At 43.9% G+C, this 102,896-nt stretch overlaps 3 protein-coding genes across 16 annotated transcripts; 2 read left to right on the forward strand and 1 right to left on the reverse strand.

The window, feature by feature from the left end:
- Positions 1-11,596: 11,596 nt before the first annotated feature.
- On the reverse strand, positions 11,597-40,238 carry RIOK1 (RIO kinase 1). The gene is made up of 17 exons (XM_045005616.1): positions 39,600-40,238; positions 36,643-36,838; positions 35,215-35,305; positions 34,133-34,202; positions 32,025-32,067; positions 31,154-31,246; positions 29,547-29,659; positions 29,333-29,413; positions 25,536-25,622; positions 24,709-24,846; positions 24,133-24,236; positions 22,184-22,290; positions 20,764-20,829; positions 19,241-19,360; positions 17,638-17,691; positions 16,045-16,194; positions 11,597-14,618 (listed from the first exon to the last, which is right to left on the reverse strand). The coding sequence occupies exons 1-17, from the start codon at positions 39,668-39,670 to the stop codon at positions 14,508-14,510; spliced, it is 1,695 nt and encodes a 564-aa protein (XP_044861551.1). The 5' UTR covers positions 39,671-40,238; the 3' UTR covers positions 11,597-14,507.
- Positions 40,239-40,897: 659 nt separating this feature from the next.
- Positions 40,898-76,421, forward strand: CAGE1 (cancer antigen 1). 12 transcript variants are annotated; one of them, XM_045005607.1, is made up of 16 exons: positions 40,898-41,043; positions 42,766-42,981; positions 46,316-46,392; positions 47,843-48,200; positions 48,506-48,697; positions 49,796-51,001; positions 52,307-52,429; positions 53,904-54,053; positions 60,130-60,234; positions 60,929-61,009; positions 62,966-63,073; positions 69,481-69,585; positions 70,105-70,175; positions 74,034-74,102; positions 75,077-75,116; positions 75,606-76,420. In XM_045005607.1, exons 2-16 carry the CDS (start codon positions 42,766-42,768, stop codon positions 75,711-75,713), a joined length of 3,009 nt encoding a protein of 1,002 aa, XP_044861542.1. In that variant the 5' UTR covers positions 40,898-41,043; the 3' UTR covers positions 75,714-76,420. The 12 variants fall into 12 exon arrangements, with proteins under 12 accessions (XP_044861542.1, XP_044861538.1, XP_044861541.1 ...); XM_045005603.1 differs by having other exon boundaries at positions 46,316-46,412; positions 47,713-48,200; positions 75,606-76,419; XM_045005606.1 differs by lacking the exon at positions 75,077-75,116 and having other exon boundaries at positions 46,316-46,412; positions 47,713-48,200.
- Positions 76,422-77,844: 1,423 nt separating this feature from the next.
- Positions 77,845-102,178, forward strand: SSR1 (signal sequence receptor subunit 1). 3 transcript variants are annotated; one of them, XM_045004451.1, is made up of 10 exons: positions 77,845-78,094; positions 85,212-85,330; positions 87,894-87,981; positions 88,201-88,463; positions 89,200-89,276; positions 91,348-91,426; positions 92,571-92,664; positions 93,455-93,469; positions 97,257-97,320; positions 99,079-102,178. In XM_045004451.1, the coding sequence occupies exons 1-10, from the start codon at positions 78,010-78,012 to the stop codon at positions 99,083-99,085; spliced, it is 891 nt and encodes a 296-aa protein (XP_044860386.1). In that variant the 5' UTR covers positions 77,845-78,009; the 3' UTR covers positions 99,086-102,178. The 3 variants fall into 3 exon arrangements, with proteins under 3 accessions (XP_044860386.1, XP_044860387.1, XP_044860388.1); XM_045004452.1 differs by lacking the exon at positions 93,455-93,469 and having other exon boundaries at positions 77,847-78,094; XM_045004453.1 differs by lacking the exons at positions 93,455-93,469; positions 99,079-102,178 and having other exon boundaries at positions 77,847-78,094; positions 97,257-98,437.
- Positions 102,179-102,896: the final 718 nt, after the last annotated feature.

Genomic DNA, 102,896 nt, shown 5'->3' on the forward strand with positions numbered 1-102,896 from the left:
GCATGGCTTTAGTGATTAATTGTTCAAGGGTGGGTTTAAAGGAGTATTTAATTGTTGCAGGGTGTGGCCAATATGGGAAAGTAGCATTATGACTGGATACACTCCAGAGCAGAGTCTGTTCTCAGTTACACCCTTGCACCTGATGAAGTCCCATATAATACTGGATAACTCTTACTAACGCTACAGACCAAGTTCCACTCTTAGTTATACCCAGGCAACCTGACTTTAGCTACACAGAACTGCTTAGGTAGCCATGATTATATGTCAAACAATGTATGTTGTCACTGACAGCTGTGTAATACATGTACATCTTAAATCTTAAAATGTGTGGCCACCAAGTTACTGCATCAGGCAGTGTTTGCAAAATAGGCAATTGCTGACTTCAATTACAGTTACACCCATGCAATCCCACTGATGAGGGGATCATGAAAGAATCTCTGAACTGGAACATCAAGGGGAGCGCAGCCTTTACTGATGTTAATCTCCTTCCTCCAACCACCTTTGCACTTTTCCCCTTGCTGTCCTTAATGCACGGACACAAAATCCCTGAACAGAGCCATAAAGTTGCTCGCTACCTTCTCCTCCTCCAAACTCCTCCTCAAAGCTCACTTCTGCCATCATGCCTACCAAACGCTGCCAATGGATAATGGCTAGAATTAAACTGGGCATAGAGCTAGTCTGTGCAAAAATATGCTAGTATGGCTGTCACCTTGTCTTCCCTCTTCCCCACTCCCATCCATTTGTTTGTTCCAGCCAGGGGTTGTCTCTTGTCCCTGACCAAGATTGTAAGTTCTTTGGAGGAGGGACTGGCTTTTTAATACTGGTTAATACAGCACCAAAGGACAATGGTCCCTGATTGTGTCCTCCATCATATACAGGGTTTACAGTTTGGTTCAATGGTTCTCAGCACCCCCACTATACAAATTGTTCCAGCGCCCCGTTTCAACATTTATTTTATGATGCAATATGCTGCTTCTGACTGCAGCTTGGAAGCGCCTAAAGCGCACGTGGTACAATCAGCATCTTTTACAGCGGTCATTGTTTTGCCAACGTTAACCTGATGCAATAACTTGAGGGCTACACAATTTAAGATTTAAGTCCAAAAGGCTGCTCTAACTTGCACCATCTACCTATGGTCCTAGATACACTTGAGCTAAGCGCCCACTGCTGACCAAAGCAAGGCACCAGAGTACAGGAACAACTACAGCTGCTCTGTGCCACTAATGGATCTCCCTATGTAGGGGGATCATCCCATGAGGTGTCTCTCTTTTTCACACATACTCCCCCACCCGCAACCAAAGTACAGAACCTAAGGAAGTTCTCACCCCTGCACAGAACTTTCTCCTGTTTTCTTCAAGATTTGATTCAAATATGAAGCACTTTAAGTCACCCAGCAGCTGCATAGCCTGTTTCACTACCTTTCAGTCTCTGAATTTGGAATACCTCAGGTCACTCAGTCAGCCCAAAGAGCCCCACCCCATATCCATTGTTCCACAGCGGTACTCTGTGCTCCCTAAGCTCTCCACAAAATGTACTCATTAATATTTTTCAAAACAAGTGAGGATCAGAGCAAAAAGCCCTTTAGCTGTAGCTAATCTCTGCCAAGCACAATGTACTTTCAGTGGTAAACAGTGCAACATGTAGATGGCTGTAGGGTATTTTAAAACAGCTGTGGTAAAAGAGTGGTCCCACACAAAGAACTACTGGTCACATAGCACTGGCTTCTCCTCCTTTCTAGCTGCTAAATGGTACTGGAAATACATTACTCTCATTATTATATCATTACTATCTATTTTTCCTTGTGTGTAACTGCTGTCATTACCACAGGGTGTTCTTGGATCATCAGTGGGAGGGAAGATGGTCCAGGAGCCAATCTGTCCATTAAGATGTGGTCCACATTCTAAAAAAGTTTGAAAACCTCCATGTTAATATCTGTGAAACCAGCCTGCTGAGTTCAATCCTCTCTGAATGATTTTTTAAGTGCAAAATCAATTGGTTGTAAAATGTGTATATTGCAATTGCAGGGCTGCGTTTGTTTTACTTTTGGGGGAGGTTATGGTTAAGTTCCCCCTTTACTTTACTATTTAGTGACTAAGCACTGAGATCACTATAGGGGATAGCAATGACAATCACAGGCACATCATAACAGAAAAGACTGTTAAAGATATGATATTTTTCATCTTCTACAGTCCTTTTTAATCTCATTGTCAGGCAACGTCCATTGAAGTCTGGAGAGAGAGAGAGAGAGAGAGAGAGAGCGCCCATAGTTACCTCTCCAGAACGGCCCCTTCTCCAAATCCAAGTAAAAATTGTTTTTAAAGGAGCCATGTAATTTTTTCTTCTGTTTACGTTAGTAACTGTGGCTGAGATTTTCATAGCGAACTAGGGATTTAGCCACACAACTCCCACTGAAATGGATTTCACTGAGAGCTGTGCAGTTACATCCCCTAATTGGCTCTGAAGATCTCAACCAGTATCTCCCCTGTACCCATGCTTTGGGCCTCATCCTGCTCTCAACTCCCATTACCCACACTGGGCGTTGAGAGTGCTGAGCACCTCACAGGATCAAGTGTTTGTTTATACTATACCCACACTGTGCCATGGTTTCACTCCACACTGTGGTGCTAGTGCTGCTGCACCAGAAGCAAGCCATTGCCCACACAGGGAGTGGCATCCCGAGCAAGCTGAAGCCACTCTGGAATTATTAAGTATGCCTCCTCCCTCCTTTCCCTTTACTTCACCTCCCACATAATTGGCGCTCAAGCCACTCTGAAGGATGTGGCCATGAGAAGGAGAAATAGGTAGGATGAACCAGAAAATGGGGGTGGGGGGTGAGCAAGCAGGTTCTCATTGCATAGGTGTAGATTGATGGAAAAGTAACTGAAACAAACAAGTACCACACACAAGTTACTGTGGCTCTGGGGGAATGGGACATTCTAGAGCAACAACATTCAGGCTTTTTACAGGCTCTTTCATCTAGTTTTCCCATCCCTTGCAATTGCCCCTTCACTAGAACCATAAGCATCATTGTGGCAGAGCAAGTTGTTTCTGGTATTAAAAATTATGGGAAACTAAGCCCGCGTCATGCTTTTTTATATAGAATCATAAAATACACTTTACATTTGCAAAGCTTGTTGTATCCCCCCCCAGTTCCCAAAGCACGGACAATCTAATATAGGGAGATATACTTATCTTGGAACTGGAAGGGACCCTGAAAGGTCATTGAGTCCAGCCCTCTGCATTCACTAGCAGAACCAAGCACTGATTTTGCCCCGGATCCCTAAGTGGCCTCCTCAAGGATTGAACTCACAACCCTGGGTTTAGCAGGCCAATGCTCAAACCACTGAGCTCTCCCTCCCCCCAGTCTACAGTCCTGAGCCTACTAACACATCTGCAAAGGAGTAACTTTATGCACAAGTAGCTTTATTAAACTCAAAGTTACTTACATGCATAAGTATTTGCAAGATGGGAACCCATACAGAGAACCACTAAGGATATTTCTACACTGCAGTTGGGAACGTGCTTCTCACCTCAGACAGACAGACACACACACACACACACACACTAGCTCTGCTCAAGATATCTTGCTAAAAATAGCAATGTAGCTGGCGGTGGCTCAGGCTAGCTGCCCGAGTGTGAACCCCGTGGGTCTTGGCAGGTTTGTCTTCAGGTGGCTAGCCTGAGCCGCCACCGACAATGGAGGGGGGGGGGGAAATCTTCCCATGAAGCGTCTCTTTTTCACACACACACTCCCCCACCCGCACCCCAACAATACTGCTAGTTTTAGTGCACTAGCTCAAGCGAAGCGAACATCTGTCTATCTACCTAGCTGGGAAGCACACTCCCAGCTGCAGTGTAGGCACACCCGAAAAGTGTAGCCACCGCCCGTGTTGAAGGAAGCAAGCAGCCACCTGGTGCGCCAGGCAACAGTAGGACTAGGGAGGGAAACGTTTGGTTGGGAGAAACCTTTACTCTTACCAAACACAGCAGGGGATCTATAATGCTGCACAGGATGTTGCTTTTGAAGGTCTCATCTAAGGCAGCCACCCCCAAGGATTGCATACAACTTGAGTTTTAACTACACTTCTTTTTTAAAAAAAATATTGTTTTCCATTTTTAAATTAAATATTTTGTTAAGGAGCAGAAAATAAGTGCTGCAAAGAACAGATAGTTGAATGCTTGAGGTAGGTGTCACCTGTAACAGTTAATTGATGCTCTCAAAATAAGCAACAAAAAAATAGTAGCTGCTCCATGGCTAGTGATTACCATCAGTACTATGTACTTGCTGAAGCATGTGGTATGGAGATCACTTATTACTTAATTGCAAAGAGAGCTACAGTTTGTACATCATGAATGTGGCCAGTCCTTGGACTGTCTTCTTTTGAATGAAGAAGAGAGAGTTACCTTTTCCGTAACTGGTGTTCTGCAAGATGTGTTGCTCATGTCCATTCCACAATAGATGTGCGTGCTCGCCACGTGCACCGGTGCCGGAAGTTCTTCCCCAGCAGCACCCATAGGGGAGTGCCCTAGCAAACCCTGGAGAGGTGCCTCCATGGTGCAGTATAAGGGGTGCTATGTGCTCCCACCACCCTCAGTTCCTTCTTGCCAGACAACTCCGACAGAGGGGAAGGAGGGCAGGATGTGGAACAGACATGAGCAACACATCTCGAAGAACTTATGGAAAAGTAACTGTCTTTTCTTCTTCAAGTGATTGCTCATGTGTATTCCACAGTAGGTGATTCCAAGCTATATCTGTTGGAGGTGGGAAGGATTCACAAACTCTTGGGATGGAGCACAGCCCTGATGAACCCGGTGTCTTCCCTGGTCTGGGAGACGATCGCATAATGCGAGGTGAACGTGTGAACTGAAGTCCACGTGGAAGCCGTACAAATGTCCTGCATGGGGACATGGGCCAAAAAGGCAGCCGAGGCCTGCGCCCTAGTCAAGTGCGCCTTCACAATTGATGGCGGAGGGATTCCCACCAGGTCATAATAGGTATGGATGCACAAAGTTGGAGAGCCGCTGAGTAGAGATCGGCCGACCTTTCATGCGCTCAGCCGAGGCGATGAACAGCTGCGAGGACTTTCTGAATGGCTTAGTCTGCTCCAGGTAAAAAGCCAGAGCCTGTCTCACATCCAGCGTGTGGAGGCAGTGCTCCTCACTGGACGTATGGGGTTTGGGGCAGAGGACCAGCAGAAAAATGTCCTGACCCATGTGACAGGCGAAAACCACCTCTGGGAGGAACGAAGGGTGTGGGCAGAGGTGGACCTTATCTTCATGAAAGACGATGTATGGGGGTTCGGAGGTCAGGGCCCTGAGTTCCGAGACCCGCCTAGCCGACGTGATTGCAACTAGGAAGGCTACCTTCCACAAGAGGTGCGACATGGCTAGCAGCTCAAACAGGGGCCCCATGAGACGGGCCAACACCAGGTTTAGGTCCCACAGCGGGACAGGGGGCCTACATATGGGAAGAGGCAATCCAACCCCTTAAGGAATCAGCCAGTCATAGCATGGGAGAATACCGTGTGGCCCTGCACCAGCGGATAGAAGGCAGATATGGCCGCCAGGTGCACCTTGACTGACGAGGGCACCAGGCCCTGGGCTCTAAAGTGAAGGAGGTAGTCCAGAATCAGCTAGATCGGGGCGGCCACCAGGGAAACACCCCGCTCGTCCACCCATCTGGAAAACTGAGACCACTTTGCCAAGTAGGCTCGGCATGTGGAGGGCCACCTGCTTTCTAAGAGGACGCACTGAATCCCTTCTGAGCAAATCCTTTCCTCCCTACCTAACCATTGAGCAGCCACGCCGTGAGGTGGAGTGCTGCTAGGTTGGGGTGGAAGAGGCGGCCCTGGTCCTGGGAGAGCAGGTCCGGGCGGGATGATAACGGCCATGGTGGGGCGACCGCCAGGCCCGTGAGAGTCCCGTAACAATGTTGCCTGGGCCATACCGGGGCAATCAGAAGGACCTGGGCCTTGTCTGTCTTTAGCTTTTCCAGGACCTTGCCAATCAGTGGGAACAGGGGAAAGGCATAGAGAAACTGGCCTGACCAGGACAGGAAGGCGGCATTAAACAGAGCCCCCCCGGAGCAGAACCGGGGACAGCGACAGTTTGCTGAGTCGTGAACAGGTTCATCTGGGGAGTTCCCCACGCTTGGAAAAGTCTGTGCACCACCTCTTGGTGGAGAGACCACTCATACTGAGAGGAGAAGTCTTTGCTCAAGCGATCCGCCCGTGCGTTCCAGGCGCCCAGCAGATGGAAGGCCTGTGGGCAGATGTCATGGGCTATACAACAGTCCCACAGCCTGAGGGCTTCGCGGCAGAGGACAGAGGATCGGGCCCCGCCTTGCCTATTGATGTAGAACATTGAGGCCATGTTGTCCGTGAGGACCCTGACCACCCTGACCTCAAGGTGCGAGCAGAAGGCCATGCATGCCAGCTGTACTGCCCTGAGCTCCTTGACCTTTATGTGGAGGGTCAGATCCTGAGCCGACCACAGACCTTGGAGGGTCTGAACATTCCCCACATGGGCCCCCCATCCCAGGTCCGACGCGTCGGATACCAGTTCCGGCGATGTGGCCCTGTCCCTGAATGGGACCCCTTGGAGCATGTTTCTCAGGGAGGACCACCACCACAGGAAGGTGATCACTGGTTCGGGCACCGTGAGGACTTTGTCCATCCTGTCTGGCCTGGGAGAACTCCGAGGCCAACCAGAGCTGGAGGGGCCTCATCTCAAGTCTCGCATGATGGACCACATACGTGCACGCCAACATGTGACCCAAGAGTTGGAGACATGCTCTGGCTGTTGTCACTGGAAACCTTGTGACCGTGTCGATGAGCCCCTTCAGGGTCTTGAACCTGTCTGGTGGGAGGGAGGCTCTGGCCGACGAGGCGTCCAGATCGCCCTGATAAACTCTATACATTGTACCAGGACTAACGTGGACTTGGTGTTGTTTACCAACAGGACCAAAGTGGAGCATGTGGACAGGAGGAGCGCCACGTGATCCCACACCTGCAACTGGGAGCTGCCCTTGACCAATCATTTGTTCAGATAGGGGAAGATCTGGACACCCCCACCCCGGCGCCTGAGGTAGGCCACTACCACTGACATACATTTCATTAATACCCTGGGGGCAGTGGACAGGCCAAACAGGAGGACCATAAATTGGTAGTGTTCCTGCCCCATCATGACACGGAGGAAGCATCTGTGCCCCTCAAATATATGAATGTGGAAGTACGCATCCTGCAGACCGAGGGCAGCGTACCAGCCCCCAGTATCCAGGGAGGAGATGATGGAGGCCAGGGATTCCATGCGGAACTTGAGCTTCACCATGCACTGGTTTGGGCCTTGCAGGTCCAAGATGAGCCTGAGCCCTCCTTTGGGATAAGGAAATAGCAGTAGTAGTACCCCTTGCTTTTGAACTCCCCTGGTACCACTTCCACCACTCCTAGTCCCAGGAGCCGCCCCACCTCCTGCTCGAGCAGACCCTCGTGCAAGGGGTCCCCCAGGAGGGATGGGCGCCGGGGGTGGTTGGGCGGGGTGGAAGTAAATTGGAGGGTGTAGCCCCAGGAGATGGTGTTGAGGACCCATTAGTCCGAGGTCAGCCGCGACCACTCCGGGAGGAAAGCACACAACCGATTGGAGAAGGGAAGCTTATTGACGGTGGATCCCTGAGGAGAACTGGCAGGGCGCCCCTGGGTGTCCTGTCAAAACCGCCTTTTCCCCACTTGCTTGCTCTTGGAGGACCCAGGCTGGGGGGCAGGCCGAGACTGCCTCTGTGGGAACCTCTTATAGTCCCGCGACTTTTTATAAGCGGTCTCGTATTTTGAATGAGTGGCCTGAGCGGGAGTCTGCTGCGCCTTAAACTTAGGTTTAGCTGGAGCCGGAACACAGAGACTCGGAGTCTGGAGCATTGTACGGGAATCTTTCAGGCCATGCAGTTTTGTATCAATTTGTTCCGCAAACAGAGCTTTACCATCAAACAAAAAGTCCTGCAGGGAGGTCTGCGCCTCGCTGGACAGCCCAGAGAGCAGGAGCCAAACGCCCTTCTCATGGACACCGCAGAAGCCATGGACTGCGCGGTTGTGTCTGCTGCATCCGAAGCTGCCTGCAGGGTTGCCCTGGCAGCCACTGTGCCCTCCTCTGCCAGCGCTTTGAACTCCTTCCTGTCGTGCTCCTGGAGGGAGTCCTCGAACTTGGTCAGGGAGTCCCACAGATTGAACTCAGGAGATCCCAGGTTTGCCACCCATAAGTGAAAGCTTGAGGATGAATAATTTTTTCTTCCAAATGAGTCCAGCCTCCTTGAATCTTTATTTTTTTGGGGTAGGGGCTGGTTGGCCCTACCATTCCCCATGGTTGACCAACTCGACCACCAGGGAGTTAGGAGCAAGGTGGGTGTATAAGTATTCATGCCCCTTGGCAGGTACAAAATACTTGCATTCTGCTGTCTTAGAGATGGGGGCCAATGAGGCTGAGGTTTGCCACAGGGCATTTGAAATTTTCGCCACTCCTTTGTGGAGAGGCAAGGCCACCCTGCCCAGTGTCGAGGAGGATAGTACATTAAACAGGGAGTCCAAGGGCTCCTCCATCTCCCCTGCCTGGAGGTGGAGGCTTGATGCCACCCTTTTTAAGAGTTCTTGGTGGGCCCTAAAGTCCTCCTGCAGGGGGGAGGGAGGAGGGGCCATAATCGCCTCATCTGATACTTTGTGTGTCCACTGGCACTGGAGGGTCCACCACCTGGTCGGTCTAAAGGCACGATGCCAAGGAGGTACGTCCCACCGACTCCTTCCTCGGAGGTCTGGAGAGGGAGACTGATGGTCCTTCTGAGGCTCCAGCCACTGAGCAAGCCCCCATCGGGGGCTGAGTCAGGGGCCACAGTGCCCACTGGTACCATTGGGCCAGCCATGGGGCCCAGTGCCACTGCACCACTGTGGCACCGGCAGAGCCGTTGTTCGGCCTGGCTGGCCTGGTCCATCGGTGGACGATTACGAAGGGAGGCCAGTTTGATATACGACCTGATGCTGTTCCTGGATAGGGAGGAGCAGTATCGTTGGGAGCGATGCCAACCACGGGACCCCGATCCCGACGCAGAGGACTGGTACCATCCGCGATCAGACCCCCGATGGCGAGACACTGGCAATTGATGCTCGGGACTGCTGAGGTGATGCCGTGGCAGGGTCCGGGAGCGGGATGACAAATGGGAATGATGTTAACGTTCGTGTAGTGACCAGCTGCGATAGCCCCTCCGAGACAGGCACCTTTTGCATCAGCTGCCTCAGTCCTGTTGGTGTTCGCTCCTAGAGGCGGAGCGGTGCTGAGAGTCTCGGTCAGACGGAACCCAACCAGACAACCTGGAGGGTGTCGAGGGTGATCCATGTGGACTTTGCCCTGAATGGTTGCTGGGTGCTGAATGGCTTTGGAAACATGTATTTCACAATAGGTGTCCCCGATGTCCCCTCAACTGAGACCGGTACTGAGCCAGGGGCGACTGCGGAGATCCCAGCAGAGGCTTGCCTCTGGAGCGCAGGGCCGACATCAGTGATGCTCCTGGTCCCGGCATGGACATAACATCCCGGGCCACCTGCAGGGCCTCCGGTGTGAAGGGCATCGGGACATCTGGGGGAGCCTGCTCTGAATGGGCCAGACTACTCTGCTTGAGTCGGAGGCCTAGAGGCCGGTGGGGATTGAGGACTTCCCAACATGGGTCTAGCCTCCGTCCTGGGTTTACTCTGGTGCCACAGCGAAGAAGTCCTCTTCCTAGCCTTCTTGGCATGCCCTGTGGACAGGGAGCAGTGCCGACTAGTCGATGGCGCCGAAGGGTCATCGCGCACTGACACCACGGTGCCCAGTGCCGACTTGGAGCGCCGTGCTGGAGCCAGGGTCACTGCTGACTCCATCAGAATAGCCCGGAGCCTAATGTTCCTTTCTCGCTTGGTCCAAGGCTTAAATGACTTGCAAATCTTGTAGTGATCGCTGAGATGGGTTCCCCCCAAACAGCATAAACAGTCTGCATGGGGATCACTCACTGGCATAGGTCACCTACAAGTGTCGCATGGCTTAAAACCTGCGGCATGGGGCATGCCCCGGCCCAGGCACTCTAGCTAAACTAAACAACTAACTACAGGTACCATACACTGAACGAACAAGCAGTTTTGGGGATGAGCTACAGCAAGCTGGAGCAGAGCAGTTCCGAAGCACCTTCACTGGCGGCAAGAAGGAACTGAGGGTCCGGGGAGCGCGCAGCACCCCTTATACCACGCCATGGAGGCGCCACTCCAGGGGTCGCTAGGGCACTCCCCTACTGGTACTGCTAAGGGAAAAACTTCCAGCTCCGGTGCTCGTGCTGAGCACACACACCTATTGGGGAATACACATGAGCAGTCACTTGAAGAACTATACATTTTTCAGATGGACATTCTCTTGGGGGCGGTCTTTGTATACATGAAAAGATCAGTTCTCTTTGGGTCTGTACTAAGAGTGTGTATTTATGTCACACCATAATTTACCAAGTTTTTTTAATGAGGAAGTACAAACCTTATTAGCATTTTTAATATATTAACACAGATGGGCTGAAACACACTGAAACCCCAAATGTTGGGGTGTTGAAATCCAAACCTGGACTCAACTCCACATTTTGCAAATGACCCACACCTGAATAATTGGCCAAACCAGCTGTACCAGATTTGAACACCCAGAGTTTTGGCCTAGATGAAATCCAGATCAAAACAAGCTTATTCTTAACAATGGGTCTGAACCTGCAGTCCTCATTCACATCAAAGACCTCTGGAATATAATGTGTTTGACTTTCATAAAGGCTACAAGATCAAGCTCAATATTTTCACAAATGAATGCAACTAAGAAGTCCCTCCACTATTTAAAAAAAAAAATAAATACCCCCAAAAGCCCCACAAGAGAGTTGTCTTGCTTTCCAGCATGTACTGAAAAAGAACTTGCACTTCCCTCTAGAGGAAGTAAAATGATCTCAAATAAAGGTAAATAAAATGGGGAACAGGACATTACACAGACACTAGGCCAAAGCTCTTTCTTTTCATCTAATGATGCTTTAAAACAGAGGTTCTCAAACTGTGGTCCGTGGACCACCAGTGTTCCGTGAGCTCCATTCAGGTGATCTGTGGATAGTTCCCTCCAAGGTGCACACCAGGGCAGCTGCACTTGAGAAAATAAAGAGCCATCCACCTAATCAGTGGAGCTGCGCAGGCATGGCTCCACTAATTAGGTGCCTGAAGAAGATGCACATGTAAAGTGAGATGGTGGCCTTGGGGGGAATATGGGGAGGTGGGAGGGGTCAGTGGGGTGAGAAGAGGGGGTGGGGGGGAATCTGGGATGTGCAAGGCTGCGGCGGCCAGAGAAAGAGGTGACTTTCTCCAGCTCCAGGGCTGCGGCTGCCGGGCAGAGACATGGCCCTCCTTCCCAGCCTCAGCTCTGTGGCTGCTGCAGCGGGGGAGAGACCCCCCGCCCCCCATCCTCCTTCCCAGCCTCAGCTCTGTGGCTGCTGCAGTGGGGGAGACACCCCCACCCCCCGTCCTCCTTCCCAGCCTCAGCTCTGTGGCTGCTGTGGCGGGGGAAGAGCCCGAGCTCGGGGGCTGCCGCGGTGGGGAGAGAGGGCACATCCATCACATTAGAAAGGTAAGACTATGGATATTAAAATAGGAGTTGTGTGCTTTCAGAAAAAAATATACATTTATTAATTTTAACACAGCAAAACACCCCAAGAAGTTAACAGTACATGGATCCTTAGATTTATTTTTTTTTTGTAATTGATTAAAAGAAAATTGATCCCCTGATAAATAGTTCCATATACATTTTAAAAATAAAACAAAGTACTTTGAGCCCCCATCACTATTACATCGAAGCAACTAAGGGCCTGAGTCTTCATTCCTTCCTTCCCATTTCTGAGCAGAGGGGAGTGAGACAAGGGGTGGGGGTGGAAGATAGGCATGTGGACTCCCAAGAATGCTTCCCTTTTTTCTGTTACTATTAAATCCTCTCTGCAGCTGCCCTGTAAGGTTCATGCTCTGCTGATCAGGAATGGGCAGGGAAGGGGAAGTCAGCTGCACTCTGCACCATATTTCACATCCACAATTTTGCATCCACAATCAATTTTGCAGGTACAAATGACTGAATTTCATTCTACTGCCAATGTACCTACAAATCAGATTGTTAAAGGTCCACATCTACCCTTTACTCATGCATGTGAATGAATTCAGTTGATTGTGGCTGAAAAACTACACGGCAGGCCAAGGGGTCTTGGAAAGTGCGGGCTTTTGCGTCTCAGAGACGGTATCTTGCAGTATCCTAGGTGTAACTCTTGAATGAGTGACTGATGCAAGTACAACAGAGGCCTGTCAGAGCTAGTTTTGCATTCTTTCATCAAAATATTTCAGCGCAGCAAAAAACCTCCCTGTCGACATCTCCTTATGTGCAAAACTGGATTTACTGGCTTCACCATGGAGAACGCATCTGCACATCTCCACCTCCCAAAGCTTCTGCACAATAGTTACATAAACAGAGCGTACATCTAACATGTGAGAGAAGCAGCATGCCAATACCCGGCCCAGTACTGCCTTTATACATGAGCTGAATTTTGCAAGGCCTGACCAAAGAATACAAATATGTTGTTCAGAATTGCAGTATCAGAGCAATTGCCATAGCGCATCAGGCCATGTAAATCCAACATCCACTTCTCTCCAACAGTGGAGAGTGTTGGATGCCTGCAAGTAGAGGAAGGTATTTAAAAAACCAACTAATGTACAACAACATGCCCACAGGAGAAAGTTTCTTAAGTCCAGTGGTTGGCTTATGTCCTGAAGCATGGGGGTAAATCATCCCTTAATTTTTATCCTAGCCAGTGTAACTGTGGATATTCATATTCTGCATGTGTAATCCTCTTGCATACTACTCAGCATTTTGGCCTACCTTTTCAGAAGTGACTAGTGATTTTGAATGTCCCATGTGAGGTGCCTTAGAGGGGTCTGATTTTCAGAGGACAGGTGCTCAGCAATTTCTAAAAACCAGGTTCCTTTACAGTGTCTCAAGTTAATACCCAAAATCACTAGTGTCACTGACTCAGAGAAGCAAGGGCCTAAATTTTCTAATGGGAGTAGGAGTGGAGGGCACTTAGCACCTTGCAGATCACGCTCTGGGTGGAAAAAATACCAGTTTTAAGTCCTGATCAAATGTCAAACCAATGTGATGATCATGATCTTATTCATACGTAGTGAAATGAAATATGGCTGCTTGTTCATTTGAACTGTTAGCATTATGTCCTGATTAAAAACATGACACAGCACCCTTATTACAACCAATGACTTATATATGTGCTATTCCTTTAGCCATTGAGAACAAAAGCAGCTTATAATTAAATAAGCATCATATTGAAGCTTTTTAGATTTGTACTGTTTGCTAGAATCTGAATAAAATCCATTTTCAGAAGTATGCCAGTAACAAAACATTATGCTTGTATTTTGAAATATATTCCAGACAACAAATAGAATGACGTTCTGCTTGCATAAGCAGATCCAAAGCCATATTGATTTGAAGCTGCAGTCTTATGTGATGACCTCAGTACAGATGTTCTCATTTAAAATGGAAACATCTGCATGCTAAATTTGACCACTGAAACACCCAATGAGCATTGATACACAGAAACAACAGGTATGGAACAGAACACAGAAGAATTATTAGAAGTTTAACAACAATTACCACCTCTCAGCAGCTTGCAGCCGATTGACATCAACCATATGAGAAACATCTTAGATGGGGGAAGAGTTTTAAGGTGAAGCATTTAAACAGCTACACCAACATTTTCAAAACTTGGGTACCTAAAGTCAGGCACCTAAACCCATATTTAGGCACCTAAATAAGCAGCCTGATTTTCAGAGGTGCTGATCACTCACCGCTCCCATTGACTCCAGTGGGAATTGTAGTCAATTTAGGAAAGTTAGCATCTCTGAAAAAATAATCACTCATGGTTCAGTCCTACTTCCACTGTAGCCGATGGCAGTTTTGCCACTGATGTTCCGTGAGAGCAGGTGCTTATATGTGCGCTTAGATAAGGATTTGTGCACCCGCATTTCCCCTCCATGTGAAAACACTGACCATGGTATTAATGCCCATGATAAAGTATAACTAGACTTCCATGCGGTTATTGGGGTTTTCCTTTGTTTTTTAAAGAGAGAAACAAGTATGTGTTGCTTTTTTTTTTTTCTGTGTTGGGCTATAATCATAAAAAGTTCCTTCTTCTTGGCAGTCCGAGAAGCAGGAGAACAGCCACCCACATTGAGGGCTAAAGGCTTTGCACATTTTTACACAAGTCAATCTTCTCCATCGAAAAATCCATGATATATGCTGCATCCAGTCAATCACAAGATTGTTAATCCACCATCATGGTGAAATCTATATTTACATAAATAGAATATTTTGTAGCGAAAATAACTGATGGAGACCAATAGTCAACAACAGCTAACCCTGCCCCCAAGATCAAAGCCATGTTATTTGCCTTTCTTCATTTTTGCTGTCTTCTCTTTTCGCTTCTTCACGTGCTTTGGGATTTTGTTTTTTCTCTTCTCTCTTTGGGCTTCTTTAATCATCTTTTTCCTTTCCTATAAAAAGTGAATAAGACTTCATTTGCAATAACGATCCAGAGTGATTGTGAGCAGGTTCTTAACACGTGATATGTTACTATTAGAAAAGGTAGAGGGGGGAAAGTTAAGCAATTTTGGCCCAGGCTTTCAAATGCTGTATTAGAAAATTAAATGAACACCACATTTCTAGAGATGAGACTGATCCACAAAATCCAGTTTCCAAATTGCAAGGAGTTTGAAGCCAGGAAGTTATGGTGGGAGCAACTGCTGAACATAGCAGATTACGAAGGGGATGAGAACTCATACTATTTAATTTGTAAATTCCACTATTAACACAAATTGTAATAGAAATCTGATGCATGGCTTTCCAATGTCCAGGCTGGACTACTGCAATGAACACTTTCATGGACTGTCAAGAGAGACCAATCCAATGCCTGCAACGAGCTCAGAACACAGCAACTTGATCATCATCAGAGTTGAAGGGAGGGGATTTGATACCACAACACTATGCAGCAGTTTAAGTCCGGGGGTGAATGCTACTTTATCTCACTGAGACCGCAGGTGCAATTTAGCTAAACAATATAATTCAAACTGGGATCTGACCAATACAATGTGATTAACTAACATCCCTTCCTACAAAAGAGAACAGGGAATCATGGTCAGAAGTGGCCAAGAACTCTCCATTTTACAGCACGTGTGAAAGACAAATCCTAGCCCCAAGAATTTCAGCCATTGTAGTTCAGATTTTTAGGCTCAATGTTAATTATCTCATCTTCTCTGACACATTAATCCTTTTGAACTGCATGGAGTTTTCCCTTCATGCTGGGCCTGGAATGCTGCTGAAGGGTAGGGACACTCAGTGAAATTTGCTAAGGTCTCTGACCCACTGTAGTGGATCCACTGTGCAGGGTTCAGGAAGCCACAGAGCTGACTCTCAGGAAGATTCTTTACCTAGTGCTCAGGCAGAGCTGGGCTCCACACGCTACCTCTTCATAAACCCTTATGGATGAAGCCGGGGCCACGGCATCCACAATTATATAAAGTGGGCAGGGGTCATGGCCCCTCTTCCAGCCCAAGAGCTAGAAAACACGCTGTAGAATTGTGCTGTGCCCTGTCCACATCGGATTCTGTTCCCCACATCTCGGGTGGAGTTCCCCACACAAAGCTTATGTATTCTGGGTTTGGGGGTGGGTGGGTAAGTGTAGGTTAAACCGTTACTCTCTAAAAACTACATTAGCAAAACCCAAGAGAGCACTTCAAATAAGGCTTCATTGGGGACATTCTATCTCTGCTCATTTTTCTTAATTAAAATACTTAAAAGAATAAATGAAAAGCTTTTTTGTTCTCACTAAGCAGTAGATATGTAGAAAAATAAATATATTTGTCACTTGAGTAGCTCCCTGGAGCAGAGAGGGGAAAGTGTACGACTTCCTGGCCAACTGACCTTTTTGTCCATGCCAGTGTCAGTCGGTTGATCTTTGGGATGCAGTGGCTCTCCCTCTTCTTTACAGCCTGAGTCAGAGTCATCAGTACTGCCCCCATCTTCTGAATCTGATTCCATGTCGTCTTCTTTTTTTTCAAGGAGTGCAGGGACCTAAAGGAAACACAGAAGGATTTTGTCCCTAACCAAAAGTCCGTGGAACATAAAAATAAATAAATAAATAAAATAAAAGATGTAGCTTTTAAGTGGTAGAGCCTCCTAGAAAGAAAGCCTTCAGCTAATTTGTGTTTATCCACTTTTCCACACACAATGTGCCTCTAGACACGGGTATTAAAACTACAAAAAAGAGAATGAAACAAAATTAATCCAAGTGAAAAACAAAGGGTACAGTAAACAATGGAAATACAGCTAGTCAGGGGACTTGGTTACAGAACAGCTGCACCGCTACCTCCCCACCACACAGAGTTAAAGTACTATTCAGTTCTGTGGTGTACACCGGACCTTGGCTTTTTTAAAGAATCATGCCAATGCCAGTTTTAGCAGTGACCCACATGGGCTGTAGCAGTAACAGTAAGGCATCTACAATGCAAAACAAAGCTGTACTTTAATCCAGGGCCGCCCAGAGGGAGGAGCAAGTGGGGCAATTTGCCCCAGGCCCCGCAGGGGCCCTCACGAGAGTTTTTCGGGGCCCCTGGAGCGGGGTCCTTCACTTGCTCCGGGGGCCCCGGAAAACTCTCGCGGGGCCTGAGCCCCCGGAGCTTCTTCCACTCCGGGTCTTCGGTGGCAATTCAGCAGCGGGGGGTCCTTCTGCCCCGGGATTTGCCGCCGAAGTGCTGGTCTTTGACCCCAGGCCCCCTGAATACTCTGGGCGGTCCTGCTTTAATCATACTGGGGAACAAACATGTTACAACCTGGTCGCTTGACATGGTTATATTTGCACTGTAGACAGGGTCTGCCTAGTGCTGTTTAACTAAGCATGGTTTCCAAAAAAGGAAAAACCCAACCTGGCTCCTACTGTAGCAGGATATCTGCAATCACTTACAGACTGAATAGTACAGCATTTTTATCCAGTGTGTTTTTAAAGTACTGCATTGCAACATTTCCATTAGTTAGTACAATGCCCTATTCTGCATAAATGCTCTATGTACAATAATTACAGCACAAGTCACACAAAACTTAACACCACTTGTGATAATGTAGCATTCTATATAAAGTAAGTTTTCTGCACTGGGAAATCTTTCCCCCACCTTCCTAAATGTAGATCTGGCCATGTATTGTATCTTCCTATACTGACTATCTGGTGGCTCCTTGAGTATTTTTGTTCCTGAGTTACTCCAGCACTGGCTGAGTAATGCAAAGTCATTCCACATACTGCACCACATGGTATGCAGGTACACAGTGGTGTAAAGACGCAATCTTAGCCCCTGATCTTGCAACTGTCTCTGTGCTGGAAGAACCTGCAGTCAGCCCTTCTGAAATCAGGGGGCTGCCTGCATGGAACCAAATGCAAGACCAGGCCTTATTTAATACTTCTCAGGCACCTTTATAACAATGAAATTCACTATAGAAGAAAAACTTAACAACAGGCCCTCTTACCTTCTGAACACCTGACAAGTCCTTCTTCAATCCTGTCACTGTCTGGTAGAGAATCTATACACCAGGATAAATGAAAATCCATTATACAAAAACATCTAGCAAAACAGAGCTCTCTGCACACAGGCGGTAGATTTTGCATATCAGGTTTTAGAAACTATAGACTCCCTAGGCCTGACCTCCATTTTTTTAGACCAGAGTCTGTTCCCTGTGAATCTTTTGTAGAGAGAAACTTCACAACATGTACACGGACGAGCTGAGAGGGAGAAGGCACAGCTCTTTCCTGTAAAGCCTTAGAAGAGTTTGTCTTATTATCAGCTCACTAGCATCATCATATATACGGCAGTAGTGTACAAATGGGTTAGGAACTGCACAAACACAGAAAGACAGAACCCGACCCTACAGAGTTTGCAGTCTAAAATGACAAAACAGAAGAAGGGTAGGGGACAGGGCTATGCCGCCGTTATAGACTATAGTTGCAAAATATAGACAGCAATCTGGTGATTTGGCTTTTTCTTGGCACTACCCAGAATGGGAAGATCATCTATAAAAGGGAGAAATAATACTGTTTCAATGCATGCAGTACAGCCAATATGCTGCAATGCACTGATGGCACCTTTTTTTTTTTTTTTAAACACAAAGGGAATATTGTAATTGACTTCTTTACTTAAATCATCTCCCCAGTTTTCACGGATTAGAATCTTCTGCTATCCAGGTGTTTTTAATTATGTTCTTTTGTCACTCAAAAGGATCTGTCTGGAAAGCCTTGTTTTTCTGAGCTAGAATCTGCACCTGTGCATAACACAGCTTTTAAGCACTCAGTCTCTACATTTTGTAACACATCAGTAAATTGACTTCTCGGACCTTGAACAAGATCTGCATTATTCATGGAGTAACAGAGGCATCTGACAAGGGCCCCATGGTGAGTGGTATGTCTATATAGGTAGCACAGAAGCTCTGTTATACAGATCTACTGAAGTAAGGTTGATGGATGAACACCTGCCTGTAGTAGAGTTTTAGCTTTACTCTGGGAAACTGGAATATCTAAAGTTTCAACAGGACAATGAATGATGAGAAAATATAAGTTCAATGATTCCTATTACTAGACTCCAGGTACCATATTATGTATTTCCACCTTATGCTTCTAGTCAAGCCACAAAAATAATATGAAATTAATTTCAAAGGGATGTGGCAGCATTTTAATTCTGTAAAAACAAAAGTCAGAGGTGAGATTCCTGGGCTGAGATATAACTAAGATCAATGAATTTACACCAGAGATTAATTTGGTCTTTCCTCCCACAATATGTGAAGTTTAGTCCAAACATAGCTGAAACTGAATGTCCAGTTGCTTTGACAGCTACCGCACATCCACTCAGAAAGAGGATGTGATTGTTAGCAACTGATCCCTGACATGCTAGTGTGTCTTTTGAATGCATTCATTCTTGAAGTTTTTGATAATATATTGCTATAGAACCAGGATTCACCAATACTTCAAACAAACCCCGCTGGTGGTTCTTCCATGAGAATCCACAGCAAATGGTACTGCCTTGAATTGTCTCTCTCTGCCAACTCAAGTTGTTCGTAATGTTTCAGGAAGTCTACTTACATTATCCTGCTGCACGTTTAATGCCATGTCCTCTTCCTTCAATTTCATCATGACATCTACATCCCTCTCATAGTTTTTAACTTCGGTCAGGGTTCGAGGAATGTAAGCTCTCTTAAACACCTAACAGAGTGAAATGAAACAAGAAGCAGATGTATTGATTTACATATCGTTCTGGTTATAGGCCTCGTCCTTAAAAATCATCTGGATGGGTGTCTATGACACCCATAATTTAGAGAGCCTATCTCACCGTCTTTGGCCAGCAGGAGATCGTCTCTTTGTTGTGGTGGGCCCTACAGTATGGAGCTCACCCATGACAACATCTTAAGATTTTGTAATTAAGGCCTTGCTAGCATGACTGCTACTGACCATCTCTTTATGACCACCTCCATACCTTGCCCCATCCTCACCATTAATTTGTTTGAATTTTAAGGGATTTATTTAAAAGGTTACACAGGGAGCTTGTGGCAGAGTAGGGAATTGAACCCAGATGTCCTCAGTCCCAGGTCAGTGCCTTAACTACTATATCATCCTTCCTCTCACAGTACAGATCCACTTAAATTATATCTAAACAAAAACTTCATGTTAGTTACAATAGTGGATCTCCTTACACAAGATGAGCTTGCAACAATATAGACTATGTAATGAGACCCTTTCCTCTGAGGTGCTGAGCACCCACTGAAGTCAACAACACAGATGGACATACTTGAAGTTCTATTGGCTTCAATGGGAGCTGAGGGTGCTAAGCACCTCGCAGAAGGCACGGTGCACCTCACAGACTGGGCCTTTGGTTTATAAACACACCAGCAATTAGCTAAGGGACAAAGAGTGACCTGTTTTTAAAAAGTTCTTATCTGGTACAAAATGCCCCTCAATACACTAAATTCAGGTTTTATTGCAATCCATCACTTTGCTGCTGACAAGTTAAAAGAATCAAATCAAGATAGTGATTTTGTCTTTTGCTCCCATGCTAAACAATACTGCCAGTGCACCACACATCCTCAATGATATAAAGAAAACAGATCTATGTTGGCTACTGCTGCATCAGAAATAAGCAGAGAGAAACAATATTACCACAATTAGAAGACCCAAATCAGAATCTGGGAGAGGGAGCTGGAATTGTTTTTCAGTCAACATGAATAACCGGGGGGGCAAAAACTATTCATATCTTAACACTGTATGAATCCTCATTTTAGCACATTATTTGCAGAAGCTCAAAGATTTCCCCTTCATTGCTAGCTGGGTCCCTTGTGATGTCTAAGTTCAAGACCAAGCATGTTGGTCTAGGAAACATCCTAATGACACAGGTGATGCTGACCAGAGATTGCAAAGAAGATATCATGAGAAGTGTTTAGCTAGCATATAAAGAACCATTTACTATCTGAAAACCTCTCCACTTATCTCAGGATGTATCAATGTATTAAATGTAACATTCTATGGAACAGGGTATCAAAGATAACATTTCAAAAAGTCTTCAAAAGGGATACTGCAAAGATTCCCTCCTGGCAGAGTCAAAAAATCCTCACCTCCTCATCCACGTTATCTTGACTGGACCTTTCTTCCTCTGTTCTTTGGGTTGCTATTTCCATCGCCTACAGCAATATGAAATGCAATACAAAATCATCACTCTTCACAATCCAGTCCCTCATGCTGGATAATAATTCATGTAGCTGTTCCTACCTATATTTCCCCACCTCCACTCCATTCGCTGGGAAACTGTTCTCTCCCGCTCATGTAAAACACTCCCGCTTTTCGTACCACAATGCCTTTAGTGACACCTAGCGGTGCTGAACATTTCTGCAGGGCACACCTACTTAAATCCCACTCCTGGCTACTGATCTGCTTAATGAGAGCAAAAAAAATTTCCCTCCACTCCCGCCAATCCAAACACAGAGCCAAATTATGGCTGTCCTTACACCAGTGTGGGATAACAGGGCACAGGGAGCCTCTGTCTGCTGCTCATGCTCTCACACTGGAGGCTGCCTACACCACCCAGTTGCAGAGAGTTGCTACTATTGCTGCCAGCAGCACTGAATAGCCGGAGCAGCATGCGTGAGCAAGATGGGAGTACTGTAGCCACAGTCCTACTCCCTCCAGCCCAGTGCACCGGTGAGTACCCAAAAGCTGTGCGTGCAGTACAAGCGTTTATGGGCTGCTTGGAAGCACTCGCCCCCTACCCAGCATTCCAGGTTGGGGCAGGAATAATGTCTCCTGACACCCCATTCCCAACATGGTTGAGGTCAGGATATGGGAGTCTTAATTTGATCCTTCACCATCTTTGTTGCTTTGACTACCTGAGCTGGGATTTACTGCAATAGCTAATTGGTAAAGGAGAACCCAACGTGGCTGCTGGGGCTGATGACACAGCGAAGGGACTGCTAGAGCTAGGGGGCTGGAAAGTGATCATCTATTCACTAGCAACAACTGAACCCCAGCTGAATTTACACCCACCCCTGCTTGAGTCAGAACAAGACTAAACAGACAGAGGAAAGGGGAAGAGAGCAATGGTGAGTAACTGAGACCAGCCTGAGACATTCCAGGTGTGGGGCTTAGAGTCAGAATACCCCCCGCCCCTCCTAGAATAGGCAAGTTCCTTTCACCTACTGGACTAATCAGCATTTTAGCTGGTGATGCTGGGTGTTTTAGGGTGGGGTGCACGCCTCCCTCATTCCACTCAAACCCATTTACCCCCAAGTCTGCCTCACTCATCCCACTCATACGCTCTATCCCACACAAACATGGTGGGGAGGTGTGGATAAGTTCCCACGGCTTATAAGTATCGATGTTAAAACATTTCTATATTTTTTTTAAGTTGCTGTCTCATTATACAATGCACAATCTTTACTGCAGAAGCATCGTTGTGGGATAAACGGAATAGATGATCTTGAACCAGATCATATTTTACTACTTAAATCTTCCTACATAAGCAGGAACTTCAAGTCTGACCTTTGAGAGATAAGCATCCAAGTTGTCGCTTGTGATAGAAGGATCTGTAATAAACTCAAAGAGCTCTCTGACAGTCATCACCGCAACACCGTACTTCCAGAAAAAGTCTGCCAGGAAGCAAGGAAAAAAAACAAAGTTAGTATGATTCAAGTTCACTTTATGCTTCTACACCATCAAAGTGATATCAAAGTGATGGTAAATACGGAATAATGGTTCTATGAATTGGGGAAATTCCCTACAAGGTTTGTAGAATCCCACTGGGTGTGGTTATCAGAAAACTCTTAGTCACCCAAAGCCCAAGTTGTCCTTCTTTCAGATACAACAAATGCTGAATGAAGCATGCAAATTTGAAATCCAATCCCCTTCCTATTGAAGTTAAGGGCAAAAGTCAAATAGACTTCAGTGAAAGCCAAATGCGACCAGGAAACAAGCGAAAAGCAGGAGGGTGGAAGGGAAGGCTTCATAAAGGATCAAGCAGTTGCAGTATATTATGATTAAACTTTGTAGATGTCAAACAGTGAAATTTGCAGATCTGGAATTTCTACAGATGAGAATCAAAGGTGTGCCCTGAGGTACAGTTAAGATCTATTTAAATTTCATTCACGGGGGGGACAATATGGTGCACATCTTAGGCTAACGACCATTCTTTGATACTCACACCCAGCTGGCTTAAGATACCAATCCTAACTAAATCTGAAGGTTGACAGAGAAAATACAGTTCCATAGCCAAGTAAAAACCAAAGGCACTCCATGGGGTATTTAGCTGAATACTCTCTAATGCTAATGCTCTCTGTGGATAAACCAACATAGCATCCCAGAGAAATGAATTAGAAAGACAGAACAAAAGGTAAGCCTGGAAGCAACCCAGGTGGCTCTCGCAGCCCAGGGACAGAAAACATGGCAACTAAGATCACTGTCATGCTCATGGAGAAATACTCTTGCAAATTCTATAGCAGACAAAGTAAACACCAGTGTGGAAGTGATAGAGCAGAGAACTGGGATGACAAAGGGCAGCCAAAGAAACTTCCAAAGTCACGTGGCACTTAGAGAAGACAAGCTGAACAACGTGGAGAAGAAAGATTACAGATAATAGAAGGAAAGATTCACAAGCCCATGGAACACAAGAGGGATAAGACATTACTAGTTCACTGGCTCTCAAGCAATATGACACATCAAAATGTAAGAAGTTCTGTCTTATGGATTTTTCCTTTTTCTTAAATAAAGATTTCAGTAAGAAAGCCAATGTTTACAAAGACACACCCATTTCTTGCTGCCCAGAGCAAAATGCAGACCAGAGTTGTCCATACTGTGGCCTGCATTGTGCAGGAGGTCAGACTAGATGATCATAATGGTCCCTTCTGACCTTAAAGTCTATACTTCTGCTATGAAGACAATTTCAATATTTTTAAATAAAATACTGTTTGAGGGTGCTCACTACATCTTGATGAACTTGACATAAAATATTAGCATAGCCCTTTAACAATAGATCACCAAGGGCCCCAAACCTGTAACCTGCTCTGCACAGGTGCAAGGACTAACGTGATCAAACCAAGAGTAACTTCTTGTTGACAAAGAAGTTCTGCACTTGATTTGTAATCACTGAACAAAGCAGATCTGTAGCCTGTATGTTCTCTGCCGTAACAGCAGGTAGATATTTCCTTTGTTGTAATGTAAGAAATTGTGTGAACTCTGCTTTCCTTAGGCTAGCCTAAAACATAAGCTCACATGTAATTGAATTTGTGTGACATACTCTACCTTGGCTGTACTTAGCGTAGCGTAGCTTGTTGGTTTCCTAACAAAACTTATACACAGCCTAAGATGATGCGCATTTTAACTAACTCCATCCTGTTCTACATGCAGTGTCAGTTTGAAGAATACAAGGAATTACACAGTTAATCTTCCTAGAGGAATGACCTATTAGAAGAGGAGTTGAACTACTGCCCACTCACCATTGATATTGGCACAGTCCTTCCGCAGGAATTCTAATGCATGTGGGTGGTCATGCTCCACCGACTGAGACACATCAATGATGTACACCTCTCCGCTGTGGTATCTGGAGATGCAGCAAGGGAAAAGCAGAAAAAACATGTTTTTAAATCCCACCATTTGAAAAAATGGTTCAAGTTTTGGGGGCCTGACACTAAAGTTTTGCTATGGACACGTTCCATATAATAGTTGTTTTCAGTTATACTATTATACATTATTTGAGAGAACATTATTTGAAATTACACAGAAAGCAATTTTAGAACAATGAATTAAAATAGCTTACTTGTTTATTCATCAGCTGATGAAAACAAACTCATTGAATAACCTGTTTAGGGAAGTATTTTGCAAGCTAAAGTATCTGAGATAGATTTGGGATGAAATCTGTATAATAAATCAGGTAAATTACAAAGCAGAGCTGAAAGGAAGATACTGCCCTCCCATAGGAGCAATTAGTACTGCACAGCTCTACATATTATGTGAGAAGCCACCAATGCCTACATTTTAAATGTTAAAATACAGAGCAAGGTTTAAAAACATACAGCATATTAAATTCGCTGAGATCTGCATGAACAAGTTTGGCGTCCTGGTACATTCTTCTCATGTACTGTATGATCTGTAGATACAACTCCCGGGCTTTTGAGTCAGATAACTGAGCATTTTTCAATAGAGGAGCAGGCCTTAGATTTAAAAAAACAACACACAAAAAACAGAATAAATCCTCCCATTTTACACCAGCTGTATAGTCCCTTCACCACAATACTTGATCCATTTTAATTCAGTAAATGGAAAGACCTCAGTGATTTACTCAAACACTTGGCCAGCTCCACAGCTAATATAAAAATATTCATCGCTCCACTGCAGAAAGTGGAACTACAATGTTTTACACCAGCTGAAGAACTAGAGCACAACATTATAAACATTAAATATTTACATTACAAAATGCTGAGTTAACATTTCTGTGTGCATCACTAATGAACTTTCTAACTAAAGCATTAACACATCACAACCTGAGCTTTGAAGTTTATTTTACATTTCTAGAACACAGAATCCTCACCATCCCTATTCTATGAAGTATAAAAAGGCCCATGCAGATCCAGTTACAGAACCGGGGCCTTAATTTCTAGCTAATGCAGACTATTTGCTCACGCCTTGCATGGATAAAGCTTTGGAATGAGGCAGACCCTCTGTCACAGGAGCTGGGAGGGATCTTGATATTTTACTTCTCATTTATATACCAGAGCAATGTACTCAATTAATCACCAGCCTATGCCATAAACTACGCAAATTCAACAGATTTTTTTTTAAATTCACCTTTGTTCAAGCCTATCAATAAAGAAGTTCTCATTGATTTTCTGAAGATACTTACATGTCATCTTTACCAATAAAACTCATGACAAGTACATGACTTCTTAGCATAATTGGCTCCGGGCAAGGTATTTGTGCTGTATTCAACCTGTAATATTACAACAAAAACCCATAACTACCTATTAAAAACAAATGCAATCTATAGTACTTATAATTTGTATTAGAGTCGTGCCGAGGGGCACCAATTAAGTTTGGAACCCCTCTGTTGTAGGTAGGGTGACCAGACATCCTGATTTTTGGATCTTTTTCATATATAGGCTCCTATTACCCCCCACCCCCTGTCCTGATTTTTCACACTTGCTGTCTGGTCACCCCAGTTGTAGGTGCTGTACAGAGTAACAGACAGTCCCTGTCCCAAAGAGCTTACATTCTAAATATACAAAGGCAAGTATCATTATCCCCATTTTACAGATGGCAAATGGACACACAGAGAGGTGGTCTAAGGTTGGACAGGAAGTCTGTGGCAAACCTGAAAAGTGAACCCACACCTCCTGAATCCCAGTCTGGTGTCTTAATCATAAGACCATAAATCAGACCTCCTAATAGTCCTGGGTTTTGCGGGACTGTCGCGCTTTGACCCACTAAGCCCCTTGTCCAGGTTGAAGAGCAGTTTGCCCTGGCCCACTGTTTGAGAGGGCCCCCAAACTGAGTGGCGCTGAGTCCTGCATTAACCACTTGGAACGTGAGAAGGCAGGCCACAAATGTCCAGTGGTGTCCACACTGGCAATGCACGCTATGGGGCTGTGATTTCTGAAGCGCACCATCATACTGCACACAAATTGGTCCGTATAGACTAAAAGTTCCATAGCGCACTTTAAACACAGCTACATTAAAGCACACTAGAGAATTTTTAGTGTGCACCAGCAGGCTCTACATGGACCAATTAGTGTGCAACACAGTGGTGTGCTTTAGAAATCACACCCCTGCAGTGCACTGCTGCACACTATAGATATACCCTTAGTTATATATATTTTGTTAAACTAAGTTGCCCCGTACACCCAACTATCCAGCTGCATCAGCCAGTCTGTCTCTCTGTTGCTGACCAAGTGTTTCATCCTTATCCCACCCTGCCCTCCCCAGACAGATGCCTCCATTAGCAACAACTGGTCACGAGTTGTTGACATCGCTGTGATTTTTCTCCTCATAAAAAGATGAAATAAAAAAGATTCCTTGAGATGGTGCCTGGGTAACTGATACTCTGCAAAGGCAACAATCTCCCCTGTCCCCGGTGTCCTTTGCAGCTCCATTCTCTTCCTTGATGGAAGGGAAGGGATGTTAGGAGGGTCTGTGCGGTGGGGACCGACACGGCCCATTAGCAGAAAGCTGTGTGCCCATCAGTCAGTGTTCTACCACGGGGTCAGGTCAGCACAGGTCACAGTGTTTCAACAGGGAATAAATAATACGTTGCACTTCTGGCTCCCATCTACATGGGGAAACTGACCGTATTCTGACATCATTTTCAATGCTGGTTTTGGGACATAAGAGGATCTGTTCCCTCACCCAGGATCTGGGACACAGCAGCTGTTTGAGAGGGCAAGGAATGAGGAGGACTGTATCCAGCTGAGAACGCATGGAATGGAATCCCAGAGCTGGGGCTTGGGCAGGAAGAGGAGGAAGGACCCCAAGGGAACACACCAAGCAGTGCAAGGAAGGAGGACCCAAGAGACTATGCCATGGAATCATGCCAAGGAGGAAGAGGGGATTTTTAGAGGAAAAAGGATCAGCATGCAAGCAGAGCCTTACGATTATTCCCTGTCATGGCTGTCACAGGTTGAGAGAGGGGATAATAAAGCTCCCTTGTGTGTGTGTTGGAGGGCTGTCTCCTGTGGGTTGCTCCCCAGTCCTGGGAGATACCTTGGTGCAGTGGCTGGGATTCTCTCCTGTTTCACTCCTGAAACAGACAGCACTAAAGACTCCCACCCTCTATCACGGCTTTGTGAGTGATACTATGGGTAATGGGGGATTATATGGGAGATCAGGTTCCAAACATCTTGTTCCTCCATAACTGAGGACAGGATCTGAGGCAGATTAAAATCAGAACCCACCTTTTGTGCCTGCGGGGCATCTGGGACAAGCAGGAGCTCAACAGAACAGCTACCATCAAATGATCCACCCCGTGTTGGCACCGGTTTATTGGCTAGCTCTCTAGTTTGCCTGATTCCCTCCTCCCTGAGACCCCACTACACACGCACAAACCACTGATCCTAGTGGAAGGAGGCCACAACGTCGTCTCTCCTCAAGTTTCAGCAGGTTTCACTTTGTGCAGGTGTGGAAATGCTGGAGATTTAGATCCATATCCCTCATTGCCAGGGTTTTTCAAAAATGTGTGAATTAGGAGAACAAGGCCTATTGAAAGTGAATGAGACTTGTGCTCCTAACTCACTTAGACACTTTTGAAAATCCCACATTAAATCTAGTGGGAAGACACTGGGTCTGTAAAAGGAAGAGGTGACTGATGCCTCCCCAGGGAGGGCAGGGTGCCAGAATCACTCAAAAGAGTGATTGTTTGACCCTTGCTGGAGGATCACCCTTGACCTGACAACATCTCCTATGATCACTTTGCTTCTCACCCTACTATTCTGGGGAAGGTTTTAACCAAACAGCCTTGGCAACACCCAGATTCCCTAGCTCACAGACAGTCTGGTTTCTGCTCTGTTTATGGGACCAGCGCTGGTCTTCATTGATGTCAACATGGTGATGAACAACAATCACATCCATGCTGATTCTTTTGAGGCCTGACTCAAAACCCATTAAAACCAACAGGAGTCTTTCCATTAACCTTCACAGGCTTTGGATCAAACCCTTAAATGTATCGGCTGCCTCTGATCCCAGTGACCATGAGGGGCTCACACTTCTGCAGACCCTGGCAAGGATAGACTGAGTCACCCTGGAGCATCTCCGCTCTTTCCTCTGCTAGAGGACCAGACTGCAGTGATGAACAATTGCTCCTCTGCCCTGAGGGCTCTCTTGTGTGAAGTGCCACAAAATGTGGTTCTGCCACCTCTCCTGTTCACCGTGCTTGTGGGGGAAATGAGGTGACATAGTGAGCTCTGTAGCGATGTCACTGCCTCCCTGACACTTAAAAACATCACAAGAGGGTTGTGTGTTAAAAATAAGTTTGTTAGTTGAAAAGCCCTAAACTGAGTTTCCTAAAAGTCTAACATGGCTACAGTATGAATGAGCCAGTCGCAGCATGACAGAAAAAGAGGGTGGATTTCAAAGCTTAATGTCACGTGCCAGGTCCTGATTGTCTGATTCCATTGGGAATCTCGTCTGAATAAGGACTGCAGGATTTGGCCTATCGTACAATCCATGCACACTAAGATGGGGAACTTAAATGTTAATGGAAATATTTAGCCTAACAGAGAAAAAGTAAAGCAATGTTTTAGGAATAGAGACAACACAACAGCTAGTGCGATGTAGGCCCTGATCCTGCTTTGACAGTGGATGGGGGGACAGCTGTGTTTGTGTGGAGCCCACTCAGATCACTGAGGCTGTGTGTGGGTGCAGCAGTCTGCCCAAATACTGTTACTGCAGAAGAAACACCTTAGACACATCAGGCTGGAATCTTGGGGAAATCTTTTCAACGTCCCTTAGTAAATGAATGAACAGCGCTTCCAATTAAGCAGGCAGGGAATTGGTGACAGCCCTGAAGGCCGTGACATCTCATCACACCAATTTTCCACACAGATACCACACAGGAGACATTGAGCAGCAGCCAGCTCACACTTACATTAATTCCCACCAGCAATGGAATGCACAAGTCACATCTGCACCAAAGTTAAACATAAAAATCACCTTATTAAATTCCTCATCTCTTTTTCTGCCCATGTCTTCACCATTTTCCTCGGGTTTCCTTTACAATATCCATGACGAAATCTTAAAAACAAGCACACCACAGCGACAAACAGTTATAGAATACCTGTGACAAAAATTAAGAACAATCTGTAGGTAAACGCACAGTTAGCCCTGCAGAGGTTTGCTGTCATTAAAGAAAAGAACTCCAACTCACCTAAATTCCCCACTCACATACTTATCCCGATCTTTAAACATCAAAATAGAGGTTTTATAAATCTTTATTGCTCTGTTCTCTCCATTCACTGTACTGGCGTGATAGACATTAGCCTATAAGTGAGAAAGTAAGAGAAACAATATTACCGTCCTGGGAATAGTTTAAGTATTGAGAAGTTTGCTCATGTATCAAATACTGTCAAGAACACCATTTTTAGGAGAGAAATTAAACCTTGGGCTTTGTCACAAGGTGGCTGCCCCTTTAAAGAGAAATGGGTCTGAATCCCACCTGTGACACAGCTAACTCTCCTTCGCAGAGGGGTGACCCAATCAGGCCTCTGGTGTAGATAGGGGAGAGACTTTGAGTAAGGCAGAGATCTGAGCCTGCACAGTTGCGGAAAGCAAGAAGGCTCCTGCTGGAGACCCTGAGACAGCAGGGGAAGGTTGTTTGCATGCTTCCTGGAATATGTCCTGGCCTCCAAGCCCCAGAGAAAGGTGAGAAAACTGCACTCCAGCAGAAATGCCCTGGAGGAAGGACTGTTAAGATGGTTCTGTTCTGAGTTACATTTGTTTTGACAGACTTTATTGCCAGTCCAGATATAACTAAATGAGTGTAATCGGGGGGAAGTGGGGGAGAGAGAGAGAGAGAGAAACGATTAGAAACTGTATGAGGACTTAATAAATTGGACCGCAGAAGGGGAACCTTGTTTTTGAGTATCTTGGACTGTGTGAAATTTTTTAAGGAGCCCTCAGAAGAGGGAAATTGAGGCAAGAGTGCTGCAAGGACACCCCAAGATATAAGGTGGTGGCAATGCTGTTACAGGCCTCAATCCTAGAGACCCCTGGACTCAACAAGGGTGCCCCACTGAAGTCAACAGGATTTTGCATGGGCCCAGGGATCCAACCACAGGGAATAGCTTGCAGGATTGGGATCTAAAACTATACAAAGATGTTAGCATATGTATAAAGCTCTAAAAGGCGTACATGCAGTAGAACTTCACAATAATGGCTGGGATGTCCATTACAGACAACTAGAGAGGATCCTGATCCAAAGAGGTGCCAAGCACCCTCAACTCTTACTGACGCTCTGCACTCCTGAGAGCGGTCACATTGACTTCAATGGAACTATCTGCATGAGTGAGGACTACACATATGATAAGCAGGGAGATAAGAGAAACAATATTACCGGGTCTGCAGGGTCAGATCTTCAGAGCCAAATACTGGTTCCCCTGAAGTCAATGGCATTTTGCCTGTTACTTCAATGAGACCAGCCTTTGGCTGTAAGAATGAAACTAGCCTCTGTGCCAAGTGCCAGCATGAGACCTATGTACCACTCAAGTCCTCATGACCACTTACGGTTTAAGTGGAATTTAAATGGTGCTCCATATTTTGATTATTAAACAGAGTTCGGTAGCTTCATTACTGATATGTGATAAAATTCAAAGTAACAGATGTCTCACTTTACAGTAAATAAATTAACTTCTTGATAAACACAAGAAAATTAATTTAATGCAGGAGATAAGTATTTTACTATTTCCCTTTCAGCACAGTCAACTTCCATTCAGTTTGCAAAGAAGACTGTAGCATGCCAGTTGGAATGAAACTCACTTCTTTTCCTGTGCTGATGCAGCCATTTATCTCTGATATGACACCTCTAGTTAGCATCTTGAACAGGATCATTCGTGTTCTTGGATCTAATACCTCATGGGAAATTAGAAAAAAAAATAAATAAGCAAAATCACTTTATCCAGTTTACTGAAAATATTATTAAACTAATCCATCTTGAATTGAAGAACCCACAGAACCACAGCATCTTAGTGGACTAAGCCATTCAAAATTCTATCTGGATAGTACTCTGTTTCTTCTATAATTTTGGAATTATCTTTACAATATTAGGGGAAAATGTGTTTGTGACTTGTATGCAACTCCTAATCCGTGGTTTATAATATCTGACATGCATCCTTAGGCTAATGCTAATAGAGGAGTGATTTCTCATCCACAGTACCAAGAAAAAAGTGCATTAGAACACAGCTACCCTAAAATGTGCCAGGCATTCACAATAGCACATGGTGGTCTTTGTGGTATACAGGCCTTTAATGTATCATACTAGGTTTAGAAGCAAAAATGTGTGGATTGGAAAAAAAAAAAAAGGGACCATTTCATCTTTTCCATGGAAAATTCCACTTTTGAGTAAAGCTAAGATGAAATTCTATGCTTATCAACAAAATCCCAGTTGAATACAACAGCAAATCATAATACTAAGCACCACAATATTCTCCAAACCAGCTGTGAAAGCAGACAATTTTTATAAAGCAGGCTTGTTCAGAAAGACAAGAAACACCTGGGGTGAAACCCTGACCCCACTGAAGTCAATGAGTGTTTTGCCATCGACACCAACGAAGCTAGGATTTTACCTCTGGTTATTGATTCGAATGAAAATAAGCCTTTTAACAAACAGTTTGCTATATATAAGACTTACCTGTTCCACTGTTGCTCTGTCAGATTTATCTTTGACTCGATACCTAGTGGAAATTAAAATATAACAGCATGACATGATCTACTCAAGAGAAATACCCATAGCTCCGACAATTTTTCCAGAATGATTGCTCAAGAAGAAAATTAGGAAAGGAAGGGAGAGAAAAGAGGAAGCATCAATTACATTAAAATGAGATTCCTTTGCTGGCAAAGGACCACCAGCATTTTCTGCCTTATTGGCTAATCCCACAGCCACTGAAATGAATTAGATTTGCCACTGACTTCAAAGAAAGCAGGATCAAGACCTGGCAATGACTTTAGTGACTGGCTCAGCAAATCATTCCATTTTATGGGAAAAAATTTAATTCCAAAATTTGCAGTGTAAAAATTATAAACAAAAGAAATAGTATTTTTCAATTCACCTCATACAAGTACTATAATGCAATCTCTTTGTTGTGAAAGTGCAACTTACAAATGTAGGGGTTTTTTGTTACATAACTGCATTAAAAACAAAACAGTGTAGAACTTTAGAGCCTACAAGTCCACTCAGTCCTACTTCTTGTTCAGCCAATCGCTAAGGCAAACAAGTTTGTTTACATTTACAGGAGATAATGCTGCCCCCTTCTTATTTACAGTGTAACCAGAAAGTGAGAACAGGCATTTGCATGGCACTTTTTTAGGTGGCATTGCAAGGTATTTACATGCAAGATATGCTAAACATTCGTATCCTCCTTCCTGCTTCGGCCACCATTCCAAAGAATATGCTTATGTGCTGATGACGCTCGTTAAAAAAAAAATGCATCAGTTAAATTTGTGACTGAACTCCTTGGGGGAGAATTGTATGTCCCCTGCTCTGTTTTACCTACATTCTGCCATATATTTCATATTATAGAAGTCTTGAATGATGACCCAGCACATGTTGTTCATTGTAAGAACATTTTCACTACAGATTTGACAAAATGCAAAGAAGATACCAATGTGAGATTTCTAAAGATAGCTGCTTGCATCCGAAGAAGTGGGCATTCACCCACGAAAGCTCATGCTGCAAAACGTCTGTTAGTCTATAAGGTGCCACAGGATTCTTTGCTGCTTCTACAGAACCAGACTAATACGGCTACCCCTCTGATAAAGATAGCTGCAGCACTCGACCCAAGGTTTAAGAATCTGAAGTGCCTTCCAAAATCTGAGAGGGAGGAAGTGTAGAGCGTTCTTTCAGACATCTTAAAAGAACAACACTGCAATGCGGAAACTACAGAACCCGAATCACCAAAAAAGAAAATCAACTTCCTGCTGGTGGCATCTGACTCAGATGATGAAAATGAACATGCGTTGGTCCACACTGATTTGGACTGTTATCCAACAGAACCCGTCATCAGAATGGACGCATGTCCCCTGGAATGGTGGTTGAAGCATGAAGGGACATATGAATCTTTAGCGCATCTGGCACGTAAATATCTTGCGATGCCAGCTACAACAGTGTCACAAGAACGCCTGTTCTCACTTTCAGGTGACATTGTAAACAAGAAGCGAGCAGCATTATCTCCTGCAAATGTAAACAAATTTGTCTGTCTGAATGATTGGCTGAACAAGAAGTAGGACCAAGTGGACTTGCAGGCTCTAAAATTTTACATTATTTTATTTTTAATGCAGTTTTTTTGTACATAATTCTATATTTGTAAGTTCAACTTTAATGATAAAGAGATTGTACTACAGTACTTGTATTAGATGAATTTAAAAATACTATTTCTTTTGGCTTTTTTACAGTGCAAATACTTGTAATCAAACAAATATAAAGTGAGCACTGTACGCTTTGTATTCTGTGTTATAATTGAAATCAATAAATTTTAAAATGTAGAAAACACCCAAAAATATTTAAATAAATGGTATTTTATTGTTTAACAGTTCGATTAATTGCACGATTAATCGTGATTAATTTTTTAAATCCCCTGACAGCCCTATCCAAAATACAAACAGCACACAGAACATTTACATTCTCTAAATTTCTAGTTTATTCAGCATCACAGATCAAGTTGCAGCTCACAGTAGAAAACAATTTTAGGGTATAAGAGTTTTCAGTAAATCAACAGAAATACAGCCATCCAGAGTACTTACATATCTGCTTCCTTTTGCCTAGACTTTTCTGTGACTTTGTTTATAACAGAGTCAGCAAGATTTAACCTATCTGAAAAATACATTAAAAAAAAAAGAAGTGAAGATCAAAGAGGTTTTCCACCAACAAAACTGCAGCTACACTTTTGCTGCCAATAGACATAGACATATCACACATCACACACATTCAAGGCACATAAAGAAATATTTGTAACAAGATGATCAGGTTTTCAAAACATATGTACTAGAGGCATGTGTGAACTTAGCATTCTCCTCTATGGGTCTGAGACCCACTCCAGGATTATAGAGGAGCAACCGGGCTACTGCCCTGGAGATGAGACAGTGCCTAGAGATGCTTTCCTTCAGATGGGATGTTAAACAGAAGTCTATCTGCCCTTCTCTCAAGAAACTTAAAAAATCCCATGCCATTTTCCAAACAGAGTAAGCAATAGCCCTCAGTGTCCAAGCCAATATCCCCTCAATATTGCTAATTCTGATGTTTAAGGTAGCATGTGACTTAATGCCAAGTATACTGCTGCTGTTTGTGTCTATAAATCACTGCCCTACTACTTATCTCATCATTTTGGAAATCTTTTGGTATGAAAGATACTAGACAAAAATCACTGAATCCTAGTATAAATTTGATATCACAAGATATCATTGTATGTTACACAGCAACTTCACTGCATACTGACTAGACAGAATATTGTAGAACCAAAAAAGCTGAGGTGCTGCAGCTCTGAGAGTGATCAGATGATGGTCTGATGGACAGCTGAGTCCCTTCCTCCCAGCTAATCAGATTGTTTCTGGGGTGAAATTACAGAAGAGTTATTTTGTGTAATCAGAAGGAGGCAGAGGAAAGAGAGACTGACAGCTCTCTAGGGGAGAAGGAGACTCCAGGAATGGTATCTAAAGACAAACATGATGTCTGAAGGTGACATCCAATATTAACCCTTTTAACTGTTTGGTAACAGCTGGCTAGTTATAATGCTTAAAAGCTCTCACTCACTGTAATTAGAATTAGTCATTGAATGTCACCAAGGTGTACCTATTACCATAAAAGATGACGATAGGATTATACTTACCTAGATTAATTTTATGCTCAAATTTTCTTAGGGCCTTGTCTGTAGGAGTGGACATTTTTGCTGAATTGCAACTAGGGGTCTGTCTATTTGCCTGAAACAAAGGATTTGTTACATAATTTGCCTTCCCTAAGTAGTCCTTCTAAATACACACAGTACCTTGGGGGGGGGGGGGGAAATCAATTTATCTAGTTTGATCTGCTCATGTCTCTAAACACCTGTACAAGCTTATCTGCATTTAGAAAATCAGAATTTGTCAGGGTACGGACATAGCTTAGAACTAGAAATGATTTCAGTTAAGAGAAAACAAAAAACATATGTGGGTTCAAAATGCTATTAGCTAAGAGCTCAAGGAGAAGGTGCTTGTTAACCAGGGAATTGACTGTCACTCAGTCAACTAGTGTGTTTTAGCTCCCAAGAAGGAACAAGAACACCAGTGATGGGGAAAACAAGGAGAAAAAACACCAAGAGAGAGATGGGGAGAAAAACTGAGAGGGGAAAGAGTCAGAGCAAAAAGAGAGAACAAAGAAAGGGCGTGCATGGCTTGCCAAAGAGGCATCAGTTCCTACAGGCACTCTTCTCCAGACCCAATCAATGTCTGCCCCAGACAGATCCCCATCATAAGCCCCTAAATAGCACACACCACACATAACTCCCTCCTCCCTATGTCTCCTTCCAAAGCCCATAAGGAAGAAATAGGTAGCCCATGAAATACGTTTTGTGCCAGCCACAACATTCTGTAACTGCTCCCCTTCAGTTTCCCAGAGACACTCTGATGTCCCTATGTCAAAGAGAAAAGGAGAAATGTTCTCCTTCCGCTGCCCAAGCTGAGAGCATAGTGAAAAGTAAATTAGTTTTCAAATTCAGTGGGTTAATTATTTAAGCTAGTAATTCAGACAAGATTTCTAACCTGACAGAAACCCCTCTAAATCCATTCACCTTTGGTGTTTTGCATAGGTTTACTTGCCTCCTTTACTAATGATACAAAATGTATGCTTGCCCTCACACTCCCCAGTCACATCAAGCATGTCGTCTCACAAACTGGTGAGAAGGAAAGGATAGAAACCCAGGAATACAGAAGGAGGATATTGAAAAGGAGGACATCACAGTGATATCAGGGTGGAGAGATAGGTTGAGACCCCAAAGGAATGGAACAGAGTTGCAGCCACAGGCAAGACCAAGCAATAAGAGCTGAGGAAGGAGAACCACCGGGGCATGGGAAGAGGGTGGCATTGGTTAGGAGGTATGCGGTGGGTGTGTGTGAGAGGAGGAGAGACAGGAGGCATGGGGATGCTCCTAAGCTAAGAGTGCAGTGACAAGTCCCAACTTGAATTTATGGTTGGGGTCACATTCACATATCATTGTGCCCTGCTTTAGTCCCGTTTACTATTAGAAACTCTGAAAAGTTTCCTGGAAGTGTCTTTAATGTACCTGTGGATTGCAGCCTCCAGTTGCAGTATGATGCTTGGTGAGTCTTCCAACTGATTCATCCCAGTCCCATTCTTCATCCTCATCCTCATCCTCATATTCAATTTCATCAGTGTCCACTTCCTCAGACAAACATGACTGCTGATGTTTAACTGTTACCTCTTCCTCTTTAACTGTTTCTGTGCCCTGGGTCAATTCACTTTAAAAAAAAAAAACTATATAAATAAACCTGATATATAAATAAATAAACCCTGTACAGAATCATTGTGAAATTAATGTACAGTCATCCAGAAGAATGAAATAGCAAGGGTACCTCTCTGCTCAATATTTTATTATTTCACCTGCCCTGAAGAGCTCTTCTGCATGGTGGCTCACTTTTACTATAGCACTTTTAAGTATCTTCTTCCTTTGCTTAAATGCTGTTTTGTAATTCGTTCAACTACTCTGTTCAGTGAATCAGAGATATTTGGCACTCTCTGCAACTCCTACTGAACACCTACACTAGAAAAGACCATCCTGTTCACTCTTCAGAGGCAGACACACTCCACTGTCCTAGCAAACTAGGCTAGGCAAGGATTCTAGCTGAGATGTTCCCAAACTGGACCTTACTGCTGAGCTGCAGAAAGCTCAACAAATACCCCGGTCTGAGAGATCAACAGATCCAGCACTAAAACTGATGACCTAGAAATTAACATTTAGTTGTTATGAGCGCTTATGATCCATCCTAAGCTCAGTCCCTATGGTCTGTCAGGTCTCTTCATATTCTTCCCAGGTACCTCTAATTTCTCCTTAGTCACCTCAGGGTATGTCTACACTGCAATAAAAGACACGCAGCATGGATGCAACTGGCCCAGGTCAGCTGACTCGGGCTCAGGCTGCAGGGCTGTAAAATTGCCATGTAGACATTTGGGCTCATGCTGGAGCCTGAGCTCCAGCCTGAACCCAAATGTCTACTCTTCTATTTTTAACCTCGCAGCATGAGCCTTGCAAGCTCAAATCAGCTGACCCAGACTCTGACACTCGGCGCTGCAGGGTTTTTAATCGCAATGTACACATATCCTCAGATATTTGTAAGGTTCCCTCCCACATCAAAAATAAACTGAATATTACCTTAGCCTGAAACATACCAATTCTAGATTCCAGATCAATTTATCATAAGCATATGCAGTCCAGAAGATCTTTTCATCAAATGCAATAGAAAAATGAGACCATAGGCTATAGAGGTGAAATTTACTCCTCCCCGACACAAAATCTGAGGAAATGGGTTCTTGGAAGAAGGTCAAGGATAATTTGGGAGATGGATTTTACCTCCAACATCCAGGAAAGCCACAGATTCACCATAGCCCTTCCAAGGTTGCTATTCTAGCCTATGACCTAGCATTGCCCCTCAGTACCTCCTACACTGGGGTTTTGAGCCACTGCATCAACTTAAATTTGGAGCCTTCTTACACGATAAGCAAAGGAGTGAGGAGGCCTCTGTGTATATCCATTGTGCTCTCACATGTCACAGTTGTAGATGTGTAGGGTTCAAGTAGGGCAGAATGTCTCACATGGACCCAATATGAGATGGGGAGGGGTGAATTTCACCCTAAGAATTTATCAACCCTTTCCCACTGCACTTCTCCATCCTTTGCTGACAACTCTACTATTCAATTTAGAACGAGGATCCTGACAGATCATAAGAACAGTCATACTGGGTCAGGACAATGGTCCATTTAGCCCAGTATCCTGTCTTCCAATAGTAGTCAGCGTCAGATGCTTCAGAGAGAGTGAACAGAACAGGACAATTATTGAGTCCAGTCCCAGCTTCTGGCATGGAGAGGTTAAGGGACACCCAGAGCATGGGGTTACATTCCTGATCATCTTAGCTAACAGCCATTAATGGACCTATCCTCCATGAACTTACCTAATTTCTTATTTGAACCCAGTCATACTTTTGTCCTCCAAACATCCCCTGGCAATAAGTTTTACAGGTTGACTGTGGAATGTCAAATGTGCTGAACACAGGTTTTGTTAAACAAAGACAAAAAACAAAAAGAAAAAACTTTTCCACATTCAGATCAACCTTTCACAAATTTTACACATAATGTAAATATTTCCGTGATTTTATTTAAACAATTTTTTAAACAAAAACATTCTCCTCCATGCTTTGAAACAATTCAGGAGAATCACAGAGTGAAACAGCCTGGAAACTCCCGATAAACAAATTTGCAACAAACCAATCTATTTTTATTGCCTAAGCAGAGAGCGTAAAAAGTAAATAGACTTTATATATAGTCTTACATACAATTTCTAACCTGACAGCATTCCTTTAAATCTAGTCATATTTTGCATGTTTTGTAGATTTCTTTCCTTTGATAATCATCCAAAATGTCTCTTTCCTCACAATCCACCCTGTCCCTATTTGCTCCAGGATGTAATGTACAATAGTAACTGACGCCAAAATTATTCCCTTGGCATCAGAATCTGGAGTAAAACACATTGGATTACAATGTCATTGCAGGACCAAGAAGCAATAGAAGTAGGACCTGATGGGCAAAAAGCATCTTTAATCATCAAGCATCCAATCCTGCAACACATACACATATAATTGTTGAAGTGAGTGGTTCCACTTAAATCAGCAAGACTATTCCTAACAGTAAGCACTACACCTCATAAGTAATGTTTGCAAGACTATGCAGGCCCTAATCCTGCACAGAGCTCTACCAAGAGGCCCCCTGTACCCATGCAGAAGTCTTAGGGGCCAAAACAGCAGAGGAGGAAATATCATTAACAAATTGTTCCTCATTGTATTAAAAAAAAAAAAAAAAACCTTGTTCCCCACCATTCCACCAACACTGCCCCAACTCTTCGACACTATCTTAAAAATACAAGTAGGCGGTCAGTGAGGGAAAAAACAAACTCTGTTCTAACTTTTCACGTGATTTGAAAATAATCTTGGCAGCTTGTTTTCTCCTTACCTGTCAGAGGAGTCTGCATCATCGAATTGCCCTGGGACTGTTCGGCGCATCATCTCCTTCCTGTAATTCATTGCTGCAGTAGGTCTCCACACCACGTACAGAGGACTGCAATCCGTGTCATATACACAATGTGTTCGCTAGGTTATGTACTGTGTTTATGAGCTATAAACTAAATTCTATGTGCGGTCTCTTAGCTCTACACCTTACACTGAAGCTATGTCGGATGTGAAGGCTACGTGTGTTAGATGTATACACACAGTGTATGCTCAGGACACTCCAGTGTATACTATAGCATGCAGGTTAGGCACTCTGTGCACGTTACAGTGAATACACTACACGTGTGTGTTACACACAAACACTCGATAGGCCGCGTTGTGTGTTACCATACGCACAGGCAGCGCAGTAGGAAGGCAGCGTCACGTGCTATGTGCCGTGTGTCACACCACACACACACACACACACACACACACACACGGGTTGCGTAGCCTACTGGGTGGTGCGCGGGTCCCAGGCTACGTGCGTGTGGCCCCTTCGCTGGGGCTGCAGCTCCCCGCGTGCGGCGCGCGGCCTCCTCCGCGTCCCGGGACTCGGAGCTCGGACACGCGCCGCAGCTAGCACCAGCCAGGAACCACCCTCTACGGCACAGCCAGAGGCTCAAAAAAAAAGCCACGAATGCGACCGCGCGCTCTGAGAAGCCGCACCCATCCGCGCGCCGGTCTCGTTTAAACCAATGCCGAGGCGCCGGGACTGCACGCCTCCTCCGCGCAAAGTCTATAAACCCCAGCCGCACCGCCCGGTACGCTGTACGTGTGCCTGTATCCCGAGTACCCGTGCACAGCAGTGTATACCCGTAACATGGCACGGAAGCCAGGTACCTGCATAACCGGTACCTCTTCCGCCTACAGAAACACAGTAGCTAGGTACTCGGGGTACAGACACACACGTACAATAGTTATATGGCCAATATTTATATACATCGGTATATTTATAAATCAACGCAATACGTATATCGCGTTCGCACACGTTAATGTGTGTGTGTACAGGTGTTATTTTGTGAACGCTGACATCAGGCTTCTCGAACATGGTTAGGAGCTGGCTGTCAAAACCAATAGCGCTTAATGCGGTGTAAGGTTGCGGCTGAACTTGAGCCGCGGGCCGATGAGTGGTTGTTACAAATCCCCGGCACCAGTTCCGTTTACACGTGCCCGTGAGACAAATCCAACATTCTGCTTCAATGCTCTCATCCCCGCCCCTCTCCCGCCGTTCAGGCAGGGGGGTTGGTTGTGGATTTGTCATGTCACAGGGGGTCTTTGTGACGTCACCGCAGTCCTAGCCAACTGGACTCCTAAGACCAGCCAGACCCCAACCCACCTCATACGCGGATGGTCCAGGAGGGTACGGGAAGCACCTGGACTGAATTCAGAAGTTTCCATGGATCCAAGAAGTGAGTTCATTAGAATTTAAGACCTAGCAAAAACTGATTATGAGAAGTGAAAAGAGGTGCTGCCCAGTGATAATTTTCTCCCCCACTTATAAAAAAAAGTCCCAAATAGAACTGTAAGATTAAACTGGGTTAAATACAGTTCATAAAATGCAAGGGGGGGGGTTATTATCATTACCATGATAGGTATTTCCCTAGGAAATTTTTTTTCTAAGAGAAAAACTGCTAAGTATCCCATATTATGGTATGAACTATTAACCTTAAGGAGGTTAAAGTTAAGATACTTTTCTGAAATATTTGAACTATTTTGGTTTGCAAAAATCAGACTCATAAAAATTCTGATAAGTGCATTTTCAGTCTTTCTAGAAATACCATGAGAATTGCCTTTTCTTATGTTATTTTGGCTTATATGCCTCTGATCCAACCAGGACCAGCAAGTGTAAAGGTGCGTGAAAATTGGGTCAGGGAGAGGTTTGGGCTAAGAACTGTGTGAAATCCTGGCTCCATTGAAATCGAAGGCAAAACTCCCATTGACTTCAATAAGGCCAGGATTTAATCCAATCCAATTTTTAATTCAATCCAGTTCATCCATCTCTACTAAACATTGGTGATTAAAAAGAAGATGAATAAAAATATTTATAAAGTCATCCTTATTTTGTTACAGTTTATTCTAAATTGAAAGCATACTTTTGTCATGTCATGTCATGTTATGTCATGCAATCAAAAATACTAGGGCTTCCTCAGAATAAGAGACCTGGATCAGTGGATTTTGCCTTAGATCTGAAAATCTTGTAATAAGAGTTGGATCAGGCCCTTACTTCTCCACTGTGAACATAGTGAGCACACAGTCCTGTCTATGGCCGAAGACTCTGACCAATTCCACTACTGTGGCTCCATATGCTCTTCTGCTTGTCCCTTATTCTAAACTGATACCCCAGTCACCATGATAGATGGACAAGCATAGGCCTTCTATTCTGGAGGCCATGGCAGGTCTGAATTACAGAATTCTCATATATAGGTTACATAAATCAGTAGAACTATCACTCCCAGAAGTCCTTTTACCCTCCCTTACTAGGAATAACTACTCACTACTTTCAAGAAGAGTTTAATTGGCAGAATATATATACTGGATGCAGGAATTTCACAGACTTCAATTGAAGCTTTTTCTGAGTAAAGATTGTTACTCTATAAAGGCAGATATATAGAGAGTACACACTCATATACCCATTATGTAGTATGTAATGTAGATTGTGTGGTCTCTGTGTTATATATACAGGTGTATATAATATACTATAAAATCTTTCTTTACTCTGACAAAACTCCAGCTGAACCCAATGGAATTCCCAATATTCAGTCCTCACTAGATCACATTTCTCTACATATGTCATAATAATGTCTTAATATTCAATACAAAAGACAAGGTGGGTGAGGTAATATCTTTTATTGGACCAATTTATGTTGCTGGAAGAGACAAGCTTTCAAGCTTCACCAACAGAAGTTGGTCCAATAAAAGATACAACCTCACCAACCTTGTCTCGCTCATATACTGGGACCAACATGGCTGCCACAACACTGTTAATAACCAATACACAGACAGTTTGATTGCTGCTTGCTTGCTTGTTTGTTGATGTGTTAGAAAAATGAAGGTGGAGGTCTGTCTTTTGCTATCATTGTTTGTGGTTTATGCTAGTTGAAATTAAAAGGGTTACAATCTTTTATTTGCAGATGTTTCCCCACCATCCAGTATGTAAAGATGAAGGCTATCAAAAGTTTTTGACTTTGGCAGTAATCAGTAAAGCAGAGGTCGATGCTTTTACTCAGCAGCCTTTAAATACAATGAGTGAAGGAGATGCCATTTCCCTCAGCAATGCTTCTCTGCAGGTGACCCACCGAGATTCTCTTAATGTTGAAAGCAGCAGTACAGCTTCAGAGATCTCTCAGGTGTGTACATCATAGAGCTACTTTGGGATATCTCTAAATTGGGATATCTCTAAATTCTCCCATGCCAGTCTCTGGTTCACATGGAAATTAAATATCCCATGAATATTTTTACCAAAGGAGTAGGGGAATTACATGCTGGTATCCGAACTGATATTCTCCTCCAGTAAGGCAGGTTCTCATGGTTTTGTGTGAGCTGTTGTTAAGACAGTGGTGTGTCTTTGCTCTCTACACATCTTTAGGAATATGAGGAAACCAAATAGACACAGTTGGGTTCCAAATAACTGTATTTACTAAATATATAAGTATACGAGACCTAGCTCCATATATACACCATTGCTCTGTTAGGGTTCTGTTGGCATCAAAACTAGAAGAGAGGAATGCCCACTAGAGGGCTCCCAAACTATTTAAAGCACTACTGCCCAGTACCTATACACTGCAGAGAGCTGCAACATTTCTTCCAGCCTTAATGTTCTATCAGTATGTGTACATCGTTTTGAGCAATGTGATTTGTAATGCCTTGAGTATGAAAGGCAGTATCTGAAAACAAACTGTATTCTTACTTATTATTGTACTGTAGTATCTAAGAAACCCAATCCAGGATCAGGGCCCTATTATGCTTGGCACTGTACAGACAAGTAACAAAAAAGGGAGTCTCTACCCCCAAAGGCTCACAGTCTAGGTATTCTATATATATTTTTGCTTAAAGTGAATCTAATGCTTATGAAGTGTTGATGGTCCTGGAGGCTGAAGTTCTTTATGTGTCAACAAAATAAGTGAAGTGTGAGTAGCAGCAGCGTAAGCTTCCTCATGCTGTCCTGTCAGCATGCTGGTGACCCTGACCCAGAGGGGACCAGCAGTGAGAGTGTAGGTCATTCCCTGTGCCCAGTCAGTCTTTGCCGATGCTGCCAGGGAAAACTAGGAGCTGGGCTGAGATCACCCTCTCATTTCTTTTAGGATCAACTATCACATGGTTTCAGCTACTACTGATCACCTGGGATAGGTTTGAAGTAGAGACTTGCAAGTTTATTCCATTATATATTTAATAAGGAACTCTGCAAGTAAACATGGTGATTCAGTTGACTGATTGGGAATTAGCTTGCTTGTAACATTGATTATTAACTATTTCCTACTCTAGAGATACTTTCTCAGATTTGCTTTTATTCCCTTCTTTCCTCAAGGCCTCCATGTGGGTGAACATCTCTCTAGCCAAGGTGGGCTGGATATTTCTCCTCTAGGAGGCCAACAATGCTCATTCTGAAACAGCCATAGAAGGTGACGCAAGAAGTGACTCCCTAGGGAATATGTGACACCTGTGAGAGGGTTGATTTCAGTGAAGCTCCTGCTTCTGCAAGTAGCTAGCAAAAGTACCATGTCCTCAGGAGAACGATCTTATATTTAAAGTACTGTGCTGGGTCTCAGGAGATCAGATTTGATTCCTGGCTCTGCCACAGACTTCCTGTGTGACCTGGCACAAATCACTTAATATCTCTGGTATCAGAGGGGTAGCCGTGTTAGTCTGGATCTGTAAAAGCAGCAAAGAGTCCTGTGGCACCTTACAGACTAACAGACGTATTGGAGCATGAGCTTTCGTGGGTGAATACCCACTTCGTCAGATGCATTTGACGTGCATCCGACGAAGTGGGTATTCACCCACGAAAGCTCATGCTCCAATACGTCTGTTAGTCTATAAGGTGCCACAGGACTCTTTGCTGCTTTTAATATCTCTGTGATTCAGTTCCCTGGCTGTGAAATGGGGAAGATAACAATTCCTTACTTCACAGGGGTGTTGTGAGAATAAATAAACTCAGGTAGTATGTTGATGGATATCCCACTGATATCTAGATAGCCAACGAAACAGAGGGGAAGCTGGAATTTTTTTGGACTGAGCAGAGGGCTGGAGTTCAGAGATCAGGATTCTAATTTCTGCTTTGCTATTTTCTTGTGGTGTGTCTTGACTTACATGGCTGTGCAGGGCTGTGAGACAACCCCCACACCACCACCTCTGTGCAGCCTCTCCATGTCTCGTTGGTCTCAAGCAGAGGTGGGAGGAAGCAGGGGCTGCATGCTCAAACTTTTTCCCCGCCTCCATACAGGTCAGCAGGGAGTGGACAGAGAGGACTAACTTGCAGCTCCACCCCCATCAGGGCCGGCTCCAGGTTTTTTGCTGCCCCAAGAGAGAAAAAAAAAAAAGCCAGAGTGCTGCCGCCGAAGCAAAAATAAATAAATAAATAAGGCAGAGTGCCACCACTGAAGTTTAAAAAAAAAAATTAAAAGGAGTGCCGCCCCTTGAAAAGAGCCGGCCCCAAAGGGCTGGAATGCTGCCCCTTGAGAAGTGCCGCCCCAAGCACATGCTTGGAATGCTGGTGCCTAGAGCCGGCCCTGACCTCCATTCAACATGCCACCTGGCATAAGTGAGCTGGCATGGGGTGAACTGTAATCTACTACTGATCACAGTCAGTATCAGGTTTTTACTAACCTCCAGGAACAAGGAATTGTAGCTATGCACTGCTCCATACACAGGATGGTGCCTAAAAGCTCTGTCTAACCCTGGTTGATGACACTTGCTCATCTTTGGCTAGGAAAAGCAAATACACTGTGATCAGGGCCGGCTCTCGGTACCAGCCCAGCAAGCAGGTGCTTGGGGCGGCCAAGAGGAAGGGGCAGCACATTGGGCTCTTCAGCGGCAATTCGGCGGGGGGGTCCCTCGGTCCCTCTCAGAGGGAAGGACCTGCCGCTGAATTGCCGCCGAAGAAGAAAGCGGCTCGGTGGAGTTGCCGCCAACTGCGATCGCGGGTTTTTTTTGTTTTTCTGCTGCTTGGGGCGGCAAAAACCGTGGAGCTGGCCCTGCACAGAACATAACACAAAATGGTGCCTTGCTCTGCAGATAGCATAAGCCTTGAGTGATTTAAAGGTGTACTGCAGAGAAAGCAAAATCCATTCTGGGCCAAATAACGGGCGCCAGCGGCGGCTCCAGGCACCAGCACTCCAAGCGCCCTGCCGGTCCCTGCGAGGGAGGCAGTCCGGCAGCCTTCGGCGTCTTGCCTGCAGGAGGTCTGCCGGTCCCACAGATTCGGTGGCAATTCAGCGGCGGGTACGCCGAAGCCACAGGACTGGCGGACTTCCCGCAGGCACGGCGCCGAAGGCAGCCTGCCTGCCGTGCTTGGGGCGGCAAAAAAGCTAGAGCCGCCCCTGACTGTGATTCACACTTATTGGAGAAAATAAACAGAAAAACCGTCTGTGTGTAGTGACTCTTTTTGTGATGAGTGAGGCCTTGCTACCAGCTGAAGATCCAAGTGATGAGGATAATTAAGGAGTCCCCTTTTTGTGTTTGCAGGATGAAATACAGAATGCGAGGCAGAAAGGGGATCCTGGCTGCAGACTCTACAAAGGAGATCATCTTTTTGAGCCAGGGTTGGAAAATTTGATATACAGTATGTTCCTCTTTGGCAATGAATCAGGAAATAGAAAGAACTTTAGCTGTCTTTTTTTTTTATAGTGCCCCTAAGTGTGCTACAGTGGCCTTTCACAGAAGGTATAGAAAGACTCACTCCCTTCCCCAAAGCACATGGGGCCTGGTCCAGAGTCTATTGATATCAATAAAAAGCTCCTTTTGATTTCAGTAGGTTTAAGATCAAGCACTTACCATCTACCTTTCAGATGTGACGTTAGTAAGGAAGATAAGCAGTAGAGACAGGATGGAGCAAGGAGGTCTGGAAACAGTAGGAATATAATCAAGATACTGTTTAAGCAAAGGTGTATGTATTTACATAAAAACACAACTATGTCAATCGGACAGAAAATAACCTAGAGAAGAAACATGAGGTCCATATTCAATTCACCAACACACAAATTTCACTTGTAAATTGCAGTGAATAATAAATTCCCTTCCACTGTGTCCACGGTGACACTGAAATGAGATAATTTGGTCCTCACAGCTGTTCCTGACTTGTCAGACCTTCATTCCATGCAGGCTCACTGATGACTCAGAATAGGCTGCCACAACACGCTGCTGCCTACTCCTGTGAGCAGGAGCAGAATGCACGCCCAACTAGCACTTGCTGCTGACAGCAGCATATGTGCTTAGCTGGCAGCGGGGGCTGCACACACCCACTAGCTGGCAGATTACCTCTTCTATAGCCTAGAGGCCTAGATCCCCAGCTGGTGAAAATCAGCATAGCTCCACTGAAGTCAATGGAATTACATTGATTTACACCAGCTAAGGATCTGGCCCATAGCGTGCAAGCCAGCATGCTAGTCATAAGTACCTCCTAGTATTGCTTTGAGCATTAGGATTGATTCTGCTCTGCTGCTTGCTCCAGTATAAAAGACTCCCTATACCCTGTTTCCCTTTACATGCCAGCACAATAGAGGCCAGGATCCAGTCCATAGCATGCTAATTCTTTTGCATAATTCACTATTCCCTAACATTGTAGTCTAAATTCTGCCCTCACATGCACATTGATTTCAGTGGATGTTGTACACATGTATCTGAGGGCTGAAATTTGAGTGTGCTAACATAATCCCTGGTGTGAGCATTCACGTAGTTGCATCATGTTCAGGTTAGGTTATTTCTGATCAGAAAGCCATGTAAACTGAAAGGAAATCATACACCTGTTATGCTAACCTGAAACAGAACAGCATACCTCTCCCCAGTTACAGTGTGATATTTCTATTAATGTTCTATGAACCAGTTCAAATGTATTTACTCAATCCCATCTTGACTATGTGCAGATTTTGAAGACTCTTCACAGAAAGTTTTGACACCATTATGTGATACAAGAACATGCCTTAGCAACAAGAACTCTCTGTATGTAGCAGACTGGAAGGAATCCTCAGATAATGAAAGAATATTCTTCCCTAGGAAGGAATTATTATCCAAAGAAGAATCAACAGAACGCAGCAAAATGCTGGACTGGTCAAAGGAAAGCTCCATTACTAGAAAAGACTTGATTAAAAAAGCATCATGGGAAACTGAGAATGAGGAAGTTTCACTGGCAAAAGAATTGTTACCTCTGGAAGATGATCCATTTGTGATAATGGGGGAGTCATTGCTGGAGTGCATTGTTAAGGAATCCCCCATAAAAGAAGTGTCCTATTTTCTCACTCAGTCCACAGGCTCTTTAATTAAGAAAAATCCGTGTTTTGTTACTGAAGAATTATTTTTCAGAGAGGACAACTTTATCTTGACTGGCAAAGCAGCCAGTCATGAAGGAAATATGGTAAGATTTCAAACTGCAATCCACAAGAAAATGGAAGCATGTTGATGAAAACGATGTTCCCTATTATAGCTAGTGGTGATATTTGAAATGATGTGTATACCTAGTCATACTCTCTGTGGGAGAGTACTGCACCTCCTTGATGTATGATGTTATTAATAAGAGAGTAGATGTATTCTAAATCCCCCCTTGATACTAAAGTTGGGTGCAATAGAAATGCCTATTGAATTAACTGAGCTCTGGATTTTATGAGAGAGCATATTTTCACTGATGTACGGATTCAGTTTACAAACACCTTCTTTTGGCAGACAGCCACTGAACAACACGTTGACTGTGCAGAGAACTTGAAGGATATTTCTCCAGTCTCTTTGGATGAAAACATAGAATATATTCAAGCTCTGATGAAATCAAATAGACTCATGAAAGAAAATATCAAGAGCAACTTATTACATTGTTGCAACAAAGAGGAAAGTGTTGGCGGCAGCCTTCTGTCTGAGTCTGTGAGATGCGTTTTATTTATAATTTTTCTATCCTTTTAGCCACACATATGCAATAAGGGGAAGAAATTTTTAGTTTAAATGAGTTGAAAACTGCTTAAAAATGTGGGCTAAACTCTGCTCCAATTTACTATTAGTTTTATGATAGCATCTGAGAACCCTCAATCAAAAATCAGGGCCTTCTTGTGTTAGGCATCACTGATACCCAGTTCTGTCCCACTGAAGTCAGTGGAGTTGCCCAATAGAATGGAAAGCAGAATTTGGCCCTTTATCTCTCTTTTGGTTAAGTTGTACCACCATTGAGTGAAATTTCCCTTATGTAGGGGATACAGAAATTCAACACATATATCGTTGCATGGATCAGTGAAAGTCACTTTTTATCTGTGGTCTTGTTTGCCCTTTCAACTTAAATGTTCTCTGTCTCCACTTTCATGCTATTGTGTGCAATAGCTGTGCCTGATAGCTTGAGTTTTTTAAATTCCTGTTGTAAGATGGTTGCTCAACACAATTTAGAACCCAAACCTACAATGGCATCCTTGTGAGCCCCATTCATTTCCTGGGGGCTCTGCACAGACAGAGTGGCCAGGGGTGCCATTGCAGGACTGGGGCCCTAGAAAGATGCTGTTTTTTATTCATTGTCAGTCCAGGAAAATACACAGCATCCTATTTCTGGTTGGGAAAGATTCTGTGTCTTGAATTTATTGCAATTTTATTTTTTGCCATTACAAAAATGAGCTGTTAATAATTTCAAAAGAAAAAAATACTATAAAAAGTGTTTTTGAAAATTTATATTTATTAACCTTATTTTGGTTTGCTTTGTAATGCCTGGGCCAGATTGATTCAGTTCTCAGATAAGTAATATTTCCATTTAAGTTAATGGAAATGCAGTGTGAGTAAGGAGAACTGACTAAAGAGGGAAGGATATGACCTCCTGTTTGTAATGGTAAAGTTGCAACAATATTGGTTCTCTTACAGTAAATGGAACTCATTCAAATTATCCTCAGGTGAACTAGTCAGGTAAGGCAGATAGTCACAGCCAATCAAGTCATGTATGCTTTTGTTTTTCTAATAAGTTGACAATAGGTTGTGGTTGTCCCCCAGGGAGCGTGTACATCTGACAAGTCTTTATTCCATCCTTCTGAGAAGTCACTCGATGGCCAAGAAGAATGCAAGCAAGGGGAAACAGGTAGTAAAGGAATTCTCTCATCTCATAGTACAAGAAGAAACTGCCTGAGTCCCTATGAAGCAGCCTTCAATATGTATGAGACAAAAAATTCAGAGCTTGGCCCAGAGAAACATCAATTTCAGGAGGGGGATGTGGACTTGAATGAGGTCATCAAGGGATTAGAACAGGACCAGCAAATGCAGCAAACCCAAATCATGGATCTTCAGTATGATAATATTTTTTTGGAGAAGAAGATTAAAGAAATAGAGAAGCTGCTGCTTGAAGAGGGGTGTGTAGACTTGGGCGAGGTCATGAAGAAGGTAGAACAGGACCAAAAGAAACAGCAGACCCAAATCATGGATCTTTACTATGATAACATTTCGTTGGAGACCAAGATTAAACAGCTAGAGGTGGAAATTGTCCAGCAGCTGCATTTTATAGACACCATAAACAAGCTGAAGAAGAACATCGAAGATCTAATTGAAGCAAAGGACAAGATCTCTGTGGAGAAGTCTGAGACTGACAGCTGCCTGAAGAATGTGCAGGAGGCTTTATCCAGTGCCAGGGACCATCTTGAGGAAGCTGGGGCTGAAAGAAAAGCCCTTCTGCTGCAGCTGGAAAAACTTAAAACCAATTATAGTCTCCTTCAGGAAAAGCATGAAGCAGAGATGGAGCAGAAGATCAAATCTACGACTCAGTGCTTACAGATGGATCAGACTATACGCAGAAAAGAGCAAGAAATACAAGAGCTGCAGCATCTTAAACAAAAATTGGAGCATGAAGTCAAGACTGCCACCTCCGCGTTGCACAGACTAAGGGAAGAAAAGGAGAATGCAGAGAAACAGCTCCTGTCCCTTCAGGCAGAACTTCAGAGACAGAAAGACGACAGGCTGGCAGAAAGGCAGCAGTTGGAATCCAGATATAACAACCTGGTTGCTCAGATTAAAATCTTGCAAACAGAATCTGAAAATGAGCGGGCTGAGACAGAGAAAATGCAACAGCGGATCAGTGCATTCAAAATAGAGAACCAAGAGCTTCAGCAACAGATAGTGAAAGACAGAGAGCAAAATCATTTTCTCCAGCTTGAAACTGCCAGGTGGAAAGAGCAGTATGACAAAATCAGGGAGTCACAAATAGTAAAGGTATTAGTATACACTTTGGATCCTTGACGTACTGTATTACTGTTAAAAGTAAAAGAACCTATGTCATTTAGAATAGACTAGAAAGCCCAGCTGTCTTACACACGCAGTGACCACCATGTGTCTTTCCTTCACTTTTTTAGAAGTGGTGAAATTCATCTCTCCACAGAAGCTCAGCACAAGGCCTGTGCCCCATTTAAGACCTACTTTGAAGGCTTCAGTGGTGCATAGGCCTTGATCTGCCTCTGTATACAGAGGTGAATTTCACCCGAAGCGCACATAGCAAACACACACACTTGCATAAAATGCAAGTCACACGTAGCTGCTAAATGCAACTTTTACAGGGTAAATATTGTGGTTGTGAGCACTGATTATGTATTTAAAATCCCTCACTGAAATAAATATGGTGCTCAAAATGTGTGTGTTTGGGGGGAGGGGGAGAGAGAATTTTGGTCCCCTAAAAATAGTATTTTTCTATCTTTTTTTCCCCTTTTCTCAGTGAAAGGTGGGAGTATGGGTCTGAGTCTGGGGTGGGGAAACTACGTTCCACGGGCCGGATCTGGCTGGTGAGCCATTTAAGCCGTCCCCAAGCTCCCGCTGGGGAGAGGGGTCTGAGGCTTGTCCTGCTCCGGTGCTGTAGCTGGGGCGCCAGGTTGGGGGCCACACCACGGGTCTCGGCCCTGCTCCAGCTGGGGTGCTGGGTCGGGGGCCGCACCACGTGGCATGGCCCCGCTCCGGCACTCTAACAGTGTCAGGGGCCACTCCACATGTAGAAGCCAGAGAAGAGACATGCCACTGCTTTGGGGAGCTGCTTGAAGTAAGCACTGCTCGGAGCCCACACTCCTGAGCCTCTCCCCATGCGCCAACCCTCTGCCCCAGCCCTGATCCCCCTACCGCTCTCCAAACCCCTCAATCCCAGCATGGAGCACCCTCCTGCACCTCAAACCTCTCATCCCCAGCCCCACTCCAGAGCCCACACCCCCAGCCAGAACCTGCACCCCTTCCCGTACCCCAGCCCTGTTCCCCCTACTGCCCTCTGAACCCCTCGGCCCCAGCCCAGAGCACCCTTCTATACCCCAAACTCCTCATCCCCAGCCCTCACCCCCAACGAGAGCCCTCACCCCCCCCCACACTCCAACCCCAATTTTGTGAGCATTCATGGCCCGCCATACAATTTCTATTCCCCGATGTGGTCCTCAGGCCAAAAAGTTTGCCCACCCCTGGTCTGAGTAAATGAGCCTTTGTACTGAGCAGAGATATAAGCAGCATATGTTGATTTCTTCTTTAATTTCCCTGTCTACATGCTAGGAGCAGATGCAGTATCAAATGATCCAAACACTCAGACATAAAATTGGAATACAGAAGGAAGAACTAAGGAAGAAAGAAGAAGAAATAGAGTGGAAGATGCATATTCTGGGGAGGTTTCTTCTGGTATGTTAGGACATGTGCTGTCCTTTCTTAGAAGAATGCTTTATTATAGAAATAGCAGTTACACTTTCATGTCTACAGATGACATAGTCCTTTTCTTCCTTACTTATGCAAACCTCCCATTGACTCCAGTGGGAATTCTGAGTGAGTAAGAAGTGCAGGAACAGGACTAAGTACTAAGACTTCTATCCGAAAAAAGTATTTAAGCATGTGCTTATCTTTAAGTACATGGGACTACTCCTGCAATTAAAAGATACACATATGTTTAAGTGCTTTGCTGGATAGGGGTCTAAGCTGGGAAATATGTCTTATACAGTGGCTCACACAAACATTGGATTACATAGAATGGAGATAAGTTTTACAGTTTTTAATTTGAAGTGTACAGTAAATTAAAGTGGAAAAATAGGTATGTCCACATCCACCCGCACCTCCCCCAATGGAGCAGATGAAAGAATGGAATTGCATACCAAATTATGTCAGAGGGAGGGGGATTCAGCTAATGTGGCATCATACCTTTTTCTTCCAGCACTGCAGAAACCTCTGTACATGATTTTGGCATGACTGGGTCATCCTCCTACTTCCCTCTCCCACCACCTCTCGGGATTTCCATGTACTATCTTATGCAGACTCCAGCTCTGTGTTGTCAAACTCTCAGAACGGGGACAGATCCAGTGGGGAGCTAGTAGGAGCAGTTACTAAGGCCTGGTCCACACTAAAAAGGGGGTTCGAATTAGGGTACACAAATTCAGCTACGGGAATAGCGTAGCTGAATTCGAAGTACCCTAATTCGAACTACTCACCCGTCCAGACGTGGCGGGGTCGAACTCCGCGGCTCCCCCGTCGACTCCGCCAACTCCTTCTGCCGAGGTGGAGTCAGACGCGATAGTTCGAACTCCGTGAAGTCGAACTCACCGCGTCGACCCACGCGGTGAGTATGGACCTGCCCTAAGAAAGTCAGGGAGAACCAGGAATAGTGAGGAACCACTGGACTTTTGCATGAATGTGTCACCCTTCTGTTGATGTGTGAGACCAGCAGGGTGGACCTACAAATCTCCAGATGTATCTTGGGTAAGAGAGACACACTGCTTGTTCGATGGGAACTGAAAGCTCCACTTCCCTAAGGTTCCCCAACACTCATGGTGTGCTAGGTACTTTCCAAATATAGACGAAGGCACGGTCCCTTCCCTGGGGAAGGAATTCTGGTAAATAGGAATATGCCCTCAATGTAGGAGATCTTTGTCAGAACCTGAAGTATACAAGCATAATTATAAAAACTAAGAGCACAGCGTCATGTACTCATGTTCAGTCCCCAGATTTCACTCTGAAGCTTCCCTTATGAATGGTAACTATAGCTGGTGAGAATCCTGTGTTGCATGTAGCTTTTCTTTGGTAACACTAGTTATGCACACTACTTGTGTTTTCATTTGGGAGGCAGCCTTTGTCCTGTGATCTGACAGATCCCAATGTGTCCATACAGGATATGAAGTCGATGCATTCTGATTTAATCCTGAAAAACCTCCACAGCGAAGAAGACCGTTTCAGTTCGCCATATGTGCAGCGAGCATCCCAGCTTCTATCTAAAATTCGCAGCCTTCTGTCCCTCACAGAGGGACTACTTACCTGCCAGGTAATGCAAAACAGCCCTGTCAATGCCTATCTACACAAGTCCTAGGCACTGATTTCAGATCCATTCGGAGCTAGTCACCTGGTATTCACTCTTGCTGTATTTTTCCAATAATTTAAAATAAAGGAATTTCAGACATGTCTTGAAAACAAACAAACAAAAAAACCCTATTATTTTAACTCCTTCCTGCAACTTTAACCAGTCACAGTCACGCGGCTGAGCTCCCATTCCCTTGTTAAGTTGGGAAGCGATTTTAGGTTGCTGGTTCCAAGGCAACATTTCTGTCCATGTATGGAAGGGCAAGAAGAAGAAAAAAAGATGGAGATCTACCTGAAACACCTTCTAGCATTGCCTACCTGCCAAAACCCCACTCAGACTACTCCCTTCCATTGACAAACGGGTGGAATAAATGTTTTAACGCTGCTTTCATTGTTGTTCAGGACTGTCAGTCCCGCACCTTTCATGAGCATTAAATTCACACACACACACACAACGTGTTAAAAGAAAAATAATTCTGATTGAGGTAAATGAAAAAATATCAAATTATTGCTCCCCTCTGATCTGTAAGCCTCTTGGTCTTGACTACAATAGGGACATTTGTGCTAACATCGGTTCAGCTCCACCAACATAACAATGCTGAAAGCCAGGGTGTAAACTAGGCTCTATGTTGCTGCCAGCATTTTAAGCACTGTGCGTTAGACCAAATGTGTGTCTAAGATCTGCTGCTTAAGAAAGGCTTCCGGTAAGTGAGTGCTGGTGAGTTACTAACACTGGTGGAGCTGAAGTAGGGTTAGCAACAAGGTTGCATTTTGAGCAATGCTCCTGGTGTAGGCCATACCTACCTGCATTGTATCCTTGGCTTAGCCACAGGTGTCAAACCAGGGAAGAAACATTTTCAGTGGTTGCTTCTGGCTCCTTTTACTTAATTCCAGGAGAGCTGATTTGGTAGCTATGAAGTGTCCTCTATCTCTGGAACAGATGGCTGCCATTAAGAGTGGGGCCATTAAGATTTCCATGTGACTCCTGAGCAATTGTATAAAGCAGGCCTGCACAACATACGGCCCGTGGGCTGCATGCGGCCCACATGGGCTCACTGTGCGGCCCACGGGGGGGGGAGGGAGAGTGAGTAGGCAAGCGGGGGGGAAGGAGGGGGGCTGAGGAGGCGAGCTGGCAGGCAGTGGTAGGGGGGCAGATGAGCCGGTGGCGGGGGCCTGAGGAAGCGAATGGGCAGGCAATGGCGGGGGGGGCAGGTGATCCGGCGGCTGGCCCCAGCTCACCTCCACTCCACCTCCTCCCCTGAACACTCCGCCTTGCTTCTCCATCTCCCCCCCCACTTCCTGCGAATCAGCTGTTTGAGTGGGAAGCCTGGGAGGGCAGAGAAGCAGTGTGGCGGCTTCACGCTCAGGCCCAGGGAGGCGGAGACGGAGCAGAGGTGAGCTGGGGCAGGGGGACGCGAGGAGGGCCGCCCGCGCCACAGCAGGTAACCCGGGGTGGGGGGGAGCGCGCAGGAGAACTGCTCCGCTCCCCAGCTCACCTCCGCTCTGCCTCTGCCTCCCTGGGCCTGAGCGCGAAGCCGCCGCTTGCTTCTCAGCCCTCCCAGGCTTCCAGCGTGAACAGCCGGTTGTTAAGATTTTGGCAGCTCATCACTGGCCAGGGTGGTAGGAGGCTGAGGAGGTGAGCGGGTGGGCAGTGGCGGGGGGTGAGTATGTGAGCTGGGGAGGGGGGGGGGGCTGAGAAGGTGAGCGGGGGGGCAGGTGAGCCGGGGGAGTGGGGATCTGAGGAGGCAAGTGGGCCGGCATTGGCGGGGGGGGGCAGGTGAGCTGGCGGGGGGGGAGGGGGAGGCTGACGAGGCAAGCAGGGGGTGGGGGCTGAGGAGACGAGCTACAAGTCGGTGGCTGACCTGTTCTACTGATCTGGTCTGGCTCCCATCCCCTCTCCAAGGGTTGCAGCTGTCTGGAGGTGCTGCCTTCCACGCCTTCCTCAGTCACACCTCATCCATTCAACAGGGCAATTGATTACAAAGTAGGGGGGAAGATCTTATTCTACTTCTAGCAAAAAGACATTTTTCTTTTACCTTAATTATACTACCTTAGGGGCCCACTATAACATATTACCAAGGTTCAATACCGCTGTTTCGGTGGGGCGGTGCTGGGGAAGGACGGTTTGTTTCCATGGGGTGGGCGGTGCTTGGGGAGAGGTTGTTTTTGGGGGGGCTGGGCGGTGCGGGGTGGGGGTTGTTTTCGCCGTGTGGGCGGTGCTGGGGGGGTTGTGTTCCACGGGGGCTGGGCAGCGCTGGGGGGTGTTTGTCGGCGGCGCTGGGGGAGGGGGGGTTGGCGGGGCCGGGGGGATTTTGGCCCTCAGCTGTTTTCTTTGGAGTAATATGGCCCTCGCTGCTTTATGAGTTGTGCAGGCCTGGTATAAAGAATGTGAAAATTCTTGTGCATTAAGATTACATTGTTTCTTTATAGACAATGTCTACTGGAAACAGAAGAATGTGTTGTGTTGGAGGTGTAGGGCCAAATTCTCTAGCCTCTTCAGCCCACTTGTGCCATGCTGGCAGCACTAAGGGGCCAAAATGGGATCTCAGGTAAAATTCCTCCAGCATAGGGTGTCCTCCGCTGGAGCAGAGCTGGCATTACTGGCTGCTACCCTCCTCCATGGCTTGGCAGAGGAGGTGTGTTGGAGGTGTGGCCAGAGTGCTACTGTATGCTAGTTTGACTTAGCTGGTCACAAAGGTACATTTACACAGCAATTAAAAACAACTTGTAGCACCAAGTCTCAGAGCCTTGGTCAACTGACCCAGGCTTGCAGGGCTTGGACTACGGGGCTAAAAATTGCAGTGTGTGTAGACATTTGGGCTCGGGCTGGAACCCAGGCTCTGAGACCCACCTGCCGCACAGGGTTTCAGAGCTGCACTTCAGCCTGAGCTCAAACATCTACACTGCAATTTTGAGCCAGCTGACCCGGGCCAACAGCAGCCATACCGCATGTGTCTTTTATTGCAGTGTAGACGTACCTTTAGGCATAGTTTAGAGAAGTGTTTTTCAACCTTCTTGTGCTGGCAACCACCTTTGGACTTAAATAAAAAAAATTTTTACCCCCTACCTTAAGCTTGGCCTCAGCCTTCAGCCCCAAGCACCGGCTCGGGCTCCAGCTTCAGCAGGGCTCGGGCTGAAGCATGTAACTCAGCTTCACAGGGCCCCTTGTGGCATGGAGCTCCGGGAGGTTACCCTGTTTGCCACCCCCTAACACCAACCCTGCACCTACAACCATCCTAAACCCGTCCTGCGACACACAGATTTCAAGCACTTACCAGGCTGCTGTAAATTACAGCAGGGCTAGGACTGGGACAGAACCAGTCCGAAAGTCAGGGAGCTGCAGCAAGGCTCATTTGTGTCATTGTACTTTGCATTGACCAGATGTAGCAAAGAATCTGGTCTGTAGTACAGAAAATGCTGACTTCACACAGATACTATGGAATTGTATAAAACTACAAACACATTGGGAGACTTTACAATAAATAACAAATGAACTGTTGGAACAGGATGAGAATTCGCCATTGGATCCAAGGATGGTTCTCTCTTGTATCCCTCATGAAGGTGTCTATTTCACCATGCAAATAGAAATTCTGAATATTCTTGTTTTCTTTTGCAATGTTAATGTTTCATAGCCATGGAAATGAGAAAAGGTCTTGCCAGTACACAAGTGGATATGTGAAGTTTCACTGTGTTCCAAGAACTGGGGTGAAATCCTGGCCTCTTTGAAATAAAAAACATAACTCTAATTGATTTCAATGGGGCCAGGATTTCACCCCTGCTACATAGATTATGAAATAATAACATCTTCCAAAAATTTGGACTCCTTCCCTAGATGCAATGGTATAAAATAGCTTCTTCCTTCCATTGTCTCCCTAAGGCTCCAATCCTGCACTGAGCAGCATGTGGGTAGAGCCCACAGGGATCCCGATGGGTGCAGTTCATATTGCAGGAGCAGGGCCTATGTTTGTAAAAGCGGGGCTTGCCTACACGGTGAGTTAGTGTGGAGCAAGCCAGGGTGTGAATTACAGCACACTGATCTGCCATGCATTAACTTGCTGAGTGGACCCTGCTACCATGCACTAAAAGTGCCATAGTGTGTGCTGACATACTCCGTTTGAATCTTGCTAGAGGTAGCAGGAGTCTGTATGACATTCCTTGTGATAAACTTTTTAAAAATATACCAGTAATTTTCGTATTTCAGTACTATAGGGAGAGCTTGGAAGCCTAAGTCTCCCCTCTCATCTAGGACCTGACTCAGTGCCCACTGAAGTCAATGGGAAACAGGATAATATGATTGGTAATACTGTATGTGGCATGTACAGGAAATGGAGCACTGGCCTATTCTATTCAAATCATACAGAAAACCTTTAAAGTTGTATGGACTCCTTGCATGGCAGAACAGCTACAAGCCCCATAGAAGAAGAGAAGAGATAGAAATGGACAATTTAAAACTCATATTGGACTAATTTTAGTTCAGTGTTTGAAAAGAGTAAAGAATTTTCAAAACCCAAGGATCAGTGAAGTGGTGAATTCTTCCTCAGTTGTATGGCTTTTTCATGATGCACAACAGCATTACTGGCTATTCCTATATGGGATATGTTTGTTATTTAATCATTTAATTTCTTAATATGTCTATATTTTAGTCAATATTTTGAGTGTTTATTTAAGCTCTCTTTGACAAATTCAGAGCAGAACAAAGGACAAAATTGAAACCAGGGGTCAAATCCTGCACAACTGGACTGGGATTCAGGAGATCTGGGTTTAATTTCTGTCACAGACATCCTGTATGACATTGGTCAAGTCACTGAGTTGTGGTCCTTCAACTAACTGCATATAGTGGCAGTGAGCCCATGTGGAGCCCCAGTGAAGAGAACTGATCTATTCATGGTTGTACTGCTGCAATCTCACATCATCAGCTGTGAGGCCAGGGTTTTACTCTCTCTATGCCTCAGTTCCCATCTATCAAAGGGGAATAAGATTCCATTTTTCCTATCGCTTAGTTTGTCTAGTCTAATTGGATGGTAAGCTTTTTGAGACAGAGGATGTGTCTTGCTAAGTGTATGTACAGTGGCTAAGTGGGCCTGTAGTTGCTATTCTAATAAAAATAAATAATGCACACAAAAACAGCTCCCACTTAGACTTCAAGCCTACCCTTCAATTTTAATAACAGGCAAATCCTTGGGGAGTCTTTGGGAGGGAGAGAGAATTATTTTTATTCCCCTCAATCCTTCCTTTCTGTCGTTCATTTTTTACTTATTTCAAGTGTCCACCTATTGCTCTAGGAATTTTTATAATAGATAAGGTAACATTGAAATCATTATATGTAATAAACTAAATCTCCCACCACTGGCATAGTTATGTTTTCCCACCACAGTAATCCTAGCTAACCTCCTCTTCACTACATTATTCAATCCATGTCCTTCAAGTCATGCTTCCCAAACAGGAAGAGAAGAAAGATGGTCCTTTACAGCATGTCGGGAAGGTTCACAAATCTGTGCTCTAGTAAACCAATGGGGAAGTAAGTTCCAGAGTCATGGATCCCTCATGGAAAATGTCCTATTAGCAGGCCCTTCCTGTTTAAGCCAGGGCTCTCCAGCTACAAAAACCTCCATTGATCACAGATGAGGTTGTGCCTCAAGGTGAGGGAGCCAGTCTCTCAGGTAGGCAGGTGGTTCCAAACCATTTGGGACAATGTAAGTTAAAACAGACATCTTAAACTTCACCTGGAAACTAACAAGCAGCCAGTGCAGATCACAGGGTCCTGCTGTTACATGATTAAAAGCCTGGTGGTTGGACTTCCAGCAAAGAACCTCTAGATGTGGTTTCCTCCAAAATCAATCTGAACTATCTCTGGTCAGGCCATCGGGATGTCACTGAACAACAATATTAGATGTTCTTTCCCCTTAAAGTCACTACTTTTCCTAGCAATATCTGGCCTAGGGAACCTCATGGTTCTGAACAGACCTCAGTTAGGCCTGGTAAATCTCATTAGTCTGATTGTTTAAACATTGTTAATGCTGTCCCATTGTTATGCTTACTAGGACATGGATTCTACTATTGAATATTCCAAGAAGAGTGAAATGATTACTGAACTGGGAGAAAAAATGAAGAACTTCACCCTTAAAAAGAAAACCTTGGAGAAAGAGGTAAATCTTCCCTCATTCTTGGTGAAGGTAGAAGTGAGGCTCCTTCCAGCCCAGACTGTCCCAAGAAGAAAGACAGATTCAGCAAAACAACAACACAACGTTAGGTGATGTTTTCTATGGGAATGACTATGAAAATGATTTCTGAGACTCAAACTGTCCTCATCAGGGTCTGAATCTCTGTTTGGTCCCTGATGAAGAAGGTGCAATCCTCAAAAGCTTACCCATTTAATTCTGAATTATTCCAATAAAAGGCATCACCTATAATTTCATGATGTTGTTTTTTATTATTCTAAGTCTAACAGGCACGCTTGCTCCTTAAGGCCCAGATCCTGCAATTATCTCCATGCAGCTGTACCCTTGCATCGGTGCATGGACTGGGGTCTAAGATGGGAAGTGATAAAAATTGTTGGATGAACACAGTGATGGGCATGATACAAAAATCTGAACAGAATAAATTGGATACATTTGGTAGCTGTGCTTCCTTCTGGGGATACTGAAGTGATATAAATAATGTACTACACCCAGGCTCTGTGCATCATTTATAAAGCAGTATTTTTTTGGTTGCGAGTCTCTCCACTCAAGATTTGCTTGTGTGATTGATAGTTTTTCTAGGATGTTTGTGTTAAAAATAAATTATACTTGAGCGGCATATATTCTCTCTCTCACGTACACTTTAATCACTGTAACTGTTTAGTTACAGAAACACAGGGAAAGCATAGCAGCCATGAGAGAGTTAATTATTCATGAGAAAGCTTCCCAAGATCAAGTGACTGAGGTGAGTTCAACATTATCAACAGTTACAGAAATTAGAGGTAGTAGGTTGTTTTTTTGGTCAGTATTAATAAAATATACAGTGATATTAAAATAGAATATGACTTATGTCCCCAGGGGCAGGATTGTCTCATACTGTGGCTGTGTCTAGAGAGTGTGATTGCAGTTTAAGCAGATGAACCCAAACTGGCTTTAATCTAGCTGGCTTGGGTCCTGGAGTGAAGCTGCGGCTGCACAGGCCCACCCAGAACCCTGGATAATTACTTTAAGGGCTAGCCTATGGTAAGCAGGCGCTGCTGCAACTTCACTACTCCAGGGTCTGAGCTAGCTAAATTAAAGTTAGCTCACGAAAGTATATTTGAGCTGCACACCTTGTGATTGTTCCTAGACATACCCTTTGTGTTTGTATAGAGCCTAGTACAATAGGGTCTCAGTCCTGATTAGGGCCCTGGGTGCTAAGAAGAATACTACTAAGGATACAATAAAAACAAGATGTATGTATCCGAGTGCTGCCAGCTTTGCACCTGCTGTTGTGCCCCTGTTGAGGACAGATATGCAGGGAACTTTGGGGAAGGAGTATCAGTGCAATAACAGTTGGGTGTGTTTGGATGCACTGCACTAATACATATAAACCAAACTGTTTAATGAAGTCACACTGCTCTGTTGCAGGGCAAGACAGCACTAGCAGTGCTACCCCATTCAATAACATAGTAACTTACCTAGTGACTATGGTCCAGTTGAGGATTGCCTGAGGGAGTCAAACTTTGGTCATTTGCTCTCCACTCCCAGTCCCGATATACCCCTGGCACCAGGGCTGCAGAGAAGGCAGGCTAGCGCCCTGTCTGACATCTGTGTGCCATCTGGGGACGACCAGTGCTGGGGGAGTTCCTTGCATGGGAATTATAATTAAGGCTACGTTTATATCACAGAGGTAATGGAATTCACGGAATCCGACTTTCAGAGACCTCCATGATATTCTCTGCTTCAGCCCCCGGGGCTGCAGGACTCTGGAGCTGGCAGTCAGCAGGGCCCTGGCAGGGTTCCAGTGACAGGTGACAGTCTCCTGAGGGGGCCCTCCTCGGGGTTCCAGTGACAGGCAACAGCCTCGTGCAGGGGGATGGGGACGGGGGCGTCTCAGGCAAGCGGCTGGGGGTGTCCCATTTTCTGTTCAGGAAATATGGTCACTCTGCATCTCCCAGTCACCGTGGGTGGAGGGGGCCCCCCTGCAGCTTCTAGCTGCTGTGGGTGGAGGGGAAACCCCACAGCTCCCAGACACCACAGTGGCGGGGGAAACCATGGAGCCGCAGCAGCAGCAAAAGTAACAGATAGGTCATGGCTTCCGTGAACTTTTGTTTATTGCCCGTGACCTGTCCGTGACTTTTACTAAAAATAACCATGACAAAATCTTAGCTTTAATTATAGTGAGTCTCAGCTTCCTTTACATTGTCTGAGAGTCACAAAGGGGGTGGAATTGGGGTGAGATTTTGCGCCATAATCTTTTTACATTTTACACTTCAAAAAGTTATATCAGAATGAATAGAGCTCTGTGGATGAGTCACTTTTACTAATCATTTTAAATTATGGGCTGTAGTCTTTAGGAAAACTTAAACATACTAAATAGAGAGTTTGAGTTATTAGTGCATTACTCCAATTTTAGGTAAGTGTAACACTTCTATAATCAGCAGAATTACACCAGTTTAAACCTGGATTAACAAGTAGCGAATCAAGCCCAGAGACTATATTGTCCTGATTTTGACAAGCAAATTTTTAAAAAATTGAGTGTGTTGGAAACCTTGAAGACTAAACTAGTCTTTGGTAGATTGTGTGGTTTGGATAATAGTTGTAAAAATAGACTAATTACATTATGGAACTTGAAATCCATTATTATAGAAAAGGAAACGAGTCTAATGACTATTACTGGATTTGACCCAATTTTCCTTAATAGCACATTTATCCATAGGATGCAGGTGCTGGTCAAGAGGAAACTGGGAGTGGCACAGAACTGCTTGATTTGCTGAGAACAAAAATGGGTGAATACCATAAGCAAAGTGATGACCTCCATTGCCAGGTGAGGAAAAAGACGGTTACTCACCGTTGTAACTGTTGTTCTTCGAGATGTGTTGCTCCTATCCATTCCAGTTAGGTGTGCGTGCCGCGCGTGCACGGCTCTTCGGAAGATTTTTACCCTAGCAACTCCGGCGGGCCAGCTGGGCGCCCCCTGGAGTGGCGCAGCTATAGCACTAGATATATACCCCAGCCGGCCCGTCCGCTCCTCAGTTCCTTCTTGCCGGCTACTCCGACAGTGGGGAAGGAGGGCGGGTCTGGAATGGATAGGAGCAACACATCTCGAAGAACAACAGTTACAACGGTGAGTAACCGTCTTTTCTTCTTCGAGTGATTGCTCCTATGCATTCCAGTTAGGTGATTCCCAAGCCTTACGTAGGCGGTGGGGTCGGAGTTAGATGTTGCAGAATGCAAACTGCTAAGCCAAAGGCTGCATCAGCTCTGGACTCTTGGACCAATGAGGCAAAGGTGTGGACCGAGGACCAGGTAGGTGCACAACACATCCCCTGAAAGGGTATGTGACCCAGGAAGGCAGCAAAGAAGCGTGAGCCCTGGTGGAATGTGCAGTAAGGTGGCTCTATGGAACATGGGCCAAACCAGAGGAGGTGCGGATGCACAACGTCACTGAAGATGAAATCCTCTAGGAGGAGACAGGTATGCCCTTCATCCAGTATGCCGGTACGATGAAGGTTTTGGGGGCGTTACGAGAGGGCTCTGTCCGCTAGATATAGATTGCGGACGCCCTACGGATGTCGAAGGAGGGCAATTGTTGCTCTCCTTGCAAAGAGAGTGGCTTCGGAAAGAAGACCGGAAGGAAGATATCCTGGTAGATATAAAAGGCCGACACCTCCTTAGGGAGGCAGGTCGGACGTGGTAATAACTGCCCATGTCCTTGAGGAACACAGTATACCTTGGGCCTATTGTGAGAGTCTGAAGCTCGGAGACTCGTCTGGCCGCAGGAAAGGCTACAGGAAAACTGTCCTGCAGGACAGGTATAGCAATGAGCATGTTGACATTGGCTCGAATAGGGCAGTCATAAAACTGGTTAGAACCAGATTGAAGAGCCAGGATTATGGCGGGGCCCCACTGGGGGGGGGGGGTATAAACGCTCCAAGCCCTGAGGAACCAGATGGAATGGAGCGGGACCTCGGCGGGAGAAACATTACGTGTTTCGGAGCAGCAGGAGAAACGCTTCCACTTGGCCAGATACTTTAACCGAGTGGAAGATTTTCTACCACCCCGGAGAATCCTGTAGAACCGAGGCAGAACAACGTAACTCGGATCGGTTTAGCCACGCAGGAGCCCTGCTGTGAGGTGCAGGGATTACAAGACCGGGTGGTGAAGGTTGCCGTGATCCCGTGTCATGGGGTCTGGGCCAAGAGGGTTGCTACCGACAGGTGTAGCAACATGGTGTACCAGTGCTGCCCGGGTTATGCTGGAGCGATCACGATCAGGGGCGCTCTGTCCCTGCAGAGTTTTAGCAGGACCCTGTGAACCAGCGGGAACAGTGGAAAGCGTATGGCAGATGGCCGATCCACGGCCTCAGGAAAATCCTCCAAGACCGAGCCTGGGGAGAGGCTTTGGAACGAGGAGAATTTCTCTCCCTTTCCGTTCTCGCGAGAGCGAGGAGGGCTATGCGGGGAAAGACCCACTTCTGGAAAACGGAAAAGATAAAGTCCGGAGGAAACTACCACTTGTGAGACAGGAAGGATCTGCTGAGACGATCCGCCAGCTGAATCGCCTGGTACACAAGGCAGACTGCTCTCAGCTCTCAGACATTGATGCGTAAGGCCAGCTCTTGCGCTGACCGAAGGCCGTGAGTGCGAAACTACGCCAGGTGCGCACCCAGCCGAGAGATGGGCTGTCTGTCATGAGGGACCCCGAGGGGTGAATGAAACAGCATCCCTGGATACACCAGGGAGGGCGCTGACTCCCGGTCGAGGGAGCCTAGGATGCTCGGGGGGAACAAGACGACCACGAGTATGCTATCTCTGCCCGGGTGGCACACCCAGGTGAGCCACGATTGAAGTGAACGGAGGCGAAGCCTGGCATGTTTGGTTGCAAACATGCAGACAGCCATGTGACCCAGGAAACCTAGGCAAGTGCGAGCCCAAGTTGGCGGGAAGGTCCGTAGACCTTGTACAATTGTTACCCTCGCCTGAAACCAAGGCTGAGGTAAGCAGGCTCTGGCGAGTCTGGAGTCCAGGACGGCCCCAATGAATTCCCTTCCCTGTGTGGGAATCAGAGTGGATTTTACTATTGATCATCAGGCCTAGACACAGGAATAGGTTCGTGTTGATGCCCACATGACTGGTAACTTGGGCCCGGTGGTCCTTCGAATGAGCCACTCGTCTAGATACGGAGAACGTGTATCTGACGGTGGCGGAGAGAGGCGGCGACTACAGCCATGCACTTTGAATACCCCTGGGCTGTATAGAGGCCAACCGGGAGGACCGTATACTGGGAATAACGATGGTAGGCCCCAAACCGAGGGTACCTTCTGTGTGGAAGAGAAATGGCGACGTGAAAACACGCGCCCTTCATATCGAGGGCAGCGTACCAGTCTCCGGGATCCCAGGATGGGATGACGGTCGCCCTGGGTACCATGCGGAACTCATCTACATCGTGACTTGTTGAGTTCCCGCAGGTCTAGGATAGGTCTGAGACCTCCCTTCGCCTAGGGGATTAGGTTTCGCCCTTAGGTACCTCCTGTATAGCTCCGATGAAGAGGAGCGTCCGCACCTCTTGCCAGAGGAATCGCTCGTGAGAGGGGTCCTTAGGAGGGACGAGGATGGGTAGGCTTTTGCCCCATTGGTGGTCAGAAGGACCCTAATTTCGGCTCCTTTGGGGTCCGGATTGATGGCCACGACCGTGTAAGCCACGCCCGCTGGCCAAGTCCTGACTTTGTCAAGGCGCAGGGTAAGAGCGGAGGCTGGGGACGGAAACGTCGGCGCTGAATCACCGGCGTGTGCATGCCGAGAGAGAGATAGCAAAGTGACCCTGCTGCCCTTTAGGTTTTGCAGCCTAGGGCCAGTGTTTTCAGAGAACAGGCCTGTGCCATTGAAGGGCAAGTCCTGTATAGCGTGCCGCAGCTGCGAGGGAAGGCTCGATAACTGGAGCCATGAAACGCGCCGCGTGGCAACACCCGAGGCCAGAGTCGTGGCAGCAGAGTCAGCTGCGTCCAACCAGGCCTGGAGGGAAGCTCTCTCCAGCTCCGTCCTTTGCTGCAGGAGGGCATCGAACTCTTGACGGGAGTTCCGAATAACCGACTCTGTAAATTTGCCCATCGCCACCCACAGTAGCGGTTAAGCAGGGCTTGCTGGCTTGCTACACGAAGTTGCAGGGCCCCCTCTGGGTACATCTTACGGCCCAGTAAGACCACACGCCCAGCCTCTTTGGATTTAGGGGCTGGTCGCGTTTCGATTAGGGGAGGGCCGGAGGGGTATGTTCCTGCCCCCGCCTCATCTGGGGAGGAGGAAGAAGAAAGGCCAGGGACAAGCGGGTCCTGTGTGGACTCGAGCTCCTGGACGACCTCCTGATCCGGTGGGATCTGGGAGCCCGGTGCCGAACCGGGGGTTGCTCTGTACCGGTCGGACGGGGACGAGTAATAGTCGCCTCTGGCACCCAGAGCTCCAAGGGAACAGAGCGAGATGGGATCACCAGTACGCCTCTGGCGTGGTAGTACACCCAAGGCGTCCAGAATGACCACTGATAGGTCTCCTGGAAGACTCTGGAGGGCACATCGGAAAACAGAGTACTACGCATATGAAGTGTCCGCACGGGACGACACTGATGCGTGGCTGGATGGCCCTGGAGGAGCTGACAAGCCCTTGGTAGAGTCTCCGTCTCTAACTGATGTCGCTCGATGCGGCACCGGGGATCGGTACCGGTAGACATACCGGTACCGAGAACGGGACCTGCCACCGGAGCTGTGCCGGGCGGTCGACCGAGGGTGCGAGGCTCGATGATCAGGAGTGGCTACAGGCATCCCGGTGCCTGGGGCGGTGCCGGGACTGAGTGTCCCGGACCGGCGAACGGGATGCTGACCGGTGCCGCGAGTACTACTGGTACCAACATGGAGAACGGTGCCGAGACTGTGAGCGGCATCGGGACCTAGATCGGTGACGGGACCGAGAACATCTGCGGGACCGCGATCATGAATGGTGCCGCTCTGCGGTGCCGACGGAGGGTGGTCTGATCAAGGCAGGCTTGCCCATCGACTATGTAACCCGCACCGGCGGTGCCGGGGGTTGAGGCAGCGCAGACGCTGTCATTGCAATCAGCTCCCTCGCCGTGGACACTGTCTCCGGCGTGGAGGGAATAGTGAGCTCGACCATAGCTCGCACCACGGACGCAGCTTCCTAGTGAGCTCGACCACGGTCCGTACCGGGGAGTGTTCCAGCACCGGACTCGACGGCTTTTGCCTGGCCAGAGTTAATGGTGCGGGCATTGTCGGTGCCGTGGCAGACATCGGTGCCGGGTGATCCGACTGAGCAGAGCACTCGGCTGCGGAGCAGGCGGCTGGGACGCAGCTTCAGAGCGAGCTCGACCACGGTCCGTACCGGGGAGCTTTCCGGCACCGGACTCGACGGCTCTTGCCTGGCCGGAGTTAATGGTGCGGTTCTTGTCGGTGCCGCGGCAGACATCGGTGCCGGGCGATCCCACTGAACATAGCGCTCGGCTGCGGAGCAGGCGGCTCAGATGCAGCTTCCTAGCGAGCTCGACCACGGTCCGTACCGGGGAGCTTTCCAGCACCGGACTCGACGGCTTTTGCCTGGCCGGAGTTATTGGTGCGGATATTGTCGGTGCCGCGGCAGACATCGGTGCTGGGCGATCCGACTGAGCATCGTGCTCGGCTGCGGAGCAGGCGGCTCGGACGCAGCTTCCGGGTGAGCTCGACCACGGTGCGTACCGGGGAGCTTTCCAGCACCGGACTCGATGGCTCTTGCCTGGCCGGAGTTAATGGTGCGGATATTGTCGGTGCCGCGGCAGACATCGGTGCCGGGCGATCCGACGGAGCATAGCGCTCGGCTGCGGAGCAGGCGGCTCGGACGCAGCTTCAGAGCGAGCTCGACCACGGTCCGTACCGGGGAGCTTTCCAGCACCGGACTCGACGGCTCTTGCCTGGCCGGAGTAAATGGTGCGGGTATTGTCGGTGCCGCGGCAGACACCGGTGCCGGACGATCCGACCGAGCATAGCGCTCGGCTGCAGAGGCGGCGGCTCGGACGCAGCAAGGATATTGTGCCTCTTCATCCTCCAGGAGAGGGATCCATGCCGAGGGTACGTCGGAGCCAGCGACGGTCGTGCCAGGAGGCCTTGGCGGTACCGGCGATCCGGTGCCGAGGGAGCGCGCCTTGAAGACTAACTAGCGCTTGGTGCCGAGAGCGGAGGAGCAAGACCTGCCTCCCTCAGGAGCTGCTTAAAACGAAAGACCCGCTCCCCTTTGTTCACGGATTAAAGGCCTCACAAATGCAGCACTTATCTGTGAGGTAAGATCCCTCGAGGCACTTAGGAGAAGATCTCTTGTCGGCAGCGGCTTGTGGCCGGCCGAGCATTAGAAAACCCTGTGGACCGGGCATCGGACCCGGCACCGGGTGAGGGGAAGGGGATAAACCCCGAACCACTGTAAAATAAATACACTATTCTACAAACAAAGTTAACTACAACTATAAACAGAACGAGAGAAAACTACGAGTAGCTAGGGAAGTGGAGGTCAGCTAAGCTGCGTTCCACTGTTCCAACGGCCGTCACGAGCGGAAAGAAGGAACTGAGGAGCGGACGGGCCGGCTGGGGTATATATCTAGTGCTATAGCGGCGCCACTCCAGGGGGCGCCCAGCCGGCCCGCCGGAGTTGCTAGGGTAAAAATCTTCCGAAGAGCCGTGCACGCGCGGCGCGCACACCTAACTGGAATGCATAGGAGCAATCACTCGAAGAAGAACTGGTATCTGACAGAATAAGGCCTTGGAAGTTATTTTTGTTGGAAATCAGTGTACAATACTGCTTTGTCACACTGAATTCTAGTTCCTTTCCTAAGTCTGGTGAACCTTATATTCTTCTATGGATATATGTATATACACACACAAACATAAATACATTCTGGTGGTGATAAGTAATGGCATTTTCTATTTATAGTGCTTGCCACCTCAGAGCCTCAAAATACTTTACAAATATTGATTTATGCCTCACAATACCCCTAGTAAGTACAAGCAGTGTTATCCTCACTTTACAGTTTGGGAACTGACAAGTGACAAATAAAGGCTTGCAAAGACCACTATCCTTTTTCAGGAAATCATGGCTGCCCTCTATCTTCCACTTTTCCATTCTGAGTGGTAGCTCTTTATTTCTGATATTTAACAGGACATGTTTAAGGCAGTAACTGACAATGAAACATTTTTGTTGTTTTTCTGAGATTACAAAACTGGAAAACCATCTAACGCTAAAGGAAGAAGAATGCAAGAGGCTCACAGGAGAAAATGAGAAGCTTCAAGGAGATTTGGGTAGCTTGACATGCAAGGTACAAGTGTGATTGTATAGCAGAAACTCTACATGTTAACCTGACACAATGGAAAGCTGACATTTTCAGGACATTTGTTTAAACTACATATTTTTCACCCTCTTCCAACCTATTTTATGTTAATTGTCTTCTTAGACTTGTGAACTCTTTGTTAGATCTCACAAAGTAAGCAGAGTCAGGCCAGGTCAGTACCTAGATGGGAAACCTCTAAAGAACAGATATCTGGGTTTGATATACTTTGATAGAAAAGCAAGCTAAACTCGGTGTGTGTAGAAATTTAGCATATGAGCCAAGTCCTGCTTACTTTATTCACATGGTTAGTCCCTCTAAAGTCAGTGGGATTATCTGCATGAGCAGGACAAATAGGATATAGCTCTGGAATGCTCATTAGGGCCAGTGGGAGCAACACATACAAATGCAGGGCCTATCGAGATGAGAATGTATTGCTTTGTGGAAACCTTCTTTTGCTGTTTTAGATATTATACAACAGCTAATCGCTTGATGATTTTATTTTGAAAGGTAACATCATATGAGGAAATTATTGAATGTGCTGACCAAAGGCTTGAGATAGCAAGTTCCCAGATATCATAGTAGGTTGACTGAAGAAATTCCTTGATTTCCTTTATTTTGCAGAGGGAGAGAGAGAGAGTGAGAGTGTGTGGGTGTGTGTGTAGGTTGACTGAAGTAATTCCTTGATTTCCTTTATTTTGCAGAGGGTGTGTGTGTGTGAGATTTTCTCTTGCTTCCCTTATTCAGGGAGACAATGAATAAATGATGCTCCTTGATATGACAGTATTTTTATATTTTATATTTACTGAAATGTGCTAGATACTGTACAACATAAAACATGAGAACGAAGATCAGTTGTTTTGTACAGTACATTTCACCAAAACTAAAAGGGGAGGCCTCCATGACTGCAGCAGAGGTTGGAGTAAACAGTGAATCTTTGGAAGGGGATTGCAAACGTGGTCTTATCTTGGTAAAGATGTGTCATGGAGCATTCACCCAATGTATGTTAGAGCAGCCTAAGGGTTGGTCCCACTTACACTAGCTGAAGTGGACCAATTTACAATTTATTGGCTTACATCTGACCCAAAGAGTTGATATGACATATGCGGATTGTCAGAGTGCAGGGAAGCCTCCTCTGTTGGCTTTGGCCATGATCCCTACAGTGGCAATGGGAGAGGGACATAGAAGCTGTTACGGCTGCCTTACATTAGCTGAGCATTCCATTAAAATGGGAGCCTTTCCCAGGCCTGGCTATGCCTAATTTAGGGCCAACTTGCACCATTCCAGTTGAGAACTGGGATAAGAGCTTTGCAATATATACAGCTTGGGGCTTGTATATTATTTATAACACTTTTTGGTATCAGTCTTCTCCCCAAAACCAACAAACAGAAACAAACCCACCAACACCAAATGGAAGTTGGAAATTTTTTTAAGTGTGGCTATTTGGAGTGCTTCAACCATTGTGGTACATTTCCTAATGTACTTGAAAGAGTCATAATCAGTTCCATCTTTCTCCTTAACAACAGCAAGAAAATTTTCTAGATCACTTTCAACAGCTGTCTTCTGTTTCTATTTCTTCTGTGTCTGACAAGTACATCGAAAGTGGTCAAGCTGACTGCACATCTTATTTCTCAACTTATTTTTATTTGTTTGATCTTCAAACAGTTATCACTGTTCTTTAGACAGAATAAAAATCTGGGTGTTTTTGAGAAAATGTTGTTGCAGTATAACAGCAACAATTCCTTTTTGGAAACTAAAACTCTGAAGGCTGTGATTCTCAAAGGAACACATGGCAGTTAGTTGCCTGAGATCCTAATGAATTTTATGGGAGCTCAAAGTTTAAACCTCTTAAAGTGCTTTTGAAAATCCTAGCCTAAACGCCTAATCATAACACCATTGAAGTCAATGGGAGATTTGCCATTGGATTTCATTAGGAGCAGGCATGGACTCCTAGGACCCACTCCTCTGAGGTGCTGAGTGCTCTCTACTCCCATTGATTTTCAGATCTCAAATGAGGTACCCGAGAACATAAGAACATAAGAACATAAGAAAGGCCGTACCGGGTCAGACCAAAGGTCCATCTAGCCCAGTATCTGTCTACCGACAGTGGCCAATGCCAGGTGCCCCTGAGGGAGTGAACCTAACAGGCAATGATCAAGTGATCTCTCTCCTGCCATCCATCTCCATCCTCTGACGAACAGAGGCTAGGGACACCATTCTTACCCATCCGGGCTAATAGCCAAAGTAAATGGCAGCAGAGAGCATTCGGCACCTTGCAGAATCAGACTGCACATGAATATGACATCATATCCTGTAACAAATTTATTTTACTGTTACAGGACAGGAAATTACATGGTAACAGTGACAAGGCCCAATCCTGCACTATGCACAGTACTTATTACCATGAGTAGTATAAAGTACATCAGCAGGTCTGCTAAGGTAGTAAACACTAAACTCTGTAAATAAGGTTCTGCGGGACTGGTCCCTGAAGCTCTAATTTAGGGCAGTACTTCAGCACATGCTTTTAATGTTAAACATGTGCTGGACTGCTGCCCTGAACCAGGGCCTGAATTTGTAAAAGCATGTAGTTGTTTAAATATATAAGAGATAAGGCTATGTAATCCAAACCTATTTCCAAAGGCTAAGATATATCCCATATAGATTGCATGGGACTAGAGGTGTCAGTTATATCACAGAAATATGTATTATGGACTATCTTTATCAATCCAGTAAGTGTCAGAGGATTTCACGGAGGGCAGGGGAGAATTAAAAACGCAAGTTGAAACTTATTTTTCAACTGAAGTCTCCCATTGTCTGGCTAGTAGGGACATTCAGTATCTATTTCTGGGCCTACTACAATTTTAAAACATGCTTTATTTTCCTGTTATTGTTTTCTAATTTGAGAAATCCAACACAAGATGGGGAAGACTAAAAAGCCTCTGTCAAACACTTGACTCAGAGGCTTATTGACTAAAACCAACATTTTCAAAACTGGCCTCAGATTTTGAATGCCCAGCCTGAGATGCCTTGGGCCTGGTTTTCAGAGATGCTAAAGATTTGCAAATCCCATTGACTTCAATTAGAATTGTGGGATCTCATGACTTTAAAAATTAGGCCCAGGGTATCTCAATTTTGGAATCCAAAAATTTTGACAACAAAAACAAAAGGGCAGTTTTGAAAACTTTGACCTAATAGTATAGTAATACATGTAGTGAAGTAATAAATAGTAAAATATGTGCTCTGTAAAGTATATGCTTTATTGGGAAAATCCCATTGTAAGATTTTCCAATAAGACCTATTATTAGTTATAATGATTATATACAATAGTCATTTACCTTTTAGAAAAGTCCTATAGAAGTACACCTCTACCTCGATATAACGCTGTCCTTGAGAGCCAAAAAATCTTACCATGTTGTAGGTGCGCAGCCCCCTCCCCCCCCTCAGAGCTCTGCTTTACCACGTTATATCCAAATTTGTGTTATATCGGATGGCGTTATATCGAGGTAGTGGTGTATAATAGGACTGAAACTGACACGATTCCATAGAAATTATATGGTTCTATAGAATTACTCTAGAAAACTATAGAATTTAATAGAGAATTATATCGCTGCTAATGAATTGCATGGGTTGATCAGATATGTATTTATTATTATTATTTAAAGACCTCAACTGAGATTTGGGACCCATTGTGATAGGCACTGTGTAGTCACATAATAAGACACAGTCTTAACATCAAGGACCTTACACCTAGATCTTCAATGGTCTGGGGTCACCTAACTCCCATTGAAATCAGTGAGAGTTAGATGCCTAAATACCTTTGAGGGACTGGGCCTTACATTCTAAATAAATAAGATAGAAAAAGGGTGAGAGGAGAAATTGAGGCACAGAGAGATAAAGTGACTTGCCCAAGTTCACACAACAGATCAGTAGAACCCAGGTGTCCTGATTCCTGGTCCAGTACCCTGTCTCGTAGATTTCCTAACCTGGTTAAAAATTCTATAGACGGGTTAAAATTCTCTCTCAAATTCTGTAGGCCTTCTCTATAAAAGCTATATTTAATTAATAAAATGCATCTAATTACAAAATCAAGGTGCATGTATAAAAATATTATACAATTTTTAAAGGAAGAGATTTTCCCCAAAAACAACTTAAATATCAACTCACCAACTCCTCACACATGCACTTCCACCACCACTCAGGCAATGTGTCTTAAAGGTCAACATACTGGGGTTCTCTTGGTTCACCAAAGGCAAGCATCTTCCTGAGTTGAGTGATGGCTTCACATACAGTACATGCAGAAGAGACAGTTTGATTGTCTTAATTTCTGTACTGCACCTAACAAAAATATTTATACTGAAAAATAAGGAGATATATATATGTGTGTGTGTGTGTGTGTGCCTATCCGTATATATAACAGTTACATTGTCTCTTGTTGACAGTTTAGAGAAAAGAAACAAGCATCTGGAAGACTTAGTAAAGAAGTTCAAAATGAAAGCAAGAAAGCTGAGGTAAATATCATATAGTTCAAATGCCGGAACAACAGGTTTTAAAAAAAATCAACTCTTTTTATAATAGATACTATCAACTGAGGGCCCTTTTTGCAGGAAAAAAATCTATGCAACTGAACAGTCATGGTCAGCCCCTTCTAGCTGAAAATAACTCTTTTTAATACAAAGTAGCATTACCGATTTTGGTTGTATGTATTCATGGAGGTTTCATCAAGACATAATAATCTTTAATTAAAGATTAATCTTTAATTCCTGGAGACTCCAGGACAAACTTGTGGGGTTGGTAATCCTAATACAAAGATGTTTGTCCATATCTCTTGGATAAACAATCAGATCTTCTGTAGGTTTCTTGACAGGGAATTCCCAATGCGCCTTTGATTCACAGAAATAGTATCAGAGGGGAGTTGTATCGTATAATCAAGTTGCAATAATAGTGACTACTGCTGCTGATTAGCTTATTACACCTGTGAACTGAGCACACAGCTAGTCTATGCTAAAACATCCTACTACTGGTGTTTCCTATCAATGTCCCCTTACCTGCTTGCTTGTTTCACACACTTGTTATGTTTTCTTTTAGACTGTGAGGTCTTTGTTACAGGGTCTGTCATTTACTATATGTTTATACAGTGCCTAGCACAATGTGGCCCCAGCCTAACTGAGGCCTTCAAGTGCTACAACACTATAAATAACAATAATCAACCTTTCCCTAGGGCTATACAGGCTATCCCAGCTCTTCTCAAACACGCCTTCCACCCCCCATGAGTTAGAATACACCTCTAGCAATTTCAGTAGCAGCACCACACAGTTTAGTGTCCATTTATACATTGATGTGGGGCAGCGGTCAGTTAATTCAGTTAGAAAAGAATTTTTATCTATGTTGCCCAGAAGATGTTAGGATATGATTCCAGGTTCTAGCCCATCAAACAGGAAACCTCCTATGTCACAGAAACAACCTATCTTTGTAATTTCCACAGACAAAGATGTTGGTCTGCTTTTCCAAAAGCCATGACTGAGGTAAGTCAAAGAATGTCGCCAACAATTGCTCATAATCAAAAGTGACTTATTTTCAGAAAAGTTGGCATAATATATCTGTTTGGATATTTGCTGAGAGATACTTGCCCCAATAACCAGGATTTAGAGCAGGGGTTCTCAAACTGGGGGTCGGGACCTCTCGGGGGGTCACGAGGTATTACATGGGGGGTTGCGAGCCATCAACCCCCACCCCAAACCCCGCTTTGCATCCAGCATTTATAATGGTGTTAAATATATAAAAAAGTGTTTTTAATTTATAAGAGGGGTTGCACTCAAAGGCTTGCTATGTGAAAGGGGTCACCAGTACAAAAGTTTGAGAGCCCCTGATTTAGAGAGTCTTATCCAGTTTCAGATTAGACTTTATTGTGAATCAATGCATAAGAGTATTTCAATACATTAAGAATAAGAAGTTAAAAAAAAAACTAGAGAAATCTTCGGACTGTGATTTATGTTTTTTCCTATAATTTACAGGGTCAAGATGTTCAAAAATTAAATGGAAACAATGTAGATACTAAAGAACAGAAGATGAAATATTCTCTGTATCACTGTCAGAGCAGCAAATTGCATGTGTTCAAGTGATGTATTACCATGGACAAAACACTATTCATTTTACACCGTTCCTTTGTATATAAATTACTGAATTAACAATGGAAGGAAACTGAAAGTTTGAGGGCAGCTTTTGGATGCAGTGGATTCTTTCCTGAGTGCTTTGCATACTGGACTGGCGAAGGCTTTTCCCAGTTTCAAACTCAATATATATCTTGCATTTTGATTAATAGTAAAAAATTCCTACCAGTTTGATGTTGGAGATCCTGGTAGTTGACAAGCCTGGGATTATTTATGCAGAGAAGCCAATGCGGGTATCTCATTCTATGCCTAGCCTATCTGTGGTGGGGGATTTAAAAATAAACTCCAACTTTAAACTGGGAGCATATGAAACACTGCAGGTTATACAAAGAAGTCTGCATGGAATAATGTAATAAGCAGCTGCAGGTTTAAGGCTCAATTATGCAGTGCCTTCTGGAGGAAATTAATAATTCTGTCTTCAGAGCAGGGTTTGGATACTGTGCAATAAGACCTGGGGCCATGCACTGAACTATTAAGAGAAAACAAAATGTTGAATAGCTGCTTGTTAAGTAAGCACCATCCATTCTGAGCACTGAATGAAGCAAAAAATAGTATGTGGTCATGCAGTTAAATACTGTATCATAATGAATATGTGCAAGGAGAACCAATTAAGGTTGAATTTTTAACTTTTGAGTAGTTGACTTTGAAACTTTATTAGTGTTCGTTTAACATAGTTTGTTTAATTAAACAATTAACTCATAATATTAAGAAAGTTTAATTCTCAACAACAATCTTCAGAGAAATTAGGAATTGTTTTGAAATACAGTACTAAATAGAAAATTTGGCATCTTTGGTTTTTAATGGTTTGCAGAAAATCAGGCCCAATAGTTTTGCTAGATGGTTGGCTGTTTGAAATTACGGCACTTTTATATGCAAGAGTACTCTAACACATATGGGCCCTGACCCAATGCTCACAAAAGTCAACAGCCATCTTTCCATTGACTTCAAAGGATATTGAATCAGGCTTATAGGCCCCAATTGAAAAGTACATAGGCCCCTGCTTAACTGTGATAAGATGTAAGCACATTACGCATTTGTTCCTTGCAAGTGCGCAACACGTGCACACACAACTCATATTGATCCCATGGTTTAAGAAAAAAAACCCCACAACATGAGAGTTAGCAACACTGAACAAAACGCTAATCTGAGTTTCTGGAGATGTCAGGTCATGGTGAACGACACCATGGAAAGACCCAGTGCCTGACATGTCCATTTCATCTATCCATATCCTGCCCCGAAGAGATGCCTGGTGCCACCATGGGACATGGACCATCTTGGATGGAGAAGCCAGTGCCTAGAAGTGGATGGTGGGGTGTTTGCACTATCCTGCCTTGATTTAACCCAGGGGTTCTCAAACTGGGGGTAAGGACCTCTCAGGGGGTCAGGTTATTACCTGGGGGTCACAAGCTGTCAGCCTCCACCCCAAACCCCGCTTTGCCTCCAGCATTTATAATGGTGTTAAATATATTAAAAAGTATTTTTAATTTATGGGGGGGAGGTTGGACTCAGCGGCTTGCTATGTGAAAGGGGTCACCGGTACTAAGAACCACTGATTTAACCCCCATGAGGTGTGAGCCGCCAGCCAGCAGTGTGAGAGTCTTGGTGAGATAGGACATGGGTGTTGGGGTGGGGTTAGTTCTCTCCCCTCCCACACATGCACAAGAAAAAAGTAGGGCTGGTAATAAATGCAGGAGGTGCTGGGGGAGGTTAAATCACTTTATTAAAATGGCCAAAACATAGTCACGACACAAAGCGACTGGGGACAGTGACAGGTAGCAGGGCCCCAGCTCCCCCCAGGAGCCAGGCTGGCTGCACCTCACAGCTGCCTGCATTGGGACAACCAACCTACTCCCGCCTGGCGCAGACTCCCCTGCTCCGTCGCATAAGAGCGGGGGAAAAGGAGCGCCTGCCATAAACCTGACAGAAGAACAGCTTCGCACATGCGCAACGTGACCCTTGCGGAGCCCCTTGCTTGTGCGCACTAGCGGCCTGGAAAACGAGACCGTTCGTCCGGCACATGTGCGTTTGAGGGTCTGGGCATGCGCCCTAAGGGCCAGAAGAAAGCGTACGTGTTATTTAAGTCACGTGATCCCCTCCCGCTTCCCCGGCGGAGCCACGTCCTCCGCGGTTCGGGGGCGGGGTCGGAGAGCGTGCGTGGCGTGAGAGCGCCAGGTTCCCGGATGGAGGCGATGGTGATCGCCATTTGGGCAAGAGCAGCAGGCGCGGAGGGCGCTAGGTAGCTGCCGCTATGAGATCCCCGATCCAGCTGCTGCTGCTCGTGCTGTTGGCCTTTCCCGCCGCTCTGCTGCTCGGCGGAGTTCGCGGCGGCCCGGGTGAGAACGCGCGCGCTCGTGTTCGGGGAGACGTTGATATTTGAAATTCGAACGGAAAACGTTAACCGCTTCCTGGAGCGGGCGAGCGCGTGAGGGGCTGGGCCTGGGCGTCCCCGGGTGGGTGGGTGGAGAGACCAGGTTCCTGGGCACGGAGTGTCGGGCGCGGGGTTGGCCCGGGATCCCCCTGTCCAGTTTGGAGGTGGCCAGGTCCTGCCTTCCTGGTGCCTGGCGCTGCTGGGCATGCCGGCGGCAAAGGCAGGCGCCTTCCCCAGCGCTCAACTGGGGCGAGCCGGGCGGCGCGGGGAGGCTGAGCTGCTCGCTGTCCGCGAGGCTGACGTGTCACTGGTCTCCCCACTCCGGCTACCGACCCTCGCACGCGGCTACCCCTGACCAAACGGCCCCGGGTCGGTGGCTTCCTCCCGGACACGTGCTGCGCTCCCCGGTGCCTCCTGGGCACCCGCGGCGACACCCAAAGCGCCGCAGGGCTGGCAGCCGGGCCGGCCCGCGCCCGTACTTGGGGTTCGGTGGTGCCTGTGGCGGGCGAGTGGTTTCCCGCGATCGGTCACACACCGTTGGCAGGTGTCACAAGCCAGAGCGCGCCCAGACTGCCAGCCTCGGGGGCAGGGACTGTCCTATTGCTGCAGTGAGCAGTAACTTTCTAGCAGGCACCTTCGCTTCGGGGGGGTGGGGGGCATCGTTTCAAGGCAGCCAGTAAGGACTATGTGACTCTGCAGAGCGGCTGCTAAATGACCGAAGGCTGTAATGCCTGAAATGGCTGTAAGGGTCGTTTTTCTGGACTTGCTGTATAAATTGATGAGTGCCTACTTTAAAACGGCAAGAAAATGCCTTGGCAGCCAGTCTTCTCTTCTTCCCTGCCCCAAAGTGTCCTTCAAATAATAAAACACTCACCACGTCTGTTTATGCTGTAATTGTATCTGATTTATGCCTTGACAATTGCTGATAATATTAAGTTGAAAGAGGGTTGAAGGGCAATGCTGTACATGCATGCTTTTCTGCCTGGGTACTGCATCATATATCATGTGTTCCTCTTCCCACAAAAAAGCAGCTCTCTTTTTCTACTATTGCCACATCATCATTCCTTCTGAAATCCATTGAAGGGAGCACAGATTAGTGTGTTGTTTAGGAAGCATGTTTATGTAGTGAGATATAAAATAACATAGCAGCCACTGGCTATAGTTAAAGTTATGTTAGAACTTTAATTATAAATCCAGTATTTACAAACTCTTAACTTTCTGAAACCTTCTAGGGCTGAAATTATTTCAATTAGTTGTGGCTAAGCAGTAAACTTGAAAAGTTTCTGAAAGTCTTTCTACAAATTGCTAAACATAACATTTGAATTCTACAGATGTGCTAATCCTCTGAGGATTTGGGCCTAGATCCACAAAAGGATTTAGTAATTGTGATGCTGAATCTTGTGACACCTAATTTTTAGGCACCTAGAAAATCACAAGAACTGTACTTCAATCTAAGAAGCCTGAATTAGGTGCCTAGGCTCCTATATTAAGAGTTGGGAGAATTAGGCCTGGGCTACACTGGGGGAGGCGGGGGCGTGTTTGAATTAAGATACGCAACTTCAGCTATGCTATTCGCGTAGCTGAAGTTGAAGTATCTTAGTTCCACTTATCTGGCCATCCTCTCCGCAGTGAGTCGACCGCCGTGGCTCCCCCTGTCGACTTAGTTTACTCCTCCTGCCGACATGGAGTACAGGCGTCGATTTGGGGATTGATTTATCGCATCTAGACAAGACATGATAAATCGATCCTCGATACATTGAACACTACCTGCTGATCCGGCGGGTAGTATAGATGTACCCATAGACACCATAGATTGCAATCCACTAAGCCAGCAGGATAGGCAGGGAGCTGCCTAAACTAACCAATGAGAGATGCCAACCAGAGGGGTATAATAAGCAATCTGAATGAGACTGTTTTAGTGCCACACTAAATCCAGATTTTTCTCTGGTCCAGGAGAATTGCTCCTGGCCTGTTTGGGAGTAAGTGCCCTGCATAGCTGCTGTTTTGCTTACAAGTTACTTAAACTTGATAACTTTGGATTTTTCCAAAGCAGGTGAATTAATTTTGTTTCTGTAACAGTGAAAGGTCACTATGAACTTGAAATCTGTTAATCTAAAATGAGTTGAATAGCTCCAGGTCCTGTATCTACCCTTGACCTCCCTGACAATTTTTTTGGATTTACTGTCCTATTCTACTATATTTTAAAACAGTACCTTTCCTACTTATTTGTAGGTAGGTTAATGCCTCCAGGCCTCGCTCAGGTTTTGGGCCCACAGGGGAAATAGTAAAACTGATTGCACATGAAATGCTGTCAAATGCCTGAAGTATCTATTGGGATTTTCTTTCTATTCTTTTCAGTTAAGGTAATTTTAGGTGTAACAATAAATTAAATTAATTCAGACAAATGGGGTTAAGTTGACTGTCTTTCAGATCACAGTGCTTAGAACAGTGGGTCTTCATACACATAGGTTGAGTTAGTTATTCATATGTATGTTTGTAGAGTTGGATCTCTGAATGCTTGTCAGGAAATTAAAGTTCACTTTATTATAAAAGGTGTGGCTCTGTTGTGCAAAGGTATTCATGTTCTTAAACATGATAACTCTTAATGTTTGAAACCATGCCATTCAGTAGAAAACATAATATGGTCAAGTTAATGAGACCGTTAATTTTCTTGTTCTTGAGCATTTAAATAGTTGATCGTGCACATATGCAGTTCTGTTTCTGGTGGGGAGCTCTGCATGAGCCATATGATTGGGGACTAAATTTGTAGTCTTCAAACTTCGTCAGTATGTGCCTACATATTTTAAATGTGAGGATTTGAGTTAATTTCATAGGTGCTCATATATCATGAATGTGATAAAACGCCTAATGAGTTTGAATTAAAGTGAAATTGATCCAAACCAATTGTTGATGTGAATGCTGATATTTGTGGTGGGGGAAGAATTTCAGAGGTGGTGTGGAAAAATAGCACAAGATTATTTTAGTTATAAATCCACTATAGCATTCTGATCATTTTGACATGCTAAAGTGAATTTTTTTAGGTCCTTGAATTGTACCCTTTGCTATAATTTGATCTATACTATATGGTATTAGCAAGGCCCTTGCCTTAGTATTTATCGAGTTCACCCCAGCTCCCAAAAAATCCCAGATTTTGAAGAAGCTAGTATCTGGATTTTACTTCTCTCCCTCCATCCCCCCATTTTTGATTATTGGGGGGGGGGCGAGGGGGCCCAGGAATCTCACAGAGGAAGTGGATGGGGTCAGGAGGGCACTCTGTCCAGCAGGGAAAGTGGACAGGGCTCTGTGCAGGCAGTCTCGGCTCCCTGCTCATCTCATTCCCCCAACATGCAGGCATAGCAGCCACCAACTGACAGTTACCGTCCTCTGCCCAGGCATGCTGAGGAGGCTGACGGGGATTCTGCGAGAAAATGAATAGGGCTGCGCTGAAGGGCCAGGTCAGGTGGGTTCTTTGCCCAGTAGACGAAGTAGACAGGACCCTATATCCTGGAGAATTGAGATGGGCAGGAGCGAGGTCCCAATAGCTGAGAGAGCCCACACAGAACTCCCCTTACACCTGCTGGAGAGTGTTAGTACTCATGGGGTGCAGCTTTCCACTCCACTCCTAACGCCCTTCAGTGCATTCCCGTTCACTTCCTCTGTACAGGGGGGAAGCAAGAGGGGCAGGGAGCCAGGCTCCAGCACCCAAGACCATCCAACCAGTATGTCATGAGTACCCTGGCTCCCATGAGCACTGAACACCCCTTCTCTCATCTCCTGCCTGCTGCCTTTTGTTTTCATATTTTACCAATGTTCACCTTTTTAATTTTTGAATAAACGCTGATAAGGTCCTGGGAAACGTACGAAAAAATTAAAACTGAAAATGAGAAGGGCGTAGATGTTTGATTCCATTTAGTTCTAGTTTCAGACATTTCCCATCTTGAGCCAAAATATTGCAATATAACAAACAGCAAGGGATAGATAATGAGCACTGGAGCATCTAGTTAGTTTAGCTCGGTGGTTCTCAAACTATTTTTTTTTTGTGAGGACCACTTGCAAATTGCTGAGGGTCTCAGTGGACCACTTAATGATATTTCCAAATGTTGTTTGTACCATTAGCTAACTATTGTAAAGCGCTTTGGATAAAAGCACTATATTAAAAAAGCCCCTTAATAGGTTTTTTGTTCTACAAATAAAAGCACACAACTCATATTTTAGTGTCAGTAGTCTTACCTTTCTAATGCGAGGATATGCCCTCTCTCCCCTACTGCAGCAGCCCCTGGGATGGGGCTGGGAAGGAGGGGGGTCTTTCCCCCACCGCAGCAGCCCCTGAGCTGAGGCTGGGAAGGAGGATCGTCTCCCTGGCAGCTGCAGCCCTAGAGCTGTGGAAAGTCACCTCTTTTTCTGGCCACCTCAGCCCTACACATCCCAAATTCTCCCTCACCCCCTCCTTTCACCTCATTGACCCCTCCCACTGACACCTTATTCCCCCCAAGACCACCACCTCACTTTACACATGTCTTCTCCAGGGTCCAGGCACCTAATTGGTGGAGCCATGCAGACCACATGAATGGAGCTTGTGGACCACTAGTGTTCCGTGCACCACAGTTTGAGAACCTCTGGTTTAGCTGAATGGTGCATTTATTTCTGGCTTTTAAAGATTTCTCAAATATAGGCCAGATTCTGACCTGAATTGTTGAACTACATGAATGAAAGCAATCCAAACAGTCAGATGCCTCAATATACATAAAATACCATGATTTTATCATTTAGCATCTGATTTTTCAACTTCCTGTTGTATAAATGTAAGTTTAAAATTTAGTGGATTACTTAGAAATAAAGAACGAGGAGTACTTGTGGCACCTTAGAGCAGTGGTCCCCAAAGCGGAACTCCTGGGTGCCATGGCGCCCACCGGGGCATCTATGTGTGCCTGTGTATTGTCCGGCAGATGAGCATCCACTGAAATGCCGCCAAGAATCAGTGTCTTCCAGAGGCATTGCCGCCGAAATGCCGCCGAGAAGCAAGGTCCTCCAGAGGCAATGCTGCCGAGAAGCAGTGTCATCCAGAGACGTCGCCGCCAAAATGCTGCTGATTTTCGGCGGCGACACCTCTGGATGATGTTGCTTGGCGGCGACACCTGTTGATGTTGCTGCTTCTCGGCAGCATTTCGGCGGATGCTTGTCCGATGGCAACGGTCCTCGGTGGCTTGTCGTCTGGCACCCACCAGACAAAAAAGGTTGGGAACCACCACCTTAGAGACTAACAAATTTATTTGAGCATAAGCTTTCGTGGGCTAAAGCCAACTTCATCAGATGCATGCAGTGGAAAATACAGTAGGAAGAGAGAGATACACACAAAACATGAAAAAAATGGGTGTTGCCATACCAACTCTGAGACTAATCAAATAAGGTGGGCTATTATCAGCAGGAGAAGAAACTTTTGTAGTGATAATCAGGATGGCCTATTTCAAACAGTTAGAATCATAGAATATCAGGGTTGGAAGGGACCTCAGGAGGTCATCTAGTCCAATGCCCTGTTCAAAGCAGGACCAATTCCCAACTAAATCATCCCAGCCAGGGCTTTGTCAAGCCTGACCTTAAAAACCTCTAAGGTAGGAGATTCCACCACATCCTTAGGTAACCCATTCCAGTGATTCAACACCCTCCTAGTGAAAAAGTTTTTTCCTAATATCCAGCCTAAGCCTCCCCCACTGCAACATGAGACCATTACTCCTTGTTCTATCATCTGGTACCACTGAGAACAGTCTAGATCTATCCTCTTTGGAACCCCCTTTCAGGTAGTTGAAAGCTGCTATCAAATCCCCCCTTATTCTTCTCTTCTGCAGACTAAACAATCCCAGTTCCCTCAGCCTCTCCTCATAAGTCATGTGCTCCAGCCCCCTAATTCTTTTTGTTGCCCTCCGCTGGACTCGTTCCAATTTTTCCACATCCTTCTTGTAGTGTGGGGCCCAAAACTGGACACAGTACTCCAGGTGAGGCCTCACCAATGTCTAATAGAAGGGAATGATTATGTCCCTCAATCTGATGACAGGAAGGTGTGAGTAACAGAAGGGAGGAAATTAGCATGGGGAAATAGGTTAGTTTGTGTAACTCTCCAGCGCATCATCAAGGATCTACAACCTATCCTGAAGGACGATCCCTCAGTCTCACAGATCTTGGGAGACAGGCCAGTCCTAGCTTACAGACAGCCCCCCAACCTGAAGCAAAAACTCACCAGCCACCACGCAACAAAAACACTAACCCAGGAAGCTATCCTTGCAACAAAGCCCGTTGCCAACTTTGTCTACATATCTATTCAGGGGATACCATCATAGGACCTAATCACATCAGCCACACTATCAGAGGCTCGTTCACCTGCACATCTACCAATGTGATATGCCATCATGTGCCAGCAATGCCCCTCTGCCATGTACATTGGCCAAACCGGACAGTCTCTACGCAAAAGAAGAAATGGACACAAATCAGACGTCAAGAATTATAACATTCAAAAACCAGTCAGCGAACACTTCAGCCTCCCTGGTCACTCGATTACAGACCTTAAAGTCGCAATTATTCAACAACAAAAATTCAAAAACAGACTCCAACGAGAAACTGACATACAGATTAACACTCTGAAACCTGTTAGAAATAAAGAACACTTTCATATCAGCTACACCTAATGTTATAATCTTACAATAATGAGACATTCATGGTACAATCGGGGTCTAAGAAGCAGCTTGGTTACTTCCTAGTACCCTAAGGCAAACACCTTGACAAACCTTGTTTTCACTCTTTTCTCTGCAGTTGTGTGTATCAAAGCTTTAATTTGTTTTGAAATTGCTGGTACATAAATTTCTAAATTTTAAAAACTTATTCAATAGAAACTTCAGTTTCTAAACTGATAGTGATTTCTGCTTATACAGACCAAAACTTTTGCATAATATTTTGCAACTAAAACCTCAAGCTATTTATCTCCTACCAGTAAATGTAAGTCTTGGAAAACTGAAATATGATCCCAATGTCCCCTTAGTCAACCACACTCACAGAAAGTGACTTCTGGTATTTCCATCTTGTTTTGTTACTAGGTTCAAGCTTATTAGTTGCAGCCCAAGATGCTACGGAGGATGAAGAAGCAGTGGAAGATACGGTAGTTGAAGATGAAGATGATGAAGCTGAAGTTGAAGAAGATGAACCCACAGACTTGGTAGATGTGCATACATTTTGTTTCAAAGCATTAGATTATACAGCTTCTTTAAGTTAGAGGTTAGATTAGAAATATGAATTTTAGTTTACCATATTTAATTTCTTTAAAGTGGCTAAAGACAAAATATAATTAAGGACCTTAGAAATACTTTTGATTTGGGCAACTAGGAAAGATATAAGGGGAACAACTAAATAGTAATTGGAACACTGGCTGTGCCTAACAGCATCTTAAAAAGAGAACACTAACTGAAATTGCACAGTTCATGCTTTTTCCCACTTCAACATTTACCTTAAAAAGATAATGGTATTTCTTCAGTGTAAATTTGGTTTGTCATATTGTCTCTTTGAAGTCTCGCTTAAGCCCTGCAATAATGTTTGAAATCTAGTTTTGAGGTACCGGTATATTTTTGCTTCTTTTAATTACATCTGCAGTCTGAAATAAAATCACCAAGGTACATTTGTCGTGCCACCAGAAATGTCACTTTCCTTTTTGAGGCAACTATTTCAAAATCTTGCTGTGATATGATTTATGTAGTGTTACTAATCACCTCTGGCAGATTTAACATTCAGCTGTTAAATACCTGATAGAGGCTAATCTCTTGACATCAACTCATGCACATTAATGCTAAGAAATTAAAATGAAAACTTGGGGCGTGGGAATGGGAAAATAAAGAAAAATGGAAAGATGAAAAGAGGAGGGTGTATGTGAATTTTTATATATAATAAAAGCAAAGAATTACTAGATTACTGCTTGATAAATACATTTGATGCATTTTACCGGTTTTCATCAAATTTATTTGATGCCCTTCCATAGTACGTGACCAGCTTAACAGCAGTCAGATACTATTAGGCAGGAATTAAATATTGGTGGTAATAATGGAATACATTCAATGTACATTGTCTATTTAACCATCTCTAGTAGTAAGCTGAAAATTGTTAAGTATAGTGTTCAAACAGTATAGGACTGGTCTTGAAATAACACAAGATGTGGCTTTGCATTGAGGTATGATATATCTTTCTCTCTGGTTAGTAGGCTTAGTTCTTGGGTTAGAAAGGGAATAGAGGTAAATTTTTTGAAGTCCTAGGGATGAATAGAGTAGTGAACACTCTCTAAAAATTTCCTGTGTGCTTGATTTTCTTCAAAAAATATTTGGTCCAAGAATAAACATAAGAATGTAAGCTTAATTGAAGCCTAACCTTCACCAACAAGTTGACAGCACTTGGTTAAAAGTAACTTTCACACTTTAACTTTAATGTGATTAACAGTATCTCACAATATATCTACAGAGTTTTACAAGTAGAAAACAATATTATAATGTGAGGTGTACCTCCATTTCAAGGATTGTAGCATTGGTAATATCCTTACCAAGCTAGAAACACCTTTATTATAAATAGCTGCTGCCCTTAAGAATTCCTAGATGAATAGTAATTCACTCCCCAAAATTTTACAAGACATAGGATTCCTTGTTTCAAAAGTCTGTCCTCTTATTTGGAGATGGAAGGACAGGCAATTGGTATACTATTATTATGTAGGGATGAGAAAATGAGGCCTGTCCAGAATGTGGACTCAAAGAACAATTAAAGGGACTGAGTTCAAACACAATACAACTTTTTTACCATTAACATCTTAAAATTCAGTAGAAATAGTCTTTAAACAAAGATTTGTCTGTAGCAAAACTTACTTTTTATTGTCTAAGCTATATTCTGTAAGATCTGTTTTAGTAAGTGACTGACACCTTCTTGGAGTAGGTATGGAAACTTACTTGAATGTTTGAAGTTATTTTTAGACTGTTCATTTAAACAGTTACTCTCCTGTTGCTTTGTGATCAGAAGCCTTATCCTTTAGGTAGAACTGAAAGGTGTTTGTTAAGACATCAGTTGAGATTATCTTCCTTGTGACAGTTGACTACTTCTGACTCCTCCTAAAAAGTGTCAAAGTACTGCACTGCTTTAAATATTTATTCATGTCATCAAATAACACAGACTATACAAACATATCCACCTGTCTTGGTTAGTAAACAGGGAACTGTATTTTGGCTATTTAATACATTTACATTTAACAAATTTTATATTGCATAGACAATTTACAAGAAGGATGCCTTGTTCCCGGTTTTCACTTTATTATAAAGTAACTAGATGCAGAGGGACAAAATAGCCCTTGGCTTAGACCAAGCTCTTTGCTTGTTTTAAAAAATAGAGAACAACCACATAATTGGGGAAAACAAGACTCCACAATTTTAGATTACCAACTTCTAAGCACCTCTTGTACGCTAGAGCCTATGAATATGGTAATCATGCTGCATTTCACTCTGTGGCCATTTACAGCACTGGAGAACTAGCAGCTCAGGGTCAAAGAAAAGCAAACAGCAGAGAGTTGGCAGTCTGTCACATCAGAATAGTTCTGCAACAGCAGCAGCTGTAAATGTTTTGTCCCACTAATTTTCTTAGAGAATGCCACACAACAAAATACTTCTGTTACACTTAACTTATAGGATTCTCATAAAATGTGCACATTCTTTGCTTCACTGTTTGATAGGTTTTTTCAAAAAATTCTCTTGTCTTAGATAGAAGAAAAAGAGGAAGAAGACTTATCAGGAGAACCTAAAGCCTCACCTAGCGCTGATACAACTATCTTGTTTGTGAAAGGTGAAGGTAAGATGTACACAAGTCCTGTAGCAGTCTATCAAATGCTTGGCTGTTGCTGACTGGTCACTAGTTTTAAATGGCATTACACATGCATAAAACAATATTGAAGCTCTAATAAAGCACTGTACAGTTTTGTTGGGGCTGAGTTTAAACTGGGATTCTTGTGCACTTTAACACTGGCATGGCATATAAAAACTTTAACTTTAAGATATTGTTATGTTCTAGACTTTCCTGCAAACAACATTGTAAAGTTCCTGGTAGGCTTCACCAACAAGGGTACAGAGGATTTTATTGTTGAGTCTCTTGATGCCTCTTTCCGGTACCCTCAGGACTATCAGTTTTTCATCCAGAATTTCACAGCTCTTCCTCTGAACACAGTGGTTCCACCACAAAGACAGGCCACATTTGAGTACTCGTTCATCCCTGCAGAGCCTATGGGTGGTCGCCCCTTCGGACTGGTTATAAATCTGAACTACAAAGACTTAAATGTAAGCCCAATTTTGGAATTACTTTTACTCCTTCAAATTAAAGTGGAATTGTGGGCAGGAAGGGAAAGACTAATCCAATTGGTAGTGTTTTAAAAAACACTTACTGTCTGTGTAGATAAAGATAATGAATGGTGCTCTGTCTTTACGGAAAATCTTGACTTTCTCCTGAGATCTCGTAAACTCACTGGGTGAGATTTGTGTAGTCCCATGAATCTGAATGAGTGAGCAGTGCTGGCAAGTGTTGTCATTAGCTTTTTAAAAGATTTATCAAAGGCACTAATGGGAGTTAGGTGCTTGCTCCCATTGACTTTCAGAAGGAGTTAAACCTCTAACAGTTTCTTGCACCTTTGAAAGTTCCCTCCAGTGAACAATGTAATAAGATCCTTGGTGCTCAGTAGAACATCTCTATCACAGTACAGAAAGACATGAAGTTGGTAATAGCATTTGTGCTAAAGCCATGGACACTGTATCACATGTTCTTATGTAAGATTTTTTTTATTCTACATACTTACTAAAGGTATTGCTCTGCAAGTCTTCAGCTAGCTCCAGTTTCAGAACCTCTTGCAGTGTTTTCTCCCATAGCTATAACCTTTTTGTTGTGAGCTAATCAGTTCCTCTGCTCTCCACGTGGTAGTTTGTCCTCAGCAGAGGTTTTAGAATCTCATCACATTTCCTTGGAAGGCATTACAATTATGACAGGTTAAACTGATTTAAAAAATAATCATCATTATTGCAGGGCAATGTGTTCCAAGATGCTGTCTTCAATCAAACTGTTACAATTATTGAAAAAGAAGATGGATTGGATGGAGAAACGTAAGATAAATTTGAACTTGTTTTTGTTGGTAGTACATCAGCCGTAATGTACTGCTATATGTGGTCACTTAAAAATGCTTTTGTCCTCATTTCATGGAATGCTGGAAATCCTGTATGGCCTGGTGATGGTAGAGCATTCAGAAGAGGGGAGAGGAAATGTTAACCCAACACCTCAGAAATAGAGGCTGTTCATTCTTGTTCAATGTGAAATAAAACTGATTGGATGTGCACTTCTCAGACTTAAGAAAAATTCTGTACCTAATTCATATTTCAAAATATAGTCATAATATTACTATTTCAGATAGGATAGTTTTCATTACTTTTCTGTCTGAGATCCAAGTCCAGAGCATAAGTGTGGCCTATTGGTAATTGCAGGAATAGCCTCAAACTGAGGCTGTATTCCTAAATAACATTATTTGTAGGGAGGAAGGGTGACACTGATGGCTCAGGATATTGAGATGTCCACATTTTGAAGGCTGAAGTACCTGTGGTATACAATTTTACTTCTGAGTCACTGTTTGAAATTAGTCTAAGTTGCAATCTGAGGGGTTCTTTTCAGGTGGCAACGTGAATTGTTAGTCTAATTCGTAGTTAACACATGCGCTCCTCACAATTTTGGGGAAATGCAAAGAGGCTAAAGGTGAATTGCTTTGAAAACAGAATTACTTGTTCCTGGAAGTAGCTTGCAGTTCCTTGTGGGGAAACTTTTAGCTGCTTTACTTGATCTATGGATTAGAGGCATTCATTATGAGCATTCAACTAAATTGTTGAAAGAAAGGAAATTATGTGGTACTCTCACTACTTGTTGCAAGGATGTGGCACAGTACATACTTGTTAAACATACATTAAAATATTGTGTGTGGAATTTTCAAAAGCACCTATGTTACCCTTTTGAAGAAGGACCGAGCATTTACAGGTGACTGTGTACTAGAATTTGCCTGCTTAGCAAATCAGTTTCCAAAACTTACTGAAAACATGTCTTTTGATGAAGATTCTGATTAAGCTCTTTCTGCAATGATTTTTATGAAAACAAGGAGGAGTCCGGTGGCACCTTAGAGTAAGAGATTTATTTGGGCATAAGTCTTCGTGGGTAAAAACCCACTTCTTCAGATGCAAATACTCCGTTAGTCTTTAAGGTGCCATCGGACTCCTTGTTGTTTTTGTGGCTACAGACTAACACAGCTACCCCTCTGATACTTGGCACAATTTTTATGGTTCATAGATTTAGAACTTCTTGTCAGCTTCAGCTTGTAAAGTTGGTTAGTTTAATACCTTGGAGGATGATCTACTGTTCATTAGAATAAGGGAACCTAACCTCTTAAATACTGCATGAGACTTAAACTATAATTGGAATCTATGGAAAAAGAATTCAACTATCCACTTAGTCTAGGAAATGTACAGGCTGTTTCAGAGAGTTCCGCTGTAGAACACTCTCTCCATAAGTTCTAATTTAGGTACCCATTTCTTAGGATGCTCCGTCATCAGTAAAGACTTCAGGGTATTCTTGCAACATGTGCATTGAGGTGGTGTATACTACAGAAGTGATTATGTAATGGGGTCTCATAGCTTTTGTAACTGATTAGTAAATTGGCGGTCACATTTGTTCATTCTCTCTCTCTCTCTCTCTCTCACCCCATTTTAGAATTTGGTATGTCATGTTAACTTTAGCAAATGTGAACCTAGAGAAATGTCAGTAGCTAAATACATATTTGTTGAAGTCTACCAAATGGCACTTTTGTATGAAAATTTGCCCTGTTTTTCCAAGTAAAAGTTAAGATTATTGTAACTTATCAGAGCCAAACAACTCAATTTGGTTTACTCTGTATTTCACAGTACTTTGTGTTAAGCTTCATTATTTCTCACCCTCCATTCTTTCTCCTGAAAGAGACGGGAGAGAGACCTCAAAATTTGCTTTACCAGCACTTTTTTTTTTTAAAGTCACACAATATGCAGAGGCACTCCAAGGACCCGATAAAATTTCTGCAATTACTTCTCATTCTTTGTTTTAAACAACTGATTAGACTTCAAACTGAAGATGACCCTACATTTTTTTTCTTTCTTACCAAATAAGAATCTTCATGTACGTGTTCCTGGCAGGACTTGGCCTACTTGTCATTGTTGGTCTACATCAACTGCTAGAATCTAGGAAAGTAAGTAAGCAATTATGTACATGCACTTCTTCAGCATCAACAGAATACTGTATATGATTAAGTGTTAGTTTCCAATCAGAGCAATACAGCTTTTATGGTCTATTATTGCACAAAAGAACTCATGAAAATTTAACTTTGATCAGTGAAATTGAAGGGAAGCAGATTGATACTAAAATTCCTCCTAGCCTTTAAACAGAAATGTGTCTTATGAGCTGTTTTGTAACTTGAAAAAATTATGCTGATGAGTTGCTTGTCTACCACTGTACCTTTGCTTACCTTCTTCCACCATAGCAATGGTCAGCCTTGTGGAATAAAAGGCTCTGGTGTTTTCCAGATGTCAGGCAGGTGTAGCTACAAAACTACATTTTTCATGTATTCTTTACAACCTCATTGAAGTCCTTCCTCATTTCCTGCTGTTATGTCAGCGGTTAATGCCCTGTCTTAACTTGTATTGTAACCTTTGGGACTGGGATCATGTATTCTTACATATTTATATGTGCTTAGCATGATAGGCCTGAGACTTGAACATAATATTGTTCAATAGTGATCATAATATTGCAACTAATGGTTTGTCTTCATACTGATTTGGCCAAGTGGTACATCTAGTGAAAGTGTAACTCAACACTCCAGGTACCACAAGGGTGTTGATTTCAAAGAGTAATAATAGAATGTTATTAGGGAAAAATCCTAACTTTTTAAAAATGATGGATCATAAGTACACTGGAGATAAGAGTAGTGTTTTGTAGATTTGTGCTTTTTTTGGTAATTATTTAATACTGTACTGCATCACTGATATGTATGGAGTTGTATGGGAATCTAGATATAATTCCTGCTACATGGAATGAGGATAATATGAATTTAAAAGCGTAAGATCTGACACTTTATAAGAGTTGTGACAAATTACTTAAGGTGTCAAGTTTGCTAAAGTTAGGCTACAAGGAGGGGGTTGACACTGTAGCTGTTCACAAGCTTAAAGGTGTATTATTTGGGTTTGCTTAATGACAGTTGGCTTTTACTAAATACAGGAATTCCTTATTTAGGTTTAATACCCTGACATTTGTACTACATAAAGCTTCCTTATGGAAGGCAAATTTGTATACATCTCTGTGTGAGATAAACATATTCTTGCCTCAAACTCTTCCAGAGAAAGAGACCAGCACAGAAAGTAGAGATGGGCACATCAAATCAAAATGACGTTGACATGAGCTGGATTCCTCAAGAAACTTTAAATCAGATCAGTAAGTAGTAAGCCTTTCACAACTGTGGTATGATTCACTTCTTTTATCAAACTGTTAAACATTTTTTTTTCCAAATTCTTAAGCCATCTGCTTCATGAAACAAGTTCAATCTAGAAGTATCTTAAGCATATGCACCTTTTTGTAATAACTCTTTTGCGTATTACACAGTAATTGTCTATTGTAAATAGTGAGCTGTTTTTAAAAGGTAGACTCTAAACAGACATTTGTAGAGCTAACAGTGGCAGCCACCACAAACTTTTCCTGCCTGCCTGCTAGTCATTTTTCATTAGATTCCATCTCACTGGTTAGCTAGAAACGAAGTCCAAAATAGGTGTTACATGGCAGAAGTGATCTATATAGAGGCTTTTTAAAAGAAAAAACAAAACTTTTCTTTCTTACCCATGCTTTCATAGACTGGCTTTCAGCACTGCTGACCTTCCAACCAAAGTTTTGATCACAGAATTCTGAAGGGGGTCCTGCTGAGAAGTCCTAGTGGAATAAGACATTTTCTCATTCCCTCCTCCCTCCCCCCCCCCACAGGTTTTCAGTCTGTAGAATGAACACATTTAAGATGATCAAATGATCATCAAAGTGTATGATCTTGTACTTATCAAACACACAACATTAAGACTAAGGTTGTGTAGTTGTATTGGAGTCCTAAATATCACTACTACTGTTAAGAATGCTAAATCCAAATTCAGTATCTGATTTTTCTTAGGCTGTTTGAATACTTGTGGATATTTCTAACTTCTCTTTTGCTATCTTCTATTTTGCTTTCCTGTGGCCTCAGTGCAAAGTAGAAGAGGTGAGGCATTCAAACTTTGGTGCTTTATAGTAACTGGGGGGCTTTTACTATGCATCTACATTAACTGGTCTCTGGTAAAATTCTAATTCATCGCTGCATGTGTAATAGCATGAAAGCACTGGTAAGATTTAGGGCTGTCAAGCAATTTAAAAAAATTAATCGCACGAACAATAATAGAATACTATTTAAATATTTTTGGATGTTTTCTACATTTTCAAATATATTGATTTCAATTACAACACAGAATACAAAGTGTACAGTGCTCACTTTATATTTATTAAACATTTGCACTGTAAAAAAAATTTTTTTCAGTTCACCTAATACAAGTACTGTCATGCAATCCCTTTATCATGAAAGTTGAACTTACAAATGCAGAATTGTGTACAAAAAATAACTGCATTCAAAATAAAACAATGTAAAACTTTAGAGCCTCCAAGTCCACTCAGTCATACTTCTTTTTCAGCCAGTCACTCAGACAAGTTTGTTTACGTTTGCGGGAGATAATGCTGCTTGCTTCTTGTTGACAATGTCACCTGAAAGTGAGAACAGGCATTCACATGGCAATGCTGTAGCCAGTTTCGCAAGATATTTACGTGCCAGATGCGCTAAAGATTCGTATGTCCCTTCATGCTTCAACCACCATTTCAGGGGACGTGTGTCCATGCTGACGACGGATTCTGCTCAATAACAATCGAGGTCAGTGCGGACCAATGCATGTTCATTTTCATCATCTGAGTCAGATGCCACCAGCAGAAAGTTAATTTTCAGTTTCAGTGGTTCTGGTTCTGAAGTTTCTGCACCGGAATGTTGCTCTTTTAAGACTTCTGAAAGCATGCTTTACAGCTCGTCCTGCTCAGATTTTGGACGGCACTTCAGATTCTTAAACCTTGAATCGAGTGTTGTAGCTATCTTTAGAAATCTCACATTGATACCTTCTTTGGGTTTTGTCAGATCTGCAATGAAAGTGTTCTTAAAACGAACTACATGTGCTGGGTCATTTTCCAAGACTGCTATAACATGAAATATATGGCAGAATGCAGGTAAAACAGAGTAACAGACATACTATTCTCCCCCAAGTAGTTCAGTCAAAATTGAATTAACGCATTTTTTAACAAGCATCAGCATGGAAGCATGTCTTCTGGAATGGTGGCAGAAGTGTAAAGGGGCATATTAATGTTTAGCATAGCTGGCATGTAAATACCTTGCAGTGCTGTCTACAAAAGTGCCATGCGAACACCTGTTCTCACTTTCAGGTGACATTGTAAATAAGAAACTGGCAGTATTATCTCCCATAAATGTAAACAAACGTGATTGGCTGAACAAGTAGGACTGAGTGAACTTGTACGCTCTGAAGTTTTACATTTGTGTTTGAGTGCAGTTATGTAACAAAAAAATCTACATTTGTAAGTTGCACTTTCACAATACAAGTACTGTCATGCAATCTCTGACGTGAATTGAAAAGTACTATTATTTTTACAGTGAAATATTTGTAGTAAATGTAAAGTGAGCACTGTACATGTATTCTGTGTTCAATATATTTGAAAATGTAGAAAAACTTCAAAAATTTAATACATTTCAATTGGTATTCTATTTAACAGTGTGATTAAAACTGTGATTAATCATGATTAATTTTTTTAATCGCAAGTAATTTTTTTGAGTTAATTGCGTGAGTTAACTGCAATTAATCAACAGCCCTAGTAAGATTACAACAGAAGTTTGGGTGTTGCAGGTAAACATATTGCAACATTTAACAGATATAGATCCTCCTTTAGTTTTAGTATTCTTGTGACTCTTGTTTTGGTAGTCTAGTTTAAAGTGCACAGCATTTTATTCACCTCATAGTATTGCATAGATGAAGGCTGCCATTGTGAGGAAACTTTTATAGTGAAAAGAACAAAAATAATGCACATGTAACAAGGAAACAAGATCATGGATCTCATTTTAAACACAGTTGGTTCACTTTTAGTACAAGTAACTGCATGTGCCATAACATCTCTTGCATGTAGAATTTTGCACACAGTCAAATCTGTGAAACTTTACAAACCTTTATTATGGTGTGGAACTACTCATGACCAGGACAGGGAGAAAGGTAGGTGAGTACTGCAGCAGCATCCAGGAGAATACCACAGTGTGCACCTACTGTATGAAATTAGTTGTGCAAGCTGATGGAAGTGATAGTGGCTATGGATCTGTGGCCTTAGATAATGTAGCATGTTAAGTGTAAGAGTAACCATTAGAAAACTGACAGTTATATGACTCGTGAGGGACACTGGTCTGCTGGATTAGGCATGGATGCTGTTGAGACCTAGTTTATAAACTTTAGGCTGACACTGAGTTGCTGTGATTGTGGGCAGACTACTTAAACTTCCTGTTCCCCTATCAATAAAATAGGAATAGTATTTTCTTACCTGATAAAGGTCTGAGGATTGGCTGTTTGCACACTGCATCATAATTGTGAAATGCTATAAAACTATTGGGTCCCTTCCTGTATCCTACCTATTTCTTTCCACAGGTCTTTTGGTTGGGAGGTAATGGTATAAAAGACACTAGAAGGAATAAGGAGGTTTGTAGAGGGAATGTGTATCAGAATTATGAAAGTGCATAAATTAGCACCAGAGGACTTTAGAGTAAAATGGAGAGATTGATAGGGGTCTAAACAACAAGGCATAAAATACTCTCCCTGGAGCCACGGGTTCAAATTTAGGCATGGATTTATATTTTGGATTGCATTAATTAGCGATGTGATGCTGAAATAACCTTGAGCTTCCTGGCTTTCAGATGTTTATGTAGAAGATTTAAGACTTTTTTCCTCCCTTTTTAAAAATTGTATATTTACAGCTTTCAAAAGGTAGAGTAAAGTTTGTCTGGGAATTTCTGTACACTTTCAGTAGTGAGATTGTTGAGGACCCATATTTGAAGAGTCTTATCCTAACAAGCATTTGTAAAAACAGTTAGATCTATAAAGATACCAATGAGTTAGATATTTTTTCCCCCCACCCATGAATAGCTGCACTTGTCTTATACAAGGACTGAAAATTCATCTACTGTTTTTTGTTTGCACAAAAAGCATCCCTAGAGCAAAGGACAGTTGTAGACCTGCCATAATGAGTTTTGTAAACTACCCCAGGATTAAACATCAAATGATTATTTTATAGTATTGTAAACCTTGAATGATTCCTAGAGTCATGGGATTTAAAATCATCATGGCTAATATCTCTTTTGCCCTGCTGAATTCTTATGTGGTTACCCCAAACCATTAAAGGAATACTTGTCAGCTGGTAAAGCATTACTCTCTAGAGGTTGATATGATGCTAGAAGATAATATGCAAACTGGAAAGTGTTTAGTTAATGTAAGGTAAGTGTAGGGTTTTTGACATAGCTTCTAAAGGAACTGATAGAGCGTGTAATCCTTTGAGCGGGGTACAGATTAATGTTTTGAATGCAAAGCACCTTTCATTAAGGGTGTATTTTTAATTTTAGTTTTTTTACAAACAACTAAATATAGTCAGTCCTGTGAGGTATGTGTTGAAGAACATGAACATTTATATGCCCTGAAGTTAAATAGATTTTAAATACTATGGTATTTGCATGTTCAAAAACAATAAGTAAGTTTCTCTTTCATCTCAAATCTGCCTCCTGCATGGCAATGTGCTGGAAAGCCAAATGGCAATTTCCATTCTATTCAGGAAAAGCATGAGAATATTTAAAAAAAGAGAAAAATATGCCCTTTTAATCTAATGTACTGTTTGCAGCAGTTTAGGTAATCTTGTCTCCTTTTCTCATTCAGATAAAGCTTCACCAAGGCGGTTGCCGCGCAAAAGGGTACAGAAGAGATCAGTGGGATCTGATGAGTAAATGTTAATTAATACAACAATTCAGCCTTTACTAATCCTGCCCCCCCGCCCCCTTTTTTTCCTGGATTGCAGTAGTGCACAGAATCCATATCAACATGAGGAAAATACTACTTACTATTTGGACTGATCAGTTTATCTGACTGGTGATAACATTGCTGAAAACATACTTCTCATCCCTTTAAGATAACAAAATTGCTTTGGGGGCAGGGGGAATGAAAGTTAACCATTAAGGGGTGTGTGTATAAACAGTTGATCTGAACAGAATCATTGTGCTACCTGAAATGTGCCTTTAGAGTCCTATGTAATGCTGGCTTGTCATCTGCAAACCTTTCTGAAGTTTGTTTTTTTTCCAAATGTATAGGTGCCTAATCTCTTCTGAGTGTATCCTGTTTATATAAGAGTCTTCATGCATTTTTATTTTGTAGTATCCTAAAGCTATGAACTTCATTCTTTGCTGCACACATAGCTACTTTTGTTAGGATTTTTTGTATGTTCCTACTTCAGTGATAATGCACTGATGAGCTGGACATTTTTTAAAATGTAGTTAGTATTCTAAAGGCACAAACAGGTGTAACTGCTTTTAGCAGTACAGAATTTTTTTGCTGCTGTTTGATATAATGCGCACACTGAGGCCTACGAATCCAAATGTATTTGTATAAATGTTAGAGGGATTTTTACAGCAGCAAAATTTGTGAAGCATGGAATGGTATGTAATCTATATAAAAGATTCTTTTTAGACCCTCCCCTCTTCCCCCCCCCCCGTCATATCTGTTTAAATTGTTAGTTTATTTAACTGGTGCCAACAGTTCTGGGGTATTGGACCATAGAGAGAGCTTTGGAATGCTTGCTCAAGTAATCAATAGGCCCCAATTAGTGTTCAGTGACTTCCCCACCCTTACAAAAACTAGAAGAATCACAAGTAGCAAAATGCATTGAATTTCATAGATTATATTGGATGCAAAAGATAACTGTCCTATGAAGTTGTATGTTATGCAGAGACTCTAGTTAATGTACAGTAAAGAGACTTTTTGTAAACAAATTTTAATTTCAAATATAACCTGCAGGTGTACAAAGCTGAGTTCTTAAATGACAGTAAAAAAGAAATTAACTTTGACCCTTTTTTTTGTGGAGTTATGCGAAGTTTTGATCTTAGTGAAGTACTTAAATTTTGTTGTAAAATACTACTTTTTTTAAAGTAGCTGAGTCATAGTGAAATGACAGCTATTGGAAATACCTAAATCTTATTCAGACTTTAAATTGTATTGTACTTCATGCAAGTTTTGTTTAACTTGCTTCTTCAGGTTGATAATTCCAGTATATTCCCATTATGAAATACATGCTAGTTCAACATACATTTAAAAGATACACTGCTATGCACCCTCAAATAGGATTTGTTTTGTAGAAGACTCAAGTTTATAGTAATCATGAAACTAAAGTACAGATCTGTCACTAAAAATGTATAGGAGAATAAGTTTTGGTATAGGCACCTGGATTTCAGTCCTGCATTCTCTGACAGTAAAAGGAAGGAACATAGGGTCATCTTTTTATACAGATATTTAGGTATCTAAAGATATAGATAGGTGGTTCTGAAAATCCAACCTGTCTGAATCATTAGGTGCCTAAATAACTTTTTTAAAAGTCCCTTAGTCATCATTTTGAACTTTGCTCAGTTTGGGAAAGGTAGTGATTTGGGACTTGTAGTTTAGTTTTATAGTTTTCCTGGTGCTTATTTCTTGATCTGCCTTTGTTCTGCAGGGACTGAGCATCTGAGCCAATGACAGATGAACAATACCTGCAAATCACTTCACCACACTCAGTGTGAAACAGGGTCTAAGGTCTGAAACTCCCTCTACTGGCACTACTATACTATAAACTTCCCTGTAAATGAAGTGTGAAGTATTTTGACTCTTGTCTTGGTGTGGAAAGTAACTTTAGAAACATCTGCTTCCCGTTTTTAACAGTGCTTGACTTACGAACTTAACATAACTAGCCAGTAAAGAACATTTAATTACCACATTGCAGGATCTAAAAGATTATTAAAAGAAATCTTGTACAGGCTGATCATAGTAAATTATGGGGACCAGATGTCCCGATTTTATAGGGACAGTCCTGATTTTTGGGTCTTTCTTAAATAGGCTCCTATTACCTCCCACCCCCTGTCCTGATTTTTCACGCTTGCTGTCTGGTCACCCTATAGTAAATCACATACACTTAATCAGTTCAATGCTACCTTCAAAACAACAACTTTGTACATCAGCTAATAAGCCACTTCAGCTAAATGGAGGATGGTTTATCATGTTATAGTCATACTTCTCCTGATTCAGCAAAGCAGTTAATTCATTGGGGGAGAAACTGACTGAACCCTTTGCATTTTAATCTCAGGATTATGCCTGGTACTTAAATTTATGGTTGCCCATCATCACATGCTGGAAAGATTCTTAGTGAATTCAACATCTCTCCTAGAGTCAATTTGAAGTCTGGAAATAAAGTGTTATCTCCATCCACATTCCCAAGGACAATTCTGGATGCGAGTAGTTGTGTTGGAGACAGTCTTCACACAGGAGGCAAACCCTCTGCACTGTACAACAGCAAAGGACCAGATCACAGTTACTGTGATGGGGGTTCCATATGCTAGCAATTTAGAATATCCAACTTCATTCTTTCGCCTTAGTGTAAATGAGAGAGTGGCCCTCATTCTTAATACTTCTGAAACCGTTAGATACATGGTACAACTTGAGATTTAATACGTACAGCTCTTAAACTACACCGAACTCAGGTGAGTGTACTGTTTAGCAATGACTGTCAAATATGATATTTCCATCTAAGTTGAACTGAACTCTTGATCTTTCCCAGCAGTGGAGCAATTTAATGTAAAATAGAACTAAATAATTACCACTGGAACAACTTTCAAAAATAAGTTGTATGAATTGATTTTACTAACTTAGTGGTATAACAGTTTTTTTTTTTAAGGAGAACCAATTGTTTAATACCTCCATTACATCAGGTAATCAAGGTCACACTTAATGGGCACCCAGCCAGTTGGAAAGGGAGGAAGAAGGTGGCTGTATGTGGCACAGAAGGAACTAGAGCCAGTCTTCAAATTTCTAAGCGTGCATGGGGTGTTGCAGTAGAGGCTGGGTATGATGTAAGAGGAAAACTTTGTGGTGGGGGTTACAGTATGCTCATTTTACTTAGTGACTTGAGCTGTAGTGATCACACTTGCTTAATTTAATTTCTTTTTAAGGCACTACTTCCACCACTAGAATGAAATGCTTATAGTGCAACTCATTGACTTAGGGGTTGCTTACTACAATTTGATATCTAACAGCTTCTTGGGGAGAATCTTCCTACTTTTGACTCTCCATTAAGTACTTTCCATGTATGAAATAGTATGGTTCCAATTTCTTGTCCCCGTTTTATACTATAGTTAAAATTTAGCAATACTGCAGTTTTGTGAAATGGCTGAGCCTGTAGCAATAATTGATCCATGTGCTGAGAGGAGATGCTAAAATAATCAATCTAGTACACTAAGGTCTCTAAGTAGCTACATACAACTTGGTTGTATGCCATAATGGGCTATCTTACCATCTGCAATTGCACGCTTACGAGTTAAGTATTAAAGCTTTTTAGGATTACCCATCTTACTTTAAAGAGGTGTGGGTAGCCTACTTAGCAACCTGATGAAATGCCCAATAGGTGCATGAACTTTTAGCCTAAAAAGGGAAAGCTATTAATTACTTTCCCAAAGGAGAGCTTGCATTAAAATCAGTTTCAATTTCAGCCTGGCAGAAACAAATAAGCACAGAAGTAAATCTGAATGAACTGCTCTCCAGGCAAATCTGATACAGGAGGAAGTGACTAAAGCCAGACTTACAAATAGAATTTCATATGCAGTACCATGAAGAACCATGGCCAAGTAGCTAAAGCATAGACCAAGAAATTAGATGGAGACGGTTCTAGTGATAGGCCTGTTGCAGACGTAGTATAACTGGGAGACATTTAACATGGCTGTACAGATCTGTGAAAAGGGAGTAATACTTCAGTCTTTATGCACTGTTTATAAAGGACTCTTGAAATCCTTGCTGGTGCTCAAGACCTATTACTTACACTGAACAGCACTGAATTTATGGCAGCTAGGGGAAAAGGTCAAATACAAGTCCCAATCTCTGTGAGGGAGTTAATGTTAAGTTCCTTTGAAGATGAAAAATGCTAAATTCATAGAAGTAACTCATGTAATACTTGTCAGGATTTTCAGTATTGTGCTGCAAGACTTGGCCCTTCCCTGATTTGAAGAGGTGGTGATTGCTGTATAGAAGACTTATGCCCTTCCACTTGATCAGTGCTCATACTGGATAGAGTGCAGCAGGCTTACAGGGCTGTAAGAATCTGGATTTTTTTATATACCATACTATTATTTTGCTAAATATATGAACAGAACTACAAGGAACTTTCACTGTAATAAAGTAGGTTCAGAAGCTGACTTCACTCTCCCCATTCTGGTTGCAGTACACTAACCATCTTAATCACTTTTCCATGTAAACAATTTAGTTACCACAGCAATGTTATGATTCTCAATGGGAGGGAACATGCTCTTTACAGACCCACTTTGAGAACCCTTTTGAAAGTGAAGGGACAGACTGTTCTGGATAATTGAGGTTCAGCTCATTGAAGTTATACCACAACTGAAATACAAATTGAATTTTTACTTATTTGCAAATTCTTAAACAGTTTAAGGGAAAGCAAAATCACTCTTGAAACTACATCTCTAGGGTTTTTTTTGTAAAACAAACTTGAAATTCTTAGCTTTTTGTAGTTTGTTTTGTTAAATAAAGTACTGGTATAGCACTAAAAAGCTTGATTGGTATTGTGATTTTTTCTGATAAGTGACTGCAAGTAATTTAACTGTGCACATGTACTTTAAAAGCTACTTCTGTATTGAAGTCTGCTTAAATACAAGGTGTTTTAACTGTTGTACACAAACCAAAAGCTTGAGCTCATCTGTAAAAAGAATAAAGTACTCGATTGGGAGGGAGGGGGAAAGCAGCAGCAGCACGTGTTCTGAGCATAACTTATTTATATTCTTCTATTATCCTCTTGAAACACTTCAGGAGGTCAGTTAAATTTACAATGACTAGGAAAATGTTCAGTTACCTCCAACTTCCTGCCAGCTTGAAAAGGTTTACAGGTTCCTGGATGATTGGATCTATGAATTTCTGCACCTAGAAGAGACTGAAACAAAATGCTTAAGTAGTTAATTCATAGTTGATGGGTGCCCACACTCTAATTTACAAAATCAAACTTTCATGTTAAGCTCAAGTTGCTATGGAACAGTGAAGAAACAAGTAACAGAAGTAGTAGAAGCAGTTTCCAAAACTCTTATCTTTGGTTTCTGGTGCTGCTACCTGTTAAAAGAAAACTGGAACTGTGGCACACACCTACAATTTCGTTATGACATTTCTTAGGTGGCAAACTAGCCTTAGGATTCCTGGCACAAATCTTCACATAAGCTAATGCTGGAATACAAGTTTGTACATTAAAAGCTAGAGGGTAGGGGTGGCCAAACTGCCACTCAT

The sequence above is a fragment of the Mauremys mutica genome, chromosome 2 (genome assembly GCF_020497125.1).
Source record: "Mauremys mutica isolate MM-2020 ecotype Southern chromosome 2, ASM2049712v1, whole genome shotgun sequence".
Classification (NCBI taxonomy): domain Eukaryota; kingdom Metazoa; phylum Chordata; order Testudines; family Geoemydidae; genus Mauremys; species Mauremys mutica.

Bases quoted from the DNA above. Each gene is read 5' to 3' on its own strand.
- SSR1 (XM_045004451.1), top strand. From the start codon at position 78,010: ATGAGATCCCCGATCCAGCTGCTGCTGCTCGTGCTGTTGGCCTTTCCC. The intron at 85,331-87,893 runs GTAGATGTGCAT...CTCTTGTCTTAG, and splicing joins AAGATGAACCCACAGACTTG to ATAGAAGAAAAAGAGGAAGA. The intron at 91,427-92,570 runs GTAAGTAAGCAA...AAACTCTTCCAG, and splicing joins AACTGCTAGAATCTAGGAAA to AGAAAGAGACCAGCACAGAA.
- CAGE1 (XM_045005603.1), top strand. From the start codon at position 42,766: ATGTTTCCCCACCATCCAGTATGTAAAGATGAAGGCTATCAAAAGTTT. The intron at 46,413-47,712 runs GTATGTTCCTCT...GACTATGTGCAG, and splicing joins GTTGGAAAATTTGATATACA to ATTTTGAAGACTCTTCACAG. The intron at 61,010-62,965 runs GTGAGTTCAACA...ATTTATCCATAG, and splicing joins CCCAAGATCAAGTGACTGAG to GATGCAGGTGCTGGTCAAGA.
- RIOK1 (XM_045005616.1), bottom strand. From the start codon at position 39,670: ATGAATTACAGGAAGGAGATGATGCGCCGAACAGTCCCAGGGCAATTC. The intron at 31,247-32,024 runs GTAAGTCTTATA...ATTTCCCATGAG, and splicing joins ACAGAGCAACAGTGGAACAG to GTATTAGATCCAAGAACACG. The intron at 25,623-29,332 runs GTGATTTTTATG...GTAATATTACAG, and splicing joins GAGATGAGGAATTTAATAAG to GTTGAATACAGCACAAATAC.